This window comes from Sarcophilus harrisii, chromosome 1, assembly GCF_902635505.1.
Source record: "Sarcophilus harrisii chromosome 1, mSarHar1.11, whole genome shotgun sequence".
NCBI lineage: Eukaryota > Metazoa > Chordata > Mammalia > Dasyuromorphia > Dasyuridae > Sarcophilus > Sarcophilus harrisii.
Window position 1 is genome coordinate 483,965,905 of NC_045426.1, and position 144,179 is coordinate 484,110,083.

At 32.8% G+C, this 144,179-nt stretch overlaps 1 pseudogene; it reads right to left on the bottom strand.

The window, feature by feature from the left end:
* Positions 1–74,886: 74,886 nt before the first annotated feature.
* Positions 74,887–76,337, bottom strand: LOC116420624 (annotated as a pseudogene).
* Positions 76,338–144,179: the final 67,842 nt, after the last annotated feature.

Here is a 144,179-nt window from a genome sequence, read left to right on the forward strand (position 1 = left end):
TACATAGGTTTTGAACTGGTTCAGTGAATAAGCAGAAAGACAGCTGACTTCCCAGAACAAAGTCTCCAGTGGAGTGTCTCTAAATACTCTTCTTGGCATTGTTTTTTAATATTTTCCTAAATTATTTGGAGGGATGAAATGCTTATATAATTTGTTTTATTGGATACACATTCAATTTCTAAATAGTCAGTTTTAAGAAACATGGTTCCTTTGGAGTGGATGGTTAAGGGAAACTTGAAGTTGACTGTTTTCAGGTAGTACCACTTGCCAAATGATGTTTAATACAGTTGTGACCTTGTATCAAAGAGCTAGTCACAAGAGACATTTCCTTGAATGTTCTTACACATGATGAAACATTATGTTTGTCCCTGGGATCCATAGATCCGTGGCAGAAGTATAATGTCTGTTTCATGCCTTTCTGAGAGGACAATGAAGATCGGGTGGTGTCCAACAAAAAAATGTGTTATCTGCATTGAACATGTGCAGCATGAAAAAGCAAATGGCAAATCTGTCCATGTAGGCATTTACCCTAGTAAGGTAGTTTCCACCTTACTAAAACTGGAAAAAGATCATAAAAAGATTCTTGAGTGTGAAGCCAAATCAGACAAGTTGCAAATATAAATTGAAACAACAAAGTGGTTTTTTTGTAATTAAAAATTAAAATTTATATATACTTCAACAACAATACTATATGATGACCAGTTCTGATGGACCTGGCCATCCTCAGCAACGAGATCAACCAAATCATTTCCAATGGAGCAGTAATGAACTGAACCAGCTACACCCAGAGAAAGAACTCTGGGAGATGACTAAAAACCATTACATTGAATTCCCAATCCCTATATTTATGCCCACCTGCATTTTTGATTTCTTTCACAAGCTAATTATACAATATTTCAAAGTCTGATTCTTTTTGTACAGCAAAATAACGTTTTGGTCATGTATACTTATTATGTTTCTAATTTATATTTTAATGTATTTAACATCTACTGGTCATCCTGCCATCTAAGGGAGGGGGTGGGGGGGTAAGAGGTGAAAAATTGGAACAAGAGGTTTGGCAATTGTTAATGCTGTAAAGTTACCCATGCATATAACCTGTAAATAAAAGGCTATTAAATAAAAATTAAATTAAATTAAATTAAAAGTTAAAAAGTTCTAAAATTTATATATTCATGGGAAATCACAAATGATCATGCTGTAGAGATTTAGTAGAAAACATTATTACTTTTAAAAATTTCATCATTTGCCTATCTGATTCAGCTTATAGAGGGTAAAATATATCATAGGATTGATAGTTTTGTCTTATTATATAAAACTCAGTTAAAGACTGAAAATGAGTGGGGTAGTTGTAGTCATTTATTTAAATGGAAAAGTTGTTTTCCCACACACACATTAGAACTAAGTCTATTTTAATTGAAGATTTAATCTATCAAAAAAAAGATACATATTAAGATCTCTGGGATTACAGGAAACACTACATTGTGATTCATACTATACTTATGAAGAAAAAAAAAATTTGCCAAAAGATTTATATGTCTAGGAAGCATAGCTTATTATGTTATACAACAGAAATTGGATTAAAAGCAATTATTTTAATAGGATGAAAAAATATATTGAAAATGATTTGAGAGGGAAAATATAAAGTTCCACACATATTAAAAATATGAATTAACTGCATATGTATGTGTATATATGGAAGAGATATGGCTATTCAGAAGTTCCTTTTGGGTTAGAGGAGAGAATCAGAATTTAGAGAATTATAGATTTGAGTCATTAGTGTGATCTATGAAACAAAAAAGGTAATATGAAAAAAAGCCATAAAATTCCCCTGATCAAACTATGTGTCTAGGTTAAGACAAAAAAGAAATATGTCCTCAATTTAAATATTTAAGACAAACTTATATGGGAATAGTCAGATGTCCTTTACCCTCAGGTAATTGCATCATAGTGGGAAGCAAAGACGTTAGGATCCTGTGAAACTTCTGTTGGTAATACTACTGTATTTTCTAGGCCCAGATAGAACTTTCACTTGGTATGGCCATTGTGGAGCAAAAGAAGTAAAGACACTGTATTTGATTCTCTACTAATTTGTTGAAGATTTTAATTCAAAATGGCCAGAGTCTCCCATTGCATCCAGGGCCATCTCCAGTCACCCTGATCTATTTCTGGCTGCTGGACTCAGATGACTCTGGAGGGGAGAGTGAGGCAGGTGATCTTGCACAGCCCTCCCTTACTTAAATCCACTTCACTTGCATGTCATGTCATCACCCTAATGCCATGGTCCTCTTTGAGAATGAAGGACAAACAAGTAATCATTCATATGAATAAAAATGTGAATAATATTAGTCAATCTTACAGTCAGGAAGACTCAAAATAAATTCCTCCTTTGACTCATATTGTCTGTATGATCCCAGGCAAGTTATTATAACTTAGAAAATCCTAGAAAAGTCTAAAATACTATAAATCACAAGCACATTCATTAATAATATATTTTCCTAATTGACAAGTTTCCCATTCTCATGAAATCATCAGAAATGTAGAGAGAGATATGAACAATCGATCTATGAATGAGTGATAAAGTATGAGTGACTGAATATATTGTCTTTTGCATAAGCTTCCACAAATTAAGGATATAATTCTTTGCCAGAATAATAAATATTCCAGGACCTTAGCTATGATAAGAGAGTACAAATTCTCAGAGAGAGGAGAGATTAATAGAGAAGGAATGAAGCTAGGAGATAGTGGGACACACCTGCAGAGACTAGAATTAGGACAGAGACATTGTAATGGAGTGAAATTGGCAGAGATCCTCCTATGGCAGAAAGTTTCATCATCCAAGGCATGAAGAACAACAAACCAATTAGAGAAATGGCCTGATCAGTGATAAACTCCCCATTTCCAGTTTTGAACTTAAAGCATAACAGTTGAGAGCTATCTTTTTTCCTTTCCACTTTCTTCCATCATTTATTAAGGTAGAACTGAAAAAAAAAAACTGTACCATTTATTACTATATATCATATCTAGTTGGGTTTTATAAACCTGATTCTATTTTGTTGTTTTTTGTTTGTTTGTTTGTTTGTTCCAGTTGTTTGTAGGAATGTTGTTATGTGAGATCTAAGTTTTCATGAAAGTACAACCATGAAAGATTTGTATCTCACAAACCAGCCTTCATCAGAACACAGTTATAATGGTATATATAATTGAATTACACAATTTAGAAGGGATAATAACAAATGTGGTCAAAGAAAGATAATCAGTATATCAAGGATCTTTATACATGCCATATATGAATATCATTTAAATAAATAAGGATGTGAAAATAAACAAAAAATAAACCAAAAAAAAGTTAAAGAAAAAAGTTAGAGAAAAAATGAAATAAGGATGTGAAGAGATTACATGAACTGATGTTAAGTGATTATAATCAAATAAATACTGTAGAAAACAACTACTAGATTATTTAATAATAAATTCTAATGAATTAACTTGTTTAAACAGTAAGATGATTCAGGTTAATTCCAAAGAATTTGTGATTTGGAGAACCATCTGCACCCAAAAAGAGGACTGTGGGGACTGAGTGTGGATCACAATATGGTATTTTCACTTTTTGTTGTTAGTTGTTTGCTTGATTTTTATTGTCTTTCTCATTTTTTCCCTTTTTGATCTAATTTTTTCTTGTGCAGCATGATAAGTGTGAAAATGTGTATTGAAGAATTGCATATGATTAACATATATTGGATTACTTGCCATCTAAGGGAGGTGTAGGAGGAAAAGAGGGAGGAAAAAAAAAACTGGAACACAAGGTTTTGCAATGGTGAATGTTGAAACTATCTATACATATATTTTGAAAATAAAAAGCTTGCAAAAGAAATAAGGATATTTAGTTGAGGGAGGAGAAATTTATGTATTAGGAAAATTTGATAACAATTTTTAAATATTTTAAGTATTCCATTTATGGAAGAACAATTATAGCTTTGTTTTGATCCTAGAGATAAGCATAAGAACAATGAAATAGGTTGAAATTGCAGGCAGGAAAAAGCATTTTTAAATTCACAGAGCTTGAATTTGTTTTGGACATCAACTTCAACTTCCTGTATTTTGCAGATGATTATATTAAGACTTAAAATGTGACAGGACTAGCTAGACTTACTATAATAATATAAATAGGAAGTAAAAACATTGAGACTCACACTCAATTCCTCTGAATCCAAATTCAGTGCTCTTTAATTTCCAATGGATTACCTTTAAATATATGCACATAATTCTTTAATTTGGAGCTGAACAAAATTCACATGGGCCATCCAAGAAAAAAAAGAACTCCCTTTTGTTAGACATCAAGATAATTCTGGATGACGTTCTGTCAGGAATATTACAGATGTTATTTCTTTTTTCTTTTCGTTTTCTTTTTTTCTTTTTATACTTTTAAAAAATTAAAAAAAAAAAAAACTAATGCTAGATGGCTTCATGATAGCATTTCCTAATCTGAAATTTTGTTAATTCTGTTAATACTCTCTTATTCTCTTATTATTCTTTTAATAGGAAACTGTTCCATACCAGTTCTGACTCAGAAAGTCACAAGAGGATAAATAGTTATCAAGTGTCTACTATGTGCCAGGCACTATGCTAAAAAAATTGATAGTATTATCTATTTGATCTTCACAACAATCCTATGGGATAGTTTCTGTTGTTATTCTCATTTTACAAATGAAGAAACTGAGGAAAGGTCATATAGCTAGCAAGAGTCTGAAGCCAGCTTTAAAAATGAATCTTCTTGTCTGCAGGCTCAGCACTTTATCCATTGTACTACCTACTTGCCAATTGGGAGAGTCTGAATCTGGATAAGTCTTTTTTCTGGATTAAGTGATCACAGCGTTCTCAGGGGTATAGTGTAAATTTTGAATTATACCAAGTGACAAGGCAGAGTTCCCATGGCAGTTTTCCCAGCAGTATAAAATATACTTTAGCAATCATAGCTCAGCTAGGAACTCCTCATATAAAGAAAGGATTGATAATGGAAGAGGTGAAACATCTGTTTACCTGGTTTGGCAGACCCTTATATAACTATTGGCCAAGCTAGCAAAATCTGATATGGTAAACATTCAATCCCTCTAAGCTTTCTGTTAGCCACAGTTCTCATAAAACTGTGGCATAGATTTTTGAATACCTCGTTTCCTAGGAGACATATCTACCAAGAGAATGAGTAGAAGCCACGTGCTACTAATAAGATAACATTGAATTTAGATTCACCTAAATCAAATTTCAACTCTGCCATCAACTACCTATGTGACCTTAGTCAAACATTTAATCTCAGTGGGCCTCATGTATGAAAAAAAGGATTTTGAATTAGATGACTTCTAGTGACACTTCAGGCTTTAAATTTATGATTCTTTTAGCTATGATTCTAAATTTGTTCAAGGTCAGCTGTGGGTTCTTCAATTTTTATGGTGATTTCTAACTGTGTAGAGAATTTTGCTTGCTACAGACTTTTCTTGGGACCACAAAAGTTTTTCTTTAATCTCCAATTCCCCCTTATTCTTGGTCATACATTTCCCCTCTTTCTGGGTTTCATTTTACTCATAACTTGATCATTGTCCTAGGGAATTTCTTTAAAAATTTATCCTATATTTTTTATTATATATTAAAAAAATCATACAAATTCTTCTTTATAACATACAAATATAATAGAACTTGTTTTTTAGTCATTTTTTCCAGTGGTGTCCAACTCTTTATGATACCATTTGGAGTTTTCTTGTCAAAGATACTGGAATTGTTTCCCATTTCTTTCTCCAACTAATTCTACAAATGAGGAAACCAAGGAGAAACAATTACCCCCAGTTGTATAATTAATATGTGTCTGAGGCCATATTTGAACTGATAAAGTTAGTCCTTTCAGGACCAGCACTGAAATATCTAACTGCCACATAAAATGAAATACTATCACACAATTAAAAATGATGGAAGGGATGATTTCAGAAAAAGCTAGGAAAAAAATGCAGGAACTGACACATTAAAGAAAGCAGGGTCAGGAGAACAATTTATGCAGTTAAAAACAACATTGTAAAGTTAAACCTCTTTTAATGACTTGATGTCATTGATCAATGTAAGGACTAATCATGGTTCCAGAAATGGATTAATCAAGCTACCTGTTACTGACACAGAGAGATAATAAAGGATATAGAATTATGTGTATGTACATACTCACAAATCATATATACAAACATATATATTTTTTCATATATATGTGTATGTATGTTTATGTGTGTATACACATATATTCACACACCTGTACATATCTGCACACACATAGTTATGTGTACAGAATTTATTATGCATATACATATACATAATCACATATATTTATTTGGATAGGGGCAATATAAATATATTTTACTTCATTATATATATTATTGGAAAGGATTTAGTTTTTCTTTTTAATTATTCTTTCTTTTGACTGAGATGGAAGAAGAAAAAAAAGATATAATTATTACTTGATGAAAACAAATTTATAAAGAAATAATTATGTCAGAAGACTATGGCCTTAACGTGTCTCCTAAGGAAAATATGGAGGAGAAACATTCAAATTTATTTTTGAAAATACAGACAAAATGCCAGAACATTGCAATGGAAAGAGTGCTAGATATTTGGAGTCAGAGAAAATGAATTAAAATCATTGGCCAGCCATTTACTAACTTGGGTAAGCTTGGGCAAGTTAGTATATTGCTAAGGCCCCTGGTTGCCTTGCTTAGAATATGATGATTAGACTATTGTCCTTTACAAACCTATTTTTTAATGTAGCTTTTATTCCAGCCTATTTTCTTGGTCTCATAAGATTTTATAAGACTTTACACATGAAAAACATCCATCTGTATTTCAAAATACAGACCTAGTGACATTCTCTTTCTGTTGTATGAAGACGAGTTAGTCAAAAAGAGATTTATTATTAAAGGGAAGTGATTTTTTTTTTCTTTTTCAGCAAAAATAACTCAAAGACACAGTATTGGTGACTGATATTTGCGTCAGTGGATAGAGTAGTCATTTACAGCCTGGACTTTGAAACATATGGTATTGTATATTGTGGACAAATAACTCAGGTTTGTTAGAAACAATATAGAATGTATTTTCTTCAAATTATAAAGATATTCTGATAAATGTTTGAAAATTGTTAAATGACATATTTTACTTAGTGACATGCCTTTGTTTGGAATTTTAAAATGTCCTTTTGCCATTTATTCTTAATGGTTGCTTCATAATCTGAGCTTTTTTATAAAGAACTGTAAAATGGAGCATGAGAGGCATTATTTGCTACTTAGTTTCACTTTAATCTTGGAGATCAAAGTATTCCTTGTCTTTAGGTAAAATAACTATATTCAAAGCAAAGAAATTATAGCATTCTGAAAAAATAATAAACATTATTAAAATATTTTGAAAAGAGATTGCATATGTTCCTATTAGAAAAAAAGTAACTTAAAATTAGTTCTCATAGAATATGTGTTTACAATTGTTACATCTGTGAGGAGAAAAAATACTTTTAAATTTTCACTCTAAGCTTTTTCTTTTAATTTTGTTTTTCTCTCTTTCTTCATAAAGTTATATGAAATTCTGTGTAACTTGTAATTCACTTATATATTTCAAATATCTGAATTCTGAAGTCATATTCACCAAAAGTTTTTGTTTTTTTGCTTAAAATTATTAAACTTCCAAAAATTGAGTATCAATATTAAGTTGTAAACTTAATTTTATCCTATATGGGTCAATAAAACTAGACAGAAATGATCAGCATTGAAGCTCAATAGGTTTTGCTATATAATTAAATTGATGTCATACAGATATGATGTCCTAGAACCACAAAGTGTTACTACTGGATGGAATCATCATCACAAAATTCCACTATAAATCTTGATGAAATAGTGTAGAACTCTGTGAAATGGAAGAAATTTAACTGAATATTAAAGGTTTTATCCTTTCAATTCCCTTGTAAGGGGTACCTTTAAACATTTTACATATTTATTTAAAAAGAGGTTTGAGTCTTGTGCCTTATTTTCTTCAGGAAAAAATAAAGTCTATTTACATTACAGAAAAAGTGGGGCAGACAACCATTCTATTGCTATCCAAACATTCTTTCAGATTTCCTAAAATTCTAAGCTAGTTGTATTGTTCACAAGCTGATATACTCCAGACTCAATTTCTACCACTACCTATCCACGCTGTTGCAGTGATTCTAGATTCATTGTTCAAATATCTGTTTTCCACTGACATCCCTAATTTCCCCTTTATTTCAAACCAGTTTTCCACCAGCCATTTCAACAGCTTCCTGCCTGTTTTATTCTTCTTTCCCACTTTAGATTGTGAGCTCCATGCAAGCAAGGACCATTCTTTCTCATTTCTTGGTATTGCCAGAGGTCACTGAGTGGCACTGTGATTAGAGCAGGAAGTCCAAAATCAGGAATATCTTAGTTTAAATCCAATCTCATACACTTAACTAGTTGTAAGAACCTAGGCAAGTAACTTACCTCTCTATGCATTAGTTTTGTAAACTGCAAAATGAAGGAAATGATACCATTTCACCCACCTCTAAGAACTAGAGGATTCTGAGGATTAAATTACATAATATTTGTAAGTGTGGGCAAATAGTAGGTGCTTAACAATAACATTGTTAATGCAATAGTTAATTTAATGACAGAAAATTATTAATACTGATCATAATATGGACTGCCTCAATTTCTTAGTTATTGTGACACTGTCAAAATTTCAGTCGTGTCCTTACACTCCTACTATTAAGATAATGAATTTGGGTTGAATTGACTCAAACATACTTTCAAGCTCCTGTCCCAGAATCTTTGCTAGGGGAAAAAATAAAAGCTGTATCCAGGTTGCCTCTTTGACATTCTTTCCCCTTTATATTGCAATTCATGGCATGAAGGGCAGAACAGCCAGAATGAGGTGACTTGTTTTGCCTAACATTGACAGGGTTTCATGGTTAGGCCTTGCTATCTCATGCTCTCTCTCCTAATAAAATTGTAGAAGAAAAAACAACAACAACAACAACAAAATTGTGTTGGAAAACCTATTGGATATCCCTTATGTAGCAGGTTTGTTCCCTTGTTATTATGTTATTAAAGATGCTTTCTTCCTCAACAATGCTTGGATTTATTTCAGGACTTGACATTAATAACTCCTTGTTTCCTACCTTTCTTTCTTATTTCCACTTAGAAGCTAAGTTGACCCCAAGGAGATACTTAATAAATCCTTTTCTTTTGATTGTTTTCTGGTATGTCTGTTACATATGAAAAAGAAAAAAAAAGAAAGAAAAACTTATTTTCATATTAAACCTTTCTATTCTTATTCATTCCAACTTCTTATTCTCCCTGAGATTTAAGAGCTTCTCCAGTCTTACTTTATATCACTTGTTAACACTTAAATTCATTCCTTTACCCCCACCACAGCTCTCTCTTAACCCCTGTTTAACTGGTTATTTTAGTAGAGTTTGAATACTTTTTTTCTCCCTATGGTAATTCTAAAATTTACACACTGTCAAAAATGAACCCCTTTATATTAGAAGTTCATTTATTCCATATTATCACACAAACAAGTTTCTGCTTGTTTTTGTCTACTGACTTCCAGTATACTTTCCTTTCCACAATAATTTCAGCCATAGTCTTTCTGCACCTTACAATATTTTAATGGACTGAAATCTTTTCCTCTTCCCAAACTCTTTCCTTCATACTACAGCTTCAATATATGCACACTCCAATCTCTTAGCTCTTTCATTTCTTATTACTTACTCTACTATTTAACTTTAACTTTGCACTGAAATTGTCACAACTTTCATATTGGAATCACTCAAAAGTGTTTCTCTTCTATATTCATAAATTGAAATTTCCCTATCTGATCTCTTCTCATTTGACCTCTCCTTCTAATTTGAAATCCCTAATCCTGCTCTTTGTAATCACTTTGACCCCTTATCTCTAAACCCTTCCATTTTCTTTTTTCCAGATCTTCATATCTATACTAGCTAGCAACATTGTTTTTTTTTTTTTGTTTTTTTTTTTTTCCTTTTCTTTTCCATCTTTACCATTTGGTGCACTAGTTCCATTCAATACTGTCTTTTCCTATAAAGTCCCTTGAGCTTTTCCTGCAGACTCAGCCTTGAATCATATGTTGCTGAAAGAAATTGGGGAAAAATATGAAAACTTAATCTACAACAAATTTATTTTATATAATCCAAACCAATACTTCATTACCGAAAGGAAATCTTTTTGTACTCCCTAAGTGGTTCACTATACTACTCCTCATAGCAGCCTTTCTTAAAAAGAACATTTCATTCTTCATCAAATCCTCCATGCTCTCCATTCCCCAACCCTCTCAGCTGAAAATTGTGGCTCATTTTACACTGAAAAAAGGAAGTCATTAGTAGAGATATCCATTCCCCCCCTTTTCCTTTTTATTTGACTTTACTCAAATACATTCTTACTCTGTCTCCCATGAAAAAGTGGCCCTTATCACAAGTGGTCACATTCTATCAGTCTTCTTGAGCAGAATTCTCTTTTATTTTTTAAATCATTTTCCTCTTTCTCACTTATCTTCAGTGTTTTCCTGTTTCCTGGATGCTTTTCTACTGCCTATGAAAAGGCTGTACTTTTCCTGTCCTAAAAAAAAAAATGAAAACGAACTAAATTACACAACAAAACCTATTTTTTTAATCTGTCCATCATCCTCAAGATATGATTGCTTCTCACTTCTCCCTTTCTTATCGACATTTCTTCAGAAGGTGATCTACTATTGTTCTCATTCTTCTCTTGCCTATTTGATTGCTTCTAAATACTCATTGTCAGATTTTTATCCAGGCTTAAGAGCAGTTACATTCAGATGCAAGTTGGAGATAGATTTAACTAGATTAATGGATGTCAAATTTTTATTGAAAGCATTTACACTACCAAAATTAGCACCTGCTACAAATAAAAGCTTGATATGTTTTCATGATTGTCTAAATTTAATAAAGTTTTAATAAAGCATTTTAAACTTAAGGGCATGTATATATTTTCTTGAATGTGTAAAACATCCCCTCAATAATATCACCCTTTCCAAATTTCTTCTTCTCAAAACTTCCTTTCTCAAAACCTTTTCATTGCTCCATGTTCCTCTATCTTTTCAGATGAAAAATCACTTCATATTTCACTGAAATTGGGTGTTTCACATGATATTTCTCACAATTGTACTGGGTCTGTTCTCTTCCTTTCTATATTCAGAATGTTCTCCTAAATTTCAGGTCTGACATGCCACTAAGTGATTCACTAAACTTAATACCTTCCTATTAATTCCTGGAATAAATACAAATCATTTTGTTTAACTTTTTGAGTTCTTCATATTTTGATTCCTTCCTATCTTTCCAGTCTTCTTATGCCTTGATAATACAATTTGACCTTGTGATCTTGTGAGATGAGCATCATTGATGCTTCTCATTATAAGGTACTTTATCTCCCATTTCTATCCATTTTTATTGTCTTTCCCCTGTGCCAGAAATTCTGTCCCTCACTTATGCTTCCTAGCTTCCCTGTTTAGGTTACAACTAAAATACTATCTTCTGAAAGAAGCCTTTCTTTTTTTTTTTTATTTTTTTTATTTAATAGCCTTTTATTTACAGGATATATACATAGGTAACTTTACAGCATTAACAATTGCCAAACCTCTTGTTCCAATTTTCACCTCTTACCCCCACCTCCCTAAATGGCAGGATGACCAGTAGATGTTAAAATATATTAAAATATAACTTAGATACACAATAAGTATACATGACCAAAACATTATTTTGCTGTACAAAAGAATCAGACTCTGAATTATTGTACAATTAGCTTGTGAAGGAAATCAAAAATGCAGGTGTGCATAACTATAGGGATTGGGAATTCAATGTAATGGTTTTTAGTCATCTCCCAGAGTTCTTTTTCTGCGTATAGCTAGTTCAGTTCATTACTGCTCCATTAGAAATGATTTGGTTGATCTCGTTGCTGAGGATGGCCTGATCCATCAGGACTGGTCATCATCTAGTATTGTTGTAGAAGTATATAATGATCTCCTGGTCCTGCTCATTTCACTCAGCATCAGTTCGTGTAAGTCTCTCCAGGCCTTTCTGAAATCATCCTGTTGGTCATTTCTTACAGAACAGTAATATTCCATAATTTTCATATACCACAATTTATTCAGCCATTCTCCAACTGATGGACATCCATTCAGTTTCCAGTTTCTAGCCACTACAAAAGGGCTGCCACAAACATTCGTGCACATACAGGTCCCTTTCCTTCTTTATAATCTCTTTGGGATATAATCCAGTAGTAACACTGCTGGATCAAAGGATATGCACAGTTTGATAACTTTTGAGCATAGTTCCAAACTACTCTCCAAAATGGTTGGATTCGTTCACAACTCCACCAACAATGAATCAATGCCCCAGTTTTCCCACATCCCTCCAACAATCATCATTATTTTTCCTGTCATCTTAGCCAATCTGACAGGTGTGTAGTGTATCTTAGAGTTGTCTTAATTTGCATTTCTCTGATTAATAATGACTTGGAGCATCTTTTCATATGACTAGAAATAGTTTCAATTTCTTCATCTGAGAATTGTCTGTTCATATCCTTTGACCATTTTCAATTGGAGAATGGCTTGATTTTTATAAATTAGAGTTAATTCTCTATATATTTTGGAAATGAGGCCTTTATCAGAACCTTTGACTGTAAAAATATTTTCCCAGTTTATTGCTTCCCTTCTAATCTTGTCTGCATTAGTTTTGTTTGTACAAAACTTTTCAGTTTGGTATAATCGAAATTTTCTATTTTGTGATCAGTAATGATCTCTAGTTCTGCTTTGGTCATAAAGACCTTCCCCTTCCACAGGTCTGAGAGGTAAACTATCCTATGTTCCTCTAATTTATTAATAATTTCATTCTTTATGCCTAGGTCATGAACCCATTTTGACCTTATCTTGGTGTACGGTGTTAAGTATGGATCAATGCCTAGTTTCTGCCATATTAGTTTCCAATTTTCCCAGCAATTTTTATCAAACAGTAAGTTCTTATCCCCAAAGCTGGGATCTTTGGGTTTGTCAAAGACTAGGTTGCTATATTTGTTGACTGTTTTATCCCTTGAACCTAATCTATTCCACTGATCAACTAATCTATTCCTTAGCCAATACCAAATAGTTTTGGTAACTGCTGCTCTACAATATAATTTTAGATCTGGTACAGCTAAGCCACCATCATTTGATTTTTTTTTCATTAATTCCTTGAAATTCTTGACCTTTTGTTTTCCATATGAACTTTGTTGTTATTTTTCTAGGTCATTAAAATAGTTTTTTGGGAGTCTGATTGGTATAGCGCTAAATAAATAGATTAGTTTAGGTAATATTGTCATCTTTATTATATTTGCTCACCCTATCCAAAAGCATTTAATATTTTTCCAATTGGTTAGATCAGACTTAATTTGTGTGAAAAGTGGTCTGTAGAAAGAAGCCTTTCTTAATCTCACTTCATTGTAGTAGTTTCTTCTAAGATTATTTCTAAATTATTCCATATATACAATGCTTATACATACCTGTTTCCATAATGTCTCCCCTTTAGACTGTGAATTCTGAATTCTGAGAGCAAGGATTGATTTTTTTTCCTCTTTTCATCCACAGCATTTAGTATATTACCTGATACATACCCTAATATGTATTTAATGTGTACCAAATGCGTATACAATAAATGCTAGTTGACTTCATCTCATTTGTTACAGTAAATGATTTTTTAAGACTTGATATGCCTGTGGTAAACCTATCCAAAGGTTGAAATGAGATATATTCAGGTATTTTGAAGATAACTTGGAGGAGATTTAACTTCTCTCTACTTTGCTTCTGCTGCTCTGCCTGGCTTCAAATTCATGGAACAAGATAACTCTTAGAATAAGGCAAATCTTTTTTAAACTTAATATCATGTTCCTAATTCAAACCTTGTTTCTGATCACCTTCCTCAGCTATCTGTTTCCTTTGATTGGAGGTTTGGAAGACAGAATACTAACCTCTTCCCAATGTGAATAAACAGTACAGAAACTAGAACCTTAGTTCACTTCATTTTAGATCTACCTCTTTGCCTGGTTTTCACATGATAGAACAAGTTTCCCCTGATTTTTCTGTCTCTTTTTTAAGTTGCCTCACTCTTTTGATTATAAGGTACTACAGATGCTGGTCTTTTTATTATATTGCCAGCATTTGAGACAGTGCCTGGCATAGTGGCCACTTACTAAATGTTTATTAGATTAGATTTATTGGATTGGAGGTGGGTTCATTTGAACCAAAGAGGTCATGGCCTGTTTAGATCAGCCTAGAAATGAAACATAATTAATTCAGAGCATATGAACTCCTAAGAAATCATTCAAAAAATAAACAACAAAAAAAAAGATTAAAAAGGAAAGAGAAAGTGAAATTAAAATTACTCATTTAAAGGTGATCAAATTTAAGGGAATATATTAAATTTTCTCTGTAATCATAATATTAAATGGTGCCAGATTAAAAGATGATTTTTTTCCTTAATGGACAAAATTATGAATCATTTCAAACATTTACTTGGCATCAAAGATGTGACCTCACGCATATCTCTAAGTATGCTGGTTCAAACTGATAAACTAATGATATTTCTTTGATAAAAATCTTTTCTCACCATTATGTATTTGATTTTATTACAGATTTGTCTAAATGTTGATTGATTTAATGCAAATGTAATTGTTTGGTTATTTTAAGTTCCTATTTAGGCAAAGAAAAAAAATCAAGGGGGGAAGGACTTGCCCAATAAAGAACTAAATGGTAGAAATGGTAATTGATGGGGATGCTTTCTATTTTTTAAGCCTCAAAGGCAAAATTCTATTAAATTATCTTCTACATCTTATCTAGGATATGCATTTTGCTGTCACAACTGAACTTGGGAAGTAGATGTAAGAGACAAGATGACAGAAGAAGCAGTAAATCAACATAATTCTCCCACATTTGAGATGACCACATTAGCACCCAGGATACCTTAGAATCAGCCAGAGTCAGGTGAAGCAAAAGTTTTTCGTCTTTATTCTTGGTCTTTAGGGGTAGAAGTGAAGTGGATGGAAGCAGGATCTCTGCAACCTACTTCTTCCTCATCCACGGCCAAAGTAACTCTGGTTAGTCTTACTCCACCCCCTAGTCCCTTGTACAATTCTCTGTATACACCAATCATCAAGACAGCACAGGATAGCAGGAAGGGCCATTTTCCAAGCATATGCCCATAGAATATTGTCCAATGGGTAGTTAGCCTCAAGTGCTCGACTGTCCTGACCTCAGTGCATTGGCTCAAGAGTTTCAGCCCTCTACACACATTCACCTCCAAATGACCATAAAATAGCACCCCCAGAAACAAATCCTGAAACAGAAGAGCATACAAAAAGACAAGGGAAAGATACTTTGAGCATAAGATACTTGGAAGCTCAGCAAGAAAAGTCTGTCTTACTAGGCAGTAAAAGAGGAATTGACAATCCTACCCAAAAAGACTTTGAGTGAGATGCTTTTCTGAGAGAGATCCTATCCTTGTCATTATCATTTTAACCCTTTATATTTTACCCATTTAGAAAAAAAAAATGGGGAAAAATCTCTCCTATAAATTACAGTGCAACACTCAGACCCTCTAAAATCTTAAACTACATGTAAATCACTTTCTTTCTTATGCTTTCCATTTCCCCATTTTCTGAAATTCTCTTCCCTTACTTTTGACAACTTACAAATTAAAAATCATAGACATTCCACAGGTGATAAATTTTGTAGACTTCAAAGTTTTCCATACTCAGAAGAAACTTTTAAAAACCAGCACTCATTTTAAACATAGCCAGTACTAGCAACACAAGTAATGATTTGTTTCATGACTCTGCTTTGGTTAAAATAAATCTAACATCATATAGAAAATTAATGAAAAGAAAATTCAACAAAATATTAGGCTGCAAAATATTGATTTGAACACAACAGAAACTGGATATTAAAATATATAAAATATTTAGCTTCACTCTTCTTGGTGTTTCTTCTTGAGAGTATGGATTATTTTATTCTTTGCATTAACATTATTCACAATTACTTCAATGTCTGGTACACACACAAAAAAAGCTTAATACTTGAAGGTGGCTTAATTTCATTGATATGAGATACTAAGTTGTAGGTACAACACAGTCTTTGAAAATGTTGATAATAATAATAGTTAAAAATAACAGCTTGCATTTATGGAAAACTTAAAAGTTTATAAAGCACTGTATAAATATTTTCTCTTTTCATTCTCAAAAGAAATCCCAGTTTTGCAGATGAAGAAATAAATAGGTCATACATATAATAAAGGGTTGATGTCTAATTTACATTCACATTATCCTGATTCCATGACCATTGCTTTATATATTTTACAACCTGCTTGATGCACTCTAAGTAGTTCCCTAGTCACATTAACCAAGTGTTTTAATGTTTTAAGAAACTGATGGTTATTATTAACCACACATAGAAAATAAAGGCTGGATAAAGAATCATATACTCAACTCATCAAAATATCTTCTTTGAGTTCCATTCTAGCTTTAGATTTAGACTCTGGAAGTTTTTCCCTCCAAATGAAATGGTTATTGTTAGGATAGTTCTCTATTGACAAGATTTAAAAATTGAACATATAATATCTGAATGTCAACAAATGATGTGAATTCAAGTGTTTATTTTAAATCACAGAGGAAGAGATGAATTCAGTTCTGAGGAAGGAAATTATGTATTATGTCCTTTCTGTAGAATACTTATAGCTAATAAAACTTGGCTTAAGGAGCAGTGATTTTAGACATGTTTGAAAATAAAAGAATATGTGATATTCAGAGGTCATATCAAGTTGCCTTAAATGTATGAATAGATCTTTGAGGTAATTTCATATAGTTACAATTTTGGTAAGGATTGAGAGCCCTACTAATCTCAATTTATCACTGAATTGTTGTTATTTAAGCATATCAATGTGATTCTTAGGGTCTGGTTTTCTTCATGTCTATAATGAGGCAGTTTAGTTCCAATGCTTTTATTGTTTTTCATGATTTTGGATATATTATATATCCAAATATATATATATATATGTGTGTGTGTGCATATGTGCATATATATGCATATATATATACACATATGCACACATATATATCCAAATAAATAAATACACACACACACATATATATATATCCAAATATATATATATATATATATATATATATATATATACACACACACACTTTATTTTTCATTGCTATTATTCCAAGAGTTACTGACTAAAATATGTAGAAAATAGATTATTGTGTCTATGAAAGTTGATCTCTTGAATTTAAATTTAAAATGTGCATTTTAATAGATCCCAGTACACTTGAAGATTTTGGATTAAACTAAGATAATAAGAATGTCTTTAGCCTGAAACAGCTGTTTCTGCTTCTCTGGACTGTCCTGGTAAACTGTCTGATTAAATCTTAATGGTGACAACTGTCCAGCCAGTAGGAAGACACATTTTCTCATAAATTGATCTCAGTAGAAAATAATTGTGTTTGTGGTCTGTTGGAAATCAGCTGTTTAAATGTCTGTAATTAATTCAGCATGCAAGGGGGGAAAATAACAGATGGTTATAATAATGGAAGGACTCTTCTTTACTGGTAAGAAGAAAAACTGTATGGATAAATAAGCATTTTCTTTAAGCCAAGTTAAAACAAAAGAAAAACACAACCTTTTGCTGTGTTATCATATCTTTAATGGCACTTCTCTTTTGCTTTTTTGAAGCAATTGATTAATCAAAATTCCTGTTTTCTAACTAATTACCTAAAATCTATAAATGTTATATTTTAGTAAAATCAGAGAAATTAATAAAACTATGCTCTTCACTCAAGATAATCACAGAATAGTAAATGGAAAACCATGTTTCTTGTATGTAAGCCCTCAGATTAGCTACCCCAGAAATATGGTAATGGGTAGGTCCATATCCAGTTAAAATTAGGGCTTGTAAGTGCTCACTAAGTTACTTATTTTTACTAATCCACCAGATGATTGATTTAAAACAGAGTAATGTAATAAAATTGAATAATGAGTAATAGAATAATATAATATTTCTCCCTTAAAAACTCATATGCTATATGCAGAGGTGTATACATGATGGAAATATATGACTAGAGCACATATATGGAGTAGTAGATATCCTATTCTTTTGATTTTTTTAGACCAGTGATGCTTTCTAATAATATCATCATACTACTTTAATAAGTCCTGGTTACTGGTCTTTTGTGATGTCATCTTTGATGGATTATACTCAGCTGTTCTTAATGTCAAAATATTAAAAAGTTGAGATACATTTCTTTTATATTAAAACTGAACAGTGGTGTTTCTAATAAAAATTAATCCGATAAATGATTTTACTTTAGTCTTTTTTGGGGGCAGAAACATTATTTATGGGGCTGCAGTTTTGAGGGATTTGATGATTGTTAATATAACATAGATTCATTTTAAATTGATTGGTGTTTTTTACCTGATTCCTCATTTTGAAATCTGAGATATACACATGCATAAGTACAGTCACTTATACCCATTGATATATACATCCATAGGCAATATAATATTAGATATTTTTGTAAGATTTATTCCTTTTGCTTTTTTAATGAAGTATTTATCATTTAATGGCCATATTTCAGAAAATAATCCTATCTAATCATAATATGGCAATTGCTCTAAGACTAATTTTGTAAAAGAATTTTTACTTTATCCTATTTCTCCTCCATAAATTTTTCATTTTATGTTCACATCTCAACCTGCACAACTCTTGTCTTCATTGGATTTTTTTCTTTGTTTTTTAATTATAGCTTTTTATTGATAGAACATATGCATGAGTAATTTTTACAACATTGTCCCTTGCACTCACTTCTATTCCAACTTTTGCCTTTTCTCCCTCTACTCCCTCCCATAGATGGCAGGCAGTCTTATACATGTTAAACGTTAAAGTGTTGGATTTTATTTTCAATGAATTTGAGATTTCTCTTCAACTTTCCTTCATATTACTTTACAAATATCTATTTTGTTAGTTTAAAAAATTCCAGAATCAGTGTATGAAATCTTTCCTTCCTATGTAAAATGATTGTGGCAGATGATGGAAGACATAAAGAAAGATAAACAAGGAGACCCAATTAAATATGTAATGCCTCCTTTCCTGGAGATTTTAGTGTTATTGTTCTTTTTTCCTTAATTAGTTTTCAATTCTTTAAATCACTAAAAAACTTGCTGAGATTTAGGTGATATTGCAGCTAAACTTTCACCTTCGGTTCAGGAAAAAAATAGATTCAAGTCTTTCCTCCTATATATTATCTATATGACTAAATACAAGATATTTAAGCTCTCATTGTCCCCAAGAAAACATAAGTTAGAGAGAAGGTGCTAATGTGCATTACTGAAGTGAGTTCATACACTGTGAGTTCCCTTCACCAATGTTTTAATAAAGGCATGGAACTAAGGGGGAAAATACAGACAGAGAGACTGAAAGTTAGCAAATGTTACACAATCCAAGGCAGAGAGATGAAGGAGAAAATGCTAGTCCCTAAATTATAGTTGTCTTGTGGTATTAGGTGGATAGTAAAATTAGAGAAATCAATCAAATAAAAACAGGGGGGTTGCCAACTAGTCCTGGTGATGCATGGGTTTCAGGAAAGGACTTTTGTATGTACTCTAGTATATAGTCCATAATTTTAAATATGACAGAAAAATAGCCCTATCAGAAAGTCTATAAAGAAAAGCACCATCTTTTTCAAGGTAGATAGTTAATGATCAATAAACTATTGGAGCATGAACTAATATTAGAGTTAAATAATTAAGCTGACTTCTCCAAAGGTTTCTTTAAAGATGACTAAGACTTATGCGAGATTTACTTGTCTATATATAGCTCATTGTGGGATATAGCAAGCCATACTTTGTTATTATTTGTGAAGACACTTCTCTAAAAGCTGTACAACTTACTCTCAACAGGTAAATTCTAATAGTTTGACTATACTAATGCGATTTCCCAAAATATCTGAACTAGTAGAGGCTCATGGAAAAGTTAGAGACTGAACACATGCCTTTGTTATTTTTGGAAAATACAAAAAGACAACATCATGATCACCCAATATGGAGAGGAAATTATTGAAAACTGGAGCTGGTAACCTAAACCACATATCTTTTTGTTCTTTGTTTTGTTCAGTCATGTTCAACTTTCCATGACCCTATTTTGGGTTTTTCTTGGCAAAAATACTGGAGTCATTTTGAATTTCCTTTTTCAGCTCATTTTATAGATGGAGAATTAAGATTAAAAAAAAAAAATAGGAAGTGATTTGGCCAGGATCACCCAGCTAGTAAATGTCTAAGGGCAAATTTGACTTCAGGAAATTGAGTACTTCCTGACTTCAAGTCCACTTCTTTCTCCACTGTGCCTTCTTACTTCCCCAATATATCTCTAGAGGGCCCTTAAAATCTTATATTTCATGGGCTCTTATAATCATGTGGTATTATAATCCTCTTTCTCCTATCAAGTAATAGAAATTTAAAAAAAAGTAAAATGTTATTTCTGCATCCATAGCTATCACACATTCATGGGTAAAATGTCCTCAAAATAGATGGTTGTTTTGAGCCACTTTGTGGAATAAAGAGCATTTCCTGAATATCTATTATATATTTGTTACTGAGTGAGTTGGAAAGAGGTTACACTTACCAAGAACCAAATTCTAGTGTAATGAAAACAATTGATATAAATTTTACAGACTTCTCCTTAGCTTTTATGGTCTATACAGTAAAATTGAGTGTTTCATTCATTAAATCCTCTATCTGTTGTTTTACATATTATTAGTCATATTTCCTGAACTAGATGATGTGCTCATTAAAAGTGAGGGATCAAATCATGCATTTCATTGTTGCTTAATTCTTGTTGGTTCTTCAAATACCAGTCAAATACTTGAATCACTGCTCTCAAGTACTACAATTTCCTTCTGTTGTTTTTTTCCCTCTATTAAATTAGAAGAACACTATTGAACATTATTAATGTTTATCAGTGAAGTCATCAACTACAGAGATAGCATAATTATTTAAAGTGTATAAGAAAAAAAATGGGAAAGAAAGCAAATATCCTTAGTGATAATGTTGGGGTCCTAAAAGATCTTTAGAGGCTAGTGCACTGCAATGAATCTAGTAATATGAAACTTTAACTCTATAGAGCTAAATGTAAAGTCATACTTGGGTAAAAGAATTCATTACACAGTTGTTCTTTATAATAATTGGGGAATTTAACTGAAGAACTGCAAATTTGATATGAATCTATAGTGTGATTTTACAGCTAAAAAATCTAATCAAACTTTGGCTGCACACAGGCATAATTTCTAGGAACAGGTCATTTGTAATCTTTATTGTAATATCTTCCTCACATGATATCTGGAACACTGTGGTCAATTTAAAGTACCAGGTTTAAAGACATTTAGAATAGCAGATTCATAAAACAGGAATACAATCAAAATAGTGAAGGGATCTGAGTCTATCTATGAGGCTCAGTTGAGGGAATTGGATGTAATTAACCTAGTGAAGAAAAGACTCAGGTAGAATGATGGCAGTTTCAAGTATTTAATGAATTATAATGTGGATTTTGGTTAGAATTGTCATTAGATAGCAAAATGGGGACCAATGGGAAAGAGTTAAAGATATCTTTTTTAAAGTTACTCTTGTAAAAAGTTTTTAACAGTTAGGGCTTATCCAAAATAGAACAATATGTTTTGATTACTTGTGTATTCCACTGAAAGGCTGTGTGCACAATAGTTAATGATTATTGTTATCTAATGTTTGATAAACCCAAGGACTCCAGATTTTGGGATAAGAACTCACTATATGACAAAAAAAATGTTGCTGGGAAAATTGGAAAATAGTATGAGAAAATAGGCATTGACTAACACCTAACATTTTATACAAAGATAAGGTCAAAATGGATACATGATACCATAAGCAAGCCAGGAGAACAAGGAATAGTCTATCTCTTAGATCTGTGGAGAAAGAAATAATTTATGACTAAAAATTAACTAGAGAACATTATGGAATGCAAAAAGGATAATTTTGATAATAGAAAATGAAAAACTTTTTATAAAAACAAAGCCAACACAGCAAAGATTAGAAGGGAAGCAGAAAACTAGGAAGGGTTATGATCTAAGCATTTTGATAAAGGGGTCTTTTCTAAAATGTGTAGGCAATTAACACAAATTTATAAGAAAACAAGCCACTCTCCAATTGATGAAGGGTCAAAGGATGTGAACAATTTTCAGATGAAGAAATTAAAACCATTTCTAGTGAAATAAAAAATTGCCCTAAATCACTATTGATTATAGACATGCAAATTATGACAACTCTGTGATACCACTACACACCTCTCAGGTTGATTTAAATGACAAGAAAAGGTAATGATAAATATTGATGGGGATGTGGGGAAAGTGGGACATTAACTCACTCTAGGTGGAGTTGGGAACTGATCCAACCATTCTAGAGAGCAGTTTGGAACTATGCCCAAAGAGCTATCAAACTATACATATCTTTTGCTTCAGCACTGTCTGATGAAAAAGAAAAAATAAAACACCCACATATGCAAAAAATGTTTGTAGTAGTCCTTTTTTGCAGTGGCAAGGAACTGAAAACTGAATAATGCTTATCAGTTGGGGAATGACTGAAAAAATTATGGTATATGAATGTTATGAAATATCATTGTTTTATAAGAAACTATCAGTAGGATTATTTCAGAAAGTCCTGAAGAGAATTACATGAACTGATGCTAAGTGAAGTGAGTAGAACCAAAAGAACATCATACACAGCAACAACAAGATTATGCGATTAAACTCTGATGGACTTGAGTCTTTTCAAAAATGAAGTAGATCAATAGTCTGTCATTCTAGTACCTCTCTTGTATCCAACAGTGTGTCCAGGCCTGCTAAGTAAAGGTTTATTTGTAGAAGCCTCCTGTTTTTCAGATGTGGTTAACATTCAACTACATTTGATAAGTGGTTATCAGTTTCTTAGGAAGTGTTTTATCCCAGATACCTCCTCTATTTTCACTCTTTTCTGATTCTCTAACTCTATGGAACTCACTCCATTATGCACAATCAGAACGAAGCCTTACTCCTTACTCAGTGGTTGTGTATAGAATTTTATTAAAGGCCATTAACTAAGTATGTACAATTACCTGGAATAAGACCTGACAAGATATATATGTTTTATACCAATGCAAAAATTAATGTCTGCTGTAAAACCATCCCAGAACGGCAGATTTTACTGGCCAAAGCTCCAAAGTTTACACATGTGTCTCTATTAAAGATAACCTGATTATTACATAATTTGTAATGGATTTTTGAAAAAAAAAAAGGTTTTCTAAGGTTCCTCTTAAAGGACCAACTATCTTTACAGATACATCAAACATAGTATTTATTCTGTATACTCTCATGACTTAACTATAAAGAGAATAGTCAGAACTCTTTTCATTTCACTCAGCAGAATGAATTGTATGCAATCATTCTAGCTCTTACTTATTATTCAGGAGATATAAATATAATATCTGATTTGTCCTATTCAATAGGTGTGGTACAAAGAATTGCCACAGCCCAAATAAAATTTGTAGCTTCCACTATATATCAGCTCTTTAAGGAACTTCAAAAGCAGTGAGAAAACATCCCAGGAATATTTATATCTTGCATGTCTACTCTCATAGTGGATTTTCAGGTCCTATTTTTTGGAAATTCAAAAGCAGGTAGCCTTAGCCAATATTCCTTCATCTCAAGCAGCCCAATAATCTCATTCTAAATATCATCAGGCTGCTTGAGTTTTACATTTTCAATGTGGGATAACAAAAGAGGAAGCTAGGAACAATGTAAAAGTCTGTACAACTTGCTTTCCTTTCCACAGTCCTACATTTCCTCTAGGGAAGAAAACTTGTGGTTTGACACCCAATGAAATTTGGCAAATGGATGTGACTCATTATATGGGTCACCTTCTTATAGACATCTGTCTTTTATTCATATTGTAGTTAACACTTTTTCAGAATTTACTTTTGCAATACCAGCAGTAAAAGAGATTGCCCGGGTAGTCACTAAATTCCTCATACAAACTTTTGCAATATGGGTGTGTCATAAGCAATAAAAACAAATAATGGACCTGCATATACTTCTAAACATTTTGCACACTTTTGTGTACAATATCAGCTTGATCTCAGACTTAGAGATTCAGACAGGCACAAAAAGACTCCAGACCCCAGACTCCATCCTTGGCCTTCCATAACTTCTCCACTAAGACCAAGGTCCACCATTTTCACATTACTATTCAATATTGTATGAAAAACTCCAACTTTGGCAATTAGATATGAAAAAAAATTAAAGGAATTAGAGTAGGTAATGAGGAAACCAAATTATCACTCTTTCCAGATGATATGATGGTATACTTAGAAAATCCCAGAGATTCTACTAAAAAGCTATTAGAAAAAATCCACAACTTTAGCAAAGTTGCAGGATACAAAATAAATCCACATAAATCATCTGCATTTTATACATCACTAACAAAATCCAACAGCAAGAGATACAAAGAAAAATTCCATTTAAAATAACTGTTGATAGTATAAAATATTTGGGAACCTATCTTCCAAGGGAAAGTAAGGAATTATATGAGCAAAACTACAAAACATTTTCCACACAAATAAAGTGAGATCTAAACAATTGGAAAAATATTAAATGCTCCTGAATAGGTCGAGCAAATATAATAAAGATGGCAATACTACTTAAACTAATCTATTTATTTAGTGCTATACCAATCAGACTCCCAAGAAGCTGTTTTAATGACCTAGAAAAAATAAAAACAAAATTCATCTAAAAGAACAAATGGTCAAGAATTTTAAGGGAACTAATGGAAAAAAAATCAAATGAAGGTGACCTAGCTGTACTTGATCTAAACTATATTATACAACAACAGTCAATACAAACATGTGGTATTGGGTAAGAAATAGACTAGTTGATCAGTGGAATAGGTTAGGTTCACAGGACAAAATGGTCTATAGCTATAGCGATCTAGTGTTTGACATACCCAAAGACCCCAGCTTTTGGGATAAGAATTCACTGTTTGACAAAAACTGCTGGGAAAATTGGAAATTAGTATGGCAGAAACTAGACATTGACCCATACTTAACACCATACATCAAGATAAGATTAAAATGGGTTCATGATTTAGGCATAAAAAATGAGATTATAAATAAATTAGAAGAATATAGGGTTGTTTACCTCTCAGACCTGTGGAGGAAGAAGGAATTTGTGACCAAAGAAGAACTAGATGTCATTGTTGATAACAAAATAGAAAATTCCAGTTACATTAAGTTAAAAAGCTTTTGTACAAATAAAACTAATGCTGACAGGATTACAAGGGAAGCAATAAGCTGAGAAAACATTTTTACAACTAAAGGTTCTGATATAGGCCTCATTTCCAAAATATATAGAGAATTGACTCTAATTTGTAAGAAATCAAGCCATTCTTCAATCGATTAATGGTGAAAGGATATGAACAGACATATTAAAGAAGAGAAAGGGACCTGTATGTGCAAAAATTTTTGTGGAAGTCCTTTTCATAGTGGCTAGAAACTGGAAATTGAAGGGATGCCCACCAGTTGGAGAATGGCTGAATAAATTGTGGTATATGAATGTTATGGAATATTATTGTCTTATAAGAAATAACCAGCAGGATGAAGACAGAGAGACTTGGAGAGACATACATGAACTGATGCTAAGTGAAAGGAGCAGAACTAAGAGATCATTATACAGTTCAAGAACAATACTACATGATGATCATTTCTGATGGACATGGCTCTCTTCAACAATGAGAATGTCCAAATCAATTCCAATTGATCTGCAATGAACAGAACCAAGTACACCCAGAGAAAAACATTGGGAAATTAGTACGAACCACAATATAATATCCCACTCTTTCTGTTATTGTTTGCTTGCATTTTTGTTTTTTTGTCTCAGGTTATTTATACCTTCTTTCTAAATCCAGTCTTCCTTGTGCAACAATTAACTTAATATGTATATATATATATATATATATATATATATATATATAATTTAACATAATCTTTACCATATTTAACATATATGAAACACCTGCCATCTAGGGGAGCGGGGTGGAGAAAAGGAGGGGATGAAGGGAAGGAGGGGAAAAGTTGAAAGTTTTTGCAAGGGTTAATGTTGAAAAATGACCCATATGTTTTGTACATAAAAAGTTATTTAAAAAAAGTATGCTTCCTTGGAGAATAAGCCTGATAATTTCCATAATCTTTCAAATATAACCAATAGTAGTTTAATAATAAAAAAAAGACCAAGGCCAGTCCACAGATCCTCTAGAAAGCTAGTCTGGTTACTACAAATCCCCACAGTTCTCTTCTGGGTATAGATGACTGTCCTCATTACAAGAACATTGGAACTTGTATCAATCATCTCTTTGTTGGAAAGAATCACATTCATCAGAATTGATTGTCCTATAATATTGGTGTTGATGTATACAATGTTCTCCTGTTTATGTTCATTTCACTTAGGATCAATTCATTTAAGTCTCTCCAGGCCTCTCTAAAATCAACCTCTTGATCATTTCTTATAGAATAATAATACTCTATAATACCCATATACTATAACATATTCAGCCATTCTCCTACTGATGGGCATCCACTCACTTTCCAATTACTTGTCACTACAAAAAGGACTGCCATAAACATTTTTGCACATGTTAGTCTCTTTCCTTCCTTTAAGATCTCTTTGGGATATAGGCCCAATAGAAACACTGCTGGATCAAAGCGTATGCACAGTTGATAACTTTTTGAGCAAAGTTCCAAATTGCTCTCCAGAATGGCTGGATCTGTTCACAATTCCACCAACAATGTATCAGTGTCCCAGTTTTCCCATATCCCCTTGAACATTCATCATTATCTTTTCCTGTCATCTTAGTCAATCTGAGAGGTATGTAGTGATATCTCAGAATTGTCTTAATTTGTATTTCTCCGATCAATTGTGATTTAGAGCACCTTTTCATATAAATAGAAATGGTTTTAATTTCTTCAGCTGAAAATTGTCTCTTTATACATTTTGAGCATTTTTGAATTAGAGAATGGCTTGAATTCTTATAAATTTGAGTCAATTCTCTATGTATTTTAGAAATGAGGCTTTTATCAGAACCCTTAAAGATAAAAATGTTTTCCCATTTATTGCTTCCTTTCTAATTTTGTCTGCATTTGTTTTGTTTGTACAATTTTTTTTAAATTTAATATAATCAAAATTATCTATGTGGTGTTGAATTATAAGTTCCAGTTCTTTATTGGACACAAATTCCTTCCTCCTTTACAGATCTGAAAGGTATACTATCTAATATTCTTTTAATTTGCTTATAATATTACTCTTTATGACTAAATCATGAACACATTTTGACTTATCTTGTTATGTGCTGTTAGGGATGGGTAAATGCCTAGCTTTTTCCATATTAATTTTCAATTTTCCCAGCAGTTTTTGTCAAGTAATAAGTTCTTATCCCTAAAGCTGGTGTCTTTGGGTTGGTCAAATACTAAATTTCTGGAATTTTTTTCATTAATTCTGTTGAAATTCTTGGCCTTTTGTTCTTCCAGATGAACTTGTTACTATTATTTCTAGATCTGTGAAATATTTTCTTGGGAGTCTGATTGGTATGGCACTTAATAAGTAGGTTAATTTAGTATTGTCATTTTTTATTATATTCACTTGGTCCTACCCATGAGTACTTGATATTTCTCCAACTGATAAGATATGACTTCATTTGTGTGGAAAATGTTTTGTAATTGTTTTATGATAGTTCCTGGTTTTCCCTTGACAGATAGAGTCCCAAACATTTTATACTATCAACAATTATTTTTGGTAACATAAAAATGCTGATGATTTATATGGATTTATTTAGTATGCTCAATTTTACTAAAGTTGTGAATTGTTTCTAGTAGTTTTATAGTTGATTCTCTAGTGTAAAGGGCTAAAACTTTGTATAAGTGTGTTTGAATCTGACAACTGAGCACTTAAAGCTAAGTACCTCTTCCAAATAAGACAAGGACTCTATTAGCATATGTTTTGAAAAGTGGCTTTTCTCACCATTGGGGCTGGCTCAATGTTTGGTGTAAAGATAATCATAGGCAAGGATTAGAGGGTGGGATGAGAGACACCAGACCTCATTTGGCCTTAGAAGGAGGAGGAGAAAGGTGGAGATTCGAATTGCAAAGAGATCTTTGGCAAAACTTCTGGCAGTTGCCTGTTTTCTTCACTTCTCCCCCTAAAGACCAAGGACTTTTACTTATCCTGATTTTGGCTAATCCCAAGGCCTTCAGGGAGCTAGCCTGGACATTACACTCTAGGATTCTTATGTATGCCATCATATTTTCTGCAAACAGTGATAATTTGGTTTCCTCATTGACTACTCTAATTTCTTTAATTCCTTTTTCTTCTTTTATTGTCAAAGCTAACATTTATAATAGATTATTAAATAGTAATGGTGATAGTGGGTAATCTTGTTTCACTCTTGATCTTATTAGAAATGGTTCTAGTTTGTCCCCAGTACATATGATGCTTGATGATGTTAAAACCATCATAGATGCTACTGATCATTTTAAGGAAAAGTCCATTTATTCCTATACTCCCTATTGTTTTTAATAGGAATGGATATTAGATTTTATGAAATTATTTTACTGCATCTATTGAGATAATCATGTAATTTTTGTTAGTTTGGTTATTGATATAATCAATTATGCTAATAGTTTTCCTAAGATTGAACCAGTCCTGCATTCTTGGTATACATCCTACTTGGTCATAGTGTATTATCCTGGGGATGACTTACTGTAATCTCGTTGCTAATATTGCATTTAAGATTTTTGCATCAATATTAATTAAGGTAATTGGTCTATAATTTTCTTTCTCTGATTTCATCCTATCTGGTTTAGGTATAAGCACCATATCTGAATCATAAAAGGAATTTGGTAGAACTTGTTCTTTCCTTATTTTTTCAAAAAGTTTAAATAGTATTGTAATTAATTATTTTTTGGTAGAATTCACATGTAAATCCATGTGGCCCTGGAGATTTTTTCTTAGGGAGTTCTTTAATAGCTTGTTCTATTTATTTTTTTAAAATGGGACTATTTAAATAATTTATTTCCTCTTCTGGTAATCTGGGAAATCTATATTTTTGTAGATATTACTTCATTTCATTTAAATTTTCAAATTTATTTGCAAATAGTTTGGCAAAATATCTCCTAATTATTGCTCTAATTTCCTCTTCATTGGTGGAAAGTTCTCCTTTTTCATTTTTAAGCCTAATAATTTGATTTTCTTCTTTCCTTTTTCTAATCAAATTAGTCAGAGGTTTATCTATTTTCCTGTGTTTTTTTTTCATAAAACCACATCTTACTTTTATTTCCTAGCTAGTTATCTTATACTCAAGTTTTATTAATCTCCTCTTTTATTATCAGAATTTTATATTTGATATTTAATTGAGGTTTTTATTTGTTTTTTCCCCCTAGCTTTTTTAGTTGTAAGCCCTATTCATTGATCTTTACTTTCTCTATTTTATTCAAGTATGCATCTAAAGATATAAAAGTTCCCCTAATAATCGCTAACCACTTTGGCTGAAAACCACACATTTTGGTATGTTGTCTCATTATGGTCATTCCCTTGGATGAACTTGTTGATTATTATCTATGATTTGTTGTTTCACCTATTCATTCTTTTGGATGAGATATTTCCAATTAATTTTTGGTCTGTTCTCTCCTGGCCTTATATTGAATGTAATTTTTATTACATCATGATCTGAGAAAAATACATTTACTTTTTCTGCCTTGGTGCATTTGATTTAGAGTTTTTTATGCCCTAATACTTGATCATTTTTTGTATAGGTGTATGAACCAACCCAAGAAAAAAAGTAAACTGTTTTCTATCTCCATTCAATTTTCTCCAAAGATCTGTCTTACCTAACTTTTCTAACATTCTGTTTACCTCCTTAACTTCTTTCTTATTTATTTTGTAGTTTAATTTATCTAGTTCTGAGAGAGCAAGTTTGAGGTCCTCTACTAGTATAGTTTTGCTGTTTATTTCTTCTTGCATCTTCTTAAATTCTCCTCTAGGAATGTAGAAGTTATACCACTTGATGTGTGTGTGTGTGTGTGTGTGTGTGTGTGTGTGTGTGTGTATATATATATAATATATATATATATATATATATATATATATATATATATTTAGAGTTGATATAGCTTCATTATCTATGGTATTGTTTAGTAAAATAGTTTCCTTCCTTATCTCTTTTAATTAGATCTATGTTTGCTTTCCCTTGATCTGAGATCAGAGGTGCTTCCCCTGCTTTTTTTATTTTACCTGAAGCATAATAGGTTCTGCTCCAGCCCTTTACTTTACTCTGTATGTATCACTCTGCTTTAAATGTGTTTCTTTTAAGGAACATATTGTAAAATTCTGTCTTTTCCAGTCTGCCATCTGCTTCTGTTTTATGGGAGAGTACATTCCATTCACAATCATAGTTAAAATAACTAATTCTATATTTCCTGCCACCTTATTTACCCTAAGTTATTATTTTCTCTTTGCTTTCCTTCTTCCTTCCTCCCAAGTATTTTGCTTTTGTCACCTTCCTCAAACAGCCCTCCCCATTAGATCTCTTTTCCCTTTTATACCTTTCCCCTAATATTTTTCTTTTCCTTATATTAGTCTTTCCCTTCCTTTTCCTCTTCCCCCCCACATTCCTAAAAGGCGAGACAAGTTTCTTTGTGAAACCAGATATGTCTGATAGTCTCTTTTTGAGCCAAATCTGATGAGAGATGCTCATCCCCTTCCTTATTTCCCTCAATTATAATAGGTCTTCATTGACTTTTTCATGAAATGTAATTTCCCTCATTTTGCCTTCTTTTTTTCCCTTTTCCAGTACTATCCCCTTTCCACTTTTAGTTTCTTTTTCATTTTATCATAATAAAATTAAATTATATATCATTGTTCCATTCTTTGTATTTCTTTATATTGTCATTTTAAATTATGGTAATTCATAAACATAATTTCCTCCAAAAAAGTATTTAAAGGTACTGCATAACAGAGAAACTCAAATGTTACATATAAAGTAATCCCTGAGCAGAGGATCTAAATTAGTGACATGATTGAGCTCTTCCAATATGACTTTTCTTTAAAATGCAATTTAATAGTATACTTTTGGGTGTTCTTACAAATTAAATATTGGAAAATATATTTGACTGATACAGAAAAAATAAAATGAAATTATATATAAGTAAATGATAGACAGACAGATTGATATGGAGATAAATATGTAATTTAACTCTACAACACTATTTTTGGGTTTATTTATGTAACTTGAATTAACACTGGCAGATCAGAGTCCCACAGTGGCAGATAATTCTGCTATTAGAATATAAACTTGCCCATGCTGAAAATCTATGTATGTGAAATTCTATAAAACATTCTTTCACAAATCTCAACGTAATCTCTAGAAGAGAAGGGAAACAAACAGATTTCACTGTGGTAGACACATGTATATGTGTATGCGTACATAAATACCAAAAGATATTACAACAAACAAATAATATAAAAAATATTCATAGCAGCTCTTTTTTTCAGTGCAAAGAATTGGAAATTGAAGAGATGCCCATCAGTTGGGGAATGGATGAATAAACTATTGTATGTGCTTATAATAGAATATTATTGTTTTATGGGAAATGATGAACAGGATGCTTTCAGAAAAACAAAAACAAAAACAAAACCCTGGAAAGACCTCCATGAACTCAAACAAAGTGAAATGAGCTGCGTACAAAGTAATAGCAACATTCTAGGATGATCAGTTATTAATGACTGTTTAGCGCAATATATATGCTATAAATCAGCTATAAATATGCTATAGATCAGCTATAAATGACTTAGTAGAACAATCATCCACAACTATTCTGAAGAATTTGTGAAAAATCCTACCCAAACCCAGAGAAGGAAATAATTGTGTCTGAATATTGATTGAATCTCTCCCTCTCTTTCTCTCTCTTTCTCTCCTCTCTTAATCTTTTTGAGAGTTTTTATTTTCATTAGGGTGGTAAATCTATGTTTTCTTTCACAACTTTCTTTTATGGACATGTTTTGTATGACTTTACATGTGTTTATTTTTTTTTTTAATTGTGGTTGGGCATAAGAGAGAAAACATAACTCAAAACTTTTAAAAACAAATGTAAAAATGTTTTAAACATAACTGGGGAAATATTAAATAAATACAAAAAAACCAAGAATTAAATAGAGAAGAAAAGAGAAAACAGTCTACAGAAGTTGATGTGGCTGAAGAAAGGAAGTCTAGGCACTTTATCAAAGAAACTAAAATATATAGGTGAGATGAACTAACTATGTCAACCTAAAAGATATAATTATTACAGATTTTTTTTTCCCTGTGGGCTATATTTTCCATTATGACACTCCCACCTCAAGTCCCTAGGATGAATGTAATTAACATAATGGAATTGAAGATTAAGAATATCTGTACTACCTTGCTATTCAGAGAGAATTGTTGATACATTTAAACTTTTTCAATGAGTCTACTCTGTCATAACAGTTAAATTGTCTTTGGAGAATATAAATTCCTGTTTAGTGTTCCATTCAAGAACTTTCAGGAAGAGATATATAATAACATCAAGGAATCTAGCCTGCACATCAACAATAAAAAGTACCAAATAAGTAAATAATTTTATTTCCCTCATTATAAGAAGCATTTAAAAGGCAACCTCTGCAGTTTATCTATAAATACTTTTATCTGGGAAAGACAATACAGACAGATTAGTTAAACCCAGAGTAGAACAGTATTGTCTTAGGGAAATTACAAAGGAACTTAAATGATCCAAGGCTTTCCTGGATAGCAAAGGACCATAATTTTAAAAACAATATTCTATTTGGGTAGTAAAATAGCACAAATTATAAATATAACCATTTTTGAAGAAGTAAAAATTAACATAATTCAGATAGCAATATAACAACTCATGTTAGTAATGAATAGGTTTTTATATAGCAGATTAAGAATTTTTAAAACAGAATAAGATATGTCATTAAGGGTGGTATGATAGGGGAGAAAAGATAGGAAGCTAGGCTGATCATATGGCAAGGACCCAGTTTGACAGATAAACAGTAAAAGTGCTTTTATTATCTTACTGTGTTGTCAAGAAAAATCATTAAAAGTCTCCATCAAGTTCAATATTCATACCCCACACTGGAAAATGTAAAAGAAAACATTTTTAAAAGTCATTTACAATGGATAGGAATGGGAGGATTTCAATTTCCAGAATTTGTGAAAACTTTCAAATCTATTATCAAATCTCTCCTTGAATATTAAAATAATAGAAGTCTAGCAAGGAGATCATAAGAGATGAGAATATAATTATACCATAGTCCTATCAGAATTTTAACAAGGGAACTACTATTCAGATCGAATTTAGGCTGGCGTTGAATGATAACAAACTTTAAAAAAAAACTACTTTTAAAAAGTTGTAGTGGAAAAAATGGAGGGAGAAGGATAACATCAAAATATTTACAAAGTCAAACTGGCTAAATTACTGTTTTAAGAAGGTTATTATATCATGTTTCTTGCAGTTGTAGGAAAGGAAAAAGGTTAAAACTCAAAATTTTACCAATCAATTTTAAAAACTATTTTAATATAATTTACAAAAATAATATTAAATGAAAAACAATTAAAAACTTTTGTACTTGTCTAACCTATATCAAAATACATGCTAGTTTAGGGACTGTGTTGAGAAGAAAGGAGACAGAAAAATTTGCAACTTGATATCTTACAGAAATCAATGTTGAAACTAACTTTAAATGCAATTGGAAAAAGAAATAAAATCATATTAAGTAAAAAAAAAGAGTTTAAACTTTGTTTTCTTCTTTTCCAATAAAAATGATCTCTCTACAGATTAAAACAAAAGTCAAGAGGAATTGAAATCTAAAGCAAGTTAGACAATAAGAAGACACAAAACATTCATGAATTCAAATATCTTGCTCTAAACAATCTTCATGGATAAGTACTTTAAATATAATGTTCATTATTGCTGAGTCACATAGTCTTTTGTTTGTAAGACAATAGAAAAATAGAGAATGCAAAATTTAAAGAAAAATTATTTCTACTAAAATATATAAAAAGAATCTGAAAATTATGTCAGTAAATGTGACTTCAATTTTTATATTTATCTTAGAATGTATTATTATAGGAATGGTTTAAGCAATTTAAGGACTCAAAAGGTTATTCCAGTAATCTGAATCTAAGGAAACAAAAGATTACTCCAGAAAATTATGTAGACAAAATTTACCTAATTTAATCAAACATTGTTTATTTGTTCATTCTATGCACCAATTTGGCATAGATAATAATAAAGATAGATATTTTTAGAACTAAGTTACCAAATTAAAAAAAAATGTCTCTATTGAATTGAAATGCAAATGGTAGGATCATTGCACAAGAGTGCACAAGAATTCACTCCTTTGCACTGTGTAGGAGGTGTCACTTTTAAAAATGACTTGTATAGGAACATGGATGACACTTAGCAGATGACACAAAGATAGGAGGGCTAGTCAAAAAATGACTGACAATATTAAGAGAGACAGGGAGAGAGGAAAAGAGAGAGACAGACAGAAAGACAGAGGCAGAAAGAGAGAGAGAGAGAGAGAGAGAGAGAGAGAGAGAAAGAGAGGAGAAGGAGAGATGAGAGAGAGAGAGGAATAAAAAATAGATATAATTAACAAACTTTTAAGTTTTGGGGGAGAAATCATTAATTTTTCAAAAGTATGTCTTATAAAAGTTAAAATGATTGTCTATAAACCTCAGTGATTGCCACCTCATATGGTTTTCTTTGTTATCATTCTTCTTAAATCTTGTTCTATTTATAAATCCTATCTTTTTACGTTAAAAAAAAAAAGCCTCACTATATTATTTTAACCCTTGGAAAAATATAAAAGAAAAGCTTGCAAAATTCAATATTTTCAACCAGTTTTTGAATGCAAATGCAAGCTAGGAAGTCTGCATTTTTGTTCTTTACTTTATTTAAATGTGAATGCTTTTATCCTTTGGGAATGAAAACACAATATGGAAGCATTCATACATTGCTGGTGAACATAGTAATTAAAATAATGTTTGAAATATTTTGTGGTGCAAGGACATTTCAAAACCTGAAGAGAAAAAGCCCTGCAATTAAAAAAAAAAACTTTTAAAAGGAAATTGTACTTATTTAGATTTTCAAAATCATAACTTGTGAATAATGATTTGCTATGGAATGCTTTAGAACAGGTATTCAGATGTTTTTATAAATTATTTGTTCTTTATAAATTATTTGGTTGTTCTATTACTTTGAAAGGCCAAATATTTTATTTGTTGAAAAAGAACATGTATTTTTGAGGTAGTGTCACAGATTAATGTTTCTTTTATATTCTTCAAAGAACTTTATGAATATTGACAGGTAGAAATAATATGTACTATTTGTTTAATTAAAAAACTTGTTTTTATATGTTTTTCAATAATATATTCTTTTTTTTTTATTTAATAGCCTTTTATTTACAGGATATATACATGGGTAACTTTACAGCATTAACAATTGCCAAACCTCTTGTTCCAATTTTTCACCTCTTACCCCACACACACACCCCCTCCCCTAGATGGCAGGATGACCAGTAGATGTTAAATATATTAAAATATAAATTAGATACACAATAAGTATATCTGACCAAAACGTTATTTTGCTGTAGAAAAAGAATCAGACTCTGAAATATTGTACAATTAGCTTGTGAAGGAAATAAAAAATGCAGGTGTGCATAAATATAGGGATTGGGAATTCAATGTAATGGTTTTTAGTCATCTCCCAGAGTTCTTTTTCTGGGCATAGCTAGTTCAGTTAGAAATGATTTGGTTGATCTCGTTGCTGAGGATGGCCTGGTCCATCAGAACATGTCGTCATATAGTATTGTTGTTGAAGTATATAATGATCTCCTGGTCCTGCTCATTTCACTCAGCATCAGTTCATGTAAGTCTCTCCAGGCCTTTCTGAAATTATCCTGTTGGTCATTTCTTACAGAACAGTAATATTCCATAATTTTCATATACCACAATTTATTCAACCATTCTCCAACTGATGGACATCCATTCAGTTTCCAGTTTTTAGCCACTACAAAAAAGGCTGCCACAAAGATTCGTGCACATACAGGTCCCTTTCCCTTCTTTATAATCTCTTTGGGATATAATCCCAGTAGTAACACTGCTGGATCAAAGGGTATGCACAGTTTGATAACTTTTTGAGCATAGTTCCAAACTACTCTCCAAAATGGTTGGATTCGTTCACAACTCCATCAACAATGCATTAATGTCCCAGTTTTCCCGCGTCCCCTCCAACAATCATCATTATTTTTTCCTGTCATCTTAGCCAATCTGACAGGTGTGTAGTGGTATCTTAGAGTTGTCTTAATTTGCATTTCTCTGATTAATAATGACTTGGAGCATCTTTTCATATGACTAGAAATAGTTTCAATTTCTTCATCTGAGAATTGTCTGTTCATATCCTTTGACCATTTTTCAATTGGAGAATGGCTTGATTTTTTATAAATTAGAGTTAATTCTCTATATATTTTGGAAATGAGGCCTTTATCAGAATAATATATTCTTAAACGAATCCCCCAGACCATCTAAAATTGATAAACATGATCAGTTCTGCAAATGTGATTTGTATGAAGACCTAGAGAAGCAAATTCAATTTATATATAGCATTCCAACTATGATGCTGTGCTTGCATAGTCAGAAACATGTATAAACTCTTATTTATGAACAGCCAAACACTTGAGAAATAAATCTCAGCAATCCTTCACATAATAAACTTTTCTTCATGAATTTAATAACCAGGAGACTTGAAGATTTTGTAAAATCTTCTCTTTTTTCTAATCATGTATATTTCATGTCAAGTTGTAACATCAAGATAATGGAACAGCTGGTTTTTACTATTGTTATTCTTTTTTTTTGTTGTTGTTGACTGATAAAAACCAGGAGGTCTGGAATGGCTTCTGGCCACAATGGCTGTATCAATTCATCAAGATAGCTTATGGAGAATTTTCTTTCATTTTAACAAATAATGATAACAAAACTTTTTATTAATGTTGAAACCTTCAAAGACTATAGCATGATCATTTTTTTTTAATTCAACATTCCTACAAATACTATATAACCATTTTCCTGAGATAAAACAAATATGTGTGCATCAATACATATATGGACACACGCTATACATATACATTCATACATGCATGTATGTATATGTATGCATATATGTGTATCCCTTTTGGATCATTGATTTATTTCCCTTTTGTTTCTCATAACCTTCTTGTCAGCAGCAATTTCAAATGCACTAGCTGTCTGACTATATAGTTCTTTATTCCCTGAATGCTGAATTCAGTCATTAACCAATTTCATTCAGGACCTCACAGATTAACCCATTTTGCAGCAGTCATAATCACTTATTTCTGGAAGTGTTTTCAGTTTTCAGTTGATTTCTGATATTATACCTAAACCATTAACTTAGTTCTGCACACTCATATCCGACTCACATTATCTCTTCAATTATCTGAACAAAGAGTAGAAAATCATTTCATTTAAGAAAAATCATTTCATTCTTAAATATCCACAAGATATGATGGAGATTTGGAGAGTTTAGGGGGAATGGGAGGCTGAAGAAAATAAAGTTGATTCTTCTTTTTTTCTGTATAAGTTGAGTCTAACCAGCCATGTTATTAAAGACCAGTGGATAAAGAAGAACTATAGCTGGGGTTTCTCGAAATGTAACAGAAAGAATGGAATCTTTTATTAAATATTACATTTGGAAAAATACAGAGAAAATTGATAATCAATATTTATTCTCAGGGTTATAAGCTTCTTCTACACCCAATCTTGCAATAGAAGAAAGAATCTATATAAATACATAAAATATATTAAGAACCCCTTTTTTATCAGAGTAAGTTTGAACTTTCCTGAGGTGCAGGGATAAATTGAGGATCATTTATCAGGTTGTATATTATCCTGCAAATAGCCAAAAAACAAAGATAAATGGTTAGTAAGTTAAATACTTAATACAAATTAAAAAATAAATTGAATGTTTTTGGGGAAATAGATTGTCACACAATAGGAATTGCTTCTAATTTTAGTAGATATGTTGGGTAAAAACTCAAAAAGCTAAGCATAAATGCTTCTTGCAAAAAAAAAAAAATAGAGAAAAGGTTCAGCAAAATCCCCAATTTTAACAAAGATACACTATGCTGTTGGATGTAGCATCTTCATCATTGGTTTAGCACAAGTTAAGAAAGTCTCTATCCTGAAAGAAGCAGTAATCTCAAAAGGCCTGAAGAACATTTTGGCTTAAATAATAGATATAGTGAGAAACTCTAAAAAAAGACAAAGGGAGAATTTCAACAAGAAACTATAGTCTATAGAAGGAAATATCTCATTTATTTTCTAAAATTTTGAGAACTACAATTGATTCACACTATATAAAAGTATATGTTTCCTAACAACTATGATGGTGCATTTAATTTTGTAAAGGATTTTTGTTTAAATTCCCTTCTACTCCTCCTGTCTTTCAAAAGAATAATAATAATAAAAAACAAAACAAAACAAAACAAAACAAAATAAAACAAACAAACAAAGCATTCCCTGCTGTTTATTACTGTGTACCTGAAAGAAGCACAGTATGTATATTATTAACAGTTTCTTTTTAATAGTATTAGGGTCTCACAAAACATCAGGAAACATTATAATTTCCCAGCCATACAAAAACATGACAGATAAATTCTATACATTTATGAGCAATAACATTGCTTAGTGGTGAGGGGGCCAGCCTTAGAGTCCAAAAAACCTGGATTTATGTCTTCTCACACCCTAGCTATGTGTTCTCTAAAACAATGAATTTCAGAGCTATCATTGATCTCCATAAGTTGAGGGATTTTCTTCACTGAGAGTTCCATATATTAGTTAAATCACAGATTCTGACTCTCAGTATGTGATATATATATATATATATATATATATATATATACACATACATATCTGTATGTAGATGAATATATACATTGAGTATATCTATATATTTTGTGCATAAATACTTTTCAAGATATGCATATGTGCATATCCATATGCATTCACATATATGTATATATGTAATACTGAAGCATTAATCATTGTATTACCTAATCATAATTTGGGTGCTACTTTGATGAATATCTTTCATCCTCTTGCTTTTGTTTTCAAACAGAATGGAATTTTTTTTCATATTGTTCTCATTGTAACTGGAGAATTTCATAATATTGTCATTCTTGAAAAAATTAAAGCAATGAAACTTATGTATAAATGAAAGAATTTGGAGTCTCAGTATAATTAAGGAATGCATCTTCTGTTTGAATTCTCCAGATTTTCCAACATGACACTGTCAAAAATTAAGGGGAAATATTTTCCCCATCATATACTGGATTTTATACCCAAATTAAATAAATAATTAACATTTTTTCCTTAGTCACATGTGTTACAACATCTTAAGTAATGATAATATTTGCAAAGGAGATATTTTATCTGAAGAATCCCAAAAAAGTTCTACTTTGTTCAACTAAGTCAATGCTCTTATAAAACTACCAATGACTAGCCCAATGATATCATATATTTTACAATTATCTCAGTCAGTTCTATGACCATAAAAATGTTCTCTGCTACAGGAATCTGTTCTCTTTTTGTGTTTTCATTGAGGATACTTGCTATATGTGTAAGACTGTTCTCAAAAAGAAAATAGTCATTTGAACTAGGACTTAATTGAGTATTCTTGGCAGCCTGTCTTGATAAAAACACATTACAGCCCCATTATTTTAAAAATCTGACTGTTATATCTTAAATTGATTTTAAGAATTCTTTGGAATTGCTTTACTTCTAATAGAGATTTGTCAACAACCATTACTTTGACTATTATTATGTACTGGATATATCTACTAGTTTTACATGATTATGGGATGCTTAGGTAGAAAAAAAAAAGTTTAAACAATAGCTGTTGCCTGCATTTCAGCTAGTTATTTGGAATATGACCATTCAATGACTGATTGGTATTTGCTAGTAATTTCTTTGCCACCTGCCTTCTGATTCCTCTTGGGTATAGAGCAATTTCTACCAGAATTAGAGGAAATTTTACTACTATGCCAAACTCTGCTATTACATTAGCATTTAATGTATCATGTTCTTCTGCAAACCACTGATTGGGAAATGACAACATCATGTATGATTTCTTTTGGACTTTCAAATGTAATATAATACGATGGAAGATGTCTTGCCTTACTTTTTATTTTTATTTCAGACAGATAATTTGTTTTTTCAATCATTTTTAGCAGGCAATTTGTTTATAAGAAGAGAAAGAGGAAAGAAGAGAAAACAGGTGAAGAGAAAAGAAGTAAGAAGAGAGGAAAAGAAAGAAGAAGCTCCATGCAATCATTGAAATGTATAATTCTAGTATATCATTATATGACATATAATTACATATAAAGATTATAAACATTTTAAATATGATCCAAGTGTAAGGAAATGCTAATATCATAGCAAGATTTCTTGTAGTAGCAATATGTTTAGTCCTTGCAGAGATCTTTACTTTCAAGTTAAATGTAATGAATAAAATGGGATATTTGAAATTTTATCTTTGTTCCTATAATCTCCATATTCTTTGTGTATTGTGTATAAAAATTAAAATAAAATAAACACTATCACATACCTGACAACTCTAAGAGTTTAAATTTGTGGGGAAAAATCTTGTTACCTACTTGTGGAGGACCCTTAAAATGAGGAGTATCATTGTTTTAATGTGATAAAAATTTTACACCAGAGATGAGTCATAACAAATAAGAAAAATGACTCTCTCTTTTCATTAAGGTCTTCAGAAGTCTTTCTTCTTAACATGAATCATTTTACTTGGATATGTGTCTCACACACAGACACACACACATACACACACACATATAAATTCCATTAGTTAATGTTGAGAAAATTTCCTCCACCAATTTATATGGTAGACTGGAGACCATTATTAAAAGTCTTAGAAAATTCCTGGGGTAACAAAGTTAGCTGACTTGCTCAGAATTTTATCACCAAAATATGTCAGGAGATATATGAATTCATGTTATTTTGATTCCAACACTGGTTCTCCCTCAACTATTCAGTTTTGTATATCTCAATCTCTTGAATATCCACATCTAAATCTGTTTTAGAACATACTCATGGCCATTGATTAGATTTACTCATAACATCTTTATGGTTTCAAATTTAAGATTTTATGGAAAGATATATTCAATTTTAATCTTAGTTTTTGCATTACCAAATACCATCAGGACTGTTTATAATGATCTGTCTTCCATTTAGTGAAGAATACTCCACACAAATAGGAAGTCAAGTGTGGTTAGTCACTTTTGTTGAAGAGCAGTAAAATTCTTCAAAAATGTGAGTTTTTCATTTGTTGATATGGATAGCATCATTTTGTAATTCTCATGGGAAAAATTTGTGGCTCAGTTATCTTTCCCAACAGAAGAAATTTCTGCATTTTTCCCTGAACCAAGTATATTCTAAATGAGTTTAATTTGATATCATGGGTCACATTTTTCATGAGATTTAACTGAGCCTTTTTATTTTGCACCTGCCCAGTTGCAAACATGGAATTTAATTGTTCCTTTGGTTGGCTGATTACTTTCATATTTGGCCATTTATGCTATGACAGTGAGGCTGAATTGTGTCATTATTGCTGCTCTGGGGAAATGATGCCACAAACTGACAATTTATGGGCCTAATTTAATTGTAAAAAAGCAAATGCTGCAACAAAGGATAGCTCTCTCTTTTTTTAAAGTAGTCTTATGTTAAGTCATATAAATAATTTTATCTATTCATGAGGGCAAGCAGAGTAACTGGGTCCTTGAAAATAGGCTTTAAAGGGTAAAAATATTGATTGCAAGTACTTTGTTAAGAAATTAACACACAATCTTTGAAAATATTCTAAGCCATTTATTTCTCCCATAATTAGTTTTGTCTATAAATTCAGAGGTGAAAAACTGAAATGTCACCAAATGTGAATGTGGTGATTTATCATTTTTTCCAGATGCTTATTCACAGTCTAGATGCTAGTTGTTGTTAATATTGTTGTTATTGATCTTTTTTAATATTCTCAGTCTGTATCAGAGCAGTATTTTTTTAATTAAAAATTTTCATTTTTTTTGATTTAATATTTTTAAAAATGTTGAGTCCCAAGGTTTTAAATCCCTCTTAAATTTCCTCTGATTGTGTTGCCTTTATTGGTATAAAAATAGTTGTGATTGAAATGTTTGCATCACATACTCTAGGTAGAAAGCCCTAATGCAGACATCTCTAATACTGGTAGTATTTTTTCTGAAAAAAAAAAAAAAAAGTATTGGATTTAGGAAGACCTGAATTGCACTTGTGACATTTAAGTTCTGTGTGACTCTGGGCAAATCATACTTTCAGTGACCCAGTGTACAAGTAGTTTTCGATCTGTATTGGTAGAAGAAATATCACAGCAGCAGCCACTGATTCTATGCCAGATTTAGTCAGATCAAAATCTTTGCCAATAATAATTCACAGTTGTAAATTAAAGAATTCACAAAACTCACAAGAACCAATATTATAAGGAAATGAATTGAATGAGAATGTAAAAATGTGGTAATCCTAGCATTTTAATTTGCATGCAATAAGTGACATAAAATTGTGAACTTTACATATTATCACACTATCTGTGGCACCAGGATTAAAAGACAATTTTTTCCCCTGAAAAACATTTGTATTACTGATATATGGCTATAATCTAAATACCAATATTTTGTCTTCATTCCATTGCCTGTTTTACAGTCACATGTTCATGATTTTGAGTTTTTCATTATTACTTAAAGTTCTATTGCTTGAAATTAAGTTTCTCACTGTTCTTGAATTTGAACTTCTCAAGTTTGTCTGCTAAAGACCACGAGAAAGAATGGTACTAGAAAGAAAGAATTTTCTCTTTGGCCAATCCAGAATATCTCTAATTCTGTAAAAAGCCAGCAGAGCCTTATAATTACTTTCAATATCTTACCTTTTTTAAGGACATAATTATTTAAAGAAAAACTTTTCTCCTTATAAAATGTGAAGGATTTGTTTACTACTGTTTGTAGTCTTAGATTTCATGTCAAAAAAGGCCTAAAATTTAATCCTGCCTCAGGTACTTCCCATGTGACCCTGGGGAAAAAATAATTTAATCTCTCTAAACCTCAGTTAACACCTCTTTAAAATGGGGATAATAATATTTGTAACATCCAGGTTTTGTTTGGAACAAATAAGTAAAATCTATAAAGGATATTGAAATGTTTCCAGATAGATTTATTTTTAATATCTTAAAACTTCACTAAGAATTTTAGAATTATTTGTAATTCTATCATTACAATTTTTTTTTGGCTGAGGCAATCGGGGTTAAGTGACTTGTCCAGGGTCACACAGCTAGGAAGTGTTAAGTGTCTGAGGCCAGATTTGAACTCAAGTGCTCCTGATTTCAAGCTGGTGCTCTTTCCACTGTGCTACCTAGCTGCCCCTGATTACAATTTTTTTCAGGAAGGATTGATCTTATACAAGTTATTTATATTGTCATATATTAGAGATCCTCTTTCTGCAAGAGGTCTCATTATATAGTTAGAGTGTGTTATATTTTTTCTCATTTCCCTTCAATTTGGCTTTGTTTTCATTATGTGTTGCTATGGACTCTCATAGAGTTATCTGGTTAATAACATTTTCATTTTAAATCATTATTAATAAAGAAGCTGGTAGGAATTGTCCATGTAAATCTAATAATAATTACTACTGAGAGCTACATTTGAATAGTATTAATAGTAATAGGAGTAGGAGGAATAACTACTATTTATATCACACTTACTATTTGCCAAGCACTATGCTATGTACGTTTTGCAAATATTATCTCATTTTATCCTCACAACTCTAAGAAGCAGATGCTATTTTATTTATTTTAAAGTTGAGAAAACCAAGGCAAACATAAATTGTTATTTACCCAGTGTGAGACAGCTAAGTAAGTGAAGTCAAATTTTAACTCAGGTACTCCTGACCCTGGAACCAGTTATCTATCCTTTGTACCATTTAGCTGTCTATAAAGCAGTTGGGCACTTGATCTATATTTTGTTTTTAACCAGAAATGCTAATAACATATTGAATTGACTTTATTTGATTAGATGATTTTGGAGGAGGCGTATGTGTGTGCTCTGTTCTCCCTCTTTAGATTGTGAGCTTGAGAGCAACTATTGCTTTATTTCTTTTTATCTTCAGTAAGAAGTAGGTGGTGCTGAAGAGGGAAGGCTTGTCTTTAAATCTAGAAGACTTGTTTTCAAAACTAGCCTCAGATACTTAGATAGTTGTAGGGCAAGTTATTTAACATCTGCTAGCTCAATTTCCTCAACTATAAAGTGAATAAGAAGATAATAACAGCACTTGTTTCTCAGGGTTGTTTTGAGGATCAAATTAAATAAAGTTTAGGTCAAAATTAGATTTAAAAACAAAAATCCCGTACTTAGCCCAGTACCTGACACACCACAGTAGCTATATAAATGCTTATTCCTTTTCCTTTACTCCCTTAAATCCTTCTAAATCTTCATCTGGCTTCTCAGTCATCCTTTTTCTTCTCATATGCTTTTAATTAGTAGGTACTTTGGTCAATATAATTTCAGAATTATTTGACAAATCTTTTTCTATATTTCATATATGGCTCATATTTATACATTTCATTGTTAATCTCATATAATCACATTATAATATCCCATTACATTGATCCAACACATTTTGTTCATTCATTCTCCACTGCTGGACATTTTTTGTTTCTATTTGGGTGTCTGCATTTTTCTTTTTTGCATTTATAGAAATGGTTGATATTATGAAAATTTTTGAACATCTAATTTTTTTGAGGGGGAAGTAGTGTTATCGATCAAACTTTCAGAGTATATGCCTTTGAATGTAATTAATAGAATCTGAAACTTCAAGAAGGAATACCAAAGTCACTGGGCAGGAACCTAAAACCTGGTCTCCTCTGTTAAAACTCAGCTTTTTCTCAATTATCTCTAAATGCTGGTTTTCTATAAATAAGTTATCAGAAAGTAAGCAAAAGTTTTGTTATAATTTTGGAATTATTAAATATTTTATTTTGGATAATTTAAAAGAGGCTTTAATTGATGTATTGCAGAGATCATAGAAAATACTCTTTAACAATAGTACATAATTATAATCCTAAATCTATACAATAAAATTTTCATCCTTCAAAAAAGAGCAAGATATTTTCACTAGCCAAATTCTCCCAGTATGAAAATTTACACTCTGGGAATTAAACAGGTCAACAAAGCAGTTATTTGCTAAATGGCAACCTGGTGTTTTTAATGTCTATGTATCCTGCCCTGATCACTCTGGTTTATCTGTCTATTTCTTTAGAAAATCTTTAAGAAGAAGGGTTGAATATTAGATCAAGTGTTTAGAAACTTCTATCCACAGCTGCTCAGACTAATTTCGCTGAACAGTAGTGACCTCTCTGCTTTCCCTCTCAGCAAGATAAAGATACCTACTTTCCTACCTCAAAATCATGTCAGAAGAACCAATAAGACAATGCATATTTTATAATTCGATAAGTAAACCTGGGTGGCTTAAATAGAAAATATTCTAAAGACATTTTGAAGTCCTTAAAGAATTTTTCAAAGTATATGCATTTTGAATGATGAAAAAACAAACAAACAAACAAACAAAAAGAACAAGTACTGTTGACTTTAAAAATCAGAATGGGTCCAGGGAACATAGGCTCAGATTCTTGTGAGAGGCTTTAGTATTTTCTTCTTAGTCGTGACTCATTGCCAGACTGTTATTTACCTGGTGTTGGTCAAAATGGAAGCATTTGACCTAACACTTAATAATGAGGGACTTCACTTAGATAGTTGGATGCCCCTAAATTAAAAACTATATTTTAGAGAAAGATTTTAAATCTCAATGACTATCCTGAATATCCAGGGTAGATGTGTCAATTCTAAGCACATTGTGTAACATATGTGGTATGATCTGATAATTATAGGAATAGATAGGAGGGGTCTATATAGAAGCAGTATGTTATAGTTGTAAGGGCACACATTTTTGAGTCAAGAAAATATGAAGTGAACTCCTTCCTTAAACAATTCTCATTATGGGCCAGTTCTGTGACTCTTGATGAGCCTTTTGCTTTGTCTTAGGTTTTTGTGAGGATAGATATGCTTCTTTCTTTTCATCACAAATAGCAAAATTCTGACACATATTGTATACGTAATAAACATTTGTTTAATTAATTGTAAAATAAAATTTGTTCTCCAAGTTTTCTTCCAATATTCAATTTCTCATCCTGTGAAAGAGATGACCTTTGAATACTGTTTGATATTTCCCACCTTTGTTACTTTGTGAAAACAATAGCTTCTTTGAACCTGTCTTTCTCACTCATAAAATTTAAATAACCATCCTTGTACATAGATATAACAACTCTTAGAGTCCAATAAAGCACTTTAAACAAGAAAAACATATATTATATATCCATGAACAATTTAAATTGTTATTAGCTTCCTTAATAATGTTTAAATCTTTCACTTAACTCTGAAATTCTTTAATTCAAATAAAAAAAAAAAAGATTTATTGGCTACTGGGTCCTACAAAATATACAGTCAAGGATAAGAGCCAATTCTTGGATTCGGGATTAAAATATATAAAATGATTCTGAAGAACTGCACAAGTAGCTATCAAATAAAATAAAATGCTAATCTTTCTAAGATCAATACAAATAAATTTCCTTGTGTCTCCATTGAAGACAGAAATCCTCTCTCAAAGTGGACTATTTAGAAAGTTTCATTTGTATATATAAAGAGTTTTATTATCAAAAACAGCTATTGTACCTTCCATAAAAAGAGGATCTGTAAGAGAAGAAATGGAATGCATTGAATTTTGGACTTTAAAACTATGAACTTTTAAATTCGATTATTTTTTTCTCTTTGCTCTTCTTTTCCCCCTTATTTTCCATTCTTTCTGCTTCACCCCACCATTTATCTTTTTTTTTTTTTTTTATGGTGGCTTCAAACCATCCTGGTGCTAAAGAGTGCCTGATTAGAAACAGGCCTTAAGAACAATAAAATTCATTAGGCACATGAGTATTTGATGGTTGTTTGGGGATGCCTTATGTATCTTCCCTAAATAATGAAGCAATAAAAATGAATAAACAAAAACTAGAAAACTTCATCATGACTGACATCATTTTTATACATTATAATTCTTCCTTTAAGAGAAATACATATACTTTAACAATCTATCATTATCTCAATGTGGACACTTGTTCACTTTTTTCAGTTCTAAATTGCTTCTTTGATCACTTCACCAGGTGAGTTAATCTTAAGCATTCTTGTGAGAAAAGAAAAAAAAAATAAGCTGAGTATGTGTATGTGTTTATGTCTCTGTATAAATACACTTTCTAGAGTCCTTTAGTATCTCCTCCATTCACATAACTCTTCTTTATGCCAATAGGATTATGTCCTTACCAGCATGAAGTTTCATAGTATCTTTTCTCAGATAATCCTATGTACTAGATTCTCCATTACTGAACAACAGCTTTGTCAATAGTTGCACAGTGGGCTGATTTCCTTTGATCTTTTTTTATAATTGGCTCCCCAACCACCCACTGCTATTCTCCAGAGTTCTTTCCAAAGTATACTGGATTTTCTGGCTTCCCTCATACAGTTTTAACTAAATATTACAACCTCTTCATCCTCTGTGTTTACAGGTTTTTGTAAAATAAAGTTAAAAAAGAAAGATATTCCAGTAGTCATTTTAGAACTCCTTCCCAAAGAAACAAATATCTAAGGTAGGATTTCATTATTTTACTATGCCAATAATTTCAATATAGTTCTAATAAATATGGCTAGGATGTATGCTTCTCTTTAATAATTAAGGTCAGAACATTAACTTATTAGTATTTTTATTCATCTTTATTGCTTGACATTAGGATGCACATTTTTCTAAAAGAATTGTAGGTGTGTTAGACCCCATCTCATTAGGATAGGTTATGCTTGCCAACATTCTTGTACAGGGTGTACTAATTTTTTTCTCAGAAATTTAAAACTTTTCATAGTATGAAAAATTCTTCAAAACAGGAAATAGTCTTTCATGAGAAATTATTGTATTTTCTTCTTTTTCAACTAGGTACTGTTCAGTTTACTCAGATGTCTGTCATATTAATGCTGACTTTATGTTAGAATGTTATATGGGAAAAGGTCATATCAACTTAATGTTTTATCCTATTCCAGGTGTTAAAGGGTTCACTGAACTTCAATTCATTGTTCCTTGCCTAGAATTGTGGGGACAATTCTGAGGCAATCCTTTCATTTCTCCAAAGTTGCTTGTAAGCATTAGAAGGCAAAGGAAAACTTCAGAGATGATAATTTAATGTTCATCTAGTCTTCTTTCATTGTACTTTACTAGAATTGTTTGTGATAAAAACAGGTAGTGAGTCCAGAGTGCCAATTCCTTAGCAGAATAATTAAATTATTTGATTCATTTGTCTTTAGACTTTACCTGTGTATCTCTCTGTTCCCCTATGTCATGTATATCCATGTGCTTAGTTGTACCTCAACATTGTTTATGTCTTAGGCATGGAAAACATCAAAGGTTTAAAGTAAAGATGCACTTGTATCATGACACCCCTGAGAGTTATGTGTATATTAGTAAAAGTAGCAGTAATAACCTTGGTAGTAGCAATAGCTGTTAAATTTAATAAACATTTATTTAGTACATATTATGTATCAAGTATAGTGCTAAATAACAGCAGCTGTGGTAGTAGAAGCTACTATTTTACACCACTTTCAGCTTTTTAAAGCACTTGACAAATATCCTATTTTATCCTCATAAAAATCCTAGAAATAAGGTTCTTAGTAATATTTGTAATGGTTACTAATTTTAGTAGATGAGGAAACTGAGGCAGAAAACTTAAGTGACTTACTCAGAGTCATATAACTCTTACAGGTATTTTCTTTCTTTATTTTTAACCCTCTTTGTCGACTTAAATGTGTCATTCCCAAAGGTCATGGAACTTTTGTGGTATAAGGTTATGATCTTATTGATAACATTAATATTTTAAAACTCTTTATCTTGTAATACAGATTCAGTTTCGAGGTTTTGATATGTATATTTTCCTTTGTAACTTAGCCTGTTTGACTATTTACTTAAAACACATTTAAACTAACAAATAAAAAGAATGAATTATTAGTGAAATTTAAGTAAGAATATAGGTACTTTAAGATTTAAAAATAGATTCAGACCAAGAACAACAAAGAACATAAGGATTTGGGAAGTAAGTGAGTCCAAGGACAAGTCAATTTCACTTAATTTCTTCATTTAAGAAGAGATAGAACAGGCAGCACCTTATACATCTTCTCATTCCTTACCTAGAATCATTCTTGTCTGCTTTTTTTTGATTCCTCCATCCCCTGTGTCAAATTCTCCCCCTCCCCTAGCTTTCTCTTGTTTGTTGTCTTTACATCATATTGTAAACTCTTTGAGGACAGGGACTGTCTTTTTCATAATTGAATTCCTAGTGCTTAGTACAAAAGCCTACTACATAGTAAGAATTTAATGTGTGTTTATTGAGTACTTGTTATTAACCACACAATAGTGAAACCAGCTGGAAACTTATAGGGGAAAAAAGGTGACACAATGAACAGATTTTATTATGGTCAAAATTATAAGGACAACAGAACACCAACCCTAGCTGGAAATAGAAATGTCATCTACTATATTTTTTCCACCTAGAATTTTGTTGTTTCAGGACATTCTCAATTAGGACTCCTGATAATAAATTAAGACTTGTCCCATATTATATAACTTTTGTTGTTAAAGAGCTGACTATATCACTAAAAAAGTTAAATTATATGTTCTGAATTACACCCCGAATATATCAAATAGATGATTTGTATATTGTTCTTTCTGATCCCAGGGTCTGCTCTCTATTCACTACATCAAGCTGCTTCCTTCAACAATTAAACCTCTTCCTAAGGACCTTTGGAAATTGAAAATGCCTTACTTTTGTATATTCCTAACTATGGGAACAACTTTCTTATTAGTATTTAAAATTGGATTATCCCATTTCTTAATTCTATAATCTTGATCTAAACATTATATCTCTTTACCTTGTGTATAGGACAATCTCTAGATATTTAAATAGAATAGAATATGATCATGAGTCCCCATTCTTCATAAGTCTTATCTTCTATGGGCAAAAATTTCAAGCTTTTTGACTGAAAATGATACATATGTAAAATAATTTTAAGTGCCTTAATCATTTTGATTACTTTTCTATTTACATATAGTATTCATATATATGGTCTTTAATTTGCCAATGCCTATCACAATAAGCTGAACATATAACAAAACTAATGCCTATAATTTATATAGTGACTACTCCATCCCAGGACCTGTGCTAAATGCTTTTTAATTATTTTCACATTTGATCTTTGTAACAACCTTAAGTGTTAGTTGAGTGCTACCATTTTCCCAATTTTATAGATGAGAAAAGGGAGGCAAGCAGAATCACACAGCTAGATAAGTATTTGAGGCCAGATTTGAGTTTGGGTCTCCTTGATTCTGATCCAGATGGTCTATCTCTTATAACACTTAGCTACCCCATCTGACTACACATATAATTTGAACGGGATAGAAAATAGGCCTCTATCATTTGGTCATTGTATTTCTATTAATCAGTCCATGATTACATAAACTTTACTGGTTGCCATGTGGCATTATTTCCTCATATTAATCTTGTTGTTAAATATTTATTTTGAAACCTATATCTATAGGTCCCTACTACAGTTTGTTTATGCTATATCAGACTATCTCTGATTGGTAGTATTGAACAATATATTTTACATACACACAGACAAAGAAGAGGCATAAGAACATTTGAAAAATAAAGGATGAAAGGAAAAATAAAAATATAATTATGCCATAATTATTATTCCTGTCATCTTTTCTTCCCCTCATTCATAGTAATTTTCCAAATATTACAAAGTGTTTAATAACTTCCATGTGCTTCCTAGGATCTTAAGTTGAAGGAATATATGACAGAGTTAGGATACTTAAGAATAACCTGCTCAAACTGGTAACCTAAACTTTTTCTAACAACCAGATTTGTTCATTTGTTTGTTTTTTAATTGTTAAAACTTTTGTGTATGCGATCGTCTAAACAAGTTCTGTATTACCATATGTAAAATGAACATTAGTTATAATTTGAAAAAACATGGTAGTCTAACAAGAAAATTCATTTTGAGAAGTCAATATTTTAAAAATACTCTTTAAGTATTTTGCTAATTCTAGAAAACAATGCATTAGTTTCTTTCCAGTATCTGAATAACAGTTTCAGTTATCTTTGGCTTGATGAAAGGAATAAATAATAGCATATTTCAATATCTTAAAGATTCTTAAGAACATAGTATGATGCAGGCATCATGAATGTTGAATAATGCATTTGTTATTACTATTGTTTTATCAGTAAAATACAGCAAAATCATTCCCATATTGGTGTGGTTGCTTATTGTTGATTTTAACGACATCTTATGTCTCTTAATTAGTTTGAAAATGTGTTGGTTTGTTTAGAATATATGCCATAGGAACTGATATACGATGAATGACTCAAAGAATCAAAAACTATGTCTTTTGGACAAACACAAACAAACCAATAAAAAAAATAGAACACAGTCCATTTTCAAAAAGAGGGATAAAAATAGTCTGGAAATAGCTGTAGAGAACTCTTATTTTCCCAAGAGGAATACTGCTCAGGATTTTATTTTTTTGGGGGGAACCTCTCAAAAGAAGAAATGTTTGATTCTGAGAATGTCTTGTATCAGGAGCTCTTCTCTTAGGCTGCATGCAAACCCATACCTAACACTTTTAAGTATTTCTTTCTATAAGTAGCCAATAAGAATCTATTAAGCTCTCATTAAATGCCTGATACTGTAGTAAGCACTGGGGACTCTAGGAAAGAAAACAAATACAGTTCTTATCTTAAGGAGATCAAAATCTAATAGGGCTTTAAAATGCAAAAAACTAAACACAACAAACAAACAACAACTACAGACATATCCAAAATCTGATATATAAAAAGTAAGTTCCAGGTAATTTTTGAGAAAAGATAGTAGCATTAAAGAAAGAGGCTGATGGTCTTCTTTCAAGTGGGATTTTATTAGAGAATGCAAGAAGCCAGGAGGTAAAGAGGAAGAGAGATAGAATTCCTTTCAGGTATAGTGGATGCCTTGGATGGAACCAATGAAATCTTATAGAGTAGAAAATAAGCCATTTTATACATTGTATGCTATTTCAAGTCACATTATTATTTCTGAGAGTGAATTGGAGAAAAGGGAGAACCACTCTTCCCCCCTCCCTCATACACACAGCCTACTATTAATACCTGTTATCTTTGGAAATCCAAGAATGAATGTACTGACAAAGACCAAGCCAATGTCTCAGTTCACGTTTTTACACCATAAAATAGAGGGACCTATCTATTCTACTACTGTCAGTGAATTACTAGAAAGTGTTTCCGGTCTCTGAAATTTAATTAAAAATCTTACAGTTTATATACTAGACAAACAGCCTACTCCCTACTGCCCATTGTCACTATGTTGCTGGACACAAGGACTACTCTAATGTTGGGCTTTCACCACAGAATTCAGGGACTACCTGACCTGTATTTTAACAAGAATCTTTCTGTTATGATTTAACTCTGGTAGCTTGTGCTGGGCTAGAATACTTGAGGACGTTCCCTTTTCTAGGTTTGGGCTAGATTTAGGGGTTGCTAAGGCCTTGCCTGAAATTCTCTTTCCAGAAGTAGTTGTACTTGGAATTCCCCCCAATATGTTTTTTGAAGATGGCTTGGACTCAGCTGGGCCAGAATGTAGCAGAACTCTAGAGGTATAAGACCCTAGAGGTATATAACCCTAACCCTAACCCAAAGAAGGGAAGCAATAAACTGGGAAAATATTTTTACATTCAAAGGTTCTGATAAAGGCCTCATTTCCAAAATATATAGAGAATTAACTCTAATTTATAAAAAATCAAGCCATTCTCCAATTGAAAAATGGTCAAAGGATATGAACAGACAATTCTCAGATGAAGAAATTGAAACTATTTCTAGTCATATGAAAAGATGCTCCAAGTCATTATTAATCAGAGAAATGCAAATTAAGACAACTCTAAGATACCACTACACACCTGTCAGATTGGCTAAGATGACAGGAAAAAATAATGATGATTGTTGGAGGGGATGTGGGAAAACTGGGACATTGATGCATTGTTGGTGGAGTTGTGAACGAATCCAACCATTTTGGAGAGTAGTTTGGAACTATGCTCAAAAAGTTATCAAACTGTGCATACCCTTTGATCCAGCAGTGTTACTACTGGGATTATATCACAAAGAGATTATAAAGAAGGGCAAGGGACCTGTATGTGCACGAATGTTTGTGGCAGCCCTTTTTGTAGTGGCTAGAAACTGGAAACTGAATGGATGTCCATCAGTTGGAGAATGGCTGAATAAATTGTGGTATATGAAAATTATGGAATATTACTGTTCTGTAAGAAATGACCAACAGGATGATTTCAGAAAGGCCTGGAGAGACTTACACGAACTGATGCTGAGTGAAATGAGCAGGACCAGGAGATCATTATATACTTCAACAACAATACTAGATGATGACCAGTTCTGATGGATCAGGCCATCCTCAGCAACGAGATCAACCAAATCATTTCTAATGGAGCAGTAATGAACTGAACTAGTTATGCCCAGAAAAAGAACTCTGGGAGATGACTAAAAACTATTACATTGAATTCCCAATCCCTATAGTTATGCACACCTGCATTTTTTATTTCCTTCACAAGCTAATTGTACAATAATTCAGAGTCTGATTCTTTTTGTACAGCAAAATAATGTTTTGGTCATGTATTTATTGTGTATCTAAGTTATATTTTAATATATTTAACATCTACTGGTCATCCTGCCATCTAGGGGAGGGGGGGGTAAGAGGTGAAAAATTGGAACAAGAGGTTTGGCAATTGTTAATCCTGTAAAGTTACCCATGTATATATCCTGTAAATAAAAGGCTATTAAAAAAAAAAAAAAAAGAACTGCCCCCAAGATTCCAAACATGGCTTCCTTTGGTTAATATAACCTGTGCTTCTCTTCAAAACTGCCAACAAAATAATTTTCTTTCTCAAGATCTCTGGAAAGCCACAAAGCTCTCTGTGGAAGCAGGGAGTTTTTGACTGGTAAGAAAGCAATAATGTAAGATTTTCTCTGTCTTAGAAAAGCTAGAAAGCATTTCCATAGAATATTTTCTGTGATCTTGGATCCTAGGAGGACTCCATTGAGGGAGGGAGGGGCGGCGGCAATTACTTCAAGAATGGCAAAGATTAGAATATGTGGGTTTAAACTGGAGACAGGAGGAAATGTGTAATTAATGATAAAAATCTGAACACTGTCAAGAGAAAGAGTGTTCCAGGCTATGCCTATTTCCTTTTTCCTTAATTTAAAAATACAAAGCCATTTTCAAAGATCAAGGAACAGAAACTCCAAGATGTTGAGAAAAATAGATTTGTGCAAATTTTCTACTTTACCAAAGCATTCTGTGATGTGTTTTTAAATTGTTATTTATTTAATTTTAACATTCTTTCAATATTTTTTTGAGTTCTAAATTCTGTTCCTCACTCCTTGAAAAAGTAAAAAGTGTGACATCCATTATATGTATATAATAATGCAAAATATTTGTATATGACAATATTGCAAAGAAAGCAAGAAATATAAAGTAAATAAATTTATTCAATTTATTTTAATTTGCACTGATTTAAATCTCTTTGAAGATAGTATCTTTTATCATAGGTTCTTTGGAAGTGTCTGGGCTCATAGTCTTGATCAGAGTAGCTATATATATATATATATATATATATATATATATATATGTATGTATATTTATTTCTTATTTTATTTTCCCTCAACTTTCAGTATTTTTTTTTAAATTTTGACTTCCAAATTCTGTCTATCTGCCCTTATCCTTTCTCCCCTCTCCAAGCCAGCAAAGAATTTGATATAGGTTATACATGAATAATCATGCAAAACATATTTCCATATATATTTATAGATAGATCTGCATTTAGATCCTATCGATTCTTTCTCTGGAAATGGATGGCTACTTTATCATAACTCTTTCAAAATTAACTTGAAACTTTTTATTGCTGAGAACTTCAGCTGTAATATACTAATAGTAAACGGTTTATGATGGTTGGAAATTCCATGTTTTAACTCCCCCTTCACCAAAAAATTATGGTAATCTCATGTATTTTTATTTTGGTGGGGTGGACCAGAGCAAGACTCACTCATCTAGTACCATAGGAATCTGATACTTTCCTAAGACAAGAGAGTTGGTTTCTCATACTAAGAAGATCTGATGAAAAAAGGTAGATCAAAATTTTTCACATCCCTCTATTTCATCTCTTATATACCCTGGTGACCTAAGACTGAGAACAAGAAGCTGGATATCTACTCTAAATTTGAAATTTCCATCTAGAACCATATTCCTCCAGTCTAAATCATATTCAGTTTGAAAACTGATGCACATCTTGAAAGAGAGGATGCAGGACTGGGGCTGGAACAATAAGTTTTTTTTTTTTTTTCTTTCTCTCCTTTTCAACCAGACAGATCCTGCAAACAAGAATCAGCATATTTTCCAGCCAAATGGTTATATAGTTCCAAACACATGAAATAGCTTCTTTTCATCTTAGATATTCAGAAAAGTTTCATTACTGTGCCCCAAAGGCAATCCAGTTGTGCATATTCTTCAATCCGGAAATACCAGTGCTAAGTCTATATCCCAAAGATATCATAAAAAAGAGAAAAGGACCCACATGTACAAAAATATTTATAGCAGCTCTTTTTGTGGTGGTTAAAAAATTGAAAATCTAGAAAATGCCCATTAATTGGGGAAGGATAAAGAAGTCATAGTATATGAATTTTACAGAACATTCTTGTGATTTAAGAAATGATCAAGAAGCAGATTTTAGAGAAGCTTGGAAAGACTTCTATAATTGAGGCTTAATGAGGTGAGCAGAATCAGGGGAATACTGCATACAGTAACAGCAATATTAAGCCATAATCAACTACAACAGACCTAGCTCTTCTTAGCAGTACAATAATCCAACACAATTCTAAAAGACTCAAAATGGAAAATCCTTTCTGCAAACAAAGAAAGAATTATGAAATCTTGAAGCACATTGAAGCATACTATTTTCACCTTTTTGTTTGTTTTTTGGTTTGACTTTTTCATTTTGTTCTTTTCTTCTTTCATAATGTGACATATGGAAGTATGTTTATATAATTGCAAATATATAAATGACATTCATATCCAATTATGGCTGTACACTTTCACATGCAAACACACTGGGGTCTAACCATATGCTGCCTTCCTCTCTTTCCTACAAGTCCACCTTGATAATTCACTCCCACTTAGAAGTGAGGGGTTTCTCAATTAGAGACTTCTAAATCATATTATTTAGGTTCCCTTACTGATCCCATTTTAATCTACTCAGAATAATACATTTTAGAATTTGAAAATAAAAATATTTTTACTTTTTTACAATGTGTATAAATTTGGAACAGATCTTTGTCAAACATTAACAAAATATTTCATATTTATATTCTTATTCATATTCTCATGTGACAATATAGTTGTTTTGAGCTGGTTGGCTGATAAGGATTTCAAAGTGTATATTCTGAGGTTGTAATGTCAGCTCGATAGTAAATCTTGTATGGAGTTTTCATTTTTTTGGAACATGTAGTATCTATCTGATTTAATTTTGTTTCTCTTAAAGAAAATCTACTTGTCTTCTCCCACCATTCCATAAACACTCTCATTGAATGAAAAAGAAAAGAAAATCCAAATCTGGACTCAGACATACAATAGTTGGGCAAGTCAATCAACTTCTGTTTGCCTCAGTTTTGTTTTGTTTTGTAAAATTGTGATAATAATGGCCCATATTCTATCCTCTTGATTTTTCATGAAAATCAAATTTCATGAAATACAAAATATTTGTAAAGTACTTAGTACATAGTAGATGTTATAAAAAGTTCTGATATTATTAGTAGCATGCATATCTATTTGTTTATATATTTATTATTTATAAAATTTTGTTTATATATTTTGTATATTAAAAATTTTTGCAGATAAAGTATTTCTCTGAAAATAATTTCCTCCTCTTGTCAGTTTCCCTTCTTTTCCTAAATGTATTAATTTTATTTGCACAATTTTTTTTTCATTTTATGAACTGCCTATATTATCTTTTGTAATGATCTATTCCTTGTTGTTCAAGAATGCATCTCCTACTTATAATTGTGAAAAATAATCTGCTTTTCTTCTCCTTTTCTATATCATGATCTCTATTTTTGAATATGTTTTTCTTGTGATCTTTTGGCTATTTTTTATACCATCAAAATTTATTCTCAATGTCCAGTTCCCTTTTTCTCCTAGAGACTCAATTCCATGTACAACAAATAATATTTTTTAAGACAGAGAAAGAAGAAAAAACAACATAACAGACTGATACATCAAGGGAATATGAAATTAGATGCAATGTCCAACACTTGTAGACTTCTGAACCTCTGAAAAATGAATAGGTGGGGAATGTTTTCTCATTTTTCTTTCTTCAATCCATGATTCTTAGTAGTTTTCATTCATTTATTTTGATTTTCTAATGATTCTCACATTTATATTTTTATAATTATTACTCTTCTTGCATAATTCTATAATAGTTCATGTGATTATCAATGATTCAATGTATTTATAGTATTCATGGTATTCTATAAGCACATTAATATTCAATTACTTTAAGCACAGAATTTTATTTAATTACTTCCCATTCATTGTGCATCTATTTTGTTTTTACATTTTGTTACTGCAAAAAGTGCTATTACAAATATTTAGTTACATATAGTGAATTCCTTCTTATCCATGGCTTCCATGAGGTATAAACCCAGTGTTACAAGGAAAATATTTATTTAAGTTTCTTTTCACAATTCTAAATTGTAAAGCATTACATCAAAGAAAGTTATTTACATTAAAAATTACAAAAAATAAAGGGAAGTTTACTTGAAATTTGATTTGGAAACCTTATGGTGGTGAAAAATAAATTGAGGAGAAGAGATCAAATATAAGTATGTGTGAGCCCCTGGGGCAAAATACCAATGACAAAGGCTCTGGAGTAGCCCAATTTATACCACCCAGTATCTTTTTGAGGTGGGGGAGCACTATGTCTTCCTATGACCACAGGTTAAGTCTCTAACTTCTTGTGTATACTGATCCTATATTAAATTGTTTCCTCATTGTTTTGGTGGAACACGTTCCAAAGTTTCAGGTATTTTTCTTGGGGGTGGGGTTCCTTCTCCCTTTTGTATCATGCCATTCTGTTTTATTCTTATTTTATTGCACTATTACTGAATTCCTTATTGTGGTACTCAAGTTCCATCTAAAAGAGAGCCTGTTAATTTAGGATGGATTTTTGGAGTCTTTTACTCCATGGATTTCTCTGAAATTCCTTTGTCCTTTCTTCCCTAGTCCTTTCTTTTCCTCCTCTATGGGATTCAGAGTTCTTTCATCTTCTGAAATATTCTTCCGATCTCCCATTTTTTTCCAACAGCCAACCTCTCACTACTATTTTCCTTCCATATATTACACTCATCTATTTATCTGTTTTATATGTTTTTAAATCATAAAAATGTCTTTGAGAATTTACATAAATATAGTAGATTGGGAGGTTTCTTCCCCAGTAATATTACACACAGTCCTTTTTTGAAGTATGTAACTAAAGCATCCTTGCTCACTATACCAAAAACAAATTTCTTGGCTGTGTATAACATTAAAATGATATTTGAGCCACTTCCAAAATATGACTTTGGCTATTCCTTATACTAGTTATAAACTCTTATTGGTGTCCAAATGTAAAGCATTTGTGAGGCCACTAACCATATTCCTCTTACTACATGCGTTGATTTTATATTCATATTTAGTCCATATTTCAAAAGTATTTGGTTCTTTCATGGAACTGTTACCAAATTGCAACTTTTGCAACATCTTCTTCTTTCTTTTCTTCTTCTTCTTGTTCTTCCTGTTCTTGTTCTTCCTGTTCTTGTTCTTCTTGTTCTTGTTCTTCTTCTTCTTCTTCTTCTTCTTCTTCTTCTTCTTCTTCTTCTTCTTCTTCTTCTTCTTCTTCTTCTTCTTCTTCTTCTTCTTTACCAAGTTATGTTGTTTTTGTGTTTTCTTTCCTGAAGTGTGCAAGTTAATTTTTAAAATGAAAGCAATTCACACATAATTTTTTGAGTATTCCTATAACTTTTTTCAATACTGTCTTCAAAACTAATCTAATTTTTCTGCTGAGCTCAAGCTTGCTTCAAACTACTTTTCTTTCCCCTCAGGATTTTAATTGCTTTAAAAGTATCCATTGCCTTCCCAATTGCATTAATGATCAAGCTCCCTACCATATCCCTATTTCCCTGCTGGTCACAATTAACATCTGTGAAGTGGATCCTTACAACAAATATTTCCCCAAAGACCAATTTCATTTATCCTTAGTTTCTACTGTCTTATTATTCCCTCCTGTCCTCTCTTGTTCTGACTTATGGAAGACAAAATAATTCATTTAATACAATTTTCCATGTTTCTCATTCCTTATGTCTTTTCTTACACTCTTCTTCTTCTTTTTTTTGTTTTAAACTAACCTAATATGTCACTGATCTTGTCTTCCATATTTTTCAAAGTGCCTTTTTTGAAGTGAATAACAGTACTTGCTGATGCTAGGTAAGACCAAATAACACCAAAACTTCCCCATTTCTGTAAATTATTGCTGTTCTCATACATACATTTTCAAGATTATTCTCCTGGATCTGTACTCTTGTTATCCTCCTTTTTTTTTTATTTAGTTCTAGGAATATATCTGAGTTGAGGTCGCATCATTCCTTATACAAAATTTTGCCATTATGGGTATGCCACAAGCAATAAAAACAGATAATGGACCTGCATATGCTTCCAAACATTTTGCACAGTTTTGTGCACAGTATAAGATTTTACACACTGTCAGCATACCCTTTAATCCTCAAGGGCAGGCAATAGTAGAGAAAAGAAATGGAAACATTAAGACACTCTTCCAAAAACAAAAGAAAGCCAGAGCCACAGGTAGCCTTAGAGAACTTCTAAATGTAACTCTTTATATAATTAACTTCTTGATTTTTGACAAAGATGCACTGGCTCTGGCAGACAGGTTTTATAACCCAACAGAAGGGCAGTGTCCAGTGAGAGCATCCCCAATGTCTTTATATAATCACGGAGGTGATGTGGAGAGATCCAGAAAGTGGTTAATGGAAGAGACTAGATAGGTTAACTGCTTGGGGGAGAGGGTTTGCTTGTAGCTCTACAGATGGAGAAGGAATCAGATAGGTGCCAACAAGCCGTATTTGCCTTGTCCATAGGAGAGAGATGGAGCAGACCTTTGAAACAAAGGAGAAGGCCCAGAAACATAAGATGATTCCATTGCTGATTGTGCCCACCACTGAAAGAGCATGGCAGTTATGGCAATTGACTCATGGACATCAAAAATTGTTAATGAGACTGATGTAGGACTTCAAAACCCTCAGGAATCATTGGAATCCCTGAGACATGATAAGATTGTTGAAGGATTTGGAAACCTTCAGGAATCATTGGATTCTCTGGGACATGATAAGACTGTTGCAAGATTTCAAAATCTGCAAGAATCATTAGATTCCCTAACACATAAAAAGAATGTTGCAGGACTTCAAAAACATGCAGTGATCATTGGATTTCCTGACACATGAAGTAATGGACAATAGATTGGTTTTGGACTATCTCTTGGTTGCAGAAGGAGGTGTATGTGTGATTGTTATTTACATTCCCTTCTTCTAGAACTTCTGAAAATCTTTTACAATACCATGTTTATTCATATTGTTTGTTATATTACTACTTGCATGTACAATTTGTGTTTGTTACACCACATTGAGCCTGTACTGGCTGTGGGGAGAGCCATCACTTGCTAGCCTTTGCTTTATTGCTATGTGCTTGTGTAATACCTCTCATGCTGATGGGTTTGTGTATACCTATTTCTAGTAAGACCCTTCAGCCCAGAAACGCACTAGCAATATCTGGCTTGGCTCCCCACTTCCCTTAGGTGTTTTTCATCTCTCTTTCTGAGAAATCAGGGAGGACATTATCATCTCCTTTTTAGTGTTTTCATCTCCTTTCCTGAGAAGTTGGGGATGACATGAACACTTGCGTTCTAAAACATAAGAATGTGGGAGATGTAGAGGGCTGAAACTCTGAAAAAGCTGTGCTTTAATCAGACAACTGAGCACTTATGGCTAATTACCTATTTGATGTGAAACAATGACTCTCTTAGCATATTGTTAATACTAAACTATCTTCCTGGAGTTCTCAGGATCAGCCAGAGTCAGGACAAGTAAAAGTCCTTGGTCTCTAGGGGGAGAAGTTAAAGAAGCAGGCAAACTGCCAGGAGTTTTGCCAAAGATCTCTTCTTGATTCTGGAGCACAGAATCTCCACCTTTCTCCTCTGGTCCTCTTGCCAAGTAAATCTCTTGCTTCTGTCACCCCACCCTCTAATCCTTGCCTATAATATCTTAATATCAAATATTGAGCTGGCACCAATGGTGAGAAGGCCATTTTTCCAAACATATGCTAATAGAGTCATTGTCTTATAGCAAATAGGTAATTAGCCTTAAGTGTTCGATTGTCTGATTCAAGCATGACTTTTAAGAGTTTCAGTCCTTTACAACATATGTTTTGGATAAATGGCTCTTCTCACCATTTTGTGCTTACTGAATGTTTGGTGTTAAGATAATTGTAGATAAAGATTTGAGGGCAAGGTGAGACATGGGCAAGAGAGTGACTTTGTGGCAGGACGAGGAGGAGAGAGGCTGGTGGCTCTGGACTCAAGAATCCAGGATTCTGCTTGGCTGCCTCTTTCACTTCTCCCCCTAAAGACCAAGCATTTTAATTCATCCTGACTCTGGCTGACCCTGAAGCCCCCAGGGAGCTAGCCTGCACTTTACAATTCTTCACATCAAAACTAGAACAACCATGAAACTTTTGATCTTGCTTCTGTGGAAGCAGGGAGTCTTTGTTTGGACAAAAAAGCCATAATGTAAAATTTCCTCTATCTTAGAAAAGCTAGAAAGCATTTCCATGGAATATTTTCTGGGATCTTGGATCCTAGGAGGACTCCACTGGGCACGGGTGGGGGGAGGGCAATTACTTCAAGAATGGCAAAGACTAGAGACTAGAATATGTGGGTGTAATTGAAGACTGGAGGCAATGTGTAATACAGTAAGTTAAGAAAACAATCAATGAGTGAGAAACCTAGTCAATAGAAAGACAATACAGGAGAAGAATTTGATACTTTTTGTATTTTCAGACTGGTAGGATATGCTTTTCATGCTCTTGGAGTTCTGGTTTTTGTATGCAAGTACTTATTCATATTTTCCATATTTGATCCATTTCTTACTTTACACTTACATTCATGGAATTATCTAAGTAATTCCAAAAGAGCAAAAAGTAGATGAATATGACAGTATTAACTGCTGCACTTTTATAATCTAGATTTTCAAGTGAAGTTATCAGGCATTCTAGGGATACCTGTACCAAAATGGGAGATATTTTCATAGACATTTGTGTCTATTTTTTTTGCTTTTATCTTTACCATGAACTGCTTATCTTTTGGGATTCAAAAATCCAAAATGAAGTTTATAGAATCCAAAAGAGTATCTTGGAAATCCAATTTTCTGTTTTCTATTAGTCTAAAGAAAAAAGAAATAAACAGTTTATAGTTTTATCTAATTATGGCTTTATAGGAGTTGTAAAACCATTGTATTATATCATTATCTGAAAACAGTTTTCTTTATATCCTTTGACCATGTATTAATTGGGGAATGACATGTATTATTGTAAATTTGACATAGTTCTTTATATATTTTAGAAATGAGATCTTTATCCGAAATACTGTCTGCAAAGATTATTCCCCAGTTTTACTTCCCTTTAATCATGTTAATTCAAACAAGTGGGAGTGCATAAAGGTAAAAAATATGCTCTATAAAAATGATGAACAAGCTGATTATAGAAAGTGCTGGAAAGATTTACATGAACTGATGTTGAGAGAAACAAGCAGAACTTGGAATATATTGTACACAATAACAGCAAGAATTTGTGATGATCAACTGTGAAATATTTGTTTTTTTTTTCAGTGATTCAGTGATTCAAAGCAATTCCAATAAACTTTGGATATAAAATGCCATCTGCTACCAGTGAAAGGACTAAGGAGACAATGTAAATGAACACATCCTAAGTTCATTTCTTTTTTCTGTTTTTTTTTTTTTTTTTGCTCTCATACTTTTTTTCTATTTGCTATGATTTTTCTCTCTCAACATAATTCATAAAATAATGTGTATTGAAAATAAACTAGAAAAAAAGAAAAAAAAAGAAATCTGTGGAATAAAGTTTGGTAAGATGGCGACCAGGAGAATGAAGACTGCCTAAAGTATAACAGAGAAGTTCAGAAAAGGAGACAGTTTTCATGTAGCACATGAATTAATACTTTGAGACAGTGGGTCACAGAAAATAGACAGCCAAACTTCTAAATTAGAAGTCTGAGATCCAAGGTTGGCTTTTGTAGTATAATCAGTGGTTCTGGGAAATTCACTGATTCTCTCATAATCCTAAGTAAATTGCAGAAAGTTGATAGTCTATATTGATTTAAAAAAAATAATTTTATGGATCTAACTTAATTAATTTTTCCTTGTGTTAACAGGTTTGTGGGTCCAATACCTAGGCTAGTCCACTCCAGTGATCCTGATTTTAGGGTTAAAATTCAATCAGAGACATAGAGATTACAAAGTGATAAGGAAAAGAGAAGAGTGATTCTGTTTTTATGTCTGTTTCTGCAGCATACTCCAGTTTTCAATAGTGTAGTAGTACTGTATTTCCAGTAACTATCTACCCAAGGAAAACAATAAACAAACAAACAAACAAACAAATAGATAAACAAATGGATGTTAAAAATAAATATTTTTTGAGAAAGCAGCAGAAAAAGATGAAACTCAATAGGGACTCAAAACAAATTCCATATATTTATCATCTTTATATAAATACATGAAAATATAGCTAGAAGGACCATAATGAGTTACAGGATATTTATTGTAACTTTTTCTGTATGACTTTAGTAATAATTTAACTGTTTTCTTGTACTGTTGTATGATCAATAAGAGAGAGAGAGAGAGAAAGAGATAAAGAGAGGGAGAAATTCATCAAATCAGCTCATCCTTTATTTTCAGTTTTATTAACTGGCAAACTCTGGGTTCATGAGCAGTAAGAGAAGGAGGAAGACTTGTAATGGTCTCTCTAAAATGTAATGTTGTCTGTTGAGGTTTTCTTGGGGTCTCTGGAGGCAGCCTTCATTTCAGTTCAGTAATCACAAGTGCAGCCAGGGATTGAAGTCCAAATCCTTTATTTTCTCTTTCTAAGTCCTTTCTCCTTCACTTGGGGCTCAGCTAGTTTTCTGGAGGCCTTGCAGAGTCTTGGTTTCAATGGAGAAGCAAAGGAAAAGATCCTGCCATCAAGGTGGTATGAGATGAGATGAATCTGAATCCAAGAGTTTGTGCTTAAGCCTTCAGCCTCCATCCTTCTGTCCTCTTGTCTCTGAATCTCTCAATCTCCTGGGTTAAGGCTTCTAGTTTATATGCTATACACTGAGTACAAAGCAACCATTATATCACTAGGAAACCATTATTTGTTGTAGGATTAAAACAATGCTAAACTAGATTTAACCATAGTCTCCTCAATACCACTTAGTACCTTGTTTCAAGTTCTGACCCATAACATCTCCTTGTAGGATTAAATCAATCACACTGAACCATGCTAAATTAGATAACTATTGTCTTTATCAATTCCACTGATTTAGTATCTTGTAAGAATCCTTTGTTTCAAGTTCAGGGTTCTAGCCCATAACAAGGACTAACATTAATTACAACATTGAAGGTCAAAAAAAGGGGGAAAACAGCAAAATTGAGTTCCTTCTATATTCAAAAAAGACTATTTTTGGGGAGAATGTTAGGTAAAAGTAGAGAGGTAGTTAAATATACTAGAAAGAGCAATACTTCTGGAAGAAGTGTAGGACTCAAATATCACCTTTGTTACTTGTCTGCTGTTTGTATGACTGTCCAAGACTCTTTCATGAGTCTCATATAATTGGGATAGATTGACTCCAATGTTCCTTCCAGTTTTAAAGCTATTTCTTAAGTTTTTGTTTGTTTGTTTGTTTCTTTTGTTGTTCCAGAACCAATTTCAGAATTTGAAGGTATTTTAGAGGTTCTCCAGTCCAAAGATCACTTAAACAATATCTTCCTTATAAACATGCTATCCTTAAAATCTATTCTAGTAGATATCTGGCAAGAGGAAAATAGGTACTTCTTTTTTTTTAATTTTTAATAGCTATTTATTTACAAGTTATATGCATGGGTAATTTTACACCATTGACAATTGGCAACCTTTTGTTCCAATTTTTCCCCTCCTCCCCACCCACCCCTTCCACCAGATGGCAGGATGACCAATACATGTTAAATATATTAAAGTAAAAATTAAATACAAAATAAGTATATATCCCCAAACTGTTATTTTGCTGTACAAAAAGAATCGGACTCTGAAATATTGTACAATTAGCCTGTGAAAGAAATCAAAAAATGCAGGCAAGCAAAAATATAGGGATTGGGAATTCAATGTAATGGTTCTTAATCATCTCCCAGAGTTCTTTCACTGGGGGTAGCTGGTTTAGTTCATTACTGCTCCATTAGAATTGATTTGGTTCATCTCATTGCTGAAGATGGCCAGATACATCAGAAGTGATCATCATATAATATTGTTGTTGAAGTATATAATGATATCCTGGTCCTGCTCATTTCACTCAGCATCAGTTTATGTAAGTCTCTCTAGGTCTTTCTGAAATCATCCTGTTGGCCATTTCTTATCGAATAATAATATTCCATAATATTGATATACCACAGTTTATTCAGCCATTCTACAAATGATGGGCACCTATTCAGTTTCCAGTTACTGGCCACTACAAAGAGGGCTTCCACAAACATTCTTGCACATAGAGGTCCCTTTCCCTTCTTTTAAGATCTCTTTGGGATATAAGCCCAGTAGTAACACTGCTGGATCAAAGGGTATGTACAATTTGATAACTTCTTGAGCATAGGTCCAAATTGCTCTACAGAATGGTTGGATGTATTCACAATTCCACCAACAATGTATTAGTGTCCCTGTTTTCTCACATCTCCTCCAACATTCCACATTATCTTTCCCTGTCATTCTAGCATATCTGATAGGTATGTAGTGGTATCTCAGAGTTGTCTTAATTTGCATTTCTCTGATTAATAATGACTTGAAGTATCTTTTCATATGGCTAGAAATAGTTTCAACTTCTTCATCTGAGAATTTTCTGTTCATTTCCTTTGACCATTTATCAATTGGAGAATGGTTTAATTTCTTATAAATTAGAGTCAATTCTTTATATATTTTGGAAATGAGGCCTTTATCAAAACCTTTAACTGTAAAAATGTTTTCCCAGTTTATTGCTTCCCTTCTAATCTTGTCTGCATTGGTTTTGTTTGTACAAAAACTTTTCAATTTGATATAATCAAATTTTTCTATTATATGATCAGTAATGATTTAGTTCTTCTTTCGTCATAAATTCCTTCCTCTTCCACAGGCCTGAGAGGTAAACTATCCTATGCTCTTCCAATTTATTTATAATCTCATTCTTTATGCCTAGGTCACAAACACATTTGGACCTTATCTTGGTGTACAGTGTTAAGTGTGGGTCAATGCCTAGTTTCTGCCATACTAGTTTCCAGTTTTTCCAGCAATTTTTATTGAACAGTGAGTTTTTTTAATAGCCTTTTATTTATAAGTTATACGTATGGGTAATTTTACAGTATTGACAATTGCCAAACCTTTTGTTCCAATTTTTCCCTTCTTTCCCCCCACCCCCTCCCCTAGATGGCAGGATGACCAGTAGACGTTAAATATATTAAAGTATAAATTGGATACACAATAAATATACATGATCAAACTGTTATTTTGCTGTACAAAAAAGAATCAGACTCTGAAATATTGTACAATTAGCCTGTGAAGGAAATCCAAAATTCTGGCAGGCAAAAATACAGGGACTGGGAATTCAATGTAATTGTTCTTAGTCATCTCCCAGAGTTCTTTTGCTGGGCATAGCTGGTTCAGTTCATTATTGCTCCATTGGAACTGGTTTGGTTTATCTCATTGCTGAGGATGTCCAGGTCCATCAGAATTGGTCATCATATAGTATTGTTGTTGAAGTATATAATGATCTCCTGGCCCTGTTTGTTTCACTCAGCATCAGTTCGTGTAAGTCTCTCCAGGCCTTTCTGAAATCATCCAGTTGGCCATTTCTTACCAAACAATCATATTCCATAATATTCATATACCACAATTTATTCAGCCATTCTCCAATTGATGGGCATCTACTCAGTTTCCAGTTTCTGGCCACTACAAAAAGGGCTGTCACAAACATTCATACACATACACATCCCTTTCCCTTCTTTATGATCTCTTTGGGATATAAGCCCAGTAGTAACACTGCTGGATCAAAGGGTATGCACAGTTTGATAACTTTTTGAGCATAGTTCCAAATTGTTCTCTAGAATGGTTGGATGTATTCACAATTCCACCAACAATGTATTAGTGTCCCTGTTTTCCCACATCCCCTCCGACATTCCACATTATCTTTCCCTGAAATTCTAGCCAGTCTGACAAGTGTGTAGTGGTATCTCAGAGTTGTCTTAATTTGCATTTCTCTCATTGATAATGACTTGGAACATCTTTTCATATGGCTAGAAATAGTTTTAATTTCTTCGTCTGAGAAATGTCTGTTCATATCCTTTTACCATTTATCAACTGGCGAATGGCTTGATTTCTTACAAATTAGAGTCAATTCTCAATACATTTTGGAAATGAGGCCTTTATCAGAACCTTTGACTGTAAAAATGTTTTCCCAGTTTATTGTTTCCCTTCCAATCTTGTCTGCATTAGTTTTGTTTGTACAAAACCTTTTCAATTTGATATAATCAAAATTTTCTATTTTGTAGTCAATAGTGATCTCTAGTTCTTTTTGGTCTTAAATTCCTTCCTCTTCCACAGGTCTGAGAGGTAAACTATCCTATGCTCTTCCAATTTATTTATAATATCATTCTTTATGCCTAGGTCATGAACCCATTTTGACCTTATCTTGGTGTATGATATTAAGTGTGGGTAAATGCCTAGTTTCTGCCATACTAATTTCCAATTTTCCCAGCAATTTTTGTCAAATAATCCATTATTATCCCCAAAAGGTGGGGTCTTTGGTTTGTCAAACACTAGATTGTTAAAGTTATGGGATGTTTTGCCCTTTCAACCTAGCCTATTCCATTGATCAACTAGTCTATTTCTTAGTAAATAGCAGATGGTTTTAGTAACCGCTGCTTTATAATATAATTTTAGATCTGGTACGGCTAGGCCACCTTCATTTGATTTTTTTTTTTCATTAATTCCCTTGAAATTCTTGACCTTTTGTTTTTCCATATGAACTTTGTTGTTATTTTTTCTAGGTCATTAAAATAGTTTTTTGGGAGTCTGATTGGTATAGCGCTAAATAAATAGATTAGTTTAGGTAGTATTGTCATCATTATTATATTTGCTCACCCAATCCAAGAGCATTTATATTTTTTCCAGTTGGTTAGATCAAACTTAATTTGTGTGGAAAGTGTTTTGTAGTTTTTCTCATAAAGTTTCTAATTTTTCTTGGCAGATAGATTCCTAAATATTTTATACAATCAGTAGTTACTTTAAATATAATTTCTCTTTGTAACTCTAACTGTTGGTATTTTTTTAGTGATATATAAGAATACAGATGACTTATGTGCATTTATTTTGTATCCTGCAACTTTGCTAAAGGTGTGGATTGTTTCTAATCACTTTTTAGTAGAATCTCTGGGGTTCTGTAAGTATACCATCATATGATTAACAAAGAGTCATAATTTGGTTTCCTCATTGCCTATTCTTATTCCTTTAATCTCTTTCTCAACTCTTATTGCCAAAGCTAGCACTTCTAATACAATATTAAATAGTAATGGTGATAGTGGACAACTTTGTTTCACTCCTGATCTTGGGAATAGTTGCAGTTTGTCCCCATTACATATGATGCTTACTGCTGGTTTTAAATATATGCTGCTGATTATTTTAAGGAAAAGTCCATTTATTCCTATATGCTCAATTGTTTTTAATAGGAATAGATGTTGCTTTTTATCAAATGCTTTTTCTTTTTTTTTTCAAATGCTTTTTCTGCATCTATTGAGATGATCATATGGTTTTTGTTAATTTGGTTATTAATATGGCCAATTATACTGATAGTTTTCCTAATATTGAACCAGCTCTGCATTCCTGGTATAAATCCTACTTGATTGTGGTGTATTATCTTGGGGATGATTTTCTGTAGTCTTTTTGCTAATATCTTATTTAATATTTTAGCATCAATATTCACTAGGGAGATTGGTCTACAATTTTCTTTCTCTGTTTTCAACCTACCTGGTTTAGGTATCAGTAGCATGTCTGTGTCATAAAAGGAATTTGGTAGGACTCCTTCATTCCCTATTTTTTCAAATAGCTTATAAACATTGGGGCTAATTGTTCTTTGAATGTTTGGTAGAATTCACATGTAAATCCATCTGGTCCCTGGAATTTTTTTTAGGAGGTTGATTAATAGCTTGTTCTATTTCTTTTTCTGAAATGGGACTATTTAAGAAATTTACTTCCTCCTCTGATAATCAGGGAAGCCTATATTTTTGGAGGTAATCATCCATTTCACTTAGGTTATCAAATTTATTGGCATAAAGTTGGGCAAAGTAACCCCTTATTATTTCTTTAATTTCCCCTTCATTGGTGGAAAGTTCTCCCTTTTCATTTTTAAGACTACTAATTTGATTTTCCTCTCTCCTTTTTCTAATCAGATTTAACAAAGGTTTATCAATTTTATTGTTTTTTTTTTCATAAAACCAACTCTTAGTTTTATTTATTAGTTCAATAGTTTTTTTTAGTTTCTATATTATTAATTTCTTCTTTTAATTTTAGAATCTCAACTTTAGTAATTGATTGGTGTTTTTTAATTTGGTCTTTTTCTAGCTTTTTAAGTTGCTGGTCCCATTCATTGATCTTCTCTTTCTCTATTTTATTCAAGTAAGCTTCTAAGGGTATATAGAATATTTCCCCTTATTGCCTCTTTGGCTGCATCCCATAAATTTTGGTATGATGTCTCACTGTTGTCATTATCTTGAGTGAAATTATTAATTGTGATTATAATTTGCTGCTTCACCCAATCATTCTTTAAGATGAGATTATTTAGTTTCCAGTTACTTTTTGGTCTATTTACACCTAACTTGTTGTTGAATGTTGTTTTTGTTGTATTGTGATCTGAAAAGAAAGCATTTACTATTTCTGCCTTCCTGCATTTAATTTTGAGGTCTTTATGTCCTAATATATGGTCACTTTTTGTGTAGGTTCCATGAACTGCTGAGAAGAAAGTATACTCCTTTCTGTCACCATTCAGTTTTGTCCAGAGATCTATCATACCTAATTTTTCTAATATTCTATTTACTTCTTTAATTTCTTTCTTATTTGTTTGTGATTTGATTTATCCAAATCTGAGAGTGCAAGATTGAGGTCTCCCACTATTATAGTTTTGCTATTTCTTCTTGCAACTCTCTTTAACTTCTCCTTTAGGAAGTTAGATGCTATACCACTTGGTGCATATATGTTTAATACTGATATTGCTTCATTGTCTATAGTACCCCTTAGCAAGATATAGTTTTCTTCCTTATGTCTTTTTAATTAGATCGATTTTTCCTTTTGCTTGATCTGAGATCAGGATGGTTACTACTGCTTTTTTGACTTCACCTGAAGCATAATAGATTCTGCTCCAGCCTTTTACCTTTACTCTATATGTATCTCTCTGTTTTAAATGTGTTTCCTGTAAACAATATATTGTAGGGTTCTGACTTTTAATCCAGTCTGCTATCTGCCTCCTCTTTATGGGAGAGTTCATCTCATTCACATTTATGGTTAAAAACTGTATTTCCTGCCATCCTAATACCCCCAGATTATGCTTTTCTTTTTCTTGCCCTCCTTCCCTCCTTCCCTAGTATTAAACTTATTGATTCCACTTGTGTCACGCAGCTCTCCCTGTTTATGATCCCTCCCTCCTCTCTTTGAATTCCTTCCCCTTCCCTTATTACTCTTTTTCCTTTTCCCTTTTCCTCTCCCATTTTTTAATGAAGTGAGAGAAGATTCTCTGTAAAACAAATATGCCAATTATTTCCTCTTTGAGGCAACTCTGATGAGAATAGGATTCACACAATGTTCCTTCCCTTCTCTAAGTTCCCTCAGACATGATAGGTTTCCTTTGCCTCATCGTTACATGTAGTTCAAGCAGTGAAGAGCCATTTTTGAGGCTGAATTAAATAGTTGGTTGTGAGGGGAATGAGAGGAGCTTAGAAAGTCACATGTGCCTTCTCTGCCATCTTGGCCCCCTAAGACATCATTTTTAAAAATACTGCTTTGCTAGTTCATGATAACATCTATTGACAGAGGATCTAGATTTTGAATTTTGGTTCTGATATTTGCTACCAGTATAACCTTGAGGTAGTTAGTGGATTTCTATGGATCTCAATTTCCTAACCCATAGTATGAGGTAGATTAGATAGTTTCTCACTTCCACTCTAATTTTAAATCCTATGTTACTTCATGAATGAGGAAAGGGAAATACTGGTCTCAGATGCAGAGGATACAAAGTGATTATATATTACCAAAATTTTACTGATGGATGACACACATAAAAGGCTATAAATTCCAAATTAAGCCAAAGTTTTGGATGGGGTTCCCTACCAACTCTGTGCTTTCAGTCTTGTGCCATTTTAAGCTAGAACTTCCTTGGAGTGTTTTTTTTTTTTTTTTTTTTTTTTTTTTTTTTTTTTTTTTTTTTTTTTTTTACTCTTTACATAGGCATTTATGCAAATGTTCTCTGCCTCAATTACAACAAGTTTCTGGAGAGCAATTATCTTTTCATTTTCTACTCCATATCTCAAGGACCTAATATAAAAGTAGGTATTTTAATAAGTGATTATCAATTGCCTGAAAGCAATCACCCATAGTTTACCATCAGAATCCACACAAGTGCCTTGGAATTTGGAATAAAAAATGTTGCCCTGTCTGTGTCTAATTGTGAAACATGACCCTACAATAGACAAGAGTTTGCCCTTAGTCAAGTTTGATTTTTTTGATATTGTATCTTCTTAGTGAACACTGTTATCAACATGTTGCTGTTTTCCTATTGTCTACATGATCTTTATCTCTACTGTCTTGTACTGAATTCTCTTTGACTTTAAAGAGAGTTCCTCAGGCATGGAAGAGAATTGTTAGGTGGAGAGGCTTTGATTTGAATGCTTTCCTTTGGAGGGCACATTTTACTGCCTAGTCTATTACAGACCTTACACTTGACCAAAGCATACAGGTTTTCTATTGTGCTATTGCTGACTGCTTCACTAGTATTATCCATTTTATAACATTGCCAAAAGCATTTTAAAGGTTCAGTACCAGCAGTGCAGTCAGTCTCCTCATTTAAAATGACAAATATTTCTCTGAAAGAGTCCACGTTATGGAAAGTGCACAGGATATAAAGGAAACTATTGCAAAGTTACATCTCCATCTTTGATTACTTCCTAAGCATACAACTGAATTTTCCCATTATGGGGAGGTACTACCTGGAAATATTCTAGGAATTCAAACTATCTCAAAGGATCAAGAATATAGTATTACAGAGACATCAGTTTTCTGATATGCTGATGACACATTTGCCAACTGAGGAATCCAACTGAGGAAATAATAGTGTCCAGTGTATATGCTAACACTGAAGATGCTAGAGATTACCACCCAAATACAAACTGGAAAAAAATAACAAATATCTTCCCACATTTCACTTACTTACTTTGTTTGTTTGTTCATTCTGTAGTCTATAGACTCAAATGCAGATAACACTCAAGAAACTAAAGTCATTTTCAGGTTTCATTAATAAAAGCACAGTGCCTATAATTAGTAAATGTATAGGACTGCTTCCATCTTCCTTTATCAGATAATTTGTGTAATACTGTATTCAAATTTTGAAATGAAATTTTAGGAAGTAATTGTCAAACTGTATACATCCTGAGAAGGGAAACCAAGATCATGAAATTATGCCCCAAGAGGATTAACTGAAGGAAATCAGTAAACTTGGACTTATTTAAAAAAGCCTTTTTTTTGGGGGGGGGATCCAAATATTAAAGAATTGTAGAGTCAGGAAAACTAGGATGGAAATTGTAGAGAGCCAGATTTTGACTTAAAATAAGAGGGGAGAGGAACAAAACCCTTTCAAAATAATTATAACTGACCAAGCACTGAATTTTAAGAAAGTCTCAGGAGTTATTGGGTTTCCCTTCATTACAGATATTTCATTGGAGGTTGGATGGACAAAGGTCAGAAAAATATATAGAAATGATTCTTGTTCAGATAATGGTTAGTTCAAAAAATGGTTCTCAAAATCTAGTTCACAGACCCTTGGGAGTTAGAATATTAAGAATGTATTTTGTGTTATTGTTGTTGCTGCTGCAATGCTACTGAAATGCTAAATATATATGTCACTACTGGCGTACATGAATATATTGAATGAAGAATCAAATATTGGAATTTCACCCATTTCCATTAAGCTAGAAATCAGAGAGATGAAAAAATGTAAAACAATACACCTCTTCTCATGAATTACCCCCCCCCAAAAAAAAAACATAGTTCTTTTTCTTTGTTGTTGTTGTTTTTATTTTCCAGTAAAGCCTTTAATGTGAAGAGAAATGAGTTCTAAAACAACAGAAAAAAAATCTTAACCATCATTTCAAACAGAAAAGTAACTTTGCATCAAGTAGTAGTGGGAAGCAGAGATAGAGTCATCTTTTCTGGAGTACACCTATGGGAAGAAGTATGCCCAATAATCTGATGAAGTTTTTTTTTGTGACAAAAATATTTATTAAGCTTGTAAAATATGTGCTTTTGATAAAAGCAGACATTCATAATGAACATAATAGAAGTGCCTTTTAAGAAAAAAAATGTTTAGTTGTAATCAAAATCAGGATATAATGACGGTCTCCAAGACAGAATGCAATAGGGAATCAGGTTTCAGTTAGAATGCCAGAGCTCATTCAATCAAGAGTAAAATTAAGAAAATAATTTTAAACTTTGATTCCCATATCACAGTTCCTTTTAAAATGTGTTTATACTTCTTAAAGAGTTACAAGTAATATTCTAACAAATTTCTGAAAACAATTATTTTAATAAAGCATCTTGTTTTTAGTGTATACTTAAGCAATATAGCACATAGTCGGTACTTTTTCCAAGTATAGGCAAAATGTTCTTTTGGCAAGAGAGAATCAAGCCTCTAAAATTCCACACATGTGTCAGTTTCCATCTTTATTAAGTCATTGATTATGCAGACTAGTGCTGCAGCCTCATTCTCCAGGAGGCCCAAGCTCTTCCAGCTGCTTCCTCTGAGTGGTTTCCAGTTCTTCCAAAATTTTCCAAAACAGACAGTTATCTTTGATGTTTCTCTTCCAGAAGATGAGTTGGAAAAATGTTTCTTAGCCAGAAGAAATTAACAGAATTGAATGATGTTGCTGGGGGCCATGCTGGGAATCAAGATTAAAGTTCAAAATTCATTATGTCTTCTCTGTATATCCTTCAATTGTTTTTGGAGTTTAATATATTCTTCATATGGCACATTTCATCTATTTAAAACATGATTTTCTATTTCTAATTCTTCATTCTTTTGTTTCCAGAAGTTCTACTTTTTCTTGTAGTTTCTTTCATTTGTTTTTATAAAGGAATTTTCTCTTTTTCCGAGCAAGTGCACCTCTCTGCAGTTTCTCTTTGGCCTGGCTATATTTCTCTTCTTTTTCTTTGATGCATTCTTGGAGATTATGCATCTTTTCCAACCATTCTATCTGCTTCCCTTCCAATGAATTTTTAGCCTCTACCTGAGAATTTTCTGCATGACATCGGGTACTCTGATATTCTTTTTTCAGCCTCTCCACTGTTTCCTTCAGCAACCACTTAGAATCCATGAATTCAGTTTCTGTATGAGAGTGGTAACTTGGATCTGTAAATCACTAATTTGAATTTTAATATCAGCATTTTCAAGGGCAACTAGGTGGTGCAGTGGATGGAGCACCAGCCCTAAAGTCAGGAGGATCTGAGTTCAAATCTGACCTCAGAAATTTAACACTTCCTAGCTTTGTGACCCTAGGCAAGTCACTTAATCTCAAATGCCTGAGCAAATCATCATTGGCTGCTTGTACTTTCCATGCTAATTTACAATCCTTTTCTAATAAAAAGCATTTTGTGGCATTCAATAGTTGATTTGAGGATTTCATTGTCTGATTGCAGTTCATCCACTTGACTTTGAATTTTGTTCCTTTCTATTTCACCCTTAGCTCTTGTTGCATCCAGTTTAACATCTGTTATTTTTAATTTGTTTGAATGTTTAAATTCTTCAACTTTACTGGTCAATGCAGTGATTTCTTTTACAGCTTTGTGCAGTTTACTAAGGGTGTTTTCCTTTAGTAATTCACTTCTTACTTCACCAAGAAGCAATTGAAATTTTTCCTGAAGAGATTGTTTTTCATTTAAGAGTTCCTTGAGTTCATTTTGTGACTTCCTATACTCCTCCTGTAACCTTGAGTGTTCAGTTTTCAAAAACTGGTAATTAGTTTTATGTTGTTCACATAGAATTCTTTCGCCAATTAACAATTTCTGGACTTGTGAATATGTATGTAGCAGCACAGTTTCTCCACCAGGAGGAAAAATGTTGGCAAAAGCATCGATCTTGGTTAGTGAGTTGACAATCATATAAAAACAAAATTTAGCTTAGCCTATCCCCTTCAGTATTCTTTCCAGAAATATTTCCCAACACTTTCTCTCTTTGGCAAAATCCCCAGGTGGCCAAATGATACTATGGCTCCTCTCTGGGCCTTTTAAAGTGTGTGCACACACTAGATGGGGGAAGAAGTCATGTGGGCTGCAGACATTGCTGCCTGCCACCAACATGCCTGCAGCTCCAGCATGGGGTCTCCTTGGGGCTTACTACTCCAAAACATGGTGACAGACCCCTGATGGGGTTTTTAATTGGTCAAAAAGATAGGAAATATGAAGACAGGAATACTACCACTGTCCACCACATGGAGAAAAAATGGTCCCAGGATGGTTATAATGATGCCCTTTAATATAAAAAATTGACCAGAGAAAGCCCAATAGTTCAATCCTTCATTACAGCTTTGTTTCCAAATTACACCATTTTCATTCTCTTTCTCCCTAGTGTCATTCAGGTATTTAGTTCCTCTTTCAAAGATATGTGCCCAGATCTCTACAGTCTCTCTGGGCTTTGTAGTAGCTTAGGGTTCTTCTGGCTTCCTGCTTGAAAAGAGGTGACAATGCTAAGCTAACCCCATTCAAGTTTGCTTAAAGGAGAAGAGTCTGGGAAGAAGCCAAAGTCAAAGGCAATATCCATCATGTCTCCTTCCCCAAATTCTTATAGTACAGATTTTAGGGAGTTTCCCCTTCAATGAGATCTGGGACACCCTCTGATTTCTTTTTTGTTATTGATTTGAATAAATAAATTTGCTTTAAAAAAAAATGCTTCCAACAGCATAGGCTTTTTGCCATTGGAATGAACTGGTAAAGTTTTGATTCTGTCATGTACTGGTGTTTTGCTTTCTGAATACTTTTACAGGGGACATCTGCTAAGTCTTCACTTAGTCACTCACCAACCCACTTTGCATTTCTGATGCAGCTCATGGCTTGACTCACCTCAGGTACTACTTACTCATTGCTTCAGTTGATAGGAATCTCTATGCTGCCCAAGCTCATCTGTTCCTTCTTGTAGTAAGCCCACCATTTCTCCTTTTTTCTTGTGGCTGGCCTTCAATTCCCTGAAATGTTGGGTCATTTCCCTTAAACTACCTGCTTTTGACGGTCCTCCTTTCCATCCTGCCCCCTCCATATTCATTCTGTACTCAAGTTCTAAAGGTATATATTTTTTGTTTGACATTTCTTCCTTCAAAACTTTCATCAAGAGATCCACGAGGGCTGGTAAGAGATGCCAAAGGCCAGAACTCTCCATTTTTTTTCAGGAGCACCATGTCTGCCTTAAGTCCAATGATATCCAAGGGGTATTCAAGAGTTTTAGAAGCACCACACTGGTAGCCTCATCTCCAGAGAGGTCACTTTTACTAGTGTACAAATTCCACTTCTGCTGAAATTCAAGGGCCAATAATTCTGACAGTGCTATATGATTATCAAGAAAGTTCCAACAGATGCACCCTTTTCTCCATTTTGGGGAAGATACTCTTTGTGAGCTGATTTCTACTTGGTGTTTTCATTTTTTTTCCTTTTCTCAAATTTCCTTCATATCTGTCTTCTTAGGCAAACTAATGCTTTAATTAAAGAAGATAGTTATTTTTCATATAGGTGTGTGATTTGTTTAACATGTAATGAAGTATATGTGCATTTTAAATTAATAAGGAACATATGCATATTTTAAAATTTATCAGTTTTAATTTATAAAATGATAAATGTTAGATAATATAATCCACATTAATAAAAAGTATTTCAGGGTCTTTAATAATATTAAGAGTATAAAGGGATTCTGAGTCCAAAAATGTTGAGAATTGTTGAATTAGATAATGCTTTCTAAATATGAGCTTCACTGTTTCTTTAACTTGCACTAAATGACTGTCTTTTTTATGTCTTTCTTTCTTCTTGCTAAAGTCTTTATAATGAAGGAATATAATTTAGAATTTTTGAGTACTATAACTGAAAGACATCTACCCCCAAATTTCAGCAAGCAAGACAAATCCCCTCTCTAATTTTCCATATGACTTGCTTAAGCAATTCTGGATATGTGAGACTCATTGTTTAAGAAGACAATCTATTCCATTTTCAAATTAATTTTAACCAGCTCTTCCTATTGATCACTTCTCCCTATCTATTTTAAGAAGAAGAATATCCTTCAAGCTGCTGGAAATGAAAAGACAGTAATGCAATCCAAATATTTGTTTAAGAAACTACAAGAAAAAGGAAAATGTGTAAGAGAAATGGGATAGAGGCAAATTCTCATGTTAAAAGATTACTATGATGATGATTAAAAATGGTTACTTGTAGCCAATCTGTCTACAGGAATTTATTAGGTTCATTATTGTATCATTTTCAAAAATGTTAAGATGATGACTATGGATAGAGATCTCAGCAACTTAAAAGAATAGTCAAAGTGTAGCATCACAAAGATCATAAAAAGTTAGAAAAGATATTGGAAATTTTGTCAACTGTAATTACATTTCCAGTTTAAGAGTAACTAACAGTGGGAGAGATACTTTTAAATAATTTTTATTGTTAATAAAAACACTTATCATTGCTTTAAACTAGCAAAGGAAAAGTATGAAGAAAAGAAAGTTTTATGATTCAGGAATTTAGATATATTCCCAAATCTAGAAATTTTTACTTAAAATAATAGGTTTTGACAGTTACCATTATATTCATATATACATTTAATCTATATCTATATTTACATGCATGTGCATGTGTGTAAAATGCATGTATGCATATTCTTCTGACAGAAAATTACTGGGAGTAGCTTTTTCTCATTTAGAATTTGGAATTTCTCTAAACTCATCAAGTAAAAGTAAGCACAAAATAAGGAGATTAAGTTACTAGGCTTTCATTTCAGATCTAAAAAAACCTTAATGATTGTTTCGCACTGTTTTTTTTTTTAAAGATGCCAGTATCCTTATTTCAATATCAACATTATTTCTTAGCTTTGTATCATTACTGGGCCTTTGAAGTTTATTCTTTGTTTTTGTAACATGATACACAGAAGAAATCCCAAGTTCAATATATGCTAATTCCCAAAGTATTGCCAAAATATTTTTGTGCTCTTTCTCTTTCAGTCCACCCTTTATTGTTTAACTTTAAATTTTATCTCTTCTTTTTTTCTGTAAGTCATACAATTTTCTTACTTCTTTAATGCATAGGATGAATAGTTTATTTTTTCCATTTACTTGCTTGTATGTTTTCTTTTGAAGGACTAATTCACTATATCTACTATCTTATTTTAGGAATTAAAGTTGAACTATTGCCTTGTAATGATAGTATTAACATGTTTCAAAGTGATTCTTTTTCAAACAGAAGAGTAAAAATGTTTCTGTGCTTGGAATCTTTCTTTGATATTGCACCCTATATTCTGAGAAATTCTTTCTGAAATGGGCTTAATGGACAGTATCTCATTTATGTATGAGCAAGTCCAAGCTTCTTCTTTATACTGTACATGGCACAAACAGCAGTGACTGAAGTCAAATAAGAAGCTAGTGTCTTCTTTGCTATCTCACTATTCTGAAAGAAGTGCTGAATAAATTCAGTCAATAAGTATATATTTAATATCTAGAATTATTACTATTCAGTAATCTATCCTATCTATTATCCAGTTTTATTCTAAGCACTGATGTCTTACAAAGTCCAAACAATTTTTAAATTTTTTTTTGCTTCTTTCTACTCATATAAAGTAAAATACATAATTATAGCACTTCTCTATAAAATTTTAGGGGAAACAACTTTCAGTTTATTTTAGACTAATACTATAAAGTATACATTTTGCATATTTCAGATACTGTTGGGTATTGTTGTTTTTACTTCTATAAATAAAGTAGCTAAATAAACTGGCTAAGAAACTGCTTTCATGTAGTTTTAGTTCAAGACTGAAACATAAATTTTCTCATCTAAAATAATTAGGAAGAGAAATGGAAAATAACGAGGCCTCATGGTATATTCCAGAGGGCATAAGATAGAAAAAAAAATATTTGGGGTAAGAAATAATGGACTTCATGCTTAGGATATAGTCTAAACTTGAGCACAGATACACTTGAAAATATCTTCTCATAGGGAAGCCTCATAACTGGTAAAATGAAAGTCTGGAAATTTCAGAAATTTAAATGCAAACAGAGTCAAAATGACAGTTCCTCTTTCTATATTTCCAAAATATCAACTCAGCCAGAAGATTAACAGTTAAGTTTTTGCCTAATTATTTACTATCATAAGAACTCAGAATGGGTATATTGAATAGAACAGTGGTTTCCAAAGTTACTGAAGACTGACCCCAAGAATATGTAATCAACTTATGAAAGACTGAGAAGATGGGTTGAATCATACCTCAAATTGCTCAATTGGTCAATTATCATATTTGGTTTAAACATAGTTATATTTTACCTTCCTCTATAGCTACCCTAAATTCCCAAATTCTATTATCTCACAAAGATATGCAAATTTTTTACCTTCTGATACAAAATAAAACAAAACAAAAAACAAACAAACAAAAAAAAAAAACAAAACAAAACAACCTTCCAAAGGCATTATAACATTACCTCATCTTTATCAGATCACATTTGTCATTTGAAAAAACATTCATCCCTTATAGCATACTAGTAGGATAGGTTTATATGAGCTTGCAGACAATATTGGTTTCAGTCACCAGGACCTGGGATCATTTTTCACTTCTGGTGTATAACTAGCTATATGAGTCTGGACTAGTCATTTAACATTTCAGTGTTTGAAGCAAATAACAATAGTATCCTCTAAACACATATGCATGGATATACAAAATGCATATTTATGTGTATGTCTATGTGCACATGCATGTGTGTATATGTTTGTGTGTGTAATTTAGTCATATCATATATAAATAAAAATCTGAGGTTGATTCTGAAGCCTTTCTCTTCTTAAAGAAATTTATATTACTACTAAGGAAACTATAAATATCTCAGGAAAAAAATGATTATAGTAAAAATGATATGTAAATACTGGGAAAAGAAGAGAAATATAAAGAGGTCCTTTCTACTCTTGTAACAACCATTGCTTCTATTTCTCCTTCATAGATGTCTAGGCCCATTTTTAGGGAAGGCAGGTTTGCTCAATGGTCTCACCACCTCATTTTTCTCAAATTCTATTGATTGGAGCTGGATCTAGGTTGTTGGTGTTCTTTTTCTTTAAAATAATAAGAATGGTTCTCTCTGGGAGAGAGGGTTTCTCGGGGAGATTTTCTGGAGGCAGCCTTAGTTTCAGTTGAAAATAAATAATCACCCAAAATCACAGCCAGCTGATAAAAGTTCAGATCTTTTATTGTATCCTTCAATATAGCCTGGTTAGTTTTTTTAGAAGTGTTTTTGTACTAAGTTTTGAATGTGGGTGTGTGTCCAATATTCTGGGAATTCACTAAAAACAACAGAATGAAGCCATGGTGTGAAGGACAAACTCAGAAGGAAGTATTTTATCTTATTTAATCATCCTATCCTCTTTCTTAACTCTTCTCTATAATTTTATTACAAAATGAGAATGACCTATGTTGATAAGCTTATTCTAGGTTTGTTTGTTGTCTTTCCAAGATCAAAAGAGAAAATGAAATGTCAATACAAGCTATAGTGAATTAAAATATATCAGAAATGTTCTAAACTAGAATTTTAAGCTATCATTAGCAAGGGCTAAGATTTTGATAAAGGGAATATTTAAAAAGAGTAGTGTTTTTTTTTTAAATAATATTTCTCATGAGGAAGCATAACTTGGAAAATTTTCTAAATAATGAAGGCCATTTTATGTGTAAATATGTAGCTATTATGTATATATACACACATATACATTTGTATATATACATTATACATAACGTGTATGTATATATATATATATATATATATATATATATATGTAAAATAGTTTAAGTTAGAGAAAAGAAAGTTAGATTCTTTACCTTATTTAAGTCTTCCCATTCATTCCAAAAGCAACCACTCTAAGGTATTTTAAAGTGATTTCTAAAAGCTCATTATTTTCTGATTTTTTAAAACTGTGTATTCCATTGCAATGCTAAAAAGATAAGAGTTAAGGAAAAGAAATCTTATAAAAGAACATGAAAAGTGGGTTCACAGGAACAACCAAAAGCAAAATCAGAATCAGTGAAAAATCAGAAAATCTAGTTCAGTGACACAGAGTTAGTGAAAAAAAAAAAAAAGAAATAGAGACAGACTGAGACAGAGCAATTGAAGCTGAGATATAAAGAGACAGAGATACAGAGACTTAAAGAAAATGAGTCAGAGAAAAGTACTTGTTGATTTACCTGGACATTCTCACTTGTCAGAATCCATTAAAAAAAAAAACTCTAAAAGAAATGATATTTCTTTTTTGGGGGGTAGTACTCACACTTTCTCATATAATAAATTAAAAAAACATGAGCTTTTTGAAATAGAGCCTGAAATATTGATATGGAGCCATACTAGTGTTGTGTGCTTCAATTTTCAGTGTCTGTTATCAGAGGGAGAAATGATGGATTGTTTGATAAATTAGGGGGAAAGCATTGTATGTGAATGTTATGGTTAATAACATAGTTTTTGTTTTTTTTTTTTTGTTTGTTTTTGAGAAAATTGCCCCACAAAATATAAAACTGCACTGAAGAGTGCAGTGAAGAATTTGAAATGTTTGCTTCTCTTTAAAGACAGCAATTTATACTTTGCCAAGTTAGAATAGACAGTATACAATAGAAATTGGTTCCTCAATTATTTTGAATTATGCTACAATTTTGAGTTATAGTATTCCCTTTGGTTTACATATCACTGAGAATAAAGAAATACCTTTAAACTATTTAAGTACATAAATTGCAGCTTAATTGCTTTGGAGAAGAATCCCCTAACTGAAATAAGAGACCTCTTCTAACATATGAATTGCTTTAATTTATAGTATAAGAGAAAGTCAGAAAGTTCAGACTTCCTGATCTTTAGATTGTTTTCTATTAAAAATAGAAATAGACACTTTTGTGTATGTCCCATTTTATTTTTTTCAAAATGCATTCATGTCCATGGCTAAGAGTAGTAAAAACTATCATGTGACAATCAAGAAGAAAAATGAGAGCAGATACTATTGTAAAATTTTTCATTATATTTAACCTTCATGCAATGAAAACATTTGCCACTTCCAAAATAATACTTGTGTGTGCTGAATGTGAAGAGAAGAAAGGGAGGGAGGAAAAGAGAGAGGGAGGGAGGGAGGGAGGGAAAGAGAGAGAGAGAAAAGAGAGAGAGACTCTGAGAGAGAGAGAGAGAGAGAGAGAGAGAAAGAGAGAGAGAGAGAGAGAAGAGGAGGAGGAGGAGGAGAAGAAGAAGAAGAAAGAGAGGGAGAGGGAGAAGAAGAGGGAGAGGAAGAGAGATTCACATATATACAAATAATATATGCATATATACACATATACATATACATACATATATACCACATATCTAAAAAAGCAAAGAACAAAGCCCTGTTTAATTTTCAGACTAAGAGGGAGGATGAGTTCAGGATAAAGAGAACAAAGTTCCTCAGAGAGGAGAGTTTTAAAGACACAGGCAAAACTTAACTGGTCAGGGTGTTAGAAGTAGAATACATGTGACAAAGAAAGAAGAAAGAATAAACTAAAACTAGCTATGAAACAGATTCCTCAAAATGGAGGGTGGACCTACTAAGAAGAACATTATTTCTTCTGATTTAAAAAAAAATAACATGATTTTATTTTAGCTATCTCCATAAGAATATATAACACAGAAAAGGAAAGAGAAGATAAATACTAGGCGGAAGGTGATTCTCTTCCAAACTCAAACATTTGTTAAAGTAGCATTGATATCTAATATGTCTACTATATTTTGGAAACATGCATCTGGGAAGTTATAGAGAAGCTTCACAAGACAAATCAAATCCTGTGTCTACTACCCACTTCTAGTATTTTATATGGTAATGAATTCTAAAAGAAAACTAAAGAGAATTGCTAAGAAACATAGAATTCTGAAACTCTGGGGCATTAAAAACCAAGTACAAGCTTATCCTTTGCTCCATGCATCTTTTAACTGTATATCCTCCAAAGGGCTCTAGCTGACATTAAAAAGATATTGTTATAGATTGCTTATTATTCATTTACTTGTAATGCAAAATATTCCTAATTCTGACTACATGCTTAGCCCAAATTAGTGATATCTTTTAAATTCTTAATACAATTGTTAATACAAATTGGTGAATACTTAAGAAAAAAAACTGGCAATATGCTACATCTTATTTACATTCACTTTAGCTCTCTCTACTGCCCTAAGAGCGACATGCAACTATTATTCTTAAGAAACTGTGATGTTCTGTGACTTGCAGCTATATAACATTCCCAAAAGAATAAAGGTGTTAAAAAATAAGAGGAGTTCAGAGAAAAATCTTAGGCCTATTAAAAGCACTGGGCACTTTTCCAAATGCAATTGAACCCACTCTTTTCTTCCTGATTTTCTTTCTGAACCCATGCAACAATTTATCAGAAATTTCTTTATAAGTTGTACACACACACACACACACACACACATAGAAAAAATAGAAGCAGTGTAAGGAGCTTGGGGCAGGGAACAAGGAAGCCAGGGAACATCTTTCCTGCACTGGAAAACCTACTGGGAAACTCTTTGCCCTGGTTACAAGCTAGTGGATCAGCAGATTAGCTGTGAAGCACCCAAAGCAAATACAAATGGCAAATAGAGTGAACCTCTAGACCCCAGAAAAATGCAGTACCTGGCCATGCCTACCCAGCATTGGAAGTGAGTCAATACTAAAAACCATTACATCGAATTCCCAATCCCTATATTTATGCCCACATGCATTTTTGATTTCCTTCACAAGCTAATTGTACAATATTTCAGAGTCTGATTCTTTTTGTACAGCAAAATAACGGTTTAGTCATGTATACTTATTGTGTATCTAATTTATATTTTAATATATTTAACATCTACTGGTCATCCTGCCATCTGGGGGAGGGGGTGGGGGGGTAAGAGATGAAAAATTGGAATAAGAGGTTTGGCAATTGTTAATGCTGTAAAGTTACCCATACATATAACCTGTAAATAAAAGGCTATTAAATTAAAAAAAAAAAAAAAGGAAGTGAGTCAATAGCACCACCCCAGGGCAACCTAAAGCAGCTTGGTAAGGTAGACCCATTAAAGATCATAGCTTTAAAATATATCCAAGGACATCTACAATTGTTCTGATTTATATCTGGCTACTGGATCCAAGAAAGAAGGAAGAAAGAAGTTTCATAATTAACCAGTTGTAGTTGGGCCTTCAGTGGGGTAGCTCTATTCAGAATGGCTACTATTTGTATTTCATTTTTTATTGTAGATAAAACACTGGGTTGGTAGTCAGGAGAACCTGCGCTCAAATATGACATCAGATACCCACTATTTAAGTGACCCTAAATAATTCATGTAACTTCTGTTTTCCTTAATCCAGTGGAGAAGTAATTAACATACTACTCCACTATCAATGCCAAGAAAACTTCATACATAGTCAGAAAGAGTCAGAAATGACTGAACAACTGAACAATAACCAATAAATCTTATAGAGCAAAGGTAAAAAGTTTCAAGAAGTCCTGGCTTATAAGAAATGAAGAAATAATGGAGATAAAAGAAAACAAAACAAGTTGAAACACACCTCTCAAGACATTAAATTAGGTAGAGTTATTCTGACAGAAAGTAAAGATAAATCTATAAGGTTGATAACAAAGAGAACAAAAAAAAATGAATGGCCACAAACAAATATACACATATATGTATATACAGATATGTACGCACATGTTAATATATGTATGCATATGTGTATTATATATGTATATAGAATGTATGTATATGTGTGAATTTCCTTGTGTATATTTATGTTAGGACTGCGGATGACAGAAAAACCTATAGAAACTTATATTTCTTGATTCTTTCTCAAAACTTAGATTATTTTGAATTCACTTTTATAAGTGATGTCCTATATTCATGTGTTTGTGTGTGTGTGTGTGTGTGTGTGTGTGTGCGTGTGTATTTATGTGTAATTTGCATTTTTCCAGTAGACTAAAATTCATGAAAGGTCAGGGAAATTTTTACTTTTGTTTTTCAGAAGGATTAATTCTAATATATTCACGGGGAGTGATGGAAAAAGAAAAACAATTTTGAAGGAAAAGTAAAATTAATTCTCAAATAAGTATCTGAAATAGGGGAAGACACCAAAAAATGAAAATGTTATAAAGAAATTACTATATAAAGGAAACATTAAGGCTCTCAATAAATTACAATATATATTTGTACTCTGATTTATGCATTTTTCAGATTTTAATCCACATATGAATAAAGGGCATAATTTAAGATGGTAATAGAAGGGTATTTAGCCATTTTTCAGTTTTGCCTAATTCTGTGTGATCCCATTTTGGGTTTTCTTGTCAAAGTATTGGAATGATTTGCTATTTTCATCAGAAGCTCATTTTATAGACGAGGAACTAAGGCAAATAGGGTTAACTAATTTTTGCAAGATCACATAGCTATAAATAGCTATGCCTGATGTGTACTCAGGAAAATGAGTCCTTCTTGACATAATATCCAGCTTTGTACCTACTGTACCACCTAGATGCTTGAAACCATAAAGTCCTAGAAGGCTTGGATTGTCTCCCTTCTATCCCCTAGCACTTAGGGCAGTACCTCATGTATAGTGTATTGTTAAGTTTTCAGTCTTGTTTGACTATTTATGATTCCATGTGGGTTTTTCTTGGCAGAGTACTTTCTATATCCTAGGTACTCTGTTATGGGCTAAGGATAAAAAGAAAGCCAATAACAAAATTCCTGATAATGAGGAGTTTACATAACTTTGGAAATAATATCTAAATACACACACAAATATATACACACATAGGATATTGAAAGTAATCTAAGAAATAAGAAATAATCAAGTAAGAAGAGTGAGTCAAGAAGAACAAGCAATGACCTTTTTTAAATGGAAATGAGATGAAATTTGAAAAGGCCTAAGAATCCCAAAGAATTACATGAAAGGGAAAAGCAGTTGTGTTTCTGGGAACAGCGAGAGATAATGTATGTAGTCTGTTAATGAGAGTGTGCCAGGTTAAAAACAAGGAGATCAGAATTGCTAAGTAACACAAGGTATTGAAGGAATTAACATTTAAGAAGACTGGAAAGGTGAAAATGGGAGGAGCTGTGAAGAGTTTTGAAAACCTAACAGATGAATTTTTAATGCATATATATATATGCATTAAAAATGCATATATATATCAAAAGTCCTAGGCTTATTAAATTAAAACTATACTATGATGTTTTAGCACCTCTATATTTGAAAATGTAGTTAATAATGAGCAACTGGCATTTATTGAGATTAAGAACAAGGGTAATAGATTATTATATTGCCTCATGGCCTGATGTATGCTATGGAATGTCATTTTATATAAAGTGTGAGGTATTGATATAAATCAAATTTCTTCCATTCTGTTGTTCAATTTTTGTGATGACCAAATTAGCACCCTAGATGCCTTAGAATGAGTCAAAGTCAGTGTAAGCAAAAGAAAGGGGATGGACTCAGGCTCTCCACGACCTCCTTTCTCCTTGTCTACAGCCAAAGTGACTCTGGCTTGTCTTACTCCACCCCCTAATCCTTCCCACAATTCCCTGTATACACCAAAAGATCAAACCAGCACAGAATAGTGGGAGGAGCCATTTTCCAAGCATATGCTAATAGAGTATTGCTCAATCAGTAATTAGCCTTAAGTACTTGTTTGTCCGACCCCGGTGCATTAACTCAGAGTTTCAGCCCTTTACATCTCCTGCTTTCTTTTGTTTTAGAACACAGGTGGTCACACTATCCCTGACTTCTCAGGGAGGTAACAACCCCCAAAAGGAGATGATCATGCACTCCCTGACATCTCAGGAAGGGAGATGAAAAGTACCAAAGGGAAGTGGGGATTGCTAGCAGGTTTTGGGGCTGATGGGTCTTATTAGAAACAGGTATGCAAAAACCCATCAGCATGGGAGGTATTACACAAGCACATAGCAATAATGCAAAGGCTATTAGTGATGACTCTCCCCACAGCTGGTGCAGGCTCAATATGGTGTAACAAACATGGATTGTACATACAAGTAATGATATAACAAACAATATGAATCAACATGGTGTTGTAAAAGATTTCCAGAAATCCTAGAAGTAGGATATGTAAACAATAGTCACACATATGCCTTCTTCAGCAGCCAAGAGATAGTCAAAAACCAATCTATTGTCCATTACTTCACATGTCAGGGAATCCAATGATCCCTGCAAGTTTTTTAAGTCCTGCAACAGTCTTATCATTTCTGAAAAAATCCAATGATTCCTGAGGGTTTTCAAGTCTTACACAGTCTTATCATGTCTCAGAGAATCCAATCATTCATGAGGGTTTTCAAGTCCTACAAGAATCTCTTCATGTTGAAGGGATTCCAATGATTCCTGAGAGTTTTGAAGTCCAACAATTTTTGATGTCCATGAGTCAAATGTCATAACTACTATGCTCTTTAAGTGATGGGCACAATCAGAAGTGGAATCACCCGATGTTTCTTGGGTCATCTCCTTTGTTTTAAGAGTCTGCTCTTTCTCCGATGGACAAGGCAAATATGGCTCATTGCCACCCATCTGATTCCTTCTCCTCCTGTGGAGAGACAAGCAAACCCTCTTCCCCAAGCAGTTAACCTATCTGGTCCCTTCTATTTACCACTTTCTGGGCCTCTCCACACTTTCTGGTGATTATCTAAAGATAACGGAGCTGCTTGCACTGGACACTGTCCTTCCAGTGAGTTATAAAACCTGTCTGCCAGAGCCAATGCATCTTTGTCAAAAATCAATGTTTATAGTATAAAGAGCTAGATTTAGAAGTTCTCTAGGGTTACCTGTGGCTCCCCTTTCTTTTGTTTTTGGAGGAGCATCTTAATGTCTTTGTTTCTCCTACTGCCTGTCCTTGAGGATTAAAGGGTGTGACAGTGGTGTGTAAAATGTTATACTGTGCACAAAATGTGCAAAATGTTTAGAAATTTATGCAGATTCATTATCTGTTTTCATTGCTTGTGGCACACCCATAATTGCAAATGCTTGTATAAAGAATTTAGTGACCACTTAGACTGTCTCTTTTGCTGCTGGTATTGCAAAAGTGAATCCTGAAAAGGTATCTACCACAACATTGATAAAAGACAGACGACCAAAAAATTTATAATGGGTCACATCCATTTGCCAAATTTCTTTGAGACTCAAACCATGAGGGTTCTTCCCTGGAGACAGTGTAGGAGTGTGGAAAGGAAAGCAAGCTGTAGAGGCTTTTACTATGCTCCTAGCTTCCTCCCTTGTTATTCCAAATTCTAAACATAAAGCTTGAGCAGCCTGATGATATTTAAAATGAGATTATTTGGCTTCCTGAAATAAAGGAGTATTGGCCAACATAGTTCTAAGGCTATCTGACTTTTAATTACCATCAAAAATAGGACCTGGAAGTCCACTATGAGAGTAGACATACAAGATATAAATCTTTCCTGGATGTTCTCTCATTTGCTCATGAATTTCCTTAAAGAGATGATATATATTAGAGGCTACACATTTTATTTGGGCTGTGGTGATTCTTTGTACCACACCTACTGAATAGAACAAATCAGATATTATATTTATATCTCCTGGATATTAAGTAAGAGCTACAATGATTGCATACAATTCATTCTGCTGAGTGGACTGAAAAGGAGTTCTGTCTACTCTCTTTTTAGTTAAGTCATGAGAGTATTTAGGACAAATATTATGTTTTGATGGATCTGTGTTGATCCTTTAAGAGGAACTTTAGAAACTTTTTCTTCAAAAATTCATCACCAATTATGTAATAGTCTGGTTATCTTTAATGGGGACCCATGTGTAAAATTTGCCACTCTGGGATGGTTTCACAGCATACATTAATTTGTGCATTAATATAAAAGGTGTCTATCTTGTCAGGTCTTATCCCAGATAATTGTACTGCTTACTTAATGGTCATTAATAAAATTCTAGCCTCAAGAACTGGGTAAAGAGTAAGGCTTTGTTCTGGTTGTGCTGGAATGTTCACCCCCTCTATCACACTGTCACCTTGATGAGGACTGCTGTGAGTGCCTCTTGTGTAGCAAAATCTGATATTTCCAAGGGTTTTTGAGTGACTCTTTCCACTACATTGGATAAATCCAGTTCAACTTCTCTCAAAGCTTCTTGAGTTTCTTTTGTAAGGTAATGTGATGAGTTTAAAGCCTTGTCCATCCTTAAAATATCATATAATGGTTGCAATTGATAGGTAGTCAAAGCTAACACTGGATACATCCATTGGATAAATGCTAACAATTTCTAAAAGTTATTTAAGGTATTTAGCTTCTCTGTTCTTAAGGAAAGTTTTTGTGCTGTAAGCACCTTAGGGTATACTTCATATCCTAAATATTGAAAAGGAACATGTCTGAATTTTTTTGGAGCTATGTACAATTTGTAGTTCCTTAGTGTTTCTATGGTCTTTTGTAGTCATGCTTCTAACATTTGTTTCTCAGGTGCACATCCCAATATAGCATCCATGTAATGTAATAACATTACTTTTGGAAATACTTTTCTTACTGGAGTAAGAACAGCAGCAACATTTGGCATCTAGTAGGGTTGTTTTTCATTCCCTGTGGCAAAACTGTCCATTCATATCTTTTATAAGGCTCAGCTAAGTTAATGCTGAGCACTGAAAAGGCAAATCTTTTCACATCCTTCTTATCTAGAGGGATAGAACAGAAACAATCCTTAATGTCTATATCCCAAAGAAGCCATTCTCTAGGTAATTGAGTAGGAGATGGAAGTCCAGGCTGAAAAGTTCCCATAGTTTCCATTTGTTCATTTACCTTTCTTAAATCAGTCCACATCCTCCATTTTCCAGATTTCTTTCTTACAACAAATACTGGGGAATTCCAAGGACTTAGAAGGTTGTAAGGGTCCTTGGTCAAGTTGCTCTTTTACTATATCTAATAAGGCCTGAATTGTATTGCTAGCTAAGGGCCACTGTTCTAGCCACTCTGGTGTATCAGTTTTCCATTGAATAGAAACAGGTGAGAGTGTTGGCAGGTCTTCAACAGTAGCCCTGCCTACAAAACCAAAGTACTCATTTGTAATTCTAATTGTTGTAAAATGTCTCTTCTCCATTAATTGTTGGGGATTTTTCAACTATAAAAGGGGTAAAAACTCCTGTTTCCCCTTCAAGTGTCCATCTCAAATGGGTAGCACTAACTTCAGCTGCTATTGATCCTCCTATGCCAGACATGTAGGTGTCTGCCCTAATCTTTGGCCAGTGACTGGGCCAATTGGCACCTGTAGTGACTTTATGATCTGCACCAGTGTCTACCAATATTTCTAATGTTATGCCATTTACATAAATAGTGAGCATAGGTCGATCAGTTGTCACAGCTGCTGCTTGGAGTCAGAATCTAGGCAACTATCACCAGACTACTTATTAAGGGTCTGTACCAGTAAACCTGATGGTACTACTTCTCCTGGTTGATAAGTCACACATTGTCTACCTCTATTAGTGACTGGAATGTTATTTATGTTATTTACACATTCCCCAGTTTCCCACATCAGTGTATGGATGGACACTGTTTTGTAAGTACTCTCAGGAGGTGAAATGGTCAAGCTTATTGTGCCTGGAGGCAAGGGATCCATAGGCTGGAGAGGAACAGATTTTACCTCTCCAGGAGTTATTTCAGTTGTCCCAGCTGCATACAACTCTATTCTTCCCAATTGTAATCCCTTTTTCCCATCAAGTTGCTTCCTGCCTGATTGATTGTGTAGTTCCTTTGTCCCATCAAATTGCTTCCTTGCTGATTGGTCATGTCTGGGTACTGAATTTCTAGGCACTCTCTGGGTATAGCATCGGCTGTCATCATGCCCCAAGTATTTTTTGCCTTGGGCCCTGGGGCTGGGCCTCTCATCCCATTTCCCTGATTCAGTTTACATTCTGATGTCCAATGAAAACCTATGTTGCATTTTGGACATGGGGTATTGGTTCTTGTTCTCCCACCCTGTTTTCTCACTCTCCTCTATGCCAACATTGAGCTTTCAGATGCCCTACTTTACCACACTAAAAGCATTGATGAATGTCTCTGGAGCAAAGTAAGCAAAGTAAGTTCCCTGTTTGCCTATTAAAATACTCACCCTATTTCCTGGCCACCAGGGATTTCTTCAGTGAAATTAGGGTCCTTGCCAAAAGGGACCCGTCTTCCCATGTTGGGATCTTGGGAAGTTTGCATCACAGCCTGGCTATAAAAGGTATTTGTGCCCACTGTGGCACAGAGTCTTATGATCTCCTCTAAAGGAGCATCTTTGTGTAGTCCTAGTACGATTCTTCTACAAACCTCATTAGCATTTTCTTTAGCAAGTTGCCTTATCATAATGTCTGTTACTGCATTTTCACCATTAGTTCGTATGACAGCTGTCTGCAAATGTCCAACAAAATCAGCAAAGGGTTAATTTGGCCCTTGTGCTATTTTTGTGAAGCCTTCACCCTTGTCGTTTTTACCAGGGAAAAAAGCCCATGCTTTGATAGCAGCAGCAGCAATTTGCTCCTATGCTTCTATGGGGTAATTAATCTGTACTGAAATGTTTGCATAAGAGCCTACATGTATTAGTTGGTCATAGGTGATTGGAGTATTAACTCCACTATGACTAATTTGTTGGGCTTGTATCCTACAGAGCTCACTATATTTAGAAAGTCACAAGAAGTTTTGTCCAGGTTCTAAGCATGTCCTTGCTATAGATTTCCAGTCACTAGGGGTTAAAATTTCATAAGCCAGTTTCTCTAATAATATCTTAACATAAGCTGATGTAGCCCCATAAAGAGTGCAACTCTTTTTAAGGTTTTTGAGGATTGCTATATGAAAAGGAGTGTATCTTCTACTTTCTTGACCTGAAGAATTAAACTGTTGAATCACAGGATACATTCCTACTTTCAAATCAGCTAAATGCTGCCCTTCTTCTGTGGCTTTAAGTAGTGTCTTTTGCAATCTAGTCAAAGGAGCGGGTTCTTACTGGGGTGGCTGGTGATATCACTGCCCCTCCCACTACTCCTCTTTTCTCCATCTCTGAAGGTGAAGTTGATGGGGGCATGTCAAGAACCAGTTTCAGTTTAGGCAGGGTTGAAGCTTCGTTGTGAGAGCAAGAATCACCACGCCCTTCAAACTTTCTTAATTCCTCATGCCCTCTAGTGATATTGTCATTAATCTGTTCTTTGTTTTCCTCTTTTTCCTCACACTTCCTCATCTGGTTGTTCTTAAAACTTCTTTTTTTCTATAACTTGCAGGATTTTTTAAAGCCAATTGTATTATGTTGTATATAAAGAATGTATCCTTGGAAATTGAATTAGGCCCTTCATCATTGTATTATTCACATAGTTGATCTCCTGCTAGTTTCCAATTATCTTTTCCAATATCTTCTTCCCTTGAGAACTGAGGGGACATGTGTTCTAATGTACCCAAGAGTCCAACGATCTGCCTCCACATTACAATTAAGCCTTGTCCCTTGATCAAATTAAGTATGCTTTCTATAGCACCCCCTTGGGGTGGGAGTAGGGGATGGAGGAGAATCTTTTCCTAATATCTGCCTCATTTCAGCTAGAAAAGGTTACTAGTTTAGCCCTTAGCAAAGTAAGTTCCCTGTTTGCCTATTAAAATACTCACCCTGTTTCCTGGCCACCAGGGATTTCTTCAGTGAAATTAGGGTCCTTGATCCACACATGGGGCACCAAATGTGATGACCAAGTTAGCACCCTGGATGCCTTAGGATCAGTTGGAGTCAGGATAAGCAAAAGTCCTTGGTCTTTAGAAGTAGAAGTGAAGGGGATGAAGGAAGTGAAGGATCTCCAGGGCCTGTTTTCTCCTTGTCTACTGTCAAAGTGAATCTGGCTTGTCTTACCCCATTTCCTAATCTTTCCCATAATTCTCTGTATACTCCAAAAGATCGAACCAGCACAGAATAGTAGGAAGGGCCATTTTCCAAGCATATGCTAATAGAGTATTGTCCAATCAATAATTGGCCTTAAGTGCTTGGTTGTCCAACCCCAGTGCATCAACTCAGAGTTTCAGCCCTTTACAAATTTTCCCAAATATTTTATTAAATAGGGGAGTATTAGGCATGTTTACTTCCATGTGTTGTGTATCCAATCTGTTCAACTGATTGCTTTTTATATATTTTAACCACTGCCAAAAATTATTTTAATAATTAGTACTTTGTAGTATATAGTTTGAAATCTGGAACAACTAGCCTCTCTTTGTTTATATTTTTCCCCATTATTTCAATTGAGATTCTTCATTTCTTCTTTATATGAAATTTCTTATTATTTTCCCAGACCTATAAATTAATCATTTGGCAATTTTAATGATATAAAATTAAGACAATTATTTAATTGATGCTTAAAAATATGTTTCAATTATTTAGGTCTCTGAATTTTTTTTAATCAGTTGTTTGAAATTGTATTCATCTTATTTTTGTGTGCTTTTTTGAAGTTAGACTCCCAAGTACTTTGTACATTCTAGGATAATTTAAAATGTAACTTCTCTTTCTATCTCTTATTACTTGTTTTATTGCTAAAAGAGCGGAATGATGATTTATATGGATTTAATTTATATCCTTACATTCTGCTGAGGCACGTAATTATTTCAGCTAATTTTAATTTATTGTTTTGGACCAATCTGTCATTTGTAAAAAAAAAAAAGTGATAATTTCTTATTCACCTATTTTTTTCATTTCAATATCATTTTTATTGTCATATTGCTATAATTCAGCATTTCTTGTACTTTTACTATGTAAAGTATAAGTGGTGAAGTAGATAGTAAACATATTAATTTATCTCAAAAGATTTTTACTTTATCTCTTTTAAGTAGAAGTAAAACAACTGGAAATAGGATGCATTTTGAAAAAAATATACTTGGAAAATTAAACCACAGTATGTAAAAAATTAGACTTAGATCCTACCTCACACAGTATACAAAGATAGATGCCAAATGGGTAAGCTAGAGATCAAAGATAATATCATAAATAACATGAAAAAATATATATCAGTTTATAGACAAAAGAAAAGTTTTCAAACAAAAGGTAAAGATTACAAAGATAAAAGGGATAATTTTGTAACATTGAAAATGTTTTTGCACAAATCCAATAAAACTAAGATTAAACAGGAAACAACTCTGGAAAACGTTTTATAGCAAGTTTCTCTGAGAAAAGACTCCAAGATATATAAGGAACTGTTTAAAATTTTTAAGAAAAAAACACAGTCTTAAATTCATATATTGAGCATTTTTATAGGAAGTTCTCAAAGGAAGTGAGGGTAATTATAACCATATTTTTTTTAAAAAAATGCTCTAGAGGCAGAGCCAAGATGGCGGAGAAGGCACACGTGACTTTCTAAGCTCCTCTCTTACCCTTTTTATCAATATTATATCGAGCCTCAAAAATAGTCTTGACTGCTACAATTCGTAAGATAAGAAGTAGAACAACTCACCAGCCGAAGAAAATCTGCAGTCTCGCCAAAAAAAGGTTGGTTCCGGGCCAGGGGGGAGATCAGCTCAGACGGGGAGAGAAATTAGGTTCTGAGGAGAGCCTCAAACCGAAAGTGAAAGCACAGATCTCAGCACAAGCACGCAGCCCCAACCCGCAGTACAGGGCTTTTCCTTGGGGCAGTTGTGATCCTGCACGGCAGGAGGACGCAGCCCGGGTTAGCCTCCAATCTGTGCAGTGGGGAGCTCGGCTTGGGGCCATAGAGCTTTTCCAGGGCTGATTTGCATCAGGCAGAGACGCTGGGCAGAGTTTGCTGCAGTCGGCAGTCTGCGGTCATCTGCTAATACTCAGAGTCCCACAAGAGGCTCCGGCCTGGGGCAGTGACACTTTCACCCCTTAGTCTCTAGCCAAGGGCAATCACTAACCCACAAAGACAAACTGGGCACTTCCATAGCTCAGCCAGTGCTGAATCCACTTCCTGTTGGGGGAAGGGAAAACTCTCATTCAGAGCACTCCCATACCTCACAGCCAGAAATTGGTTTACATCTCTCCCTGCTCTGCAGAGGAAGCTGGTAACTCCCTTGCCTAGGAGACCTACCCTAAAGGCTTTAAAACATGAATAAAAAGATGAAAAGAACGATCCACAGCTTCTATGCAGAAAAAGAGCAGGTCAGCAAACCTGAAGAGACCTCAAACAGCAAAAATGCATCAGACTGTCCTTTACATGGTGCTCTCATAGAAGAGACCATTAAAAGTCTCAAAAGAGAGTTAGAAGATAAATGGGGAAAGGAAAGAGAAGCCTTACAAGAGAGCAACAACTTCCTGAAATACGAATTGGAAAGTTAAAAATTACCAGGAAGTGCAGGGAAACAAAATTGTGAATTGGAAAAAATAAAAAAATCTCAGGAAAGTAAGAATTGTGAATTGGAAAAAATAAAGAATTCACTAGAAAGTAGGATTTGTGAATTGGAAAAGACAAAGAACTCCAAGAAAGTAGGATCTGTGAATTGAAAAAGACAAAGAACACTCAAGAAAGTAGGATCTGTGAATTGAAAAAGAAAATAATTCACTAAAAAAAATTAGTGAAATGGAAAAAAATTCCACAGACCAAAACAATACATTCAAAAATCTCAATTGACATATACAGAAAGAAGTAAAAAAGCTAATGAAGAAAATAATTCTTTAAAATTAGAACTGAACAAATAGAAACTAATGATTCATTGAGACAGCAAGAATCAGTCAAGCAAAACAAAAAAAATGACAAACTGAAAAACCATGAATTATCTACTGCAAAAACGACAGACTTGGAAAATAGATCTAGGAGAGATAATCTGTGGATTATTGGACTTTCCGAAAACTATGATGAAAAAAAGAGCCTAGATACTATTTTACAAGAAATCATCAAAGAAAACTGCCAGATGTAATAGAATCAGAAGGTAAAATAGGCATTGAAAGAATTCATCGAACACCTTCTGAAAGAAACCCTAAAATAAAAACCCCAAGGAATATTGTGGTCAAATTTCAGAACTATCAGATTAAGGAAAAAATTTTACAAGCAGCCAAAAAAAAACCATTTAAATACCAAGGTGCCACAATAAGGATCACCCAAAGATCTGGCTGCCTCTACATTAAAGGAAAGAAGGGCCTGGAATATGATATTCCGAAAGGCACAAGAACTTGGGATGCAGCCAAGAATAAACTACCCAGCTAAGCTAAGCATTTTCTTCCAGGGAAGAAGATGGACATTTAATGAAACAAATGAATTCCATTTGTTTCTGAAGAAAAAACCAGAACTAAACAAAAAATTTGATCTCCAACCATAGAACTCAAGAGTTGCAGAAAAGGTAAAAATAACTCTTGAGAATTGTATTTCTGTTGTGGATATACAAAAAGAATACATGTATAATTTGATTGTACTGATATAACATAAAAAAGGGAAGTAGATATGGAAAAGGGATGATGGTAGAATAAGGTGGGAAGGAGGGAAAAAAAGAAGGAAACCACATCCCACAAAGAGGCAAAGGAAACTTATCATATCTGAGGGAATTTAGAGAGGGGGAGGAACATTGTGTGAATCTTACTCTCATCAGAGTTGACTCAAAATAAATATAATTGACATTTGTTTTAGAGAAAATTCTCTCTCGCCTCATTAAAAACGGGGGAGAGGAAAAGGAAAAAGAAAAAGAGTAATAAGGGAAGGAAGGGGAAAAACGCAAAGGGGGGAGGGAGGGATTATAAAGAGGGTAAGCATCATTATACAAGAGGGGTACATAAGTTTAAAAGGGGGAAAGAGGGTTGGAGGAGGCAAGAATAAGTAAAGAACAATCTGGGGTTATTAGAATGGCAGGAAATAGAGATTTAGTAATTCTAACCTTAAATGTGAATGGGATGAACTCCCCCATAAAGAGGAGGCAGATAGCAGACTGGATCAAAAGTCAGAAAACTACAATATGTTGTTTACAAGAAACACATTTAAAGCAGGGAGATACATATAGAGTAAAGGTAAAAGGCTGGAGCAAAATCTATTATGCTTCAGGTGAAGTCAAAAAGAGAGGGTAGCCATCCTTATCTCAGATCAAGCAAAAGTAAAAATTGATCTAATTAAAAGAGATAAGGAAGGAAACTCCATCCTGCTAAAGGGTAGCATAAACAACGAAGCAATATCAATATTAAACATATATGCACCAAGTGATATGGCATCCAACTTCCTAAAGGAGAAGTTAAGAGAGTTGCAGGAAGAAATAGACAACAAAATTGTAATAGTAGGAGATCTCAACCTTGCACTCTCAGAATTAGACAAATCAAACCACAAAACAAATAAGAAAGAAATTAAAGAAGTAAATAGAATATTAGAAAAATTAGGTATGATGGATCTTTGGAGAAAATTGAATGGAGATAGAAAGGAATATACGTTCTTCTCAGCAGTTCATGGAACCTATTCAAAAACTGAAAATATATTAGGACATAGAGACCTCAAAATTAAATGCAAGAAAGCAGAAATAGTAAATGCTTTCTTTTCAGATCATGATGCAATAAAAACTACATTCAACATAAAAGTTAGGGGAAATAGACCAAAAGTAATTGGAAACTAAACAATCTCATCTTAAAGAATGATTGGGTGAAGCAGCAAATTATAGATACAATTAATAATTTCACTCAAGATAATGACAATGATGAGACATCATACCAAAATTTGTGGGATGCAGCCAAAGCGGTAATAAGAGGGAATTTTATATCCTTAGAGGCTTACTTGAATAAAACAGAGAAAGAAAAGATTAATGAATTGGGCTTGCAACTAAAAACTAAAAAGACCAAATTAAAACCCCCAATCAAATACTAAATTGGAAATTCTAAAATTAAAAGGAGAAATTAAAAATATTGAAAGTAAAAATACTATTGAACTAATTAATAAAACTAAGAGTTGGTTCTATGAAAAAGCCAATAAAATAGATAAGCCTTTGGTAAATCTGATTAGAAAAGGAGAGGAGGAAATGAAATTAGTAGTCTTAAAAATGAAAAGGGAGAACTTTCCACCAATGAAGAGGAAATTTGAGAAATAATAAGGAGTTATTTTGCTCAACTTTATGCCAATAAATTTGATAACCTAATTGAAATGGATGACTACCTCCAAAAATATAGACTTCCCAGACTAACAGAGGAGGAATTAAATTGCTTGAATAGTCCCATTTCAGAAAAAGAAATAGAACAGGCAATTAAACAACTCCCTAAGAAAAAATCCCCAGGACCAGATGGATTTACATGTGAATTTTACCAAACATTTAAAGAACAATTGGCCCCAATGCTATATAAATTATTTGATAAAATAGGGAATGAAGGAGTCCTACCAAATTCCTTCTATGACACAGACATGGTACTGATACCTAAACCAGGTAGGCTGAAAACAGAGAAAGAAAATTATAGACCAATCTCCCTAATGAATATTGATGCTAAAATCTTAAATAAGATATTAGCAAAAAGACTACAGAAAATCATCTCCAAGATAATACACTATGATCAAGTTGGATTTATACCAGGAATGCAGGGCTGGTTCAATATTAGGAAAACTATCAATATAATTGGCCATGTTAATAACCAAATTAACAAAAACCATATGATCATCTCAATAGATGCAAACAAAGCATTTGATAAAATCCAACATCCATTCCTATTAAAAACACTTGAGAGTATAGGAAAAAATGGACTTTTCCTTAAAATAATCAGCAGCATCTATATAAAACCACCAGTAAGCATCATATGTAATGGAGACAAAGTGCAACCATTCCCAATAAGATCTGGAGTGAAACAAGGTTGTCCACTATCACCATTACTATTTAATATTGTATTAGAAATGCTAGCTATAGCAATAAGAGCTGAGAAAGAGATTAAAGGAATAAGAATAGGCAATGAGGAAGCCAAATTATCACTCTTTGCCGATGACATGATGGTATACTTAGAGAACCCCAGAGATTCTCCTAAAAGTTATTAGAAATAATCCACAACTTTAGCAAAGTTGCTGGTTATAAAATAAACCCACATAAGTCATCAGCATTCTTATATATCACTAACAAAATCCAACAGTCAGAGTTACAAAGAGAAATTCCATTTAAAGTAACTAATGATAATATAAAATATTTAGGAATCTATCTGCCAAGGGAAAATCAGAAACTTTATGAGCGAAATTACAGACCACTTTTCACACAAATTAAGTCTGATCTAACCAATTGGAAAAATATTAAATGCTCTTGGATAGGGCGAGCAAATATAATAAAGATGACAATATTACCTAAACTAATCTATTTATTTAGAGCTATACCAATCAGACTCCCAAAAACTATTTTAATGACCTAGAAAAATAACAACAAAGTTCATATGGAAAAACAAAAGGTCAAGAATTTCAAGGGAATTAATGAAAAAAAAAAATCAAATGAAGGTGGCTTAGCTGTACCAGATCTAAAATTATATTATTGAGCAGCAGTTACCAAAACTATTTGGTATTGACTAAGGAATAGATTAGTTGATCAGTGGAATAGACTAGGTTCAAGGGATAAAACAGTCAACAAATATAGCAACCTAGTCTTTGACAAACCCAAGACCCCAGCTTTTGGGATAAGAACTTACTGTTTGATAAAAATTGCTGGGAAAATTGGAAACTAATATGGCAGAAACTAGGCATTGATCCAATCTTAACGCCGTACACCAAGATAAGGTCAAAATGGGTTCATGACCTAGGCATAAAGAATGAAATTATTAATAAATTAGAGGAACACAGGATAGTTTACCTCTCAGACCTGTGGAAGGGGAAGGTCTTTATGACCAAAGCAGAACTAGAGATCATTACTGATCACAAAATACAAAATTTCGATTATACCAAACTGAAAAGTTTTTGTACAAACAAAACTAATGCAGACAAGATTAGAAGGGAAGCAATAAATTGGGAAAATATTTTTTACAGTCAAAGATTCTGATAAAGGCCTCATTTCCAAAATACATAGAGAATTAACTCTAATTTATAAAAAATCAAGCCATTCTCCAATTGAAAAATGGTCAAAGGATATGAACAGACAATTCTCAGATGAAGAAATTGAAACTATTTCTAGTCATATGAAAAGATGCTCCAAGTCTTATTAATCGAGAAATGCAAATTAAGACAACTCTAAGATACCACTACACACCTGTCAGATTGGCTAAGATGATAGGAAAAAATAATGATGATTGTTGAGGGATGTGGGAAAACTGGGACATTGATGCATTGTTGGTGGAGTTGTGAATGAATCCAACCTTTTGGAGAGTAGTTTGGAACTATGCTCAAAAAGTTATCAAACTGTGCATACCCTTTGATCCAGCAGTGTTACTACTGGGATTATATCCCAAAGAGATTATAAAGAAGGGTAAGGGACCTGTATTTGCACGAATGTTTGTGGCAGCCCTTTTTGTAGTGGCTAAAAACTGGAAAATGAATGGATGTCCATCAGTTGGAGAATGACTGAATAAATTGTGGTATATGAATATTATGGAATATTACTGTTCTGTAAGAAATGACCAACAGTATGATTTCAGAAAGGCCTGGAGAGACTTACACGAACTGATGCTGAGTGAAATGAGCAGGACCAGGAGATCATTATATACTTCAACAACAATACTATATGATGACCAGTTCTGATGGACCAGGCCATCCTCAGCAACGAGATTAACAAAATCATTTCCAATGGAGCAGTATTGAACTGAACCAGCTATGCCCAGAAAAAGAACTCTGGGAGATGACTAAAAACCATTACATTGAATTCCCAATCCCTATATTTATGCACACCTGCATTTTTGATTTCCTTCACAAGCTAATTGTACAATATTTCAGAGTCTGATTCTTTTTGTACAGCAAAATAACGTTTTGGTCATGTATACTTATTGTGTATCTAAGTTATATTTTAATATATTTAACATCTACTGGTCATCCTGCCATCTAGGGAGGGGTGGGGGGTAAGAGGTGAAAAATTAGAACAAGAGGTTTGGCAATTGTTAATGCTGTAAAGTTACCCATGTATATATCCTGTAAATAAAAGACTAATAAAAAAATAAAAAAAATAAAAGCAATGGATAGGACTTTCCCAATTAAAAAAAAAAAAAAAAAACATGTCAAATAGAGGAATTTGTAGTTACTACTAGGGTAGAAGTCACTAAATATTTTGAGTAGGGGGAGTGACATGGTTGTTGGAGGGGGGAGATATTTGTGGCAGAAACACAAGTTTCTATGTGGTTATAATAGTTTAGGCAAGAGATGATGAAAATCCAAAGTAGGGTGTGTATAAATGATGTTGTGAAGAAATAAGCAACAATTTCTGGAACTTCACTGGATGTGAATAATTGAGTAAAAAATTGAGCATGGTTCACCTGAGAATGGTTGTCATCAAGGCTGAGGTGATTGGAAGGATGCCAGTTTTGTCAAAAGTTAAAAGAGAGAGAGAGAGAGAGAGAGAGAGAGAGAGAGAGAGTGAGTTTGGGGATTTGGAGGATGGGGATAATGAGGAAAGACTATGAGTACTATCTTGAAAATGTTGAGTTGGAGATGTCTACAGGATATTTAGTTCAAGATGTCCAAAAGACATTTGATGAGATAGGATAGAGGGCTGAATTGATTGCTCTGAGAATCATTTGCCTTGGAATGACAATAGAACCCAAGGGAACTGGTGAAGTCACTAAATGAGAGTTTAAAGAACAAAAGAAGAGCCTTGGGAGACTCCCATAGTTGGTAGGAATTGCAAGGATGAAGATCCAGCAAATAAAACATGGGCAGGTAGGAGAGTCAGAAGATAACAGTATCTCCAAGCTCTTCTCTGTCTCTGTGTCTCTGTGTATGTCTCTCTCTGTGTCTTTGTGGGTGTGTGTCTCTCTTCATTTCTATCTGTCTCACTGTCTCTATTTCTGTCTCTGTCTTTCTGTCTCTCTCTGTGTCTATTCTTTCTCTCTCTTTTTCATTCCCTTTCTTTCTCACTCTGTCTCTCTATTGCTTTGTCTCTCTGTTTCTTTCTTTGTCTCTGCTTCTCTCTCTGTTTTTCTCTCTTTCTCTCTCTTAGACACACACACACACACACACGCAATATCCAGGAGAAGTTACCAGTAGCATCAAATGATGATTCAAAGATGTCAAGGAGTGTGAGCACATTAAGGTCTGCAAAGTATGTATTCAGTTTGCTTTATAACATCGCTATATTGTGGATCAGAGTTATCAAACTTGCACTGCTAAATTTCATGTCATGGAACTGCAACCCCACCAGATCAAAATATCATCAAGAAATTTGTAACAAAATAAATTAAAATACTACATACAATAAAAAAATGCTCTAAATCCTTTCTAACTGCAGAAATTTAAATTCAAGTGATTCTGCATCTAACAAATTTGATTGGAAATGATGACAAAAAAAGAAAATGTTGTGAAAAGTTATTAGAAAGACAGTACATTGTTCTATTTTTGATTGATCCCTAAATGGTTTTTAGCAATTCTGGAAGTGTATGTAGAACTATATAACTAGAAGTAAATAAATAGTGTATACTCTTTGACCCAGCTATTTTACTGCTACAACTATACATAAAAGGTTAATAATACAAATAATGTCTTTTGTTTACAACAAAATGGGTCTATAGTTGAATGTGACTGAGTCTCTTGATCATTACATATTCCTAGAAGGAAGAACTGAAGACTTTTAGTCCCCTTCCTCACTAATATGTCCAGTCCCTCATTAATTACTCAGTAATGATGATTGAATTTCATCTGCCAAGGAGACTTTGTTTCCCAAAGTATTTAAGCATTCAAAGAACTCTGGGTTTTATCTTCAGTTATCAAGAGAAACAACAGACCATCAATGTTTTTTTTTTTCTTTTTCTTTTTCCTGGTTATACAATTACCTTAATTTTTAATTTACCCTTTATTAAAGAATTATGTTAGGAGAGAAAAATCAGAGAGAAAGAGAGAGAAAACCATAAGAGAGAAAAAAGAAGAAAAAGAAAAAAAAATGAACATACCATGTATTGATTTACATTCAGTCTCTATAATTCTTTCTCTACATGCAGGTGGCATTTTCTATCCAAAGTTTATTGGAATTGTCTTGAATCATTGAATTGCTGAGAAAATCCTAGTCTTTCATAATTTATTATTGCACAATCTTGCTGTTACTGTATACAATGTATTCCTGGTTCTACTTGTTTCACTTAACAATAGTTCAAGTAAATATTTTCAGGACTTTCTAAAATCAACTTGTTCATCATTTTTATAGGACAATAATATTACATTACTTTCAAATACCATAACTTATTCAGACTTTCCCAAAATGATGGGCCCCTACTCATTTTTCAATTTTTTTGCCACTGCAAAAAAGCTGCATATGTGAGTCCTTTCCCCTCTTTTATAATTTCCTAGGAATATAGACTCAGCAGTACCACTGATGAATCAAAGGCTATGCACAATTTTATAGCCCTTTTGAGCATAGTTTCAAATTCTCTAGAATGGTTGGATGCTTTCATAACTCCATCAACTGTATATTAGTTTCTCAGATTTCCCACACCCCTTCCAATGTTTATCATTATCCTTTCCTATCATCTTAGCCAATCTGAGAGGTGTGAACTGGTACCTCAAAGTTTCTTTAATTTGCATTTCTCTAATCAACAGTGATTAAGAACATTTTTATATGACTGTAGACTGCTTTAATTTCTGAAAATTGTCTGTTCATATCCTTTGATAGTTTATGAATTGAGGAAAGCATCAACTTATTGATTGTCAGCTATTCTAATCAATAAATTGATTATTAATATCTCAGAAAACCTGCTTCAAGAGTTTTAATTTTCTCATATCTATGTTTATTTATGTGCATATAAATATTGTTTGGACATAATTAATTTATGTGTTGTCTCCATTAAAGTATAATTTCCTTGAGAACAGACTATCTTGATTTATTTTGTATATTGATGGTTTAGCACAGTTATCAGTACAGACTAGATGTTCAATAAATACTTGATTTATGCAGGAAAAAAAAAAACAGGAGAATCATACAATCAATGAAGTTGTAGATGATTATTAACTGACTCACTGTATATGATAGTTTACTCACTTCATTGAAGTTACATTCAATCACTCACATAAGTGTAAGATGAAAGTTGCGTTAAATACACTGCAAAAATGATAGAAGATTCCTTTCTTAGATTTTTTGGAATCAGGTGCCATAATTCATTTAGAAACTATACAGAGGACATCTTTTGCTTTTGAGCTGTTTTATTTTCCACCAGACAAAAGTATGAATTGTAAGGTTTTCTACTTAAAAAAACAAATGGAAAAAACTAGCTAAGTATGCTTCAATTTCCTGTTGAGAGTTAATTTGAATGTGAAACAATTCTTGCTCAAAAAATGAAGCTACTGAACAAGCTTTAGCAGTCAACTGGAAGGCAATATAGCAGTTTATCACCAGTGTCTTCTGCATACTCTAATACTGTGGTAAAATGCCATTTTAATGAAAATTTCCAAGCTTGTGTCTGACCTCATGTGAGCAGGTTAAAATTGCTTGGCATTTTGATTAAAAGCTGCTTTAAGATGCTGGGACCTATTTGCCATTTTCCTTTCCCAGCTAATCCAAACAATGAGAGAGATGGGAAGGATATGAGAATATTAAAGTTTGCCTGAGTATATGTACTCAGTGACTGAACTGTTCTTGAATGATTCTGACCATAGCCTTTAGGTGAGCAAATGAATAGCAAAAAAGAGCAATCAATACTTCTCTTCTGTTTCTTTGCCAATTACTCTTCCCTGAAGGCTGGCCATGGCTAATCAGTTTGACATGAAGTTACAGTTATAATAATTCAAGAATAATTCTTTGTGGGGCAGAAAGAATAATAGCTGAGTAGTAAGGAGATTGTTCCACTCTGCAAGCTTCTGTGACTTAAGAAAGGCTGTGTCTGCACAAACAATGATTCTTTAATTATTCTCAGCAACCATTTAAACAAACATAGTTTGAGTATTGATTAGTTTGTTGTTTGGTCAACATACTAAGCAAAGTGATCAAATAAAGAGATAGATATTATATAATTCTAAGGGGATTTATTAGAATGGAGAATTTCAGGGTTTGAAGGGATCTTGATGAATAGCTAGATCTACTCACTGTGCCAGGTCTGAATTTGTCTAACTGAAATATTGTCTAGCTATCATCTGTCCATTTTTTACCCCACAAGCTAAGTACATGTAATTTTACTAAATGATTTTGAAAACTAGATGAACTTTTCTATCTCCAATATATGTGACACATCCCCCATTCTATCATTTTGAAACCTGGGTCAAAAATAGAAATAATATTTTCCTATTGAATCCTACTTTCTCTTTGTTGTTTATAATCATTGATTTGTTTTCTTCATGTTCACCATCATTTCTTTAATATACATTCTATGATTTTGTTGAAAAATTCAATGATTATTATACAGATGTATGATTTGAAGAATTGATGGCCTTTTTAAAAATACTATGTCCCAAAACAAAACACAATATTTTTTGTTTTAAATGTAACTGAAGAAAATATTAAATTAACAAATTAAAAATAAGTTAAGCATTTGCTCTTTTCCAATTTTTGGATATGTCTATTTTCTATGATCATTTCTCACCTGGCATCATTATTCTGGAACAGCCCTTACTTTTCCACTAGACCCCCAGGAGTTCATGATTGAGAAAATTTCATCAACCTAACAGATGCCATCAGCCTTAATACTGTACTTCATTACTAACTAATTTTTGTTCTCTTTTTGAAGAGAGAAGCCATCAGCCCCCAGACTTCCATTTAGGAGCGAACTTTGCTGAGAATATCTAAATATGCTACTCTCTGATAAACCTTACTTCTCAACCATGCCCACATGTCAGAGACATTATCTCTCCCCCCACACTTTTCAGAATTCTTTTGTGTGTTATCTTCTTTCATTAGTATATCAGTATTTTTTGAAGGAAGGGACTGTCTTTTTAATTTTAAAAATTATTTCCACAATGTTAAGCACACCACTTGGCACACACTAGAAAATTAATAAACATATATTGGCTATTATTGACTTTTGTCTTCTTTCAGACATTATTGATATTGATCCATGAAAAATGAATTCATAGCATTATTTTCATAACTTAGGATGCAATTCATCTGAGACAGATAATTTAATTTGAGAAAAATCAAGTAGATATTCTTTTGTTATCTCCTTACTTAGTTGTTCACCAGATGTAAAATATTCAGTTTTGTTTTGGTCTTTCTATTCCAGTGATTTTTTCTTATTGGCAGGAAAAAAGGAAGAAAGTAATCATTAATCTGCTTTTTTTAATCTTTTTATCTTTTCTCTATTCATTATTATCACTTCATTATATTTAAGCATAATCCTTTCCATTATACTTACAATAAGATTAGCATGCAAACTAAACCCCACACCCTCTAATTTTCCTTACCAAGTTCACCTTCTCATAATTTTTAACATTTCTGATATAAAATAGACTGTCATGATTTTATATTAATCTTCTGTAATCTGCACTTTTATCATCTTTTGTGCATAAAATAGCCTGGTACCCTGTGCTGCTTTCTTATTATATGAATAATCCTTATATACTTTACAGCTAGTTATGAAGAAGTCTTAAAGGATCATGGGAGAAAAACTTTAGGACACATGCATCCCCAAAACCTACGAGTGAATAATCACTTCCTTTACCTTAAGTAAACCACTCCCTCCCAAGCAAGTGGGTGTTCAGTTTAGAGGAGAGACCTAAGATAAAATGAGAATTTGATTGCTGTAATCTATTATCAGCTAGTCTGGAGGTGACTCAGAGTCCCATTGCCCAAGAGCCCTGTGAATAGCAATTCCCCCAGAACCACTAGCCCTCCTTCAGTCTGGTTTCTTCATTGTCATCCATGACAACAAATCATAGGGAGACCTGGTCTGGCAGAACTGAAACTTTCAACTTCTTAAAGTCACCAAAGTTTCTGACTCATTTAAATAATTTAAAATTAGAAAATAATGTGATTTTTATCAATTAAAATGATACAAAGGATGTATTTATACTCTCTATTCTCTAATACAATTAAATTACTTCTCATTTTAACACAACATTATCATTGACCCTTCAGCTAAACCACATAATATGCCTTTCCTTATAAGAATATGAGATAAGGAGAGGGGATATTTTCTTCCCTTTTGTATTACTTCACTGAGATTTTTCATTGTGCTAAGCACTTATTTTTTTTTATTTCATGAAATCTAAGCTGATTGATGTGTATGCAATAATAGAATCAAAATTAAGACCTTACATAGGACACATGAATCTGAATTCTAATAAGAATTCAAATTTGTATAACACAGACAGATCATTTAAATTCTGTCAATTTCAGTTTTCTTACCCATAAAATTGGTATAATAATGCTTTCATTACCTACTACCAAGTCTATTGATGGAAAAGTACTTCATAATATCAAAAGTCCTTTGTGAAGGTGAAATGTTATGTCTGTATTTATGGTTTCATGTATTGGAAGAAACTACATGATTAAGAAAAGGATGACTGGCGAGTTCCAAGGGTAGAGCCAGGATGGCAGAAAAAAAAGTCATTAAGTTGTTCTAGTTCTCTCAATTTCTTTCAAAAACCACATGAAACCCTACTGGGCTTGTATCTTAAAATATTGAGCATACATCCTTAAGAGATCATAAAGGAGGAAAGGGACCCACATAAGCAGAAATGTTTGTGGCAACTATTTTTGTAGTGGCAAGAAACTGGAAACTGAGTGGATGCCCATTAGTTAGAGAATGTTTAAATAAGTTATGGTATATAAAGATTATGTAATATTATTGTTCTATTAGAAATGATCAGCAGGATGATTTCAGAGAGGCCTGAAGAGACTTAAATGAACTGATACTAAATGAAGTGAGCAGAACAGGGCAACAGCAAGAATATGTGTTGATCAATTCTGATGGACATGGCCCTCAACAATGAGATGATTCAGGCCAGTTCCAATGATTGTGATGAAAAAGTCATCTACACCCAGAGAGAGGATAGTGGGAACTGAATGTGGACTACAACATAATAATTTCAGTATTTTGTTGCTATTTGCTTGCATTTTGTTTTCTTTCTCACTTTTTTTTCCTTTTTAATCTGATTTTTATTGTGCAGTATAATCTTTTTGGAAATATGTATAAAAGAATTGTACATAAGAAATGTTGGATCATATGTCACATAGGGGAGGGAGTGGGGGAAAGGGCAGGAAAATTAGAAGTGTGAATGTTTAACATTATCCATGTATATATTTTGAAAAAATATATACTACTATAGAAACAAAACAAAACAGAACAAAACAAACAAACAAAAAAACACATGAATCCAAGCCTCTGATCAGAATCTCATGTATTGAAACTACTCTCTAGCTCATGATAAACAGAAGAAAAAAAAAACTTCAAGAATTGTTAGTCTCACTGGGGTGAAAAGGGTATTTATTCAAAGTCAGATAGACTATGGAAAAGCCACTGAGAAGGGATTAAACACAGCAAATCAGCAACTAAGACCCTCAGTCCTAGTTCAGTAGGGGAGCAAATCAGGAGGGTAGCTCCCAGTCCCAACAAAGCAACCCTTTGGTCAAAGCCAAGGTTAAGAGCTGCACAGGAAGCTTCTGACAGTTGAAGAGCTCCACCTTAAAAGTAAAAAAGAGGAAATACCAAAAGAAAAGGAAAGAATGAACAAGAAACAAAAAAGAACCTTGACCATAGGAAACTACTGTGGACAGACCAAAACACAAACTCAGATGAGGACAAAATGTCTCCAAAAGAATTTTCAAAGAGTGAGATAAATTGGTTTCAAACTAGTAGAGGTTTCTTGGAAATGCTCATAAAAGACTTCAAAGAAAATGAGAGAGGTAGAAAATAATGAGGAAAGAAATAAAGAGGTATGCACAAGTTTGGAAAAGGATGGGAAAACATTGTTTAAAGAAATAACTCCTTAAAATGTAGAACAAACCAAATGGGGAAAAAAGATATAAAAGATAATTGGAGAAAATCACACATTACAAAGTAGATCAGGGCAAATGGAAGTTAATGACATTGTAAGAAAGCAAGAATCAATTTAAAAAACTAAAAAGACTGGAAAAATTGAAGAAAATGAGAAATACCTCATTGCCAAAATGGCCAACCTGGAAAATAAAACCAAAAGAGACAAGAAATTATTGGCCTACCTGAAGGCCATGACCAAAAAAGAGAAACAGCCTGGAAAACAACCTATAAGAGGTCATTAAAGAAAATTTCCTTGATATTCTAGAAAAAGAGGAGCAAACATTCATTGAAAGAATCCTTAGATTACCTCTGCAAAGAAATCCCACAAGAAAAACCCTATGAAATATTGTTGTGAAACTCTAAAACTGTAATCTCAAAGGAAAAAAAATATTACATGCTGCCAGACAAAAACAATTCAAATATCAAAGAACTACCATCAAGATTAGCCAGGATCTGATAGCTTCTACAATAAAGGTTGAGAGGGCCTGGAATACCATGTTCTGGAAGGTGAGGGACATGGGGTTGCAAACAAAAATTAACTGTCCAGCAAGACTCAGAGACTTTCAATATTTTCTATTAAAAAACAGAATAAATAGGAAATTTAATCTATAAATACAGGACACAAAAAAAAAATAGAAAGGGGAATAAACAGGGGACTGTATCTATATTTTTCTATAAAGATTAAACTGTTTATATCCCTAGATAGAAAAACAGTATCTATAAATCTTGCAAACTGTATCTGACACTGAGGGAAACAAAGAAGGGCATCATGTAGATGGAGGGTATGGTAGTGAATAGACTATGATGGGATGACATCAAAGGAAAACTCATTATAGGGTGGGCAACAGTCTGTTCTGGAAAAAAAAGAGGAAAGGGGAGGTATAATTGAAAATTTTTTCTCATGAAGGGCTGTTATTATAATTCAAGGAAAGAAACGGGGGAGATGAGCACTGTCTGAAGCTTAATCTTCAGTTTTGGCTTTAAAAAAGAATAAGTTAATTATTCAGTTGGGTACAGAAATTTATCTGACCATATAAAGAAGTAGTTAAAGAGGAAAATAAAAAGTTAGGAAAGGATAGGAGGGAGGGCAGAAACACTAGGGAAAAAAAGAGATGGGAGAAAAGGTTGATAGAATATAAGGTAGTGGAATGGGTTAAAAATACTAGTAAGAGAAGGGGAAGGTATAATATAAGATAAGGTAGTGGGTGAGGTGAGTAAAAAAAGATAAAGCATGCCACTAAGGACAGGGTAGAAAGAGAAAACAAAAGTATATTGAGGGGAAAATAGGATGCAGGAAAATATAGAACTGGTAATCATAACTGTTAATATGAATGGGATGAATTCTCCCCTAAAAAGGAAACAAATAGTAGAGTGGATTAAAAAAACAGAATTCTAACATGAGTTGTTTACAAGAAACAGACTTGATGCAAAGAGCACATACAGAGTAAAGGTAAAAGGTTGGAACATAATTTATTAGCTTAGGTAAAGTAAAAAAAGCAGACATAGCATTTCTGACCTCAGATAAAACAAAAGTTAAAATAGATCTTATTAAAAGAGATAATGAAAGGGTGGAGCCAAGATAATGGAGAGAACATGCATCTTTTTCTGACCTCTTCCCATAACCCTTAAGACTAACTAGCAAATCTGACATCTGAATTAGTTCTGAACTGGCTGAACCCATAAATATTGGGATTGTAACAAATTACCAGCAGAAAATAATTTTGGAGATCTCCAGGAAGGTTCTGTTTCAATTAGATATAGAGGGAGGTGGACCAAGAGCAACCAGGCTGAGTCCAAAAACCAAGTGCAGACAGCACGCAGTCCTGGGGCAGTGTGGGTTCTGTACACCAGAGAATCTATGGGAAGCAACCTACAGCACTGTTGGCTATTTTTCCCTGGTTGCAAACCAGTACATAAGCAGAGAAGTTATAAAACATCCAACACAAACACAAAAGGTAAACAGAGAACCACAAAACAGCAGAATTTCACCAACTTGGCCACATCTACCCCTACCAAAGTCAGTTAGCACTGACTCTGTGAAGCAATTGCTGCTTGTAGAGGAAGCTGGGACAACCTTTCTTTTGCCCTAAAAGCAGACCTCAACTTTTAAAAAAATGAGCAAAAAAGCAAAAAGAACTCTGACAATAGATAGATTTTATGGTGAAAGAGAAGAACAGATTTGAAACTCTAAGGTCACTAAAAGCAGATCATCTGCAAATGAAAACCCAAAAGGTAATATAAATTGGTCCCCATCTCACAAAACTCTCTTGGAAGAAATTAAAAAGGAGCTTAAAAGAGAGCTAGAAGAAAAATAAAGAAAAAAAATGAGAACTTTGCAAGTGTTTGGAAAAAGAAAAAAATTTGCTGAAGAAAACTCTTTACAAAATAGATTCATTGAAATGGAAAAAGCATATAACACCCTACAAAATAGATTTGACTATTGGAAAATGGAAATGGAAAAAAATAACTCTTTAAAAACAGAATTTGTGAAATGGAAAAAAAAATCATAGCCCAAAAATATCATCTAAAAATTAAATTGGCCAAATACAAAAGATAAATGAAGAAAATAATCTACTAAAAATCAGAACTGAACAGTTGGAAATGAATGATTCAATGAGATGTCAGGAATCAGTCAAACAAAACCAAAAAAAAAAAATGGAAAAAATAGAAGGAAATATAAAATACCTTCTTGGGAAAACAACTGACCTGGAAAACGGACCTAAAACAGACAATCTAAGGATTATTGAACATTCAGAAAACCATGATGGAAAAAAGAACCTAGACATTATCTTATAGGAAATCATCAAAGAGAACTGTCTCAATGTCCTAGAATCAAAAGGTAAAACAGTCATTGAAAGAATTTACCAAGCACCTTCTGAAAGAGATGCCAAAATGAAAACTCGAAGAAATATTGTGGCTAAATCTCAGGACCAAGAGAAAAATATTACAAACAGCCTGAAAGAATCAATTCAAATACTGAGGAGCCACAATAAGAATCACCCAAGACTTAGCAGCTTCTACCTTAAAGAAATGAAGGGTCTGGAATCTGATATTTTGAAAGGCAAAGGAACTAGGAATGCAGCCAAGAATAAAATACCCTGCTAAACTGAGAATTTTCTTTCAGAGAAGAAGATGGACAATCAAGAAAACCAGTGAATTTCCTGAACAACAAAAAAATTTGACCTCCAAATATAGAACTCAAGAGAAGCATAAAAAGGTAAAAAAATAAAAGAACTCTTGAGAACTATATCTCTGTTATGGGAATACATAGAGTGCAAGTATAATTTGATTTTACTGCTTTAATATAAAGAAACTTAAGAGTTGAAAAGGGGATTATATTGGAAAAAGTGGAGGTAAAATGATGGAAACTACATCTTGCAAAAAGGCAAAGAAAAACTATTATAATTGAAGGGAAAAGGGAAGGGGAGTGAACATTGTGTGAATATTACTCTCATCAATTTTGGCTTAGAGAGATTATTAGACATATTTAGTTTCAAAGAGAAACTTCTCTCACCTTATAGGGAAGTTGGAGGGCAAAGGGAGAAAGAAAGGGAAAGACTAATAAAAGATAAAACAGAAGTATTAGGGGAAAGATGTAAAAAGGGGGGAGGGCTATAAAGGGGAAAAGGTCCTTGAAACAAGTGGAGATCATTAGCAAGACACTGGTGAGGATAAAAAAGGGGAAAGGAAAGAGAAAAGCATAACTTGGGGTAAATAAGATGCTGGGAAATACAGAATTAGTTGTTTTAACTGTAAATATGAATGAGTTGAATTCTCCCATAAAACAGAAGCATAAAGCAGACTGGATTAAAAGCCAGAACCCTACAATATGTTGTTTAGAAGAAATACATTTAAGCAGGGAGATACATACAGAGTAACAGTAAAAGGCTAGAGCAGAATTTATTATGCTTCAGGTGAAGTAAAAAAAAATAAAAATCAGGGATAGCCATCATGATCTCAGATCAAGCAAAAGCAAAAATTGATCCAATTAAAAGAGAAAAGGAAGGAAACTATATCTTGCTAAAGGGTACTATAGATAATGAAGCAATATCAATACTAAACATATATGTACCAATTGGTATAGCATCTAAATTCCTAAAGGAGAACTTAAGAAAGCTGCAAGATGAAATAAATAGTAAAACTATAATAATGGGGTATCTCAACCTTGATCTCTCAGAACTAGATAAATCAAACCACAAAATAAGAAAAAAAGTTAAGTAGATAAATAGAATACTAATAAAGTTATTTATTATAGATCTTTGGAGAACACTGAATAGGGACAGAAAGGAGTACACTTTTTTCTTAGCAGTTCATTGAACCTGTACAAAAATTGATCATATATTAGGACATAAAGACCTCAAAATCAAATGGAGAAAGGCAGAAATAGTAAATAGATTTTTTGAGATCACAATGAAATAAAAATTACATTCAATAAAAAGCCAGGGGAAAGTATACCAAAAATCTATTGGAAACTAAATAACCTAATTCTAAAGAATGAATGGGTAAAAGAGCAAATCATAGACACAATAATTTCATTCAAGAGAATGACAGTAATGAGACAATGAACCAGAAGTTGTGGGATGCAGCCAAAGTGATAATAAGAGGAAATTTTATATCTCTAGAGATCAATGAATTGGGCTTACAACTAAAAAAGATAGAAAAAATTAACCCCCCCCAATAAAATACCAAACTTGAAATTCTAAAAATAAAAGAGGAGAATACTTAAAATGAAAATAAGAAAAATAAGGGTAGCTAGTGGAGTGGGTAGAGCACCAGCCCTGAAATCAGGAAAACCTGATTTCAAATCAGGATCAAATGTGGCCTCAGGGACTTAACACTTCCTAGCTGTCTGACCCTGACCAAGTCACTTAACCCCAATTGCCTCAGCACTATATATGTGTAATGTATGTGTGTATATATATATATATATATATATATATATATATATATATATATATCTGTGTGTGTGTATAATTAATATATAAAATTGAGTTGGTTTTATGAATAGAAAACAAAATAGAAAAATATTTATTTAACTTCATTAGAAAAAGGAAAGTAGAAAAGCAAATTATTAGTTTCAAAAATGAAAATGGAAAACTTTCCACCAATGAAGAGGAAATTAGTGCAATAATTAAGTGTTATATTGCTTAACTTTATGCCAATAAATTTGATAACCAAAGTGAAATGGAGGAATATCTATAAAAATATAGATTACCCATATCAACATAAGAGGAAATAAATTACTTAAATAATCCCCTTTTAAAAAAAGAAATAGACTAAGCTATTAATCAACTCATTAAGAAAAAATCTCCATGGCCTAATGGATTTACATGTGAATTCTACCAAACATTTATAGAATAATTAATTCAAATACTATGCAACCTATTTAAAAAACCAGGGAAAGGAATATATCTACCAAATTCTTTTTTTATGACACAGACATGGTACTGATACCTAAATAAGGTAGGATGAAAACAGAGAATGAAAATTATAGACCAATTTCCCTAATGAATATAGATGCAAAAATCTTAAACTCATCCCCAGTATAAATACACCATGATCCAGGAGGATTTATACCATGAAAGCAGAACTGGTTCAATATTAAGAGAACTATTAGCATAATTGCCTTTATCAATAATCAAACAAACAAAAACATATGATCATCTCAATAAATGCAGACAAAACATTTGATAAAATCCAACACCCATTTCTATTAAAAACACCAGAGAGTATGAGAATAAATGGACTTTTCCTTAAATAATCAGTAGCATCTGTTTAAAACCATCAGCAAGCATCATAAGTAATGGGGATAAACTAAAACCATTCCCATTAAGATGAGGGGTGAAGCAAGGTTGTCCACTATCACCATTAACATGCAATGTTGTATTAGAAATTCTAGCTTTGCAAATAAGAGAAGAAAAGGAGATTAAAGGAATTAGAGTAGGTCATTCTTTATGGATGATATGATGGTATACATAGAGAACATTAGAAAATCAACTGAAAACTATTAGAAATAATCCACAACTTTAGCAAAGTAGCAGAATACAAAATAAATTCACATAAATCATCAGCATTTTTATACATCACCAACAATGTCCAACAGCAAGAGAGACAAAGAAAAATTTCATTTAAACTAACTGTTGATTGTACAAAATATTTGGAAATCTATCTACCACGGGAATATCAAGAATTATATGAAATTAACTACAAAACACTTTCCAAAAAGTTATCAAACTGTCCATACATTTTGCTGCAGCAGTGTTTCTACTGGCTTATATGGCAAAGAGATCCTTTTTGTCCCTTTTTTATTGACAAAACATATGCATGGGTAATTTTTCAATGTTGACCTACGCAAAAACTTCTGTTCCAATTTTTCCCCTTCTTCCCTCCACTTCTTCCCCTAGATGGCAGATAGTCCCATACATGTTAAATATGTTAAAGTATATGTTAATTACAATATATGTCTGAATAGACTTGTGTGAACTGATGCTAAGGGAAATGAGTAGAACCAGGAGCTCATTGTACACAGTAACAGCAATATTATACAATTATTACTTCCGATGGACATGCATCTCTTCAACATTAAGATGATTCAGACCAGTTCCAATGGTCTTGTGATTAAAAGAGCCATCTACACCCAGAGATAGGACTTTGGGAAATGAGTATGGTTTATAACATAGTATTCTCATTCTTTTGTTGTTGTTGTTGTTGTTTGCTTGCATTTTATTTTCTTCATCCTTTTCTTTTCTGGTTTGATTTGATTTTTCTTGTACAGCAAGAAAAATGTATAAATATGTATGCATATACTGGATTTAGCATATTTCTATCATGTTTAATTTATATTGGACTACTTGTGATTTTTGGGAGGAGGGTGGGCAAAGGTGGGGGAAAAACTGGAACACAAAGTTTTTCAAGGGCTAATGTTGCAGAATTATCCATGCATATGTTTTGAAAAATGAAAAGCTTTAATATTTAAAAAAATAAGAGATAAGGAGGGATTGTAAATCTTGATAAAGGGTACCGTAAATAATGAAGTATTAAGGATACTAAATGTGTATGTACCAAGTGGTAGAACAGGCAAATTCCTAGAAAAGATTTCAGCTAGTTACAGGAAGGAATAAACAGCAAATCTATCTTAGTGTGCACCTCAATCTTCCCCTCCCAAAATCAAACAAGTTTAATGACAAAAAGAAACTAACAAGATTACTAAGATTTTAGAAAACCTAGATAAGATAGCTCTCTGGAGAAAACTGAATAGGGACAGAAAGAAATATACCTTTTTCTCAGAAGTTTATGGCACCCACACAAAAATTCATCATTTATTATGGCATAAAAATTTCACAATCAAATGCAAAATGTCGAATATAATAAATGCCTCCTTTTCAGACCATAATGCAATAAATAATATATTCAATAAAGGACCAGGGGAAATTAACTGAAAACCAATTGGAAATTAAATAATCTAATTCTAAAGAATGAGTAAGTCAAACAACAAATCACTGAAATAATATATAATTTCATCCAAGAAAATGACAATAATGAGACAACAACCCAAAACCTATGGGATTCAGCCTATGAAGTTCTTAGGAGAAAATTAATATCTCTAAATAGCTACATAAATAAAACAACAAAGAGATCAGTGAATTAGAAATGCAACTAAAAAGTTAGAAAAGGAACAAATTAAAAACTTGCAACTAAATATCAATTTTGAAATTTTGAAACTCAAAGGAGAGATTAATAAAATAAAAAATAAGACAACTATTGAACTAAGAAACAAAACTAAGAATTGGTTTTATGAAAAAAATAAGAAAATAGATAAAGTTTTGATTCATTTGACCGGAAAGGGGAAAGAGAAAACCAAACCATGAACATCAAAAATGAAAGGGGGATCTCACCACCAATGAAAAAGAAATTAAAGAAGCAATAAAGTAATATTTTGCCCACCTCTATAGTAGCCTGTGTGAAAATCTTACTCAAATGGATAGATATATTTTACAAAAATATTAACTACCCAGGTTAACAGAAGAGGAAATAAAATATTTATATAGTACCATATTAAAAAAAAGAAATTGAACAAGTCCTCAATATCCTCTCTAACTAAAAATCTCTAGGGCCAGATGGATTCACAAGTGAATTCTAACATTTAAAGAACAATTAATACCAATAATATGTAAATTATTTGGAAAAATAGATAAAGGAGTATTGCCAGATTTCTTCTATGACATAAATATTTCACTGATACCTAAATAAGGAAAGATTGAAGCAGAAACAGAAAATTACAGACCAATTTCCCTAATGATCATTGATGCAAAAACATTAAATAACATATTAGCAAAGAGATTACTACAACATATCAGCAGAATAATACACTATGACCAAGTGGAATTTATACCAGGAATGCAGTTTGTTCAATATCAGCAAAACTGTTTCACAATGTACCATATCAATATAAAAATAATCAGAAATCATATGATAATTTCAATATATTCAGAAAAACTTTTTGAAAATATACAACACCCATTCCTATTTAAACAGTAGAGACCACAGGGCTAAAGGGAGCTTTCCTTAAAATAATAAGCAGTTTTGTATCTATCTAAAACTTACAACAAGTATTATTTGTAATGGAGAGAAACTGGATGTAGTCCCAATAAGATCAGTGGTGAAATAAGGATATCATTATTACCACTATTATTCAATATTGTACTAGAAATATTGGGTTTAGCAATAAGAAAAGAAAAACAAATTAAATGAATTAGATTAGCAATGAGGATATAAAGCTATCATTCACTGAAGGTATAATGATATACTTAGAGAATCCTAGAAAATCATGCAAAAATCTTCTGGAAACAATTCATAACTTTAGCAAAGTTGCAGGTTATAAAACAAACCCACACAAATCATCAACATTTCTATATATTACTAACAAAGCTCATTAAGTAGGATATAGAAAGAGAAATTGCATTTAAAATTACTGTAGATGAAATAAAATACTTTGGGAATCACCTGCCAAGATAAATTCAAGTACTATATGAACACAATTACAAAATATTCCTCACACAAATAAATTCAGATCTAAACAACTGGAAAAATATCAATTGTTCATTATTAGGACAAGCTAAGGTAATAAAAATGACAATTCTGTCTAAATTGATCAATTTGTTTAGTGTCATAACAATCAAACTACCAAACATTATTTTCAGAACTAGAAAAATAATAACAAAATTCATTTAAAAGAACAAGAGGTCAAGAATATGAAACGAATTAATGAAAAAAATACAAAAAATGGTGGCTTAGCAGTACCAAACTTAAAACTATATTATACATAGTAGTCATCAAAACCATTTGATATTGGCTAAGAAATAGTGGTTGATCTGTGGTATAGATTAGATATAAATGGTAATATAATCAAGGCCTATACCAATCTAGTATTTATCAAATATTCCCAAACTGCAAATTCTGGAAGAAGAACTCACTATTAGAAAAAAAATGCTGGGAAAACTGGAAAATAATATGTCAGAAACTGGGCATAGACCTACATCTCACACCCCATACCAAAATAAAGTTAACAAGGATCCATGATTTGGATATAAAGTATGATACCATAAATAAATTAGTTGAACAATGAATAATTTACCTATTAGATCTTTGGAGAAGGGAGGAATTTATTACCAAAGAACAACTAGAGAGCCATATGAAAGGCAAAATGGACAACTTTGATTACATTAAAGTAAAAGTTTTTGTACAAACAAAACCAACAGAAACAAGATTAAAAAGGAAGCACAAAGCTGAGAAAAATCTTTAGTCAGTATTTCTAATAAAGATCTCATTTCTAAAATATATAAAGGACTGTGCCAAATTTCATAAGAATATGTCACTCCCCAATTGATAAATGGTAAAAGGATATGAGCACACAATTTTCAGATAATGAAATTAAAGCCATTTATAGTTATATATAAAAATGTTATAAATAGCCAGTGATTAGAGAAAGGCAAATTAAAACAACTCTGAGATACCTGCTCACACCTCTGAGATTGGCTAAGATGACAGGAAAAGATAAAGATAAATGCTGGAGAGATGTGGGAAAACTGGGACATTAATGCATTGTTGTTTGGTGTTGTGAAATGATCCAACCATTCTGGAGAGTAATCTGGAACTATCCACAAAGGCCTATAAAACTGTGCATACCTTTTAACCCAGCAGTGCTGTTACTTGTATGTATCCTAAGGAAATAATAAAGAAGGGAAAAGGATTCACATGTACAAAAATGTTTGTAGTCACTCATTTTGTAGTAGCAAGGAATTGGGGGAAAGAAGTGGATACCCATCATTTGGGGAATGGCAAAACAAGTTGTGATGCATGAAGATAATTGAATATTATTTTTGTATTAAAAATGATGAACAAACTGATTATAGAAAGGCCTGAAAAAATTTACATGAACTGATGCTCATCAAAACAAGGAAAACCATGTATACATTCTCAGCAAGACTGTATGATGATCAACTACAAAAGACTTTGTTCTTTTCAGTGATTCTATGATCCAAGGCAATACCAATAGATTTTGGACAGAAAATTTCATCTGCATCCAGAAAAAGAACTTTTTTTCTCTCCTAAAGCTTTTTCCCTTTTGTTATAATTTTTCTCTCACAACATGATTCATAAAACAATGCATATTAAAAATAAGTAATCTTACTACAATAACAAAGAAAAGATTATTATCCTAAAGGAGATAATAAACAGACTATCTTGTTTATGGAAGAGCGAATTAATTGGAACCAGTATGACTTTAAAGTGATAGTCAGGAAATTAATTTTGCAAGAGCATGTTTAGTTGCATAAGATTTTTTTTTTTTAATCTGTGGCAAACATGTTATCACCTGAGAAGTTCTGCTGCATTTTTTTCAGTAAGAAATAGTACTGCTGTCACATTTTTGTTCTGAGTGGGTTGTTAAACTTCATTGAAAATCAGGAGAGAAGCAATTGGCTGTTTGTTCCTCAGGCTAATTTTCAGCTAGCACCCTTGTGTTTGTTGACCCTCACCTTATATCCACATTTCCCTCACAGCACCAATGCACACTCATAAATTTTAGTTTCCAGCCTTATTACATTTCAGATTGTAAAATGCTCATAACTCTGGTACTAAAAGTGCTGCCTCTCACATGATTTTAGCAATAATATTAATCTTGAATGCAAGAGTTGTAAGTGATGTAAGTTACTTGATACCTTAGATTTTTATAAGAACCTAAGGTGTTAATTAAGTTACATTTTGCATAGTCTATTTTAACTTTCTATTTTACTCTAAAGAACTGGTTTATATTGGTTCTTGATCAGAGGCTTGTTGTCCATATCACCACCAATTGCCACAACTATCTGCAAAGCAACCTCAATTTCATTTTTGTTCCACTCTATACACAATAAATAGACCAAAGTGGTTTAAAATATGTAATGAAAAACATCTATGACCAGAAATATCTTTGAGCTGTTCAAGCAGTTATTGAAACAGACAAATAATTCATTTAATATTTAAGTAATGTTAAAAGAATAAAGGAAAATACTTGAGTACTCTTGGGTGGGGCTCCTGTATGAAACTTATGGGAGAACAAGAGAGACATATTGGAAAAAAGATATGTATTGCAATCTCTATTACTTGAGGGAATGCTCACATTGATGGGATCAAGATTACAGATCCATTAGAACTTGGGAGTATATAAAAGTTATTATTTTCAAATAAACTTTTGTCAGATATATTCTTTACATATGTAAAGTAGAGTAAATGCATATAATCACGTTAATTTACTCAAGTATGTATGTTTAGATATATACTGATAATTTACACACATCAATTATATCAAATTTGTCTCAATTGAATTACCATTGTTTTAAAAAATTATTATAAATGGCATTTAAGACCACCTAGAGAAAACATTTTCACCTTACAATACCTTTGTGGAAAAGATTTTGTTGGGCATCTAATTGTTTTCAGAAATATTTTTGGACAAAGCTACATTTTCTCCTAAAATATAAATTTGGGAGGGGCCACTGTAACCAAAACAGATACATTCATTTCTTGATGAAGTATAGTATAGTAGAAAGAAGAATGGTTCTAGAGTCAGACAATCAAGATTTAATTCTGTTTGTGTTGATCCTGGACATATTGACTTCAGTTTTGTTATCTGTAAATGAGGTGGCTTCTGAAATACTTTTCATTTCTGAATCTTTTATCCCATTATATCTATGGATTTTTTTTTTATAAAGGTGCATTTCTGTTTTAACTCTTTAGCTTCTAGATGAATAGTGTTTAGTTAGAAACAAAAGCAGAAAAACCATAATGAATAGCATACAATTCTACATTTCATACAAGGAAATAGAGAAGTTAGAGAACAAGTCAGAGAAGGTATTTTTAAATTCTAAATTATGTCATATTGTTCCCTAGGGAATATGAATATTCTAAAAAGTTTAAGAGGATAGGTAAAACTCTACTAAAGAAATATATTTAGAACATAGATAGAAACAAAATATATGGGGTGACAGTGTCAAGATGTCAGAGTAAATGCAGGAACTCATCCAACCTCTCCTTCAACCATTCAAAATTCCTTTAAAGAATGACTCAAAACAAATTTTGGTGCATTAGAATACCTATAAAGACAGAGAAGAACACTTTCCTAATGAAGACAGCTTAGAAAATAAACATAAGAAATCTGTGACACCAAAGTGAAAATCCAGCAGGTAATCTGAGTTCAGGCCACACCAGGGCAGCACAGGCCCTCACATTAGGACACTAAAGCAGTAACAAATCTAGAGAATTTTGATTCAGTAGTTTCCCGACCTCTAAGACCAGAAACATGAAAGATAATTTGGAAAATCAGCACAAAAAGCACACAATCCCAGCATAGTCCTGGCTTCAGCCCTGATTTAGCACCAACAAAGAAGTTCCTCTAAATCATGAGCAGCACTGATGATTTCTAGATTTCTCAACCTAAAGACACCAAAACCAACTTGGAAGATCGGTTGAAAAGGTTTATCAATAGAATGAGTGGGACTTGGAAAACCATCAAACCAAGACAGGACATGGGCACTGGTGGTACTGTCAGCTTTCTAAAGCCTCATTTAACAGATGGTCTCTTTATTAGCAGGGACGATGTACTCTGTTGCTTTAGTACACTAGATTTTGCAGCTATAGTGGGGCAAGGAACACTCTTAATTCCAGGAACAGAAAAGAGGGCTTATAATTAGGTCTCTAGAAAGATCTCTGAAAATACTTGTACAAAACTACTAATGCTCAGGACAATGCACCTTCTGCTCTGGAAATAGAGCCCCACTTTAACAAAGAGTTAAAAACCGAGTATTAGGCTAGGAAAATGAATAGACAACACAAAAAAAACTCTTATCATAGAAAATTACTATGATGACAAAAAAGATCAAAACACAAAGTCAGAAGATAATGAAGTCAAAGCTCCTTCATTCAAAGCTTCAAAGAAAAAAAAAACTTCATCTTAAACTATGGAAAAACTCAAAAGAGATTTTGAAAATCAAGTAAGATAGAGAAAAATTAGGGAAAAAAACCTGACAGTGTTGCAAAAGGAAATACAAAAAGCTGATAAAGAGAAGAGTACCTTCCTTAAAAAGCAAAATTGGTCAAATGGGAAAGCAGGTACAAAATCTCACTGAGGAAAATAATTCCTTAGAAATTAGATTTGAGCAAATGGAAGCTAATAACTTTGTATGAAATCAAGATACAATAAATCAAAACCAAAACAATGAAAAAATAGGGAAAAAATGAAATATTTCATTGGAAAAAACAACTGACCTGAGAAATAGACCTAGGAAAGATAATTTAAAAATTATTGTTTTACCTGAAAGTCATGGTCAGAAAAGAGCCTGTACATTACCTTTCAAGAAATTATCAGGCAAAACTGAGATTTTAGAATCATAAAATAAAATAGAAATTGTAAGAATTCAACTATCACCAGCTTAAAGAGATCCCCCCAAAAGAAAACTCCCAGGAAAATTATAATCAAATTCTAGAGCTACCAACTCCAATTGGAGAAAATATTGCAAGCATCCAGAAATAAACAATTCAAGTATAGTAGAGCCATAGTCAGGATAATACAAGATTTATCAGTTTCTACATTAACGGACCAGGGGACTTGGAATATGATATTCCAGAAAGTAATTAAGATTTATCTGTTTATATTCCTACATTGGAGAATGATATCTGTAACCCATTAGAACCTTCCACTATTATGGCATTTAGAAGGAGTGTATATAAATGGAGGAAATAAGTGCAAGTTAAATATGAAAGGGCAATATTAAAAATAAATTAATGGGTGAGAGAGCAATGTCCTGGGAGAAAGGGACAGGGAGAAATGAAATTATTATAAATTATCTGTCATAAGAAGAGGCAAGACAAAGTTTTTATAATAAATGGGAAGTGGGGAAGAAGAGGAGGAGTGAGTGAATCTTACTCTCATCAAAATTGGCTCAAAGAGAAAATAAGATACACACCTAGCATAGGTACAGAAATCTATCTTATCCTGCAGGAATTTATGAGGGAAATGGGAATTAGAGATGAATAGGGGAGGATGATAAAAGAAAGGACATATTTGGGAAAGGAGTGGTCAGTAGCAAAATAATTTTGCAGAGAGACAGATTCAAATGAAAGAAATCATAGAATAAATGGAAGAAATACAGTTGACAATTGTAATTGTAAAAAATAATTTTGAACAAGTTATTTTGATAAGACCTTATTTCTCAAACATAGAAGGAACTGAGTCAAATTTAGGGAAAAAACATAAGAGTCATGATGCAACTGATACATGATCAAAAGTTATGGTCTGTGTCCAAAGGGCTTCAAATTCATGTATATGCTTTGACCAAACAATACCATTACTAGTTATGAATCTTAAAAACTATAATTTTATTATAGCTTTTTATTTACAAGATGTATGCATGAGTAATTTTTCAGCACTGACAATTGCAAAAGCTTCTGTTCCAAGTTTTCCCTTCCTTCCCTCTACCCCTTCCCACAAATGGCAGGTTGACTAATACATGTTAAATATGTTAAAGTATTAGTTAAATACAATATATGTATACATGTCCAAACAGTTATTTTGCTGTACAAAAAGAATTGAACTTTGAAATAGTGTAAAATTAGCCTGTGAAGGAAATAAAAAAATGGAGGTGGAATTCCATGTAGTGGTTCATAGTCATCTCCCAGAGTTCTTTTGTTGGGTGTAGCTGGTTAAGTTCAACACTGCTCTATTGGAACTGACTTGACTCATTTCATTGTTGAAGAGAGCCATGTCCATCAGAATTGATCATCATATAATATTGTTGTTGAAATATATAATGGTATTCTGGTCCTGCTCATTTCACTCAACATCAGTTCATGTAAGTCTCTCCAAGCCTTTCTGAAACCATCCTGCTGATCATTTCTTACAGAAAAATAATATTCCAGAATATTCATATACCACAATTTATTCAGCCAATCTCTAATTGAAGGGCATCAATTGAATGCATATTGATGAACAGTTTCTAGCTTCTGGCCACTACAAAGAGGGCTGCCACAAACATTCTTGCACATACAGGTCCCTTACCCTTCTTTAAAATCTCTTTAGGATATAAGCCCAACAGTAACACTGCTGGATTAAAGGGTATGCACAGTTTGATAACTTTTTGACATAGTTCCAAATCACTCTCCAGAATGGCTGGATGTATTCACCATTCCACCAACAATGTATCAGTGTCCCAGTTTTCCCACATCCCCTCCCACATTCCACATTATCTTTCCCTGTCATTCTAGCCAATCTGACAGGTAGTTAGTGGTATCTCAGAGTTGTCTTAATTTGCATTTGACTTGGAGCATCTTTTCATATGGCTAGAAATAGTTTCAATTTCTTCATCTGATAATTGTCTGTTCATATGCGTTGACTATAGATCAATTGGAGAATGGCTTGATTTCTTATAATTTAAAGTCAATTCTCTATATATTTTGGAAATGAGGCCTTTATCAGAACCTTTGACTGTACAAATGTTTTCCCAGTTTATTGCGTCCCCTCTAATCTTGTCTGTATCAGTTTTGTTTATACAAAAACTTTTCAATTGGATATAATCAAAATTTTCTATTTTGTGATCAATAATGATCTCTAGTTCTTTTTTGGTCATAAATCCCTTCATCTTCCACAGGTTTGAGAATCTCTGGGGTTCTCTAAGTATACTATCATATCATCAGCAAAGAGTGATAATTTGATTTCCTCATTACTTACTCTAATTCCTTTAATCTCTTTCTCAGCTCTTATTGCCACAGCTAGCATTTCTAATACAATATTGAATATAATGGTGATAGTGGGCAACCTTGTTTCACTCCTAATCTTACTGGGAATGGTTCCAGTTTATCCCCATTTCATATGATGTTTACAGATGGTTTTAAATAGATGCTACTGATTATTTTAAGGAAAAGACCATTTATTCCTATACTCTCAAGGGTTTTTAATAGGAATGGAAGTTGGATTTTATCAAATGCTTCTTCTGCATCTATTGAGATGATCATATTGATTGTGTTAACTTGGTTATTAATATGGTCAATTATACTAATTGTTTTCCTAAAATTGAACCAGCCCTGCATTCCTGGTATAAATCCTACTTGATCATGGTGTATTATCTTGGGGATAATTTTCTGTTGTCATTTTGCTAATATCTTATTTAAGATTTTAGCATCAATATTCATTAAAGAGATTGGTCTATAATTTTCTTTCTCTGTTTTCAGCCTACCTGGTTTAGGAGTATAGTACCATGTGTGTGTCATAAAAGGAATTTGATAGGACTCCTTCATTCTCTATTTTTTCAAATAGTTTATAGATCATTGCAATGATTTTTTCTTTAAATGTTGTTAGAATTCACATGTAAATCCATTTAGTCTTAGGGATATTTTCTTGTAGGGTGTTGATTAATATCTTCTTCTATTTATTTTTCTGAAATGGGATTTTTAAGCAATTTACTTCCTCCTCTGTTAATCTTGGACCACCTATATTTTTGGAGGTAGTCATCCATTTCATTTAGGTTATCAAATTTATTGGCATAAAATTGTGCAAAGTAATTGCTTTTTATTACTCTAATTTTCCTCTTCATTTGTGGAAAGTTCTCCCTTTTCATTTTTAAGACTAACACTTTGATTTTCCTCTTTCCTTTTTCTGATCAGATATACCAAAGATTTATCAATTTTATTGTTTTTTTTTTATAAAACCAACTCTTAGTTTTATTTATTAATCCAATAATTTTTTTTTAGTTTCAATTTTATTGATCTCTCCTTTTCTTTTTAGAATTTCAAGTTTGATATTTAATTGGGGGTTTTAATTTGGTCTTTTTCTGGCTTTTTAAGTTGCAACCCCAATTCACTGATCTTCTCTTTCTCTATTTTATTCAAGTAAGCCTCTAAAGATATAAAATCTCCCCTTATTACCACTTTGGCTGCATCTCACAAATTTGGGTTTGATGTCTCATCATTGTCATTACCTTCAGTGAAATTATTAATTATGTCTATAATTTGCTGTTTCACTCAATCATTCTTTAAAATGAGATTGTTTAGTTTCCAATACTTTTTGATCTACCCCTGACTTTTTCTTGAATGTAGTTTTTATTGCATCATGATCTGAAAAGAAAGCATTTACTATTTCTGCCTTCCTGCATTTAATTTTGAGGTCCTTATATCCTAATATATGGTGAATTTTTTTATAGGTTTCATGAACTGATAAGAAGAAAGTATATGGTCATTCTGCCATCTGGGGGAGGGGGTGGGGAGTAAGAGGTGAACAAAATGGAACAAGAGGTTTGGCAGTTGTTAATGCTGTAAAATTACCTATGTATATAACCTGTAAATAAAAGACTATTAAATTAAAAAAAGAAGAAGAAGAAAGTATACTGCTTTCTGTCACCACTCAATTTTCTCCAAAGATCTATCATACCTAATTTTTCTAATATTCTATTTACCTCTTTAATTTCTTTCTTATTTGTTTTGTGGTTTGATTTACCTAATTCTGAGAGTGCAAGTTTGAGATCTCCCACTATTATAGTTTTGCTCTCTATTTCTTCTTACAATTCTCTTAAATTCCCCTTTAGGAAGTTAGATGGTATACCATTTGGTGCATATGTGTTTAGTATTGATATTGCTTCATTGTCTATGCTACCCTTTAGCAAGATATAGTGCCCTTCCTTATCACTTTTAATTAGATCAATTTTTGCTTTTGCTTGATCTGAAATCAGGATCGATTCTCCTGCTTTTTTTTACTTCACCTGAAGCATAATAGATTTTGCTCCAACCTTTTACCTTTACTCTGTATATATCTCCCTGCTTTAAATGTGTTTCCTGTAAACAACATATTGTAGGCATCTGAATTTTGATTCAGTCTGTAATCTGCCTCTGCTTTATGGGGGAGTTCATCTTATTCACAGTTACGGTTAAAATTACTAATTCTTTATTTCCTGCCATCTTGTCCCCAGATTATGCTTTTCTTTTTCTTACCCTGCTCTCTTTCCCCCTTCACCAGTATTAAAGTTATGGGCCCCACTTGGGTCACACAGCTCTCCCCTTGATTCCCTTCCCCTTTCTTGTACCCTTCCCTTATTACTCTTTTTCTTTTCCCTTTTTCTCTCTCACTTTTTAATGAGGTGAGAGAAGAGTATCTGTAAAACAAATATGTCAATTATTTTCTCTTTGAGGCAACTCTGATGAGAGTAAGATTCACACAATGTTCCTCCCCTAATCTAAATTCCATCAGATATGATAGGCTTCCTTTTCCTCTTTGTGAGATGTAGTTTCCCTCTTTTTATCTCTCTTTTTCCCTTTTTCTGACACTATCCCCTTTCCATTTCTTCTTCCCTTTTTTAAGTTATATCATAAAAATCTAATTATACATGTGGTCCTTATGTATATCCACCACAGACATATAGTTCTCAAGAGTTGCTTTTTACCTTTTTCTGCTTCTCTTGAGTTCTATGGTTGGAGATCAACATTTTTGTTTAGATCTGTTTTTTTCCTTAGAATCAAATGGAATTTACCTCTTTCATTAAATGTCTATCTTCTGACAATACTCCCTAAACTAATCTATTTATTTAGTGCTACATCAATCAGATATGGAATAATAAAAGGTCAAGAATCTCAAGAGAATTAATGGGAAAAAAATCAAATGAAGGTGGCCTAGCTGTACCTGATCTAAATCTATATTATAAAGCAGCAGTCACCAAAACCATTTGGTATTGGCTAAGAAATAGTTGATCAGTGGAACAGGTTAAGTTCACAAGACAGTATAGTCAACTATAACAATCTAGTGTTTGACAAACCCAAAGATCCTAATTTATTTGACAAAACCTGCTGGTGTAACTGGAAATTAATATGGCAGAAATTAGGCATGTACCCACACTTAACACCATATACCAAGATAAGATCAAAATGGTCCATGATTTAGGCATAAAGAACTAGATTATAAATAAAATTAGAGGAACATAGGATAGTTTATCTCTCTGACCTGTGGAAGAGGAAGAAATTTGTTATCAAAGATGAACTAGAGATCATTATTGATAACAAAATAGAAAATTTTGATTATATCAAATTAAAAAGCTTTTGTACAAACAAAACTGATACAATCAAGATTAGAAGGGAAGCAACAAACTGGGAAAACATCTTCACAGTTAAAGGTTCTGATAAAGGCCTCATTTCCAAAATATATAGAGAATTGACTCTAATTTATAAGAAACCAAGCCATTCCCCAATTGATAATTGGTCAAAGGATATGAACAGACAATTTTCAGATGATGAAATTGAAACTATTACCACTCATATGAAAGTGTTCCAGATCACTATTAATCAGAGAAATGCAAATTAAAACAACTCTGAGACACCACTACACATCTGTCAGATTGGCTACGATAACAGGAAAAAAATAATGATGAATGTTGGAGGGGATGCAGGAAAACTGGGACACTGATGTATTGTTGGTGGAGTTGTGAATGAATCCAACCATTCTGGAGAGCAATCTGGAATTATGCCCAAAAAGTTATCAAACTGTGCATACCCTTTGAAACAGCAGTGCTACTCCTGGGATTATAACCCAAGGAGATACTAAAGAAGGGAAAGGAACCTGTATATGCCAAAATGTTTGTGGCAGCCTTGTTTGTAGTGGCTAGAAACTGGAAAATGAATGGATGCCCATCAATTGGAGAATGGTTGGGTAAATATTGATATATGAATATTGTGGAATATTATTGTTCTGCAAGAAATGACCAACAGGGTGAATACAGAGAGGCTTGGAGAGACTTACATTAACTGATGCTAAGTGAAATGAGCAGAACGAGAAATCATTATATACTTCAACAATGATACTGTATGAAGATGTATTCTAATGGAAGTGGATTTCTTTGACAAAGAGATCTGACTCAGTTTCAATTGATCAATGATGGACAGAAGCAGCTACAACCAAAGAAAGAACACTGGGAAATGAATGTAAACTGTTTGCATTTTTGTTTTTCTTCCTGGGTTATTTTTACCTTCTGAATCCAATTCACCCTGTGCAACAAGAGAACTGTTTGGTTCTGCACACATATATTGTAACTATGATATACTGCGACATATTCAACATATACAGTACTGCTTTCCATCTAGGGAAGGGGGTGGAGGGAGAGAGGGGAAAAATCAGAACAGAAGTGAGTGCAAGGGATAACGTTGTAGAGGCAGCCAGATCTTGAGTGATCCTTATTGTGGCATCTCAGTATTTAAATTTTTTTTCATGGGTGCTTGTAATATTTTTTTCCTTAGTGTGATAGTTCTGAAATTTGGCCACAATATTTCTTGGAGTTTTTATTTTAGGGTCTTTTTCAGAAGGTGTTCGATGAATTCTTTTTATGCCTATTTTACCTTCTGATTATATTACTTCTGGGCAGTTCTCTTTGATGATTTTGTGTAAAATAGTATCTAGGCTCTTTTTTTTATCATAATTTTCAGGAAATCCAATAATCCTCAGATTATCTCTTTTAGATATATTTTCCAAATCTGTTGTTTTTCCAAGTAGATATTTAATGTTTTTTTCCCTAATTTTTCATTTTTTTGGTTTTGCTTGATTGATTCTTGATGTCTCAATGAATCATTCATTTCTATTTGTTCAGTTCTGATTTTTAATGGATTATTTTCTTCATTAGGTTTTTTTTACTTCTTTTTGTATATGTCCAATTAAATTTTTAAATAAGTTGTTTTACTGTATGGATTTTTTTTCCATTTCACTATTTTTTTTTAGTGAGTTATTTTCTTTTTTCCAATTCACAAATCCTACTTTCTTGGGGATTCTTTATCTTTTCCAGTTCACAAATCCTACTTTTCTGGGATTTCTTTACCTTTTCCAATTGATAAATTCTGTTTCCCTGCACTTACTGGGAGTTGGTTTTTGTTTGTTTGTTTGTTTGTTTGTTTTGTTTTTACCTTTTCCAATTCACATTTCAGGAAATTGTTACTCTCTTGCCTAGCTTCTCTTTCCTTTTTACCATTTTTCTTCTAGCTCTCTTTTAAGATTTTTAATAGTGTCTTCTAGGAGAGCCTTTTGTGTTGGGGACCAATAATTTTCTGGAGACTGTCTGCTATTAGTGCCCTCGGGTTGAAAACCTGCTCTCTTTCTGTATAGAAGCTATTGATTGTCCTTTTAATTTTTTTTACTCATTTTTAAAAAAGCCTGTAGGATCTGCCTTCAGAGCCAGGAGGTTACCAACTTCCTCTGCAGAGCAGTGATGGGAGTATGGATGGTAGCTCTCCTGCCAACAGGCTTCAAAGAGCTGTGGGGTAGGGGAGTGCTCTGGGAAAAAGTTCCCCACTGGAAGTAACTAGGCGTGGGTTAAGCTGTGGAAGTGCCCTGCAAAGAACCCTGCTGTGCGTATTAGTGACTGCTCTGGGGCTAGAGGCTGAGCAGTGAAAGTGTCACTATCCCAAGCCAAAGCCCTCTTTGGGGTTGTGAATATTGGCAGTTGTCCAACGAATAGTCCCTCATGGACTGGAAGTGTCTCTTTTGAGGGAAGCACAATCGTGCTTCGAAAGTTCTATTGCTCCAGGCCAAGCCCTACACTGGGCAGATTAGAGGCTGCCCAGTGCTACACCCCCCCCCTGCCGTGCAGATTAGTGACTGCCTGCTAGAACCCTTGCTGCAGATTGCAGCTGCACAATTCTGCTGTACTCTGTGCTGAGTCACTTTTGGTGAGTACAGCCAGATCTTGTTAGGTTCTGGAGTTTTTAGAGTATCCTCTACTTTTGGCTTTAATTATTCTGCTGGTCTGCTTTGTAATCAAAGTAGAACAATCAACCTATGGCAGAGTTATCTCTATAACTTTTCTAGCCACAGAGGCCACCCCTGCTCCTGGTCTACTCTGGACACTAGTCTTTCCTATCTCCCTGCTTACACTGATCTGCTCTGGCCCCTCAGGACAAACCTTTCCTGATGATCTTGCGGATAATTTTCTATTGGTAAGTTGTTGTACTTCTAATATTCGTGGGTTTTACCAGTTAAGCCCTATTTTTTAGGCTGAATTTAATAATTAGTTTTGACAGTATGAGAGGAGCTTAGAAAGTCACATGTGCCTTCTCCTCCATCTTGTTTCCACCCCTAAAATATTTTTTTTTTATTTAATAGCCTTTTATTTACAGGATATATACATGGGTAACTTTACAGTATTAACAATTGCCAAACCTCTTGTTCCAATTTTTCACCTCTTACTCCCCCACCCCCTCCCCTAGATGGCAGGATGACCAGTAGATGTTAAATATATTAAAATATAAATTTGACACACAATAAGTATACCTGACCAAAACGTTATTTTGCTGTAGAAAAAGAATCAGACTCTGAAATATTGTACAATTAGCTTGTGAAGGAAATCAAAAATGCAGGTGTGCATAAATATAGGGATTGGGAATTCAATGTAATGGTTTTTAGTCATCTCCCAGAGTTCTTTTTCTGGGCATAGCTAGTTCAGTTCATTACTGCTCCATTAGAAATGATTTGGTTGATCTCGTTGCTGAGGAGGGAGGGCCTGGTCCATCAGAACTGGTCATCATATAGTATTGTTGTTGAAGTATATAATGATCTCCTGGTCCTGCTCATTTCACTTAGCATCAGTTCATGTAAGTCTCTCCAGGCCTTTCTGAAATTATCCTGTTGGTCAATTCTTATAGAACAGTAATATTCCATAATTTCCATATACCACAATTTATTCAACTATTCTCCAACTGATGGACATCCATTCAGTTTCCAGTTTTTGGCCACTACAAAAAGGGCTGCCACAAACATTCGTGCACATACTGGTCCCTTTCCCTTCTTTATAATCTCTTTGGGATATAATCCCAGTAGTAACACTGCTGGATCAAAGGGTATGCACAGTAAAATATTTTTTTTAAAAGAAGGAAAAAGACTCATATGTCTAAGAGTATTTATAGCCACTCTTTTCTTAGGGAAAACAAATGGAAACTGAGGGGATTCCCATCAATTGAGAAATGGCTGAATAAATTATGTTATGTGATTATGAGAGAATATTATTATTCTATGGAAAATAGAAATAATATGTAAGATGCTCTCAGGGAAAAAAAAAAAACTAGAAAGTCCTCCACAAACTCAAGCAAATTGGAATGTATTCTATACAAAGTAATTACAATGTTCTGGAATGATTCGCTGTAAAATATTTTGCCATTCTCATCAATACTATGATCCACAACTACTCTAAAGGACTTATGATGAAAAATCATATCCATACCCATAAAATAAACTGATTGGAACTGATTGTATTTGAATGCACATTGAAGCATTCTCTCTCTCATTTCTTTCCTTCCTCCCTACTTTCCCTGCCTCCCTCCCTCCCCCTCTCTGTCTTTCTATCTCTGTGTCTGTCTCTCTGTCTCCCTCCCTCCCTCTCTACTTCTCTTTTACTCTTTCTTGAGTGACTTTTGGGAGCGTGAGATCTATGTTTTCTTTCATAACATGACTTTTATGGAAAGGTTTTGCATGGTTTCACATATGGTTTTTTAATGGGTACCAGTGGTCATGATAAGAGAGAAATTCTGGAACTCAAATGTTTTAAATACTAATGTTAAAATAGTTTAAATTTAACTAGGGAAAATATAAAAAAGAAGAAGGGAAGAATCCTCCAACAAAATAAAGGAAAAAGATCTGGTCTAGTGCATTGAAAAGATGAGTCGCCTGGGCTGATAACTGAGTTGTAAATCTGCCTACATCTAGGTTTGTAACATGGAGAAAGTCCTTCAATATTTTAAGTACAATATTTTCAGAAGTGATGAGAATGTAGTTAATATCTTGTCATATCACAGAGGTAACCTTGCATACAGGGAAATTTCTGACTAGTCATAAATAGCTAGAAAGCTTTTAAATATGGAGCTGACATCAGACTGTAATTTAAAGATCATGATAACAAAATTTTGAAGGGGTTAACTAAAGACTGACAACCAATTAAATCATTTAGTTTTGTACCACTAATTGTTAAGCTATCTCATAGGGAGAGGATGTAATGCAATTTAAATGCATAAAAATAATCACATCTGTGAAATTATAACTAACAAATCAGACTTGTCAATTATGAAAGTATGCAAAAAGAAGGAATAACAATAATTTTCCTGAATACCTTATAGAATGTGATGAAGATTAGTACCATTTTAATTCATATTCATGTAGAATTTCAGAATATTTAGGAGATCAATCTACAGGGCAACAGCAAGATTATACAATGATCAATTATGATGCACATGGTTGTTTTTTTTAACAATATGATGATCAGTTCCTATGGTCTACTGGGGAGGAGAGCCATCTGCCTTTAGAAAGAGGACTATAGGCACTGACTGTAGATCACAACATAGCATTTTCCCTCTTTTTGTTGTTGCTTCCATTTTGTTTTCTTTCTCTTTTTTTCTTTTTGATCTGATTTTTTTTTTGTGTGTAGCATAATTGTGGGAAAATTTAGAGAATAATTGCACATGTTTAACATATATTGCCATCTAGGAGAGGGAATGGGGAGAAAGGAGGGAAAAATTTGGAACACAAGATTTTCCAAGGATAAATGTTGAAAATTATCTCTGCATATGTTTTGAAAAAAAAGCTTTAATAATAATAAAATAAAACTTTTTTAAACAAATAATTAGCAAAATATTTTCAATTAGTCACTTCTAAGTTTAAGAATTCTGAATTTCCAAACAGTGTATATATGTATTTTTTGATCTAGCAGTGTACTGAATGTGTATACTGAAGAGATCATAAAAGAGGGGAAAGGACACACATATGTATAAATGCTTGTAGCAGTTCTTTTTGTAGTGGCAAGGAACTGGAAACTGATTGGATACCATCATTTGTGGAATGGCTAAATAAGTTATGATATTTGAATACAATGGAATGTTAATGTTCTATCTATATTATATGATATTTCAGTGTAATGGAATGGAATGGAATGATCAACAAACTATTTTCAGAAAGGCCTAGAAAGACTTACATAAACTGATGCTAAGTGAAGTGGATAGAAACAAGGCAACATTGTACATAGCAACAACAAGATTATGTGATGACCAGTTGTCATGGGTTTGTTTTTTGTTTTTTTCATAGCTTTTTATTTACAAGTTATATGTATGGGTAATTTTACAGCATTGACAATTGCCAAACCTCTTGTTCCAATTTTTCCCCTCCTTTCTCCCACCCCCTCCCCCAGATGGCAGGATGACCAGTAGATGTTAAATATATTAACGTATAAATTATATACACATCAAGTATACATGACCAAACCGTTATTTTGCTATACAAAAAAAAAAAAAATCAGACTCTGAAATATTGTACAATTAGCCTGTGAAGGAAATCCAAATTACAGGCAGGCAAAAGTATAGGGATTGGGAATTCAATGTAATGGTTCTTAGTCATCTCCAAGAATTCTTTCACTGGGCGTAGCTGGTTCAGTTCATTACTGCTCCATTGGAACTGATTTGGTTCATATCATTGCTGAAGATGGCCAGGTCCATCAGAATTGATCATCATACCAATTTTTTTTTTAATTTCCTTTTGTTTGTTGTCTTCTCCATAATATTATAAACTTCTAGAATGTAGGACCTGTTTTTCTTTTTCTTACTTGTGTTACCATATATGTGCCTAACACATATTAGGTGCTTAATAAATGTTTAATTGAATATCTATGCATACATATAAATATAGATATCACTTAACCTTTATATTCTACACTATTTTTAACAAATTTGTAACAGCAGCTTTGTGAGTTTATATAATGAATTTAAATGCCAATTTTGTAAAATTATTACATTTTCCTAAGAAATTTTTACTCTTAAGAAGCTTTTTAAATGTAGGCCACTGAAACCCACTTTAAGATAGTATTTTTTATTGTATAATTAATTAATGCTTATAATGAGAACTGAAAAATATAAAGTGCCATATAAATGTTAAATGATAAAACCATAATTATATAATAAGAATGAATTATAACCAACTTAACAGGTTTACATTATGCACAGTTGCAAAGCTGGTAATAACGAGTAGCATAAGAAGACAAATAACATAAATCATATGAGATAACGCAGAAAGTACAAAGTCAATACTTTCTTTAAGTTTCTTGGGTACTCAGAGAATCTATAGTTTTAAGAACTATGATGCATTAAAGAAAATATGTGTATTAAAATATGATGGCAATTAGTAAGAGCTTTAAGAATCTGAGGCTATATGAAAAGAAAAGGAAGAAACAGAAAGGTAATGATCATGTCATCTTTTTAAAAAATATGTTTTAATTTTTTCAAGATCAAATTATACTTTTCTTATGTAGCTCCCAAAGATTTAATTCTATTAATGTTAGATCCTAGAGGCAGCAATAAATACTGAAAATTATATTTACATATATATATATATATATATATATATATATATATCTTTAAAAATTATTTAAGTGGAAGATTGATTTACCATTAGGATATTGCCTATAATCTGATCTGTCTTTACAAATGTAGTATATTCATGCCAGTTCAAGATATTTACTCATAATAGTAGTATTGACAGGACTTTATTTTTGAATCAATATAGCAATTTTCTGCCATAAGAAATGGTAGCAAAGGTGCCAACCTGCATTGGGAGAGGGAATTTACTCTTTGAAATATGTATTCTCAAATTTGAATATCATTATCATTATTCTCATCAGCATAATCTTATTTTAGGAGGTAATCTGGAACAAAGGAAGGAAGGAAGGAAAGAAGAAAGAAAGGAAGGAAGGAATAAACAAAGCAACCAAGGAAAGAATGAAGGAAGGAAGGAAGGAATGAAAGAACAAAGGAAGGAAGGAAGGAATGAAGGAAGGAAAGAGAGATGGAGACCAGTTAAGAGGGAGGGAAGCATAAAGGATAGAAAAGAGGGGCAAAGGCAAGAAGAGAAAGAAAAAATGATAATCATGAAAATTCTCTATTTTTTGGAACATTTTTTATTTTTTTTAACTAGTGGAAATGGTTTATTAAACTAGTCTTCCAGGGTTCAGCACAATAGAATGTTCAATGTTTTAGAGATAACAGCACCCGGTATACATCCATATTATTGCGTGATGTTAGGCAAGTGATTTATTATCTCTGTTCTTCAGTTTTCACAATTGTAAAATGAGAAAAGTGGACTAGGTGATCTTTCGGTTCCCTTGGGTTACTTACCTAACCCTTTGGGTTACTCCTCTTTTATCAATACTGTCTGATATGAATTTTTCCTATGACTTATGTTCAAGTTTCTGAGTTCAGAGATTGTTTTTTTTCAAAGTATTTATATTCCCAAAACTTAGCATTACTTAGAACATAATAAATTAATCAGTGTTAATTCATGTTACCTGTCAATACTTTCTACCAGATTTTGTGCGCCTAATCTTAAAAAATTTTCAATAAAAGTCTACTTCTTGTTTCAAAATTCTGATTTGGGAGTAGTAAAATCTCTGTTTGATACTCGATGTATCTTCATTTAGATTTATGATTTTTATTACATTCTTGGTATAGGTCTAAGGAACTCCCTTTATTTGTCATGATGTAAAATCTTCTACTCTCTCATAAACTTTTCCACAGAAGGAATGGACAATCAAAATATTCATGCCTCTTTGTTAACATAGTACTCAGAAAAAAAGTCCTGAAGAGATATGAGTTTGTCCTATTTAAAACAAAATGTCCAGAAATATTTCCCAGTACTTAGTATTCCAATGCCCTGAAGCTGCCTTTTCCTTAAACTGAAAAACTTTCCTTAAAATTGCCAAATATCTGACCATATAAATAGGAATATTATAGAATCAATTAAAATAATGGAGGTAAAGCCTTTTTTGTGAATTCAAATTCTACATAAGAATGATCAACATTAATATCATCACCATTACCATCATCATCATCATCATCACCATCACTATCATCAATCTTCATCAGAAGGGTTTTAAGTTGACAACTTCATTCCTTAGACCTTCTATGGCCCGTATTCTGAACTCAAGACAACTTAGGGCAATACAAGCATGTACTAATAAATCTTTAAAAACTAATCTCTGGGTGGCATAAAAGAAGTAGAGTATGGACACATAAACAATTTTACATTTAATTTGCATTATTAATAATTTCTTCAATCCATACAGCCAACAAAATAACATATCAATCTTTGAATAATAGAAAATCCTAAAATGTAAAGATTTTTACTGAAAACTTAAAAACTGGCTCATGCAAAAATTAAAACTGACTCTAGGACATTCCTGAAATGCCTTTTTTCACATAAAATAAACATCATAATATTTTGCTTCACTTGGACTATTTGATAGTATAAGCCTCAATTTTTGTTCCTAATATAACTCCACTGTAACAATCTCCTAAGACTTACTATCACATGTAGTTGAAAACTCTATAACTTTAATTTGCAAACTAATTTTACTGCATAATACTAGAAGTACTAGAAAAGTAAGTGCTAGAATTTCATTGGTTGGGGAAGCTATTAAAGCCTGTCATTTTGTCCTTTGTTTATTCTTGATTGCAGTTCCTGACAAGGATTAATGTCTTTTTGAATAAATTCAACACAATTTAGCTCACACTGATGTCAAAAGACTATGCAGTTTTTTTTCCCTTGTTAATATTTTTCCACTTCCCTTGTTAATATTTTCCACTTCCATTTTTTCCAATACTTCATTGATCTATAAGCTTAAATATCTTGGATACCAAAATAAATATAGAACTAAAAGCATATTAGAACATAATATTACAGGTCAGGATATTTTGGGTTAGAGCTTCATTCACACTTTTTTTTCAATGTTAGATTAGGACTGACCCAGAGGGCTGGTCTGACTAATTTCTGGTTAGGCCAAGTACTGGTACTAGCTTTTATTTATTTGGTTTTCCCTGAACATTTTTGTATCATCTCAGGGAGAAAATGAGATGCTGATTTGCCTCAGGTTTCTGTACTTGTCTCAGTTTATTATCTAAAGCCCTTCTGAATAGTAGATACATTCTAATATTAATTATGTAAAACAAAGTCACTCTGCCTTTTGTCATCATACTTTATAATACCACTTCCAGTTTCTGTATGTTGAAAACTTTTCATTTTCCTCTGGTGTTGTAGCTAGAAACTTGAAGGGACAATATTCAATACTTGTCATATTCTCTAAATGCCATTTCCTATGTATTCATATTTCCTCCAATCTTGCTCCCTTTTTTTTTTTTACATAGTGACTTAACATTATGTTGTATTTCATATTTAAATTTAACTTTTGAGCAAATTGTATATTTTGGTCATATAATTGTTTGAAAAAGTTATAAATGCTGACTGCTACGGTATTTACTATCAGTTGATTATTTTAAAAGTATTTGAATTCATTGAATAAAATTTAATTTTCAGAGTTTTTAATCCAACATAATGCCCTATTCATGTTAAGAATGCAAAGGATAACTTCATATATGCAACACCAAAATAAACTTTGATAACTATTTCATTATTAATTGTACTTGTTAATCTTGTTGATGTTTTTCTTTTTCCCCAAGACAAAAATAAGATTCACTATAGGCGATTAAGTTTTCTAGATGTCCTTGTGAATTACGTTGTGTTGATTGTAATAAGTTCTGAAACATTTGCTAATCTCTTAAATGATATTTGTGATTGATCACTCAAAAGAGACCAAACTAACTAAGCATGAGAGGGAACATCAAAACAATGAAGAATGCCTACTTTTCAGTTTCAAGTCCATCTGCATTTATATCTTAGGCACACTATAGATGGAAGAAGAATTGGGCCCAGAATTGAAGAAAATGCAGAGAGAAAATTTAATTGAATTTGTAAAATTATGTATCCATTTCAATTATTCTAAATTTCTTCCTGAAGAAAAATACATCTTTTTAAGGCACAGATAATATCAGTGATTAATTGTGGCTTTAAATATCTAAAGTCAATCTCTTTATACATCAATCTTCATTTCTATACCATGAATCCATGAGTCATAAATTATTTTCTTTGCAAGGAATTGATAACTGATGGCTTGGATACTCACTGAAATGGTCTCTATATTGTGTCAATAGACTTAGAAGAAGTCTCCAAGATTATTTAATTGGCCCTCTTATGAAAAATCCATTGTAAAATATCCACAAAAGTTCTATAAAATGGCAATTCTAGAAGAGCTGACCGAGTTGTGACATGAACTACTGGAAAAAAGACTAAATAGGAGATCGGGAAAGCTTTTAATCTCAAGGATTATTGTCAATAATGACTGCAAATATAAAGAAGTTCAAAGGAAAATAATACTACAAATATCTTTTAACCATGGCAGATAACAGGACCTAAAATGATTTCGTTCCTAGAAATTCTATGATTCAATAACCACAAGTTGGCATAGATTTGCTCTCTGCTTCTGCCATTCACGGCCTTTCTGACCATGAAAAAATGGTTTCTTATCTAGGAAATAAGGTGATTGGACTAGATGTTTTCTAACATCCTTTCTTAAATTTCTAATTATTCTGTAAGCTATTTTATTATTATTATTATTATTTTGCCAAATTTACCTTTTAGTGAAAGTACCCCAAATAAATTCAGCATCAAAATTAGCATATGGTTAACCCTAAGTAACTCTGCTTTTCTTTGCTTATTCAAATTTATTATTTCATCTTTTAAACTAAATAAAAGATATGTATGATTAAATCAATGTCTAAGAAAAAGAATTTTCTAAACCTTTTGAAGCATATTAAGTTCAAATCAAAATATTCATCCCAGTGTCCTCAAAACTAATTATGTGATTTATTTTTATCATATTTCAAAATTCCAATGTGAAAAGAATCTGAGGATTAGAAATGTGTTAACTCTATGACACATAAGAGACAGCTTTATTTGATTTTCCTTTGTTCCCTACCTTAATTCCCTCCAAACAACTTTTCCATTAAGAAAAAATGCTGAATTCTATCACATGCCAGCAAGAATCATCTACTTTTGAAAAACAACTACTTTCAGTGGAACACTGATGCTAAAGGGGAAGAGTAAAATGTATTCAAGGGAATGAGAAAAATGAGAAAAATAAGAATGAGAAAATAAGGGAAAAAAGAATGAAAATGAAAGAAAAGAAGGAATAAAGGAAACATAATCTCTTCTTTCAAGGAATTTACAGTCTGATGGAGGAAATAATTTATGTAGACAAATAGCTAAATTATATAAGATAACAATAAAGAAGAAGATAAAAGTTGTAGTACTCAAATTATTTTTAATCAGAAAAAAAACAATTGTTGCATGGAGTAACCTGCTTGGAAAGTGACACAGTACAGTAAATTGATTTTTTGTGTCAGGAAAATTAGGGTTTGAAGCCTCCTTCTGCCATTTACTAGATGTATGATAACTGGTAAGTTACTTGACATTTTTGAACCTCAACTTCTTCATATTTAAAGTGAAGATAATAGCTTTAGTAACCAGTGCACAGGATTCTTATGTGAATTCCATAAGGCAATTTATGTAAAATGCTTTGCAATCCTTAAAGTGTTTCGCAAAATACCCATTGTTACTTTAAATAATTTTCTGATTTTCTATTTTTATTCCAAGATTATAACAAGTGACCCTTTTCCTACTTATCCTACTAAAAAAATGGAAGCATCCATTACACTGCAGAGAGTGCTATGGGACTAGAGAAGTTCAAAGTCCTTTACTGATAAATAAATTTGCAGTTCCTTTAGGTAGGACTTAGTAGGAAATAATCAATTGTCATTCAAAGGCCTCTTCACATGTTATCAATATAAAACTTCTTAATCATATAAATGAACCATATTACTCAAAGTTCAACGTATTAAGCTTGTAGCACAGCAAACAGTCAATGAGTTATCTGTAGGAGCCCTCAATAAGAAAGGCAAACACATGAAAACCTACACCAAAACAAGTTTGGTGAACAAGGAATATTTTTCAGTGTCACCTAAAACATTCTTCAGTTTTCATCTATGTGCAAATTTCAAGAGAAGCTTATGTACAAAATAAATGCTGTTTTGTCTCTGATTAAGGATGGGAAAAAATTAAACATGTGAAGAAATATATATCTACTCAAGTTCTCAGGGGAAAATGAAGTTTTCTTGTTAGAAAAAATTAAAAAATTTATGTCATATTTTCCATACTCCCTACTAGGAGTGTGCCTAATTATTCAAATCTTTACAGGCCTATTTCTCACAATACACTACACCTCAGACACCCTAACTGCCTTCTCCTCAGTAGCCCACATCTGCCATGACATCAACCATGGTTGACTAATTTGTAACCTCCATGCTAATGGAGCATCAATATTTTTCATATGTCTCTTCCTTCTACTTTAAAATGTTTTGTTATAAGGGATGGCTCTCTGGGAGGGAAAAAGGTAGATGCACATATGCTTGCTTATATATGTATGTATGTTTGTGGATATATATATATATATATATATATATATACATACACACATATTTATATTCTTAATAGAGTTTCTATACTGGTAAATTCAGGAAATACTATAGGTATGTAGATCTATAATTCTACAAAATATTTTGGCAAGAAAATTTTATCACACTATGCTTACTGACAAAATAAAGAAGTAGGGACTACCATTTGTTAGAATTCAAAACTGTTTAAATGAATGGGCTAGGTGGGTCGTCATATATTGAAAAGGCTGTCATATGAGTAAGAGAGATTTACATGTTTTGCTTTATCCAGAGATCGAAGAGAATAAATAGCAAGAGTGACTGAAAAGCACAAGGAGACAGATTTAGACTCATGTCAGGAAAAGCTTCTTTATAGAAAGAGGTACCCCAAAGTGGCAAAGGCAAACTCAGGGAGAGATTTTCCCACTCAATTTTGCTTTTTAACCATAAAAGCATCTATGCAACTGAGGGTAAGTCCTCTAACCTTGACTTAAGAACCAATCCATGTGAATGAGCATGTTTATTTCATTGGTTTCATGCATTTCTTTTTGTATAGAACTGAAAATAGCGGTCTTGATACAAAAAAGTGAAATGTATAATTTTCCAAAGAAAAGGTAACTATTCATAGCATGTGTTCCTATTATGGGCCAGAACTCTGAACTTGAAACAAAGGATTCTTACAAGATAATAAGTCAATAGAATTGATAGAGACAATAGTTATCTAAATTAGCATAGTTCAATATGTTTGATTTAATCCTACAAGGAGATGTTATGGGCCAGAACTTAAAACAAGGTACTAAGTGGAATTGAGGAGACAATGGTTAAATCTAGTTTAGCATTGATTTCATCCTACAACAAATAATGGTGTCCTGTTGATATAATGAT